At 41.5% G+C, this 144,179-nt stretch overlaps 2 protein-coding genes across 2 annotated transcripts; both read right to left on the reverse strand.

The window, feature by feature from the left end:
- Nucleotides 1-1,249: 1,249 nt before the first annotated feature.
- On the reverse strand, nt 1,250-3,088 carry ANKRD63 (ankyrin repeat domain 63). The gene has a single exon (XM_081946743.1). It carries the CDS (start codon nt 2,934-2,936, stop codon nt 2,115-2,117), a length of 822 nt encoding a protein of 273 aa, XP_081802869.1. The 5' UTR covers nt 2,937-3,088; the 3' UTR covers nt 1,250-2,114.
- A 15,251-nt stretch (nt 3,089-18,339) lies between these two features.
- Nucleotides 18,340-84,540, reverse strand: PLCB2 (phospholipase C beta 2). The gene is made up of 32 exons (XM_081934799.1): nt 84,082-84,540; nt 80,201-80,278; nt 70,986-71,054; nt 68,567-68,707; nt 67,156-67,235; nt 66,462-66,515; nt 65,041-65,116; nt 59,651-59,751; nt 56,796-56,962; nt 55,257-55,403; nt 53,172-53,329; nt 48,617-48,699; nt 47,483-47,567; nt 47,188-47,359; nt 46,130-46,224; nt 44,306-44,402; nt 42,658-42,742; nt 41,146-41,270; nt 40,515-40,669; nt 38,970-39,134; nt 36,831-36,930; nt 35,788-35,892; nt 34,367-34,449; nt 31,868-31,952; nt 31,610-31,666; nt 27,319-27,532; nt 25,571-25,742; nt 24,021-24,097; nt 23,719-23,811; nt 22,143-22,200; nt 19,955-20,041; nt 18,340-18,673 (listed from the first exon to the last, which is right to left on the reverse strand). Exons 1-32 carry the CDS (start codon nt 84,163-84,165, stop codon nt 18,404-18,406), a joined length of 3,618 nt encoding a protein of 1,205 aa, XP_081790925.1. The 5' UTR covers nt 84,166-84,540; the 3' UTR covers nt 18,340-18,403.
- Between the last annotated feature and the right edge of the window lie 59,639 nt (nt 84,541-144,179).

Raw genomic sequence — 144,179 nt, forward strand, 5'->3', positions numbered from 1 at the left:
AAAAATCAAGAGCTTTCACTTAGCTAAGGCAGCAGGCTAGAAACTGGAAAGGCCATGAGTTCTACTTCCAATTTAGCCATGAAAGCTAGCTGGGTAACTTTGGGCCAATCATTCTCTCTCTCAGTCCAACCCATCTCACAGGGTTGTTGTTGGGAGGAAATGGGAAGAGGAAGCTGTGTTGAATATATTTGCTGCTTTGAGTTATTTGCAAACGTAATAAAGGCGGGATAAAAATAAGTAAATATAACCAGGCTGAAATTATCATATTTTGGACCAGTGGTGAAATTCAATTTTTTTTACTACCGGTTCTGTGGGCGTGGCTTGGTGGGCGTGGCAGGAGAAGGATGTTGCAAAATCTCCATTCCCTCCCCACTCTTGGGGCAGCCAGAGGTGGCATTTGCCGGTTCTCCAAACTACTCAAAATTTCCACTACCGGTTCTCCAGAACCTGTCAGAAACTACTGAATTTAACCCCTTTGTATAATGACAATATATACAAAGACTCAGTTCTCTTGAGAAATACACAAACCTGGGGAAGGTAGAAGGAAAGAAGAGGTAGAGAGCAGTACAGTAGAGAGACAAGATACAACGGGTGCATCACTGGAAGACTTGTAGAGACAGGCTGGAGACAGATCGTCCTGAAGAAGGTCTCTCCATGTTGAAATGGGAGTCAACATGAACCTGATGGCACCAATCAACTATCACTTCTCCTTTCCTCAGAGTTTATGAGATTCATTTGGGTTCCAGAGGCATTTTTGGAAATAATAAATATGCTGACTGTTTTTGCTTTGCTACATATCAACTCTCCTCCCCTTTTCTTCAATGTAGTTAGGTAAGGGAGAGAGCCAGGCAAGTACCAAGGGAGCTGTACATGAATACCATACTGCACCCAAGTGCCACAGTGGGAACTCATGTCAGGTAAATAGTGGCAGGAGGAAAAGGAAAGCTCTCATCCCACCTTCCAATTTCCAGTGTCTCAATCTCATTTTTAGCTCACAACTACTTTTAACCCCCCTCACTTCCCAAAGATGTCATGTAAAATGGTATAAATCTGGAAAGAGAATTCCTAGCAGCCAGTCTTGCAAGTAAAAAGACTCTTTTATAGAGAGATCAGATCTATACCAGAAACAGTCTTGTAATGCTAAGTTATTGGAGGGGGGGATACCAATGAAAAGAAGCAGGCAAAACAGACTAGTTTAGAGAGTAATAACTTCTACACAAACTCATATTCTTTTCAAGGCAGGTTTATATGTGCATTTAAAATATCACTTCCATTAGTATAATAATTGCTAACAATATAATTTACAAGATAAAATTCACCATATAAGCTCTTTTTAAAATTAAGTCTTAACTTTAATACCCTTCTCAAATGTTATCGTATTATTTTTATTGTTCCTATGCCTCTTTTGCTTCTTGTTATAGAGACTGTGTATTTAGTACCTTTCGTACCTCAAAGCATGTAACTTTTAAATTTATAGTACTTGATTCTAGGTTCTTATTAGGACTTATAACATAAACAAACACAATCCTCACTATCACCATAGAAACTGTCATGAATACATATTAATGGTCTTTCTTGCTCTTTGGCTGAAAAGTGATTGATGAACATGAGAAATATTTTTTTCCTCCTCAGAAAATCAACCATGAGAGCAGATTTCGAACTAAGCACTTTGAGTTCCTTTTATTTCAGAGGAAAAGGTGAGGGGGTTTTGGGGGGGAGGGGAGGAGAGGGGGAAGCATTAACAAACTATTGCATAGCTTTGATACGAAAAGACATAAAAACACACACACACACATAAAGGGACCGAACAGGTATTTGCCGCATTTAATAAGCAAAGAAAAATAAACTTCTAATTTGCTTGTTCAAGAAAACCTTCCCGAGAAGCCACATCCAGGGCATCCACCCGCTAGCGACGCAGAAATGTAAAATACTAACGAGCTGAAGTAAACAGCACGAATTAACCGAGTGGGCAACCCCAGAAATTTGTCAAGCAAAGCTGGATCGGATGCACTCCTAACGGCGCCGTCTTCGGGACGAAGCGAGGACCAGACAGGTGTCTGCGACGAGCCGCGGCTCTTCAGGAAAAGCGGGTCACCGCCAGCCAGCGCCCACGATCAGTGGCTGAGAAGACTCTGACAGTCAGGCGCCGTGGACCTGCGAATCAGCGGGCGGCCCCTTGTCGCCGAAGGCTCCTTTTTCGCCTCTGGGCCACCTAGGTCTTCTTCTTCTTCTTCTGCCTCTTCTTCCTCCCCTTGGAATCTCAGGTCCTCCGCGCTCCGCTGGTCTAGAGGGAGCTGCCGCTCGCTGGCCGCGCGAAGCGGGGGAGAAGCAGTCGACGCGGCCCCGTCGTCGTCGTCTCCGGCCTGCGACGACGGCGACTCTGGGAAGATGAGGAGCAAGGCGCCGGCCGAGCGCAGGGCCCTCACGCACTGGTGGTGGCCCCCGCTGGCGGCCAGCTGGAGCGCCGTGTGGCCGGCGCGGTCGGCGCGCTCGAGGCGGAGCTGCCCGAAGCGTCGGAAGGCGCGCAGGAGCCACTCGACCACCGCCGTCCGCCCTTCCGAGGAGGCGTACATGAGGGGGCTCCAGCCGCGCGCGTCCACCGTGTCTGGGTCGGCGCCGAACTGAACCAGCAGCTTGGTGACCTCCAAATAGCCGCGCTCGCAGGCCAGACTGAGGGAGCTGCGCCCGGCGTCGTCGGTGAGGTTGACGGCGGCGTGATGCTCCAGCAGCAGTCGCGCAAAGGCCAGTCGCCACGCCGGGTCCTTCAGCAGCACGGCGTACATGAGAGGCGAACGGCCCCGGTCCGATCGGCAATCCACAATGACCCCATCGACGGCATCCAGGACAAAGCGCGCCAGATGCATCCGGCCAGCCCTCATGGCCTCCAGGAAAGTTTGCGTGGACGCCCCGGGGCCCAGGTCCCGCGGTTTCAGCATGGCCTCCCGCTGCTCCAGATCGCCCCGGTTCGTTTGCCTGCTGGTGACTCGAGGCGGCGGCTCTCCAGATCGGCTTTATAACCTCCCCTCAAGTCTCCATGGCGATCGCCGCCTTTCCGCTCCGAGAGAGACAGATCCGTTAAGCGCTCGGGTTGGCGGACTGGGGAGGGACGTCGTCCAAACTCTGAGATAGTTACGGACTGCAGGAGTTCCCCGCCCACCTGCTTTCGCCCGTCAGGCTGGGCGGGAAGCTTAACGCCAGTCCAAAGGACTGATTCCCCCCCAGCCTCTTTGGCAACGGAGGAGTCCCGGACGATCTCTGCGTAATTGAGAGACCGTCCAAGCAAGAAGAAATAGACGTTCTTGGATGGTGGGATTGTTTCCTTTGCCTTTTCAAAGCTCAGTTATCCAGTACAAGTAGTCCTCGACTTACAACGGTTCATTTAGTGACCGTTCAAAGTGACAGTATCATTGAAATAAGTGACTTATGACCGTTTTCATACTTACGACCATCCCATGGTCATGAGATCAAAATTCAGACACTTGGCAACTGACTCACATTTATGACAGTTGCAGTGTCCCAGCATCATGTGATCACCCCTTGCAACCTTCTGACAAGCAAAGTCAATGAGTAAACCAGATTCTCTTAACCACTGTGTAACTAACTTAAGGGCTGCAATGATTCACTTAGCAGTTGTGGAAGGAAAGGTCGTAAAGTGGGGCAAAACTCACTTAACAAATGTCGCACTTATCAACATCAATTTTGGGGTCAATTGTGGTCATAAGTCGAGGACTACCTGTACTGAATGGGCAACATGATTCAGTGAGTAGAAGTCAGCTGTATCTATAGGGCTACCAAATCTGAGCTGAAGAAATTGGCAGGATCACTGTATGGTAGCAGATGTTTTTCTCTCTGCTTCCCTCTAATGGCTGTTTGGATTTTTGCAGCTCAGGTCTGGTAGTCCTATACTGTATCTAATTACTTGGAATCTGGGATCTCCAGAATGTATCCCCCCCCCCCTTTAATTCTTTCTCTGCAATGGTCTTGTTATTTTAGAGTTCTGGGCATTGAAATCCAGCATATCTAGAGAGCAATACCCTGGAGAAAGCTTTTTTAATGTCATGTAAAAAAGCTATATTTTATGCAGATGCAGGTTGTCACTTGATGTATCTGCATTTATGCATTCAGCTTTTTTATTGCATGGTTGTGTTCGAGGATAAGTTGCATATACATGTAGTACTCATGTACGATCCTCAGGATTCAGAAACCAGAATCTTGATTCTTGATTTCTGCTTTTCACAGTGACAGATGGTAACAGGACCAGTAAGTGGAACAAGCACCGTTTTCATGGTTTGAGATCATCCTGGTGGGTGCATTGCATCTCCTTTTGCTCTGCCAGGATATCCAGTGTCAATGCCTGTGCAGACAGGACCTTGTATGCTTCCCATCAGGTTGTGCTTAGTTCTGTACAGATACTGAAATCAGATACAGGATGGTAAAGAACAGGAGTCTCCAAACTTGGAGACTTAAGATATGGACTTCAAATCCCAGAATTCCCAAGCTGGCATGGCTGGTCCACAAGTCTTCAAGTTTCCAGGTTTGGAGTCCCCGGTGCGGAAAGTGAGAAATTCATATCAATAACAATCTTTTCAAGATATACCAGGATGTGCTGAAAGTGTTCTAGCAGTTGGCAATGGTCATAAGAACAAAGGCAGCACACTAGCCAATGTCTTCGTCCCCAAACTTCTTCTAAAGGGCTCCAAAATGGGACAGGTTGGCCTAATCTTGAGCACAAATGAGACAACTCCACATAGAAATTCACAATTTTCTGGCATTTTACCTTTGATTTTAGCAGACTCAGTGCCAAGAATTATTAAAATGTATTAATTATAATAATTATATAATAATGTAATTATTAAAACTTTTTTTTAACATTGTAGTAATTTTCCTTAACTTAATTGTTTTTGACTGCTGATATAGATAATCCTTGATTTGTTTATTAACCATTTGGAGATACAACAGGAATGAAAAAAATGACTTAAATTGGCCCTCATACTCATGACTTTGCAGCATCCCCACAGCCATGTGATCAAAATTCAAGAGCTCAGCAACCAGCATGTACTTACGATAGTTACAGCATCCTAGGGGGTCTCAGCCAGTTTCTGACAAGCAGTTTCAATGGAGGAAGCAGATTAATTTAACAATCACATGATTCACATAGCAACCACAGTGATTTGCTTAACGACTGTGGGGGGAAAAGGTCATAAATTTGGACGAAAATCATTTAACAACCACCTTGCTTAGTAACAGAAATTTTGGTCCCAATTCTGGTAATAAGTTGAAGGCTACGTGTAGATAGGGAAGTTGAAAAACTATCTTGGAAGAAGGCAGTGGAAAGCCATATGGTTGCCAAGAGAACTATATGGAAGTTTCCATTAGGCTTCTAAGTGACTGCAGATTTAAACGTGGTACCCATGAGTGTTTCAGCTAAAAAACTACCAGCATACCATTTGCTATCCTGCTGCCATTCTCTATCCTGTCTGTTTTACGTTGCTGCCAGATGTTGTCTTCAGGCAAATTAAGGAAAGGGATTGGGGCATTGCCACAGTTTTGTTTTTCTCCCCTCCAGATATGACCTGCTGATGGAAGATTGGAACCTTCACTCATTCTCCACAAATGGGATGAGCTGGGAAGAAGGTGAATTTTGCCCAATAGTTAGATTGATAGGTTTAAACTTGCGTCAAAACTTGCTCTGGTTTTGCACAATCTTTTTGCACAAGTGTATTGAAGAGGAGTCCGTATGAGGCCCTGGAGAAGGCTTCATGATGAAGTGGGAGATGCTTTCCAACTACACTATTCAATCCTGTCCCCTTGAAAGCTGACTCTTTTTGTCCTTTGAAAATTGGTTTAGTTATAACTATATCTAGGGACTAACAGCAGCTGAATTCTAAGAGTTGACAGGTACAAAGGGAAAATCTGTGTGGTGACAATGGCTCTTTCCTCATTCATACTGCACTTTTCTGCTGTGGGAAAGCTTATGGTCCACACTCCCTTTTCCCACAAGGAGAAAATCTGGTTTGAAAGAGCTATACTCTCCTCACTGCTCAAACCAAACTGGTTCCGAACAATAAAGTCTAGGAACTAGAAGGAAGGGGCATCTCTCCATCAGTCTAGAGTGGCTAGCTGGGATGATGCCACTCCCTAAAGGCCTTACCGTAACTCAAATACTTGGCCACCTAATGAGAAGAAATGACTCACTGGAGAAGAGCCTAATGCAGGGAAAGTTTGAGGGCAAAAGAAAAAAGGGATGACAGAGAATGAGATGGCTGGATGAAGTCACTCAAGCAGTAGGCGTGAGCTTAAATGGACTCCGAGGGATGGTAGAGGGCAGGGAGGCCTGGAGGAACATTATTCATGGGGTCATGATGTGTCGGACATGACTTCGCAACTAACATCAACAAAAGGCCTGACTGCAACACCAACAAAAAGTAAAATGCAACTGATTATATCCATGAGAAAAACTTTTGGGAAGTTGAAGATTGCTTAAGGTTGCCTCATGTACGGCCTAGAGATCAGGCGAAGGTGAGGACACCGGAATGAAGAGAGGTTGTTGCCAGAGCATGTTTGCACCAAGTTCAGATGAGGAAAATCTTTTAGTCCATAAGATTTATTTCTAATACCTTGATAAATCCTTTGCATGTTTATGCATCTCTTTCACTTTAAATATTTCTTAGTGTACATGATAATATTTACATGGGATATAATTGGTGAAGGATAGAATAGAGTGATTATTTCTCAAGATTTAGAAAATATATTTCCATTGAGGCATTTAAAACCACATTTGTCTTTTTGAAGTCCTATTATATTGTTAATGTGTATTCTATGATAACTAGAATTATAAGGTATTTTTCATGTACTATTGGCTACATTTTAAGTGTGGTCTCATCCTGTATTTGTGTATTTTCTTAAACAATTTTTTTTCATTTGTCTGCAAAATTTTATTTGCTGTTTTCAGATCATTCTATTGATTTAGCAGTACAACTTTGAATGTCATTTCTGTCTTCTAAAATATTAGGTTTCTCTCTCAATTGGGAGTCTTCTCCAAATTTTATAAGTTTTTCTTCCATCTCATCATCTGAATCATTAATAAAAATGTTGAAAATACACAGCCTTGGACTGAACTTTATGACACCTTGCTTGATAGCTCCCTCCAATTGGACAACAAGTTGAGAGGGAGGCACTGTTTAAATATTCATTCATTCAATCAATCAATCAATCTTCTATACAGCCTGTTCTTGGCATAATTTGTGCACAGATCCACTTGAAGATTAATTATTATACTTCTTACTTGTATCCATGTAGCTTATTAACCAGAAGCTCATAGGGAACTGAATGTCACATTCTCCCACATCTTATTCTGGGTCTAATTCAACCGTTCTTTGTATCTTGATTAATTTGAGATGAATACTGTTCTTTTAGTCTTGTTTGTAATTACTGTAATAAGTATCATCACACCATCTTTTTAGAAATAATTCTTGAATGTGATTAGTACTTGGCTGACCTTGTCTACATAAGGAGACTAAACAGGATCAGTCCTAATTAATAGCTGAGAGAACACAGAATTCCAAGACTGCAGAACAGACTTTAAGACATTGAAATATATCCCAGAAGAAGCCAATGGCAAACTACTTCTTTATTGTTGCCAACAATTGTTGCCTGATTTTATCCATGAGTCATCTAAAGATAACTGCAGGGGAATCCCAAGACTCAAGGGAGACTTTACTAATCCCTGTAGAGAAAGGATGGCAAAAGTAAAGGATCTACTGAATGTTTTGTGGATAAATGGCTATGCTCTTTTACAGACCTCTAATTATCCATAGTAGGAATTGCTCATATTTTATAGGGCACCATTAAAGAATAGCTTCACAACTTCAGGTAGCATTCAGATGGTTCTAAATATAAATTGGTAACAGTGGCCTTTATAGCGTATCCTTCTCTGATTATTTGCATGATTATTTCTCTCATCATGAGTATTGCAATAAGTCTGACGAAATGCCTAAGTGTGGTGATAAAATAACAGACTGACACCAGCTGCGCCTTTGCAATTCACGTCAACAATTTAATGACCCATCCTTCGGAAGTCTTTCATACTGACATACACCCTTCAGCTTGCTTTCTTCACTGACCGTTGAAGAGTATATAGCACCTATAACTAGCCCTTTGTAGTAATTTCTAATACTTGATTAATTCAACAATAAAGTGGTACCCCCCTCCCACCCACCATTGGATATATTGTGATGATTATTCTAGTTGTTATTGTTATCCTCCTGGGATGAAGTTAGTCTCCTGTTCTTGATTTTCCATGTGATCTGGCAATCCCCAGACGCAAAAAGATTAAACAAGTTCCTATCTGGCTTCAAAGCATTTAAAACCCAACTGAGTACTAATTATGGCTCAGGAAAGCAATTTTTTTTCTCCTTCTACCTATTACTGAAGGGATGGGGAACATGTTGCTGAACGATAGCCTTGGCATTCTCCATGGTTTGTCTTGCTGTTTAAACCTTTTAATCCAGCAGTATTTGAAGAACCCTAGTTACCTGCTGCTTCTGTATAAGATTTGAAATTATGAATGGTAGGAATTACATAGAAAGAAAAGGTAGTTTGCCAGTAACACATAAAACAGGGAATTGCTTTTCTTTCACCGGGAGGCTTGTAACCTGATATAAATTCCTGTCGAGGTATTTAACAGGCAGAGGAAAAGGAGGCAGTGGTTAATATAGCACTAAAAATCCTGCTTTAAATAAAAACAAATATTCCATAATAGACACACACACACAGATCATCTTCAACATACAGTAGTTCATTCACTGAAAAGAGAGGCTTATGACAATTTTTCACACTTATGACTCTTGCAGCATCCCCATGATCACATGATCCAAATTCAGAAGCTTGGCTACTGACTCCTATTAATGATGGTTACGGTGTCCCGGGGTCATGTGATCACTTTTTATGACTTTGTGACAAGCAAAATCAACGGGAAAGCCAGATTCCCTTAACAACTTTGCTACTAACTTTATAACTGCAGTGATTCCCTTAACAGCTGTGGCCAGAAAGGTCGTAAAATGGGACAAAATTAACTTAATAACTCTCTCATTTAGCAACAAAATTGTTGGTCTCCATTGTGATCATATGGATGGATGGATGGATGGATACATACATACATACATACATACATACATACATACATACATACGCATGCATGCATGCATGCATACATACATACATACATACATACAAACATAGACAGACAGACAGACAGACACACACACACGCATGCATATATAATTTAATAAAAGGTAAAGGTGTTGCTTTTCCAGTTGTGCCTAACTCTAGGGAACAGTATCATTAGTTTCTTAGCTGAGGGAGCCAGCATTGTCTGAAGACATTTCTGTGGTCATACGTCAAGGCACACAGAATAGTGTTACCTTTACACCAAAGTGCTATCTATTTGTAAGAGTTGTGGTGGCAGAGTGGTTAGAATGCAGTATTGCAGGCTAATTCTGCTGACTGTCGACTGCCAGCAGTTTGATTCTCATTGGCTCTAGTTGACAGCCTTCCATCCTTGCGAGGTGGGTAAAATGAGGACCCAAATTGTTGGGGGCAATATGCTGACTCTAGAAACCGCTTAGAGAGGGCTATAAAAACACTATGAAGCAGTATATGAGTTTAAGTGCTGTTGCTAATCGCATTTGCATGCTTTTAAACTGCAAGGTGAACAGGTTCTTGTTATTGGGGCAAGTTACTTGAGCTCACCCTGTTGTGTGGTGCTTGGCTCTCATATCATAACACATATTCCCTTCCCGAAAAATGTAAATCATTCCAATCTTACAGTGATTGGCTAATCAAATTCAGCTTTCCCTCATTTGGCACTGTTGATGATTGCTTCTGGGAGATATAAGATTTATAATGCAATGCAATTAGAGGGAAACTGGAGCAGTTGTGTATACATGCATACCCACACTCTTGGATGCAATATTTTAATATTTTTTAATGTTTTAATTCGGGGAGGGGGGGAAGCATATATTTGTAAAAAGGGCATGCTTTGTTGACAAACTGAATAAATTACTAAAACATTATGGAATTTCCAAGCATCTTAGCAATCATTTCTGAGTCTCATGAGGGTACAGAATTATTTTTAAATGAATGGGTTCTTGCTTTCTCAAACACATTGTGTGAAAACTGTTCCTGCCTATGAATCTTCCAGGTTTAATCCCTTATATTTCCAGAGCTGATGATATGTAGAAACAATACTTTAGAAAAATGGCCAGCCTAGAAACATTTGTATTGCAGTCAATTCATTTTAGCCAGGCAAGATTTGAGCAGAAAATGGATCCATTTGTTAGAAATATGGCCTATTATGAGGCTGGTTATACTTTCTATCAGTATATCAACCAGAGATTTACCATCTTTTCAGTCTCCAAACTGTACTTTTAAAAGCCCTCTTCCCATTAAAAAAATAAAGCACTAAAAAAATAATAATGCATGAATCAGGAGTGGGTTGCTGCCGGTATTACTGCTCATTTGGTGCATGTGCAATTTTGTACTTGCTCTGCGCACATGCACAGTTACCCATAAATAGTTCTGCGCATGTGCAGAACATTTAAAAATGAAAAAAACAACATGCTACACCTACCAGGGTACCAGTTTGGAGGTGTGGCAGGCCTGGGTCTCTGCTGGTTCTGGTGACCCAGGCTGGCAAACCACTACTGGTTCCGCTGAACCACAGGTGGGTTTCTACCGGTTCGGACCGGTTCAGCTGAACTGGTAGTGGGATGCTGGCCTGAGTTGCCGGAGCCGGCAGCGACCCAGGCCTGCCACGCCTCCGAACCGGTTCCCCGCACATGCGCAGACCTATTTATAGGCAACTGTGCACACACTAGATAGTGCGTCCGGCGCGTGCGCGAGCGAAGCAAAGCAAAATTGCACATGCACCGAACCAGCAACCCATCCCTGGGCCGAATCGGTCCGAACTGGTAGGAACCCACCTGTGGCATCAATGTTGGTGGTGGGACAGTTTCATACTTTATGAGAGGCCAGTGACTTGCTAGAATTAATGATACAATATTTTCTTAAATATTACCAATGAAGAAATCTTACTGATGATATCTGGCCATTTGATTATTCCTTAGTAAAGCAGTTCTAAGATGGCTTTCTAACATCTTGAACTCTCAGAAGTTTCGATTCACCTGAGCGCCAGAAAATCAAGTCAGACGGTGTCTTAAGAGCAGCTACTATAACCACTGCAGAGTTGGATTTCTTCTTTTTTTAAAGTAAGGGTGAAGCCTTTCTCTGCAGATATTTGAATTGCTCCAAACACACCGCTCCCTCTCCTTTTGCACAGAGGCCATGATCTAGTGCAGTGATTGTGAACCTTTTCAGATCCGAGTGCACAAACTGGAAAGCGTGCACATAAGCCAGAGCACTGGAAACCCAAAGGCCATCTGGTCTTTGGGTTTCCGGCAAACACACACGTGCCGGCCAGCTGCTCTTCAGGTTTCTGGCGATCCGGCATGTGCAAAGACCAGCTGGCCGGCCTGCATGTGTGCGCCAGAAACCAGAAGAAGAACTGGTGATGGCGTGCATGCCCACAGAGAGGGCTCTGTGTGCCACCTCTGGCACGTGTGCCATAGGTTTGCCATCATGGATCTAGTGGCACCAGCAGTTCCTAAGTTAGATTGATGGCTGCCCTAAAGATAAGCCAGTGTGGAGGAGGAGGAGGAGGAGCTTCCGGCGATGGCGGTCGCCTGTTTGAGCTCCTAGCTTACCGTGGAGCGTCCAACAGGGGTAGGAGGTTGCCGCCGGCCCCCATGGCATCGGGGGGCTGAGATTCGGATAGCCCGACCACCCTGGCGTGTTTGGGGCTTGTTTTAGTCCACCAGGGGTGGTCGGAGAAGCTTGGAGGCAAAAGGAGCGGAGCGGAGCTGAGAAGCCGAGGAAGGAAGCTGTGAGGCAATGGCGGCGGCGGCGCGTCGCAGCCGCGCAGCACGGCGCGAAGTTTGAAAGAAGAAAGGGGAAAAGGCAAGACAGGCACCAGAAAAGGCAAGCCAGCGGCACCAGAGAGGACGGGGAGGCAATGGAAGTTCTGGAAGTTCTGGAGCCGCCCTACAACGCCAAAGGACACCAGAGGACACCGAGTGGTGAGCAGAATGGGGAGGCAGCAGGGAACGGCACTGGGAGATGGCTGTGGTATTGGGTGTGTGGAAAGAACCGCAGCCAGGGACTCCCCCATAACAGCTGGCCGTATCCTGGCTGCTCCCATGCTCCCGGGAACTTGCTCTGGTGTCTTGATGATCTTGGAAGCGTTTCCCCAAACTGCTGCGAATGTTAAGAGAACTGAGAACTGAGAACTGAGAACTGAGACGCTGGATGGGGGGGTCAAGGTGAGGATGTTGGGAACCAGTAGGAAGAAGAAGACCTTAAATAATGGTTGGGGATGGCCTGGAACCTTAGAGGTCACTGGAGACCCGTGTTAGGGCCATGGATGAGCCTAACTGACTGCCCAGACTAAGACTAAGAACAGCTGGGCTTAGAAGGCCACCCCCCATTCACTAAGGAACCCACATCTGTAACTACATCTACCTTCAACCACCTTGGACTGTCCCCCATTTTTATGATATCTCCACCTGCTTCACCTTCACGTTCTGGAAATATTTGGAATATTTTCCCCTCCAGCTCCCCATTAACATCTTAGCCTCCGGCTATTAACTATTAACTATTACCATCTGCACCCTTACCCAATTGGGTTTTAATATTTTATCAATCTACTCAAGGCTAGACCTGCTCCGCCTGCGAGAGGCCCCTCTCTCGCAGGTATGGCCCTTGGCGCTTTCAAGGGCCTGCCTTGATGACGGGTTTGTGAACCCCGAGAGGTGGAAGAAACGGAAGCTGAGGGGCTTTTTATCGAAATGTTTTAAACTGTTCTTAGGGGTTCCAGTGAGGGGGGGGGGTTAACCAGGCCGGGAGGGAAGCCAGCACCAGACGAGCAGGTGAGTCAAGGAGGGGAGTGAGCGGGGTGGGGGGGGGAGAGGGAACAAGCCATTCCAGTAGAGGGTTGTTTTATTACATCGGTCGCGGGGAGGGGGGGATGCGAGGACAGGAGAAAATCATGAGGTCGGTTGGGAGACCGTGGCTGTTGGCTACGCCCGGTCGTTTGTACCAACCCCCGCAGACTGGGTGGTCAGGAACTACAGGGCCAGGGCATGCGGCTGATGCTGTGCAATGCAAGGTCCGTAACCAACAAGGCCCCCCTCATTAGTGAGTTGATCTCCGAGGGGGAGCTGGACCTTGCAGGGATAACGGAGACCTGGTTGGGCCACGAGGGTGGCTTACCCCTCGTGGAAATGTGCCCACCGGGTTTCCGTGCATTCCATCAGCCCCGGGCCCTGGGTAAGGGTGGCGGGGTGGCGGTAGTTATTCGGGAGAGTCTAGAACCGAGAGAGTTCACTGTTCCTCAGATACCCGGTTGTGAGTCCCTAGGTGTTAAATGGGGCCCAGGGAGGCAGTTGGGCCTGCTGATTGTATACTTGGCTCCTCGCTATACATCAGCGGCCCTGCCCGAGCTCCTCGAGCTGATCTCAGAGACGGCGGTTGAGATCCCCAGGCTTATGGTCATGGGGGACTTCAACCTGCCGTCGACGGGAGCAGCATCTGAGGTGGCTCGGGAGTTCATGGCTTCCATGACAGCCATGGGCCTGACCCAACTAATTCAGGGCCCCACACACGAGGGTGGTCACACACTGGACCTTATCTTTGTATCTGAACAGTGGACGAGTGATCTGGGAATAGGGGACCTAGTTATTACTCCCCTGTCATGGTCAGATCACTCATGTCTCCGGCTCGACTTCCCTGTCGCTACCCCTCACCGCGAGGAGGCGGAGCCAGCTCGTCCAAGCTGGTACCGCCCCAAGCACCTGATGGAACCGGAGAGGTTCCAGACAGAGCTTGGGCCGCTACCTGTAGCCCTGACCCGCGCTCGGTCGGAGGACCTAGTGGCCGCCTGGAATATGGCGGCGGCTGGGGCCTTGGACCGGGTTGCGCCTTTGCGACCTCTCCTGCGGCAGTGATCCGCCTGAGCCCCTTGGTACACTGAGGAGCTGAGGGCGATGAAGCGCCATAGGAGACGTCTAGAGAGCAGGTGGAGGTCCTCACGCTCCGAGTCTGATTGAACACAGGTAAGATCCTATTTACGGACCTACCTTGTGGCATTGAGAGCGGCCAAACGTAGACATTATGCCGCTCTTATTGCGTCCGCGGATAACCGCCCTCCCGCCCTGTTTAGGGTGACCCGCTCCCTCCTATCACAGGGGGCACGGGTGGCGCCCTTGCAGGGTAGAGCAGAGGAGTTTGGGGAATATCTGCAGGACAAAGTCGCTCAGATCCGGAGCGGATGGGCCCCCTCCAATGGCACGGACGAGCCGTCAACAGTGAGTCTTGTAAGACCACTCTGGGAGGAGTTTGACTCTGTTGCCCCCGAGGATTTGGACAGGTTGCGTGGACGGCTGCGGGCCAAGACATGTTTAATGGACCCGTGTCCCTCCTGGCTGGTACTGGCATCCTGGGAGGTGACACGAGGCTGGCTTCTGGGCCTGGTGAACGCTTCATTGGGTGAGGGATCCTTACCAACTGCCTTGAAAGAGGCGGTGGTGAGGCCCTTACTCAAGAGGCCTTCACTGGACCCAATGGAGCTGGCTAATTATCGTCCAGTCTCCAACCTTCCTTTTTTAGCGAAGGTTGTCGAGAATGTGGTGGCGCAGCAATTTCCATGACACCTTGATGAATCCGAATATCTAGACCCACGCCAGTCCGGCTTCCGACCCGGACACAGCACAGAGACAGCCTTGGTCGCGCTGGTTGATGATCTCTGGAGGGCCAGAGATAGAGGTTGCTCCTCTATCCTGGTCCTATTAGATCTCTCAGCGGCTTTTGATACCATCGACCATGGTATCCTATTGCGCCGGCTGGAGGGGATGGGAGTCGGAGGCACCGTTTTACAGTGGTTCGGCTCCTACCTCTCCGACCGGTCGCAATGTGTGTTGACGGGGGGGGCAGAGGTTGACCCTGAGGTCACTCACTTGTGGGGTGCCGCAGGGATCGGTCCTTTCGCCCCTCCTGTTCAATGCATATGTGAAGCCGCTGGGGGAGATCATCCGTGGTTTTGGGGTTGAATACCATCTGTACGCTGATGATACTCAGCTGTACGTTTCAACCCCAAACCACCCCAGTGAGGCTGTCGAAGTGATGTCCCGGTGTTTGGAAGCCGTCGGGGTCTGGATGGGGGACAACAGACTCAAACTCAACCCCTCCAAGACTGAGTGGCTGTGGCTTCCGGCACCTCGGTTCAGTCAGCTGATTCCAGCGCTGGCCATAGGGGGCGAACAGCTGCCCCCTGTGGAACGGGCACGCAATTTGGGCGTCGTCCTAGATGCCCGGCTGTCAATGGATGACCATGTGGCAGCCGTGGCAAGGGGGGCGTTCCACCAGGTTTGCCTGGTGAGCCAATTGCGCCCCCTCCTGGACCGAGAGGCCCTACGCATGGTCACTCATGCACTGGTGACGTCTCGCCTGGACTACTGTAATGCTCTCTACATGGGGCTTCCCTTGGGACGCGCCCGAAGACTGCAGCTAGTCCAGAACGCAGCCGCGCGGGCAGTCATGGGGAGTACCAGGTACTCCCATGTAACACCGCTCCTGCGCGAGCTGCACTGGCTGCCTGTGGTCTTTCGGGTGCGTTTCAAGGTTTTGACCACCATCTTTAAAGCGCTCCATGGCATAGGGCCCAGTTACCTGCGGGATCGCGTCCTCCCACATACATCCCAGCGGCCAATTCGCTCTCACAGGGAGGGGCTTCTCCTGGTGCCGTCCGCTAGGCAATGCCAGCGGGCGACGCCAAGGAGTAGGGCCTTCTCTGTGATGGGCCCAACCCTCTGGAATGACCTTCCCCCCGATATTAGAACCACCACTGACTTCCGCTCCTTCCGGCAGAAACTAAAGACTCACCTGTTCCGACTGGCTGGCCTGGCATAATTTCAACGCCTATCTCCTGGCATTTATATTTTTACTGGTTTTTAAGGGGATTATTCTGTAGACTTAATTTTATTGGGTATTGGGACTTTAATGTCTGTTTATTTTAATTATTTATTAGCAATACAGTCCTGCACATCTTTTATCCTCCTCTTATCCATTTATCCATCTATTTTATATTTGTATATATATATTGTCCATTTAGTAATTTTAATTGTTTTAATTTTGTTCTTTGACATGGACTGTACACCGCCCCGAGTCCCTTTCGGGAGAGGGGGCGGTCTATAAGCGCTAATAAATTGAAATTGAAAATTGAATTAAACTTGAATGAATTTGCATATATTGTTTTAATCAAGAAGTCATTCCTAAAGTGAAAACTATCTCATATGACTGAGAAACTGCACAATTGTTTCATATTTGCTGGACACCTGTGTGCATGTTACCCCCCTCCCCCCAAAAATAATTTAAGGGTTACTTTTGCCATTCCATGGCCTGAGAATAGCCATCTATTTCTTTTGGAAATAGAAACAAGGTCTTCTCAAAACACCCACTAGTCTAATTTCAGTTGCAGTTCCCCAGATGCCTTCTGGTTTTGTGAAAGATGACAAATTGGTGCTTATTGCAAATTATTCTTTTGATAGACTTGAGAGTGGCCAGATTTGGAAAATATATTTCTATTGGTAGATTTGACTGGTTTTTTTTTTTTTTTAGTTTTTTTCACAGTTGGGACAGCAATACTGAGATAGCTGTTTTGCTGCCCACAGAACTGCATTAGAAAAAGACAGCTGACTGGCCTGCTTACATAACCTGAAAGAAACAAGAGAGAACTAAAAACTGCCTCTAACAAATCTAAGATTCCCCCCCCCACTCACTTCTAAATTGGACATGCAATTAACAGCAGCTGGAAAAAGGCATCCTAGTGATGAATAACTTCTCACAGTATCTGTAGTGATCCATCGGACCACTCTAGAACCGCAGTCTCCTCTGGCTCATCCTGGAACATGTCTGTTAGATCGGGTAATGCTAATATCTAACAATGCCAGGGGTCTTGGATCTATTCAGGGATAAGGAAACTTGCAGCAGCTAAAAATCACTGAGTCTAACCTGGTTTGTCAGACATCTCTTCTCCTGCAACCAGCTTTTAGCCTGTAAACTCCCGACTGTCCCTCATGAGTATTGCTCTGTGAAAAGGTAAAACTCATCTCTCCCAACTGGTTTATAAGAGTGCCAGAGAGAATATGTACCTGGGTGATTATGCGATTGGATGGCAAGCAGTGGCATTTTGTCAGAAAGGTTTTATGATAACGGATATCTGGGAGGCGATTTATATATATACACAGGATAAAGAAGAGCAACTTGGGTTAATTGGCTGTGTCTGTTCAGATTACGAGAACTATTTCTGCTCTTTTCTGATGATTGTCCCCTTTAAGATATTGAGTCAGCTGATGTCCCACAACAAAAGTGGTTTAAGAAAACAGCTAAACTTAGGAAAGGGTCCTTTCCAATCAGGGAAGAAATCTTGTTTTTCAATCAGGCTTAATTTAGATTAATGGAAACAGTACAGATTTCCTCTGCATTGTGGTTGACCTCCATTGTGCACTAGGACTCTTGAGATGCTTCAGAGGTGTCTACTGAATGCCATTAAGAACTGACTACATACTAATTGTTTTTTTGCAATCAGCTAATATACAGCATGTGAGATTTTGGGAGTGATCCCTCTTTATGTAGAGAATGTGGTAAATAGAACAAACTGGGTGTTATCAGCACTCCATAGTATTGTTGCAAAATCTTCTGAAGGGAAGGGTTATAACCGCCAAAACGTCAGCACGGGCATCTCTATATGTGGTGTCTTCCACTCCAGAATTGATGCCTTGTCCTTTTGATTTTCCCTCCCCCTTCCAACATTTTCCATTTAACAACTAAGCCAGTTGTTTCTGGCTTGGACTTCAAATTGCTTCAGAGCAAGATTGGTTTTTGAGATAATGGGGCTGCTACCTTCCTGCCTGTCAAGATGGAGAGTTGAAAAACTTACCGTATTTTCCGAAGTATAAGACACACCTTTTCCCCCCAAAAAAGAGGCTGAAAACCTGGGTGCGTCTTATACACTGAATACAGCATTTTTTTTGCCTAGCTGGCTGTTGTTGAAATCCACCCAATAAGGCTCATTCTATGTAGTGATAGTAGGAAATATCTCTTGGTGCTGGATTTTAGTGGTAAATCTAAACAGAGTGAAAACCTCTGATGTAAGTCTGCCAGATCAAAATGTCCTACTATTCAAAAACATTGGATAACTAACAGGTATTCCATGATGTTCTATGGAACTCTGAAACAAAATGAGATTTATTTTTAAAATATAGGAACTTTAAAATAAGATTTCCGCTGAGTTTTACAATCTGCTGTCTTGGGCATAAGTGGTTCCTTCATCTCTGATAACATCCTCCTTCACCACCTCAGTTGCATCTCTTAGAGTCTCAGGAGTCACCAGGTTCTCACATGGCCTTTCATCTCCCTCACCAGAAGCTCCAGGGGCCTCTCTCTTTGCCATGTCAGCTTCCAAAGGGTAACAGACTTTCATGCAGTTCTTCACTGAATCTTGCACTTCTGCACTGATAGTTTTCATCTTGTTTTCATACTCGGCAAATGCTTCCTGCTGGAGCTGCAGAAAGAATCAGGGAAGATTTCACAGTGGAGAAACCTGTTTGTTACATGTTTACAAATTCAGTCATTTGTCTTTTAGCAATGCTAACTTAAAAAAAAAATACTCCTCTCCGAGGACAAGATCCCTGTGGTAAATTACTTTTTCCATTCCTCTGCTGTAATTATGGGTGTGTGAGGATAAGATCATTCCCACTGGGGCCTATAGGGAACTCCACCTTGCTAACATGGAGGGAATGAAAGATTCAACCTCTTTTCCTCATGCGCTGTACAGCAGTCCCAAAGAAAACTGCAATCTGATAAAAAAAAGAAAAAGAAAAAACTCTATTCAAGTAAGCCTTAGCAGTTTCTTTATTCTTGCTTTCATGTAGAGCAGTGTTTCTCAACCTTGGCAACTTGAAGATGTCCGGACTTCAACTCCCAGAATTTCCCAGCCAGCATTTGCTGGCTGGGGAATTCTGGGAGTTGAAGTCCGGACATCTTCAAGTTGCCAAGGTTGAGAAACACTGATGTACAGGCTCAGAACAAATAGGATTTCATGAATGAATCTTCAAGGAAGTGAATGCAATCTGTATGGCAAAGATCAGGGGTGTCAAACTCGATTTCAGGGAGGGCTGCGTCAGGGTTGTGTTTGATCTCGGTGGGGGGGGAGGCAGCAGGGGGCATGGCCAGGGGAGCATGGCCAGCTTAACATCATTTGTGTCAGTGCCTGTGGTGGCCTGAGTGCTCTGCCAGCGAAAACGGGCTCCTGAGCTCCGTCTTCAGTTGCGACGGCCTCCTGCAACCCTCTGCCAGAGAAAACAGAGCTCAGGAGGGCCACTTGGCAAGCTCTGTTTTTACTGGCAGAGGGTTACAGGAGGCTGTTGCAGCCAAAATCGGAGCTCAGGAGCCCATTTCTGCTGGCAGAGGCATTGCGGGTTGGTCCTTCACTGTTTTCCAGGGTGGCCCCGTGATCTAAGCACCCTACGGGCCAGATCCAGCCCGCAAGCCTTGAGTTTGACATCCCTGGCATAGATGGAGGCTTAAAAAGTAGAGGACTGGGGAGCAGGGAATAGGCTGCCTCAGCCTTCCCCAATCTTCCATGTGTGTTGAGATGTCAGTGTTAGAGCTTCGCCCGGAACCCTGACAGCTAGCTTTGGCCATGCTGATTGAGCTGTGCTGGCATTTGCAATTCCAGTACTTCTGAAGGGAAATAATTTGTGAAGCCTTTAAAATTATTCTAGACCTCCTGCTATACTATTAATTCTGAAAGGACATTTGCTGTAAATTAGTCGCGTGATACCTGGCTTTCTTTTTCCTTGATTTTTCCTAGGCAGGTTGACTGCTTTGCTTCCAAGACTTGTTGATGCCTTGACTGTTTCTTATTCATCTTGAAGCAAGAGAAACATTTATGTTAGAAGGAATGACCTTCCATGGAATTATACAAATGCAACATCTCAATGCAGTATCATTTTGTAGGCACAACACCAGTGATGAAGTCTGCAGGGTATTTTAGCTCCCAATCCCTCCTAATCCTCCCAAAGCCCCATATTCCAGTATGACATATTTATAAATATCAGATGTATGACAACTGCTGTTTTGCTATTAAATATCACAGGCAATCCTTGACTTACGACCACAATTGACCCCAAAATGTATGTTGCTGAGAAATTTGTTAAGTGAGTTTTGCACCATTTTATGACTTTTATTGCCCAATCACTTCAGTTGTTAAATTAGTAACACTGTTGTGAAACTGGCTTCCCCATTGACTTTGCTTGTCAGAAGGTCACAAAAGGTGATCACATCATCCTGGGTAAACATGAACTGTTAGATACTTGTTCTAACTACAGTGGTTTCCACCAAGGTCCTCTGTTCCGGCGGGAACAGAGGTTTAATCCTATTGGTCGAAGAGTCTGACAGTTCCCTATAAAAGGGCTGCTGTCAGACTCAACCTTCACTGGATTGTTCTCACTTATTGTACTTAATAAAGAGCTGTTGTTACCGTTAAGCCTGTGTGTGCCTGTCCATTACCCAATCTAACATGAACCACTTGTCAAGCATCTGAATGTAAATCTTTGAATGACCATAGGGATGCTGCAAACAGCCATAAGTGTGAAAAATGGTCAATAGTCACTTTTTTCAGTGTCATTGTAACTTCGAATGGTTACTAAACGAACTGGTAGAACATTCAAGTACTATCTGTATTAGACTACTTTGCTATATATCAATGCTGAAACCAACGACTACTGAAATTTAGACTCTGAATCGCAGGCAATAAGAGGAATGCTTCAATGTCTTTTTTCTTAGTTTCATGACACTTTGATCCCAATTTTATTTTTCTCTGCATAGGACATTATGCCTAGACAGCTGACCTGACATCAGTTTGTCTCATGCACAGGTGAGCATTTGGAATGTCTTAAGGCAGTGAGAAGCATTCTATGATCACGTGACAAAGCCGAGGGGAGGGGCAAACAGTCAATTGCTTTGGTTCCAATTTGAAAATGGTAATGATTTTCCTCATACACTTATTCCTGTTATTATTCACTAATAATAACTCTGTGAATTAGATTAAGTTGTAAAAAAAATCAATGAATTAAAATTCTGCCATATGAAAGTTTATTTTGATTGATTGATTACATTTCCACCTGACCTTATTGGCCTTAATATTTAGTTACATTAAGTTGATCAGATGGAAATGTGTTTAATTAAAATAAATGTACTTATTTATTCTTTTTTTTTGTTTCTTCATGTTATGTTAATCTACTTCCAATGTGTTTATTCTGCTTATAATGAATAATTATACTTATCCCCATTGCATGTCCCCTGGACCCCGGATGGATAATTGTCTAAAATTTGAAAACTTCAGTATGTTTTAGCACCCACACAAATCACAGAAAAAAAGATGAAATGTGTATCAAGGCCACTATAACGTAAGAATTGTAGCTACTCAAGGCACCATATAAAATACTGCAGTGGGAATATAGCTTTGAAAATATTGCAAAAGAAAGAAGTGAAATACACATGATCTAGTAAATAAAGGTCAGAGCCCAAAGCAATAACATTTAGACTTATAAACCGCTTCACGGTGCTTTACAGTCCTCTCTAAGCGGTTTACAGAGTCAGCATATTGCCCCCAACAATCTGGGTCCTCATTTTACCCACCTCGGAAGGATGGAAGGCTGAGTCAACCTTGAGCCTGGTGAGATTTGAACTGCCAAATTGCAGGCAGCTGGTAGTCAGCAGAAGTAGCTTGCAGTACTGCACTCTAAGCACTGTGCCACCACAGCTCAAGCTCTTATCCCTCTTCTAGGGATCTGTGTAAAGCTGTGGGAGCCCCCTTTTATTTGAACCCTACATCTGGATTAGAATCAAGTGTCTTGGTAGGAGGAAGCATTTGTAAATCACTGGACGCAGCATTTGCCCAAATCAGTAGAGCAGACCTAATAATTGTTCTTTTAGATGCTTCAGAAAGAATCCAGAAAGCTACTTACATGCTTGACTGCTTTTACAACTTCCTGAATATGTGAATTATTGACTTCTCTTTTTAACCTTTAGAAAAAACAAATCAAACCTTATTCATTAATTAAAATTTACAGCTTAAATTGTTCTTAAGGCATCCGCTAAATAAAATGTTTTCATACCATATGTAATCACTAAAAATCAGAAAGAATTTCATTATAGGAAAAGTAATATCTTTTGTCTGCAAAAGAGAAGTTCCTTACAAACTCTACTCTAGGACTGGCTAAATTATACTAACCACTTGAACACTTACAGATAGCAGGTTCATCCATAAGATGGGCTGCTTATTATTTGTTCTGGACATGAGGTCACAATAAAGCCCTGAGACTAAAATACTGGTTAATAGCAGGTTGAAGTGAAGAAGCAGCATATTAAGAAACCATGGAAAGAAAGAAAATACTTTGAATTTGCCAGGTGTAGTTACTGTAAGAAACTTTGGGCTTGCATTCCTTCCCATCTCTTCTCCTTCATGTGATCAAATGATCCAACTTCATCGTGGATTATCAAGATTGCTTATGTTAAAATCATACTCAACGAGGACTGATGGAACATGGAAGCCATCCTCAGTTGTAAACATGCTGGAGAGGAGATGTGAAGGCCTGAGTAAAATCTTGATTGTTTTTACACATACAACTCCTCATACCTGAAGACATCCCTCTTACTTGTCATGCACAATAAATTGCAATTAACCAAAACCAGGGGTGGTCTTCAAATGCTTTAGTAAGGAGGTTCTCTGCCCAGTTGCTGGGTGGGTGTGGCCATGGTGGCCATGGCCTAGTCGGCCTCCTGCACCATGGCGGGGGGAGGGTTTGCCCTCCCCGGACTCTGGAGGCTTTCCTTGAGCCTCTGGAAGGGCAAAAACGGCTTCCCCAGACTCCAGAGGCCCTCTGGAGGCCAGAAACTTCTGGTAAGCCCATTTTTCGCCATCCCCGAGCCTCTGTGTGCGCCCTGCACTTACCTGCATCCAAAATGGGATGCATGGGGACTCCTGGGAGGGGAGGGGAGGGGGAGGGCCAGCCAGAAGTGGGATTTGGGGATTCTCCAAACTGCACAGAATCTTAGCTAGAGGTTCTCCCGAACCCCCTGCAAACTCCCAGCAGCTCACCCCTGACAAAACTAGAAACAAATGCTTCCAATTATATTGCAGCTTGAAGAATGAGACAGGTCATGTTAACTATGTTTTAAAGTGATGACTAAACCTCCCTACGTTTCTCAAGTTTTAAGTTCTCAAGTGAGGGGAATGGCTTCTTTCCCGTGCTCAAAACATCTGCAAAGCAGGTATTGACTCTAAATCAGGAACGTGCAAACCGTTTTTCACGTGGAGAGTCACACTTGGTTTTGTGGGGAGTCATGCTTGATTTTCCAGCTTGGTATGCTAGAAGTCTTGCTGCAGAAAGTGGGCAGGACTACATTAAAATTAGGTTCAAACATTAATTCAATACAGTACATACAATAGCAATATCTGCATTTATTTTAAAATTTCCCTTTTCATTAAAAACCACAAATCCAGCAGAGATGAGCTACATTTGAGGGTGAGGTCAAAAATACCTTTCCTGAGCACTCTTATCAGCATTCTTAGTCACGGCTTGGATTTTGTCCAGTCTCTTCACTTCTAATTTCTTTTTCAGTTCTTTAGTGTCGCTGTAAAGAAAGATAATCAGCTTGAGCTTACACATTTAACAGTGTATTGTGGTTAATATTAAATGTTCGCTCCTTTTCTACTCAGATCACAGAAGGTGTCAAGGTTATAAAGAACAGATTTGACAATGGACAAACAAAATAAGGCTGAAGAAAAGCTACAAAAAGGAATAGAAAAAATCTGCACACACGGACATTAATTTTATTATTACCTTTCCCAAGACTCCTTTAGTGCCTTCAGCTCAGATGCTTGCTTCTCTCTTGCAAGCTGTAACATTTTAGCAACTTTCTGTTTAAACAAAGCACAAGGAGAATATTTTATTTTATTATTTATGTATTCAAACATTATCCCACGTTAACCCAAAAGTGCTTTTTCAAAGTACTGAGAACTGAAGAAGCTTCTTGGATGAGAAGTAAGATGTCTTCAAGAGAAACTAAGAAAGTCCAATTGCCTTTTAAAAAAGCAGCTTTGGGACAATCATAACACAATAGCAGAGTTGGAAGGGACCTTGGAGGTCTTCTAGTCCAATCCCTCACTCAGGCAGGAAACCCTACCATTTCAGACAAATGGTTGTCCAATCTCTTCTTTAAAACTTCCACTGTTGGAGCACCCACAACTTCTGGAGGCAAATTGTTCCACTGATTAATTGTTCTAACTGTCAGGAAATTTCTCCTTAGTTCTAGGTTGCTTCTCTCCTTGATTATTTTCCATCCATTCCTGTTCTGCCTTCGGGTACTTGGAGAATATGTCAATACCCTCATCTTTGTGGCAATACCTGAGATATTGGAACATGGCTAACATGTCACCCCTGGTCTTTCCTTTCCTTAAACTAGACATACCCAGTTCCTGCAACCATTCTTTATATGATTTAGCCTCCATTCCTCTGATCATCTTTGTTACTCTTCTCTGCACTCTTTCTAGAGTCTCCACATCTTTTCTACATCATGGCAACCATTATGACCTGGATGACTCATAATCTCCATAGACATTATCCTGAGTTGGAACTAGAAGGATCCTTTCCACAGAAGGGACTCAGATTTAATAGAGGCTCATACAGAAGGAAGAAAACATTGATCCTTTCTTCTCCTTGAAATGTTTTCTACAACTTCCCACATCATTCTAATAATTTGAAGTAGGTTTGCTATGGGCCTAAGAGAACTTACAATGGGAAAGTTGAACAGGGAAAACATGGGAAAGAAGAATGTGCCACTTTCCTACCTTAGGAACTATACAGCAAGTGATTAATTCAATGGCTCCAGATGTTTCCAAAGCTGTGTTTGTAATATACAGCCGTGTTGCACATTGGGGTGTGTGAGAGTGAGTGAACGAACGTGTCATTTACATAACTTTGCAGAAGGGAGGGAGTGATGAGATCTCCCACCTGTCACTCTCAAATGATAAATTTTCTTCAGAATTGCCAAGAAATGATCAGTTCTGACTTATCAATTTAATTGAGTGCCCCAGAAATACAATGAAATGTCATTTTGGTAATATAAGGAAGCCATATTCACACACACTATGACCTTTCCCCCAAAAAACAACAATGTGAATTCAAATAGCAGATTTGGTTTGGGTTTAAAGCCACCTGACAAGTTTAGCATGTATAACAATGCAATCTTAATGAAATGATTCAGGTTCATTGGTGCTGTTTATTAAGTAATTAAATCAAAGAATGTTAATACAAATTTGTATTAACAAATACAATGCAAATTTGTATTTGTTAATACAAATATACATATTTGTATACCTCTATAGCTATACCTCTATAGCATGCTGATCTTTCTTCTTCCAGATTGCATCATACTGTTCTTCTCCCAGGTGGAGTAATTCTTCCTCCAATTTCTCTTTTAGCTCCATCATTTTATTATCAGCATTCTCGGTCAATTCCGCAGTGTTTCCCTTTGTGCTGCTTTCATCCAAAACTATCCTGTAACTTCAGAGACACAACAATTTTCAATCTAAAGCAGAAATGGCCAGACCCTGACTGTACTTCCCTTTTCATCTGGCATATTGTCATGATATATACTCAATGAGCAGATCAGTAAATGAAAGAGTCATCAGTAATACTCCACAATTTTTTGATCCGCTCCGTCAATAGACAGGCACTATTTGACAAAAGGGCAAAACAACTGCAATCCAGCAGCTAGGGTGGCGTTCAAACTCTTACTTCTATGTCAGAGAAATTTGGAATTTCTTGCTCTGATCTTGCCATTTTAGAAAGTAAAGTTTATACATATAACTCATTTATTTTAAGTTATATATATATATATATATATATATATATATATATATATATATATATATATATATATATATATATATATATATATATATACATACATATACATACATATACATATACATATATATATACATACATATATACATATACATACATACATACATACATACATACATACATACATACATATATATATATATTCATTTAATTCTGTCTGGTGTTTGGAATTGTGAAATGTCTGGTCTCCTATTTCATAACATTCTTGTTTGGCACATTTGAATAGCACTGGGAATAAAACGACCAGGTTAAAGAGCTGCTTCCCACACCTTTCTCTGCCACTAAGAATAATACAATACCACCATATTAACACAAATACCCCCATATTCTAATTTCTACCAAATCCATACTGGGAAAGCATAACATTCATATTGTTAAGATAGTGTCCTTTCATATACTAAATGTTTATGACTGGTACTTCAAGAAATGCACCAGATCTGCCATTTAAACACGGGAAAGTACCTAATTTTGGCAACGCAGAAATTCATTTTTAAGAGTCATTCAAACACCACCCCCCCAAAAAAAAAATTGGAAAAGGAAAAACTTGATTGTGAAACTAGGGGACCCAGAAATTGCATAAATGTACAGGAAAACACTCTTAGCTATGTCTACTTTTCTGAGAGGAAGCAATGTTTTTCCTAGCTCAGTTTTTCAATCTAAGCAACTTTAAGATCTTTAAGAACACATCTTAAAGTTGCTGAGAAACATTGCCCTAGACTGTAGTTTATTATATAGGCTGCAGATAGGATACAGATAGATGGAGCTGATTCAGTTTTTCAACACTAGCAAGAAATTCTGGACTATATTGTTGGAAGAACTACAGGCCAGGAAGGTGGAACATGGGAAAATAGGAAGAAAAATATGCCTGGATAATTTTATTTCAGACCACCACATGCCTAGTGGTTGAATTCCATTCCTCCAGCTCTCTTGCTTGGCTTAACATATATCCAGAGGCCCGTGCAGTGAAAGTAAAGGTAAGTGACACACCCTCTTATTGACCCTACCATTATGAGTTGGTCATAATCCATTTAGCATGCTAACAAGTTAAGCAGAACCAAATCTAGTTAGGTCTAGATGGGGAACCACCACAGAGCTCCATGTTATGTCACCAAGATGGCAGAAAGACAAAATTGCAATGCAACAAAACACCGTTTTATTCTGATTGCAAATAAGAAACTCTTTGCTTTATTATTTCTGAACTAAAGTCTACCTTTTTCTTCGTGTCGTTCTTGATGGACAGGGTATTTCTTTTCTGCCAAGCTGGCTAACCACCTCAGTGAAAAAAGCAGTGTATTTCTGTAATAATTCTTCCTTGCGCTTTGTCATCTTCCGCTCCAGCTCCTTTAGTTCCTTTTCTTGCTTTTTCAAGAGCTTCCCGAAATTTTTCATCTGCTGTATCTCTTCAATGCTGGCTGTCTGTGGCTCTGAAGCACAGAATGAAACAGGCACCCATCAGTTGAAATAAAATGCTAGGCTGTCATTTTTTTGAAGGATTCTTTTCCGCAACTAATTTACTATGCCTATTTTCTCTCAAGATTACCTTGTGTTGCATGAATATATTCTGTCTTTTTCAGGAAAAAAAACCCCAATACGAATCCCACTAAGGAATGTTCCAGAGCAGTGGTCCCCAACCTTTCTGGCACCAGGGACCAGGGACCAGATTCAGAAGAAAAATGGTCTTCTACAGAGCACTGGTGGGGAATGGTTCCAAGTGCAACCTAGATCCCATGCATGCACAGATGAAACTTCGCTCACTCGCCCGCCGCTTGTGTGCCCCAGTTCCTAATGGCCCAGGGATTGGGGATCCTGCTCTGGAGTGAATCTGTAACAATTTTAAAACCACCTGATGAATACTGTTCATAATATTGATGGGGATCCCCAATACTTTGCTCAATGCTTGGTCCATTTAGCTGGGTTTTCCAGCTGGACATGGAGCTGGCTTAATGGGAAGCTGGTTTAGTGGCACCTCTTCATCCAATTCTAAATTAGGTTCTGCAAATTCTAGCCATTATTCTGAATAAATGACTAATTTCTTCTTATGCTCCGGTGGTTCAGTGGCTAAAGTGCAGTATTACAGGCAAACTCTGCCCCTATCTGGAATTCAATCCTGTCAGGGGTCAAGGTTGACTCAGCTTTCCATCCAGGGGTGGGCTGCTGGGGGTTCATGGGGGTTCGAGAGAACCTCTAGCTAAGATTCTGTGCAGTTCGGAGACCCCCCCCAATCCCACTCCTGGCTGGCCCTGCCCATCCCCCCCTCCCAGGAGTCTCCATGCAGCCTGTTTTGGATGCAAGTAAGTGCAGGGCATGCATGGAGGGTTGGGGAGGGCAAAAAATGGGCCTACCGGAAAGTTCGGGAAAGCCTGAAATGGGCCTATTTCTGGCCTCCAGTGGGCCTCCAGAGCCTGGGGAGGACATTTTCACCCTCCTGGAGGCTCAAGGAAAGCCTTTGGAGCCTGGTAAAGGCAAAAACGCTCCCCACAGCCATGGTGCAGGAGGCCAACTAGGCCACGCCCATGCCCACCCAGTAACCGGAAGCAGGGGTAGGCTTCAAAAAAATTAGCAAGGGGTTCTCTTGCTAATTTTTTTGAAGCCTACCCCTGCTTTCATCCTTCCAAGATTGGTAAATTGAGGACCGGAATGTTGGGGGCAATGTGCAAATAATGCTTCTACATTGTAAACCAAGTTCTGAAAAGTGTTAATGCTTCACTTTTTTCTGGATTTTTATCTTACTTGGACTGAACTTTTCAAAATCTTAAAACAATAATCATACAAGATACATTTGTCCCAGCTGGGTCCTTTCCACAATGTAGTGGGGCACCTACTTTCATAATTCCCAGGTAGCATAAGCATTGAGAACTTCATCAACTTGAACCTGTACTCTAAGTAGAAGTGAAACTTCTCTGCTGCTAGAATATTACCGTAATTTTCCGTTTGCACCCAGCACACTCAATATGGGTAGGTGAACAAATATACCAATACAGCGAGTAAAAATATAGCTTGATGTTTATTTATTAAAGACCAGCAAAACAACAAAAAAGAGATAACTGGCAAAACATGACCAAAAGGAGGTAAAAGCAGGAGAGAGGCAAGAATAGGCAAGAATTTACAACACCGCCCCTTCAAACAGGCCAGAGAATTTCCCAGAAAACAGAACCATTACAGTGAGTAATTAGCATGAGCGGTCCCAAAGAGAGTGACCTTTGGTTGTTCCAGTCTTAATTATTTTATGTTCATAATGGCAACAGAATAGAGATGAAAAACAGGACATCTGGTGCTCCATCCTCTACGCTATGAAGGAAACAACTTGGTGGATGAGGATAATGTATCTTCTCCTTTAAAAAGAAATCTAACTTTTACTTCTGGTAAAAGTTTTACTTTACTTTACTTTCAGGGGAGGAATAACAAACTGAAGACTGCTAATGACTGCAGCGAAGACCAAGAAACCGGGGAGTAGACCAGTTCCTTGAAACCTGTCTGAATAAGGAGAGGATGGGAGACTGACCACATCTCCTCTGGACAGCTGCTCCTTAGGAGGAGACTGCAGGAGGGGAATGGATCTAAAGAGCAGGTGGCTGAGCAAACAGTTGTAAGAACCATGTCTACTTCCTCGGGTCCAACAGGTTCAAACTCTTCCCAGATAAAAAGCCAAGACTATGCATGTCCACCAAACTGCAATAAAGCCAGTGTCCAATTGAGAATGAATCCAAACAACTTTATCCAAAAGATCCTAGTAATTTCTCAGCATGCCCCTGCAAGAAGTTCTCCAAGAGGTTTATGTCACTTGAAAAAGTGTGACTATCTGCAAATGCAATAAGAGCAGAGACATAATGATCAGTGGTGGGATTCAAATTTTTTACTAACGGTTCTGTGGGCGTGGCTTGGTGGGCATGGCTTGGTGGGTGTGGCTTGCTGGGCATGGCAGGGGAAGGATACTGCAAAATCTCCATTCCCTCCTGAACAGCTGGAACACGTGAGGCAGAGAATAGATGGGGGCAGGGCCAGTCAGAGGTGGCATTTACCAGTTCTCCGAACTATTCAAAATTTCCACTTCCGGTTCTCCAGAACTGATCAGAACCTACTGAATACCACCGCTGATAATGATGCTTCACTGCCTTACTGTTACTAGGTAGGCCTTTATAATGGGTCTGACCCATGTTCAGTCCCGTTTATCTCTTGGGGAATGCCAGCAATGCTCGGGACGTATCTTTTCTCACTTCATCTTCCTCAATTCTTCCATAAACCACAGGGAGTGCTAAGATCTGCAGTGGGGAGAAGTTTCATGGGTAACATCTGATCCAAAGCTTCAATCATCCCCTTTTCCAAGTGGTAATCAGCATTTAAAATGGACTGTGCAATAAATCAGCAGAAACAACATCCAACTCTCTCTGGAATCTGGGCCCATTAGTCATTACATTTCTAGCCAAGCTATGCCAGCAAAACTGGAGAAGGACAGAGTGGCCAGCAGATTGCAATAAGTCAGTCTACATACCAAACCAAAGAAAGAAGACTTAAAAGAATGTGCAAACTGTCATCTAACATTCTTAATTTCATATGCTAACGAAACAATGCCTCAAGGCAGATTAGAGCTCTGCATGGAAAGGGAGATGCTAGCAGTCAAAACTGGCTTTATGAAAGAACGAGGAATATCATTGCTGATGCATACTGGATCATTTTTTAACGAATAGAATAGAATTCTTTATTGGCCAAGTGTGATTGGACACACAAGGAATTTGTCTTTAGTGCATAGGCTCTCGGTGTTGCACTTTGCACTTGGCTGATGACATTGCTCTGATAGCTGAAAATGCAAATGATCTGGAACTCTAGTAGTAAAAGTCAAAGACCATAGTGAAAAAAATGAGACTAAGATAAAATATAAAGAAGGCAATAGATACAAAGTATTGTCTGTCTTTCAAGAGTGAATATCAAGTAAAAGAACCAGCAGATGAGAAATATGCCACTAATTAGCATGTGAAGTAGGGTAGCAATGACAGCCTTGGAAAAGACATTTAGATTCACTTGAGTCACAAATGATAAGGCTCAAATCACCCTACTTATGTGAAGTCCTAGCTCTATAAGAAGTCTACTATACTGGGAAAAGGAAAGGCAGAAAAAGAACAACCAGGGCAAGGCAAATAGTCTCTTAAGTATTGATAGATAAACTGTTGAAGTCCTAAAGAATCAGTTTGGGAACCTATACCTTCCACATCGTATATTCTCTAAAAACCCTATGTGGCCTAGATAGAATGAAAAGTCTCCCCTTACTGTAATAAGGAGAGAGTTTCTTAATTCCCATTGCAATTTTTTTCCCACCATGAAGTCTCATCCCTGAATAAATTTGTGGAATGGGTTTTGAAAAGTAATGTGATAAAGCCCACCTGTAGTTGATATGAATGTATCATATTCTGGCTGAATCACCACACATTTTGTAATAATGATACCTGTGTAGAATCTGGTTACATGTGACATTGTGTCAGATTGCTAAAAAGAGAGGGCTTCCTTACCTGTCATTAATTTTGCAGCTTCTTTCATGGTCCCTTCTTTTGGTGTAATCAAGGTTCCTGGAGAGGGAAAACAACATCACAGTGGACTAAAACTTTATTCCTTTATAAAATATATTTTACTATAGTCAGAAGGATCAACTGGTCCCAGCGATGTGGGTTGATCCTACTTCTTGTCACGTGGAGCTACACCATCTCCTTTGAATATGTGAATTATCTGTGTTCTCCCATTCTCAGCTCCCATCATTTCCATAGCATTACCTGCAGGGCCATTTAAAGGAGTGCAATAGCTTCCTAGGATGTTAGGTATCCCATTGATTGAAAGATCCTTTTCCAGTATGGATTTCTATAAAATAAAGTTCAGCAGAAAATTGATGTCAGTGCAAAAATAGATCCTGGGAAACAATTGGCTGCTTCCTTTATTCTTCTTTGGCATTTTAATATTCCTGCATGAAAGTAGCAAGAAAGATGAAGTACCATAAAGTGCATTTATAAAATATGTAAGGTAGAGATATTCCATCATCATTCTTCAGGGTGAAGAATGTGAATGTCCTGCCAGTGAGTAAAATTTCTTAACCTGAAAAAATGTTATTTCCTTTTTTCATTCACTTGACTTCTTCTAACTAAGGTTGTTTGCTTCTCTGACAGCCCCAAATATTCTATGACTTCCTCAATAGACACGCATTGCTATACTTTTCCAAATAAATTGCTCAGCAGCACCCAGAGCTGTTATAACTCAGAAAGTAAGAGGAAAATGTGCCTTCTAAGTACTATCTTATTCTTAGCTTCAAGAAAATCCTTTTTACAGCTTCTTGGTAATTAAATGTGACTAACTGGCCCTGCCCCCATCTAGCCTTTGCCTCCCAGGTCCCAGCTAATTGGAAAGAAATGGGGATTTTGCAATAACCTTCCCCTGGAGTGAGGAGGGAATGGAGATTTTACAGTATTCTTCCCCTGCCGCGCCCACCAAGCCATGCCATGCATACCAAGCCACGCCCATAGGTAGTAAAAAAAATTGAATCCCACCACTGTTATACATCCAGGGTTTTATTTTGTTCCTGGAGGCGAAGGGTGGTGTCCACAGAGAGGGAAAGGGAGTGTGTGATGGACAATAGTAAATCAGCAGTTTCCCAGGAAGGACAAAGCACATTCTAAGAAAAGGGGTGAGACAAGAGGCAACACAACCCACAGTTGGATAGGAGACAGATGAAGAGAGTTAGGATGGCAACGCCCTAGAATCTCCCAAGATATATCCTTTAGGGTGAAAGTAGTTAGGGTTTAGTCTGGCAGATACTCTTTGTTGTGTGTAAGCAAATAAAGAACTGAACTTTGGCTGGATTGTTCTATGTCATTCTTGGGCTGGACATGACACTGTCCGGTGTGAAAAGGGAATTTGGATAAGAAAGAATTTAGTTCTGATGTTCAAAATATCTAACAGCTAGGTTTGCAGCTGAAATGGGCTGAAAGTGGGTGCTATTGACAGCTGTACAAAGCAAGTCATGGTTTTAACATGGGTTAAACCAAGCCATCGTGTTAATCCATAATACAGTTTGTTTCAGCATATGATAAAGCATAATGTGGTATTTCGTTTATGTTATGTGAATGTAGCAACTATAGTACATTGATCAGGTTTAAAATTCAAGATTCCTTGTGATATAATCACTAAAAATACTTCAGAGGCCAAATAGAAGAGATTGTTAAATTAGTTTTCATCTGTTTTAAAATTCCAATGCACTGTCCTACATTCCTTGAATCCTTTGCTAAATCCCCTTCCTCATCCTCCATATGAGAGTACAATGCAGATCTCAAAACAGTCTTTTTCAATCCCAGCAACTTTAAGCTGCGTGGAATCCAACTCCCATAATTCCTCACCTAAATCTTTAGGATTTCAGCTCCATTCTTGCAATCTACCAAAGGGATTCCCCTCCCTTCCATGCACGAAGGAAAAACCCTTCATGGGGCTGCAAGAACAAAGCTGAAATCTTCAGGATTCAAGGGTTGCAACTTTGTTCCTCCAGCCCCATGAAAGATTTCAGCTTACCTCCATATCCTCTGCTTACAGGCCACAAACCACCCTTTCTGAAGCCATTCTTAATTTGGTCATTAAGCACCCAGTCATTAAACAAGGACTAACTATAAACTATTTTCTATTCCAATTTCTTAGATGTGTCTTGTCTTTCAAATAACCCTGTTAACATTCCGAATGTATGGATAACATTCTGGATCCCAACTGAAGTATTTTCAGAAGTATTAATTTTATGATTCTAAAACAACATTTGGCCCATTTTATCAAAGCCTCTTTGAAATATTTGATCTCTGTTTTTCTTTGGTTGCTATTAAGAGGCATGTCAAATTCTGAGATGGAATATACTAGAATACAAGAATAGAATAACAGAGTTGGAAGGGACCTTGGGGGTCTTCTAGTCCAACCCCCTGCTCAGGCAGGAAACCCAAACCACTTCAGACAAATGGCTATCTAACATTTTCTTAAAAACTTCCAGTATTGGAGCATTCACAACTTCTGGAGGCAAGTTCTTCCACTGATTAATTGTTCTGTCAGCAAATTTCTCCTTAGTTCTAGTTGCTTCTCTCCTTGATTAGTTTCCACCCATTGCTTCTTGTCCTACCCTCAGGTGCTTTGGAGAATAGCTTGACCCCCTCTTCTTTGTGCTGACTTAAATTCTATCACTAGTAGCCCATTTGATCTATAATACAAAAACAGATATTTTACACAAACAGAATATTATTTGGAGAACTCACCTCATTATTAGCATCTGTATTCTTCATCTTTTTATCATGTGCATTAAAAAACTTTATTGGATTGGATAAAGCCATGGTGAGATCTATTAAAAAAACAAAATGTACAATACCATCTCATTATCTCCTACGGATTGATTGTTACTTCCTTTACTAAGAACATAGTAATATTTGCCTTTTCTTATATGCTTTTTGTTATTCTAAATCAAATAATAAAAATAATTCAAGACATAAAACTTGCAGTAATAGATTGTTAAGCTTCTGCATTTTGCCTGCACTGGGATAAAACTGAAACGGGCTTGTATTCAGTTCAAAGATATATCATTTATATGAGTAACAAAATGTATTTTGTCTTGTAAAACATTGTAGTATTTTTAGAACAATGCTGCGTGACCTACATCCTCATTTACAGTTTTTCTTATAAGGACTTATATATCCTCCTTCAGCTAGGAAAAGAAGCAAAAAAGACTTTTAAATCTTCCCCGTCTTTGTCCTGTTTGTCTGACTTTGTCTAGGATCAGAAACCAAATAAGAACAATAGCTGAAAACAAGAAAAATATCAAGTAAGAACAGGTCTGGTTGTGTTAGGAAGCCTCTGAAGAACACCACGTCTGTGGGCTCAATTGGGAAATAACTAAATAATCTTCAGAGTAAGGCAATGGCTAATCACTTCTGCACTTGTGGCAAGAAAGCTGCATGGATGTATCCAGGAGCAAAGATCAATCTGAAGGAGGCATTATGTTACCTACTCTTGTCCTGGGAGACTGATAAATAGCTGAAAAGAAGTTAAACACACCCTGTGGTTGCTACAAGAATGGCAATGTAGCCCAGTTCTTATTGACAGTACCTCCATAATTAGACCAGTCTAGGAAATCAATGAAATGTAGGTCTAAAATTACTTTTCTTAGAACAACTATAGTACAGAATATTGCAAGTCTGAGTATGCTTTCATCACCCCTCATTTTCTCCTTGTGTGAATGAGAGAGGGGCCTATCTGAGACATTTTCTCAATTTAGTTTTTTTGAACCGGACTTAAGTTGTGTGTTTCTGATTGTTGCCTTTGTAACAGCTCTTCCTCTTGTCCCACAAGGCCATCTTCTACACTATATTTTGGTAACAGTTATTATAAGATTGACATCTTTATTGGAGCTGCCTTAAGACTCTTATATCTACCTAAAAAACACCTCATCCAATGCCTCATTCAAGTTATTTCACCATTTTAACTAAGATAATCTTTTCAACATCCTTCATCAGGTATTGTAAATAATTTTAATTGGCCAATATACACCAGACCTTATCTTAAAAATCTAGAAGCAAATCAAGACTAATAGCAATAAAGAGTGAAAGCCACCTTTTATTCTTTTTTAAAAAACCCTGCAACTGAAGTTTAGATGCCCTGCTCTTTCATCCTCAAAATACTGTACCTGCCCATGAATCAGGAACATAATCTTTCATCTCCACATAGACAAATAGAGATGGCATTGTAAGAGGCTGGTTGCTCTCACTGCGAAGGCAAACATGATGGTAGCCTAAAAAAGAAAGTGGATGAATCCAGTCGGAAAACATATAGCAGTGGCAATTTGGATGCCAGAGTAAGAAATGCAATGAGCTTGCTCAGAAAAACAGCATTGTTGTAGGTTCTTCGATATCGTATTATTTCTGCTTTTGTAAACTGTGTACCAGTTTCAGACCAAAGTTCACAAAAGTCACTCATGATGAAATACCTAAACTCTGGTGAACTGGATAACAAAAAAATGAAAGGAGTCCTTCAGCATTTCTTATACATCTACATTTACATCTACATTAGGGGTGGGTTCCTGCCGACATTACAACCAGTTCGGGGTACAAAAAAATGTGTATGCACATTTGCACCTAAAAAGGTCTGCACATGCACCCAACATTAGAAAAGGGGGATTTTTTTTTTCTAATGAAGATCTTTCTGCGCATGTGCAGAACAGAAAATTTAGATGGTGGTCCCGAGGATAGAACCGGTTTGGGTGCACGTCTGGCCGAGTTACTACCTACTCGACCGAATCGGTCCAAACCAGTAGGAACCCGCCTCTGATATACATATACACACAAACACACACACACACACACACACAAATCCTTAAGGAATGTGCTCTCTTTGTGCATTCTTTCAAATATAATAAGAAGAAAAATAAGGAAAAAGTCTGGTGGCACAAATTACTCCTTTTCCTATAATTCTCTCTACCTTCACTTTCAGATCTTTAGCCCTGAGTAGGATTAAAGCACTGTGAAGTTACTTCCATTTGTAATCAATTAGACATGAATGAAAGGTTTTCAGATTTTCTAGTTCTCACAAGGAGATCCTACTTTAGTACTTCATGCTTTTGAAGAATGCCCAAAGATGGCTTTGAGCCAGCCTTCTCCTATGACTCTGTGAAGGACATCAAGAGTTATGGGAAGCCACCCCAAGGTTGTGGTAAAAAAAAAAAAGTCTTACCAGAGCACACAGCAGTAACTGGGATAATGCGGTGACCAATGAACTTCCCACCTTCTTCCAAAACTACAATTCTGAGAGAAGCCAACTCTGGCATCAAAATCTGGCGGGGAAAAAAATTGTATGACAGTTTGTAACCTAAAAAACCCAAGGTGGAGAAAATCAGTTCCACAGCTACAGAGCTTCCTTCTACAGAGGAATTATTGAGTTTGTCATCTGCATCTCTATAACTGTTTGGTTTGGTTCTGCAACCCGACAAGGCAGACTTCAGAGGATAATCAGAACTGCAGAAAAAACAATTACGTACTCCCAACTTACCTTCCATTGAGGACCTGTACACTGCACAAGTCAAAAAGAGGGCCGCGAAAATATTTACAGTCCCCTTGCATCCTGGATATAAATTGTTTCAATCCCTACCCTCAAAACGACGCTATAGAGCACTTTACACCAAGACAACTAGACACAAGAACAGTTTTTTCCCCAAATGCCATCACTCTGCTAAACAAATATTTCCCTCATCGCTGTCAAACCATTCACTAAGGCTGCATTACTATTAGTCTTCTCATCGCTCCTATCACCCATCTCCTCCCACTTATGACTGCAGGACTGTAACTTTGTTCCTTGTATCCTTACAATTTATATTGATATTGATTGTTTCCTGATTGCTTATTTGCATCCTATGACTATCATTATGTGCTATACCTTATGATTTTTGACAAATGTATCTTGTCTTTTTATGTACTCTGAGAGCATATGCACCAAAGACAAATTCCTTGTGCGTCTAATCACACTTGGCCAATAAAGAATTCTATTCTATTCTATTCTATTCTATTCTATTCTATTCTATTCTATTCTATTCTATCCTATCCTATCCTATCCTATCCTATCCTATCCTATCCTATCCTATCCTAGCTACAGTTTGGAGGTCCCCTTATCTTCTGTATATTCACTATCTGAGTCTTGTCTAATACATGCTTGATGAAATAAATAAATAAAAATAAATAAAATAAATATCTAAAAGGGCTTCTCTTTGAAGCAAAAGCTCAATGATGTGGCTTACTTAGATTTAAAAAGCAAGTCGCTGAGCTGTTTCCCTTTCTCCCCATCACATTCCCAGCTATTCCTTTTCATCAGCTGCTTTCTCACTTCCTGATTCAGCTTAGCTCAAGAATAATATCCCTTTTAAAAAAAGAAATATTCTGCCAGTTTCAAGGTCAGCCACCCCTTTGCAGGGAGGGTTCACTATATGGGTTGATCCTGCCTAAACATAAACTTTCCTGATAGCCAAGAGGTATAAACAAAAAACGACCTGCTTTAAAGTATGATATTCTTAAAAATATATAAATAACTGTACTGAAGCCTTCTTTATATCTCTTGATTCTCTTCTTCTTTATCTTTATCTTTATCTTTATCTTTCTTCCTCTGCCCACCTATCTACCTAAAGTTATTGTGGACAGTGTGAATTACATAAGCACCAGAATTTATGTATATGGCTGTTTTCTGCATTCCTAATTTTAAGAAGATAGTTCTATATTGCTTTTCTTATATTTATACTAGGCATTACAAATGTGTTGCAATTCATGTGCAGAATAATGAAGATTATAATGCTATGAAAGGGGCATCTATTTCCATATGTTGTTATCTTGAGCTTTTGCAAATGTTTATTTTTTTTTAGAAAGCACAGAATTTGTAACCCTCGATCTATTTTAGGAGGGCTCCCCCTACCCAATAGAAGCTTTGAATTGAATATACCTCACTTTTCCTTAAATTTCCCATTTGCAGCATCGAAATATTAACGAGTACCTGAGAGGGCCACTAGAAACAAGGAAATGAAGTCTGCAAAGTATTCTGCCCATAAAACGTATCTTAGAAAGTACAAATTATAACAACCTCTATTGCTTGGAATTTTTGAGGAGGACAGCTCTTACTCAGGGAAATGTGTTCCTGAATATTTTCCTCAATCCTATCACTAAGTGATGATTCTAATATTTACTCTCATAATGTATTGCTGATCCTGCATATTTTATTCCATTTTTACACTGTTTCCTATAACAAGAATGATAGAAGAATCTCCCTTCCCTTAAAGGCCTAGGACCTGGAAACAGCAGACATAGCACCCTTGGAAGTGACACAACATGTTACCTTTTCAAACACAAAAGGGTCTTCATTCCATATAGGGTTGATTGAGTTGGCATTTGGTGTCACTTTGGTTCTATATCTACGCTTTGGATCTCCTGGTAGGCCAAACAACTCTACCTCTACGTAGGACTTCACGCTGCGTTCTAAAAGGAACTGCCCAGAAATGATCTGTGCATGGAACAAGAACAACACAGTAATTTATTACATAAAGATTCAGCATTAGTTCTTAAGTCCTTTTTTTTTCTTTTTGGCCTGAGGCACACATAACTTTTCTCAGACTGAATCTGCTCTTTGAGCGATCAGGCCAAGAACTACATTCCCCAAAAGTGTGGGTGGGGCTGGGGCAAAAGCTAACTTTCATTTTGTTTCATTTCCAATATTCTGTTCGTGTAATTACTATTAAATACAGTCACATATTGAATAATTCCCGCTTTTGTGTCATGTGTAACAACCTTTGAAGTACTTGCATCTTTGTTTTAAGCTATTACTTAAATCCTTCAGGTTCATTTCCCATTAGCTTATTTAAGACCCATTAGCCTTACATTACTGTCCACTTTATTTCTTAGACTGTATATTTGCTCACCTCACAAATTCATCTATCTATTCTATTGGTACAATATTATTGTAGAATACTGTTCGTAGAAATTCATGACTCAATGCTTTTTTGTATCAAAAACTGCTTGACATGGACAATATGTCATAATACTCAGAAGTATTCTAGTTTCATTTCTCTTTAATTTCTAGATTTTAGTTTGTTTTATGTTTTGTTTTATTGGATTTATATGCCGCCCTTCTCTAGTAAGCAGGTTATTTGAAGCTTAACATAAAGTATCAATGAATATTATAACTTTCTTCAAAAACAGCTTTCTCCTCCTTTCAGTAGAAAGCATGAATTCAAAAGTTGTGTAACATTTGTGTACTTACAGTGAAATTAGACTATATAAGTAGTATTACCTGAATACAAGGATTCTTAATCTGAACTGCTTTCTTTAGTTGTAGTGACACAGTTAAATTCCTAAGCATGCTGATGCTACTACTTCTAGGAAAAGGAATTATGTTTAAAGGATTAGATGTTCACACCAACTGCTACATGAACATGAGGAATTCAAAGAACTGAGAGACTGATTTGGGAATATTTCCAGCTGCTGGAGAACACCAGATTCGCAGTCAGATATAGTCATGGCCATATGGCAGCTTACTCAGTGAGGAGACTTCAAACAGATTTGTTCTGTTTGGACATGAAGTGGTACATGTGTCCAATACTGTATTGCAATAGAATACAGATGCACCCATCTTTTGCCTAAAATTGCAAATTAGTTTATTTGTGTCATTATCGTTCTTTCTATTGCTACAACTGGCTAATTGCATGAGATGAATTCATTTATTCAAACACAGAAACAACTGTATTTTTCTATAATCAGAATGTCCTTCAGGTCACTGTAGAATTACTTTGCCATGCAGATCTTACTGGGTAGTAGATACACTGGATATTTGGCATCACACCTCTGGGCAGCAAATCCCCCAATCAATCCCAAAGTGGTCACTTACGGTGATTGACAAAGTGCTTGCCACAACTACATCAATCCGATCCACTGAAAAAGGATCAAAGTGCTTGTCTGGATGACACATGAAGTCATGTTTAAGAAGATAGCCACTTTGCCCATTGAATTCAAACAGAGCCATGTTCTGCTGCATGGGGACATCTAGGAAAGGAAGTGGCAGAGGGGATTATTTCACCTCAGGACAAAATAGCAAATTAGCAAGCTTCACTGAATGGATCACCGTTCCTTCCATTATGACTAACAGACACATAACTGTTCAGATCTAATACACAAAGATGTCTTGGTATAGGGTGGTTAATGGATGAATGCAACATTTATTGGGATTCAATACAATACAATAGCAGAGTTAGAAGGGACCTTGGAGGTCTTCTAGTCCAACCCCCTGCCTAGGCAGGAAACCCTATACCGTTTCAACATTATTTCATTATTTATGCTGACAGTTTTTAAATTGTTTTTCAGTATATTCAGTTTTTATTTTCCATCAGAGTTTTTTCTGATACATGGGCAGCTATATAGGTTTGTTAATTAAATACTGTAAATACATTTATGCAAAACAATAGCAGAGCTAGAAACTTAATACAGCAGGTGGACCCAAGCCAAAGAAGTGCTCTACTCACCACTTGTCTGAAAGTTTAATGCCACCATTTGACACCCAACATTCCAGAACATCTGTGGCATATAGTTAGATGAATCGATCCGGGTACCTTTGGGATAAATTCGGCTCATCTGTCTTTTGTTGTAGCTGAATTTCTTTTAATAGGAGTTCATTATTTGAATGAATGCAATGACTATTCTCATTTTACAGAATAAACAGCTGTGCACATTTAACCACAATGCTATTCCTGCCCACTCATTATTGATTGAATTCATATTATGCTGAAGCAAATCATTGTGCAACTGAAAGGAAGCAAAGAATATTCTGTGTACATTGCAATTAATAATAATAATAATAATAATAATAATAATAATAATAATAATAATAATAATAATAATAATAATAATAATAATAATTTATTTGATTAGCCGCAACCCTCTCCCGAAGGACTCGGGGTGGCGTACAATCAAAACAGATAAAATACAGATAAAGACAAACATACATACATAAAGAACAAAGACATATACATGTGCATGGAGGAGGTAGACTCATAAGTGAAAGACAATTAAAAAACACAATTTAAAATCCCATTAAATAAAATTACTGAATTAAAAAACCCATCAGGAGCGTTATGAAGTTATGATTGAGCCAGGCCGGCTATTTGGAATAGGTGGGTCTTGAGCTTTACACGGAAGGAGCGGAGGTCAGTAGTGGTCCTAATATCCGGGGGGAGGTCATTCCACAGGGCTGGGCCCGCCACAGAGAAGGCTCTGCTCCTAGGTGCCGCCCCATGGCACTGTCTGGTGGACGGCACCTGGAGAAGTCCCTCTCTGTGCGAGCGGATGGGTCATAGGGATGTATGGGGCAGAATACGATCCCGCAGGTAACTAGGTCCTGAGCCATGGAGCGCTTTAAAGATCGTAATCAAGACCTTGAAACGCACCCGATAGACCATAGGAAGCCAGTGCAGCTCGCGCAGGAGAGGTGTCACATGGGAGTACTTAGTACTCCCCATAATCACCTGCGCGGCCGCATTCTGGACCAACTGCAGTCTCCGAGTGCATTTCAAGGGAAGCCCCATGTAGAGAGCGTTACAGTAGTCCAGGCGAGACGTCACCAGTGCATGGGTGACTGTGCGTAGGGACACAGAGGCAATGAAGACAGGAGATTATCAGAAATAAACCTTACAACTAATTGTGGCAAGAGTTTTTCCCAAAAGATATTGATGCAAGAATCATATCCTCGAAATAGAATGATTACTATTGAACAGCTTTTAAATGAATTCTTAATATATAATATTATTAACACACTACAGCCAGCTAATACCAGTAACAATCTCTATTACAATAATAAAACAGCAATTACTAAACTGCACATTATGTCTGACACCATGGAATGTGCGACTATTATCCCAACTTCATTTGTACAGAGAAATTCTCTTTGGGCATATATGTATAAATTGGAATGAGCTCTCTACCAGTTCATAAATATATAATATAACTAATCACTAAGGAGATGCCTTTAAAAAGGATACTCGACAAACTGGATGGGTGACCTAGTCAGCAACTCATAAGCCTTCAATTCAGTGAAGGAGGAAACAACATAACTCTGGTTTTTCTCTGGAATAATAAGGAAGAAAACATAGAGCATAATCAATCTTTTGTTTCCAAATCCATCCCTTCTTCCATTTAATTTCCAATCCTTGTTATCATTTCTAAATAAAAATGCTGGTTAAAAATAAAAATAAAAGAAGACACAGAAAGGGTTGGGGTCAGGTGGAAATTCATTTTAGGATTCCATCGAGCATGGAAGCATATGCAGAAGATTACTTATGGCAGGGGTGTCAAACTTGATTTCACTGAGGGCTGCACCAGGGTTGTGTTTGACCTTGGGAATGGGGGTGGCCAGTTAACATCACTCCTATTGGGGAGGCTTGTGGTGTCTTGAGCGCTCTGCCAATGCCACCTGCAATCCTCTGCCAATGAAAACGGAGCTCCATTTTTGCTGGCGGAGGCACCACAGGCCAGTCCTTTGCTGTTTCCAGGGCGGCCCATGGGCCAGATCTAAGCATCCCACGGGTGAAATCCGGACCCTGGGCCTTGAGTTTGATACCCTTGATTTATGGCAACAAATACATTTGTAGACATTACCTCTGCAGATAATATGGGCGGAATCAGTCACTGCCTAATCAAAGTTGCTATTAAACTGTGCTTCTTGGCAGGAGGATGGCATTTGTATTGCCACAAATTCTACTTGCCACAAGCTGTAGAACCTTCACAACATAATTGTACAATAAACTTCCACTTATGTGCAGTGAAGCTATTTTAGTTGTGTCTAGGAGCATGTTTGAAAATGAAGTAGAAACAATAGATTAACTTTGAAAGCTGGGGCCCTCAAGATACTTTAACTTCAACTCCCTGCATTTCCAACAACATGAGTCAATGCTGACAGTATTTTGAAAATCAAAATCCAGCCCTCCAGTTTCTCTAAATTCAGGAAGGGGATCAGAAAAATTTAACACTTTTAAATTTTTCAACCTTTGACTAGAAGATAGAATCACCTGAGTTTTACCACTGCTAATATTTGTACAAAATGAATATCTTTTATAGGAAATAATTTCTTTGAATTCTTTATCTCAGTTTCATTATTATTTATTAACTATCTTTAATTTTAGCACGAAACAAATGGAAGGGACAAAGTCTGCAATTTCTTTGAGTTTTCATGACTTTTATGAATTCTCATTCAATATTTGACCCAAAGTAGAGAACGTTTTTGATAAAGTTTGGCAAATGTAATGTAAATGCAGATAGTGATATAGGGCTATGGTTACATATTTTTCTCCCTCCTAGCTCTCAATGAACCAGTGATGCACAAAAAATCCACCAGAAGGTAAATCTTGTATTTAACTTTGCATCATGTAGAAGCAGGGTCAATTTCTGCTTACTTAGAGAATCACTGAAACATACAATTCATCTAGGGATGCAATAAATGTTCCTTAATTGATACTGCCCTGTATCATATTGCCCCTCCTACCCCATATAAGTCCTAAAGCACATAGAACAGTGTTAAAGAATGACATTTACACAGTTAATAAACACACCATTTTCAGTGCAAATATATCTGAGGCTAGCTTTACCATATGAAAATGTTTCCCTTAACAGGAGAAAACAAATCGTTCTTACGTGCTGAAATTTCAAAACTCTCAAATTTGATGGGCTGAATGTAATTCACCAGACTGGACATTTCTTCATAGGCAGTCACTTCCAGACCTGCAGTTCCCTAAACAGAATTTGGAGTGTTACAGAGCGAATTGTTGTGATGCAAACTCCAGTGGTGTGCAAAATAAGCATCAGAAAATACTAAGTAGAATTCGGAAGAATAATAAAGGGCAACCAGTGAATATGGATATACCCTGCAGATCTGAGTCTTTCAGAATGGGATCGCCAATTAAACTGGGGAAGCACAGATACACATCTATTTACATATCCTTAGTTCAGTCTTCTGGGAGCTGTAGTTCAAACCTACCTGAAAAGTCATCAGGTTGAGCAACACTGCTCTTGTAAAATAAGAAATAAGAGTATTCAAAAGAAGGATAAGCATAGCCCTATTCATGATTCTGCCTCTAGAGGGTTAATTGATTTTCTCTTGCCCGCTCCTAGCTAATTGGGCAAGAATACCTGATTGGTATTACTGACACACCAGAGAGTACAGAGTTTAGAAGCCGTGTGGCAAAACAACTGAGCTAAAGACAATAGAAACTTTACAGGCTTCCCCTATGGCTGTGTCAGAGTTATGCCTTCCAGACTTCCGAAGGAACTTCATTTATTTATTAAAATGTTTAGCCTACATTGTCATTATTAAAATAATCCCAAAAGTCACGCTCTGTCAGAATTCAGGAGGAGACACAAAATATTTAAAGAGCTAATCTTTTATGATAAGGCAGATGACTCCAGGGTATATTTCAATCCTGCAGAGTGAACTATTCTGTTACATTTCTTGAGCAAATCATACAAAGGATGAAGTGCAAAGTAATAATACCATCAACACCAAGATAAAATAATCCGTGCAAAGTATACCAATAGTCATGATATATGATAAACCAGTGTTGGCGGGGAGCGCACACACATGGGGGAGAGCTGGAAACTGGAAGCTCAGCTTCCCGGTGCGCGCATGCGTGCCAGGGAGCTGCTGTTCCGGTTTCCTGCACTCCTGCATGGCAAAGACCAGCTGGCCAGCGCGCCAGCACCTGGAAGAGCAACTGGTGATGGCTGGCATGCCCAGAGAGATGGCTCTGCATGCCACTTCCAGCACACGTGCCATAAGTTCGCCATCACGGTGATAAACACATAAAGTGTACAAAAACATGTAATCATGGCTCTAGTGACAAAAAGGATTATGTGTACATGATAGATTAGCAGTGCTCCAATATTTGAGGGACTGCCACACAGAAGAGGGGGTCAACCTATTTTCCAAAGCTCCAGAAGGCAAGACAAAAAACAATGGATGGAAACTGAACAAGAGGAGAAGGAACCTAGAATTAAGGAGAAATTTCATAACAATGAAAACAATTAACCAGTGGAACGGCTTGCCTCCAGAAGTTGTGGCTGCTCCATTACTGGAGGCTTTTAAGAAGACTCTGGACAGGCGCTTGTCTAGAATAATATAGGATCTCTTGCTTGAGCATGGGATTGGACTTGACCTCCATGGTCTCTTCCAGCTCTGTTATTCTGTTAAAAGGTTCATAGAGCTTAGCAGAAAATCACAATGCTTAATTATTTCATAAAAAAGGAAGTTTTTCTACTTTTTAGGAGGTCCTCTGATCATCTTCCATTAAGTGAAGGAAAGTATGAGGTCCAAACTATTTCATCTGGTTAAGGGCAGGACAATATCCTATGAATAGATATTACTGTACAAGAGATCATTAAGCTAAGGCCTTGGAAGCTAAGCTTAAGTCTTGGAATAATTACCTTATACTTAGGCTAGATACACAAAATCATAAATCATACCTCATCAGACTGTAGCTTTTTAATCTCTTCCTCATTTAGGTTTTCCAAATTTCTCTCTGCTTCAGGAACTTTTTCACCCTCCTCAACTGGCTTGACTGACAATTTGAAAGAAAAATCAATATGCTTATGAAAATTCTCATCTAATCTAATTTCTCCACACTGATATTTTCTGCTAAATTTCCATCCAACTATCTATTCTGGAGCTCTAGAAGCTCACTCACCCAGGCAGAGATTGTTGACCAATGTGAACTACAATATAGTAATAGTCAAGGGAGGCAGGTCATAAAAATGTTAACTCAAAGCAAATTAAGAAAGTTAGTTTGGATATATACCAATGTAGCTCCTTTATCTTATAGGGAGCTGTAATATATAAGAAAATAATTAGCAGTGGTTATTGAGCCCCTATCATTGTTTTAAATTTACATGGTTTTTGGGGGACATGAATTCAGATTTTATTTCTTTAGCAGCAAATATAGAAGTAGATGTTCCTCTTTGAACTGTAAGCTCATTAGATGACTTTGGGACAGTCACTATGTCCCAGGCCCACTTACCCAGCAAAATTATTATTGTAGAGGAAAATGAGAAGAAAGTATTAAGTACATCTTGAAGCTTTACATCATCTTTATAAAGTTCTATCATTAGTCTTTCATTTTGTTAAAGAGAATCAGACTTTTATGCAGCTCTATTCTCTTTTATATATGTTCTCTAAGACCTCCATAACACCTATATTTTTTATACAAGCATGATGCTGTTCATATGGTCTCTTAGATAATCCTGAATCACAAGTAGTCCTTCACTTCCAACTACAATTGACGCCAAGATTTCCATTGCTAAGCAAAGCAGTTGTTACATTAGCTTTGCTCCGTTTTACGATCTTTTTTTGCCACAATAATTAAGCGAATCACTGCAGTTGTTAAGCTAATCGTGTGGTCATTAAGTGAATCTGGCTTCCCCCATTAACAATACTTGTCAGAAGTGTCTTGAATTTCTGGAAATTATAGTCCTAACACAACTGGAGGAGGAGCCAAGTTTGGAAAGCCTGCTGTATGATATGATACCTGTGCTATCCTTTTCTAGAAGTATGGGTTGGTCTGTGAGTTCCTCCTCCAAACTCTTCCTCTTCTTCAGAGCATCTTGGTTCTCCCCAGGCATAAATTGGTTCTTCTTATTCTTAATCAAGATCTTCCCCATGAGATCCTGAGGACTTGGCAGTGGGATTCCTGGTTTTAGCTACCAAAAAAAGAAATGGACCAGGTAAACATTCATATAATCTTCACATTAACACAGAATGCAGATGGTCAGAACAAGTGCATCCGATGACTACTTAACTATTTAATTTTCTCATTCACTTACTAGATGTTTTTCCAGGGGTTCGGTCAGCAACATTTCCCCAAAGATGGTTCTGCAGTACTCAGCCATCTTTGCCTGCTGCTTAGGCCTAAAAGAAAGTATAGGAAGAGAATACATTAAGAAAAAAACTGAGCTATATGCTAGCATATGCAAGGCTGATCTAAATTTACTACCAGAAACTTTTTGAGTTTTCCCCCCATAAACTTTGGTCTGAACCTCTTCTCTACCACATCCCATGCTTGCTATTGCATGGTAATTGTATTAAAAATTCCCTTGAAATTATTTGGAGTTAATTTAAGATTTTTTCTCTCTTTCTTAATTAGTAAGTAATTTGACTATCACACTGCTGCGTTCCACATTTATTCAGATGGAATACGCTTCTCAAGTCCATTTTAATCGATACATTTTCTAGGAAATCTAGGAATAATTGTTTCAATGAATGGGAAGATTGGACGAGAATTTCCTTTTACTTATAAATAAGCCTTGAAAAGGAAAAAGTTGGTGTCAGCTTTTACCATCTCCTGATTGCAAATCCTGCTTAGCCTTTCATGCGCTGTCTCAGCACCAAACTGAAAGAACAACTTCAGGAGAAAATCCAGAGCTGGATGAAAGATTTTTCTTGGCTGAAAATTAGCATGGCAAATGCAGTGATGGGATTCAATTTTTTACTATCTATTCTGTGGGCATGGCTTGGTGGGCATGGCATAGCTTGGTGAGTGTGGCTTGGTGGGCTGGCAGGGGAAGGATACTGTAAAATCTCCATTCCCTCCCGATCAGTTGGGACTCTCAAGAGGCAGAGAATGGATGGGGGCGGGGCCAGTCAGAGGTGGTATTTACCGGTTCTCTAAACTACTCAAAGTTTCCGCTACTGGTTCTCCAGAACTGGTCAGAACCTGCTGAATACCACTCTAGGCAAATGTGCATACAATTACTTTCTTGTTTAATTGACTGGGATTTTGCATGGCGTTTGTTTTACTTTAAAGAATAGGTCACTGTCGATTTCGATTTGCTAGAAGGTTGCCAGTAAATATTGCAGCAAGAATTAATTTGCCCCTGACTGAATACACTCCTCCCCACTTCTAGTTGATCAAAACAGACTTTCAATCCTTTACCGCAGAGTAAGATCCTAATACTCACAAATCCACATGGTTCTCAAAAGACAGGATTACTGGGTAGGGAGAGGTTTTAAAAGCGCTTTCTGCAATAGCCTCAATTGCATCCTGTATGAGACAAAGAGGGAGAATGAGTGAGAGGCAGAGATCTGCTTTTCATGAATGTAATGGAATGTTTGCGTAAGGAGAAGAAACCTACATGATTCAAATGCTGATGAGCATCTCTCATACTTGGTATGCTGGGTTGTTCTGGGGGAGAATTTTGAGCAATATCTGGAAAACTGCAAATTACTCATTTCTGGGGGAAAGCCTTCACATATATAACTGGAACCCAAATCGGTAATATGTGCATATTTGTGTTGGAATTATCAGTGCAATACTGTACAGTGGCCTCAGAGTTTCTAAAACCATGTGAACAGTCATTTATAGACTGATGCCTGATAAAACCCATTGGCAATTACTTTGTAATGTTTTGAATTATTTTGAAATGCATAAATATACTAAAATGCAGAGGATAAACTATTTTAAAATTAGCAATTGTGTCTGGGTCCTTTTCTAATTTTGTAGATTGAAATTGCAATGAAACTCTTCTAACTTTAGCCTGGTTACATCTCTGTCTAATTTAAGATGCAACCACCATGGCAATTTACTTGCATTTTGTAATGCCCTAATTCTTACCCCAAATTTAACACTACAATGACTGAGTCCATGGTCAAATTTATTGTTAAAGCTAACAGCTGTAACCATAGTCTATAGATCTACAGATTTAGCCATGGTGTAGCATTCAGAAATTGCAGCAAAAGGAAGGATGCTTGCAATAGCATTTTTTTTCACCCCCTGAGGTGCATCAAAGGTTATTTTCAAAAAGAAAGAACTGTGAAAATATTTAGCTGATCAGCTAAACCTACATACAACTGCCTTTTTGTTTGATAAGGGAGGGGGAGGAAACACTGGTTGGCTAACCATAGCAAAGGCAACTGTCCTTTTCATTGGATAGAAGAATAATCAAACTACCCTTATTTGTGGCAAGACACATGTGCATAAAATGAATGAATATAGTTCTTAGGAAAGAGATAGAACATGGGAGGAGAGGCATCCTTTTAAAAAGTTCATCATTAATAAAATATTTGCACTAAAAAGCTATTGCCTTTTGCTAATCTTGAATTTGTAAACTGTATCCTTAGGCAAAGGGGGAACCCATAACATCTCACTGTCCTTATGGGAACAGGACAAGATAGAAAGTCACAATCTGGATGGAACATGACAAACTGGACCCAGGTTGGCCAAGGACTGAGACAAAGCTATCTATTCTTTCCTTGTTCATGCAACCTGTACAGATAACCTTCCACTTACAACTATTCATTTAACAACAGACTGACATTAAAAAGCATCATTTGGAAGAAGCATCATAATAAACAGTTATAATAATTGTCTTATCCTCTGTTAATATGTTTGATCTGCCTTTAAAGTCATCTCTGTTCTTGGTCTGTCATTACCTTTGCAATGGTAAAGGTTTCCCTGTCCTGTCCTGTTTGATGCTTAGCGGGCGATGCTCATCTCTATTTTTTAGCTGTGGGACTCAGAGTTGTCTAAAGACATTTCCATGATCATGTGGCCAGTATGAAGGAACACTGTTACCTTCCTACTGAAGTGGTAATATTTATCTACTCGCATTTGCGTGCTTTCAAACTGCTAGGTTTGCAGGAGTTGGAGCAAGTAATGGGAGCTCACCCTGTCATCTGATGCTCGGGTGTCAAATTCAGGCTGTCAGTTTTCCAGCTGACAAGCTCAGCTTCTTTAACTACTGAGCCATCACATCCCCTATCTCTTTATATTGTATAATGGAATAAAGTTTATGAATGAGTTTTTTGCTTGTTCCACCACTCACTTTCTTTGGACAATCATGCATTGTGAGACAGCATTATATTTTTTTACTCTGGAATTTGTATCTACATTTTTTTACAATGTGTTTTATCTCATTGCTGTGTGCCACCCAAAGTTGCTTTTTGTGAGATGGAGGGGGGGGCTATATAAATTTGATAAATAAGTAAATAATACATTTGTGAACCCTCATTGTTTATTTTCCCTACTCCAATACTGTAACTGATAGTTCTTGATAATACTTCTTTCTGTGTAATTATCTACCCTCGTCTGTTGCTCCAGCCATCCATTGGCATCATTTTAAATAGGATATTTATCTTCTAGTGGGTAAACTGAGCCTCATTTTGCAGCTACTGTAATGCCAAATGAATTTTATCAGCACATAACAAGCCAAAAAAATGGGATCAAAGCAATTACAATTATGATAGAGGTTAAAATGGTGAACTCAGTTCATAAAATCATCAAGAGTCAACCGTACTGAATGGCCTATAACTTTAGATTGTCTTTCGTAGAACTTTTAATCCAACAAACAGTTGTTCATGGATTGGGGAGGGGAAAACTGATCCTGCCTCTTGACATGATCTGATTTCAAAGAAAACTGATGTAGGTTCAGATCAGGAGAGAGCCACCTCTTTCCACCCACCAGTTATTTTGGAGAGGGAAACTAAGTAGGAAGAAAGAGGAGAAGGGAATGTCCAAATGTTATATAAGCTATAATGAAAAGTACATGCTGTGTTAACACCCTGTAATTCCTTTTCAAGTTTCATTGTTGTGGTGCAGAGCAATCATTCCCTATAATTATAGCTCCACTTGAGCACAATAGCTTTTATTTGCTCTGTAGATTGCGTGGTGCTGTGTCATGGTAATTGTGATGTCATCAGATGGAGAATGTAAAATTGTGAACACCAAAAACTACTACCAGGGTAATCATTTAAAGGGTCCATTTATTCTTTTCCCTGCTGCTTAAACTACAGCTGAAGGTTGGAACCTACTGCGTGACTTCCTTTCTGAATTTTTGGAATAAAAGAAAATGTTTAAATCCTTGAAAGGGTAGTAAGAAAGAATAGGATTTTGATCATTTAAATGTATACGTCCATCATTTATTATGCATGCATCACTGATGCAATATATAGATCTTAAGCACCTGTATTTGAATTGCTATGTCTTATGTGACTTGACTAGTAATATCAAAGTATCGCTGTACAGAACACAAAAAAGTACCGTAAGGGAAATCTTTAAGGTCTTTAAGATCAAACTCATTTAGGCGATAAAAAATATGAACTAATGAAATGAAATACTGATTATGATTAAAAACCAACATAAGGTGAATGAACTAAATCTATATTTAGAATAGGGGTACCTGATTTTATATTAGTAAATCAGAATATCCATCCATCCATCCATCCATCCATCCATCCATCCATCCATCCATCCATCCATCCATCCATCCATCTATCTATCTATCTATCTATCTATCTATCTATCTATCTGTTGAGGTTGTAATTGATGACATGCTAAACACAAACCAACTTGGGATTGTATTTAGCGTGATCTCCTCCCCAATTATGGGTGCAATTCCTGTATTCCAGATTTTAAAGATCAATATAACTAAATGGAAATATGTCCATAGGAAGACAACAAAGATAGGCAGGAATATGGAAAACAAGTCCTATGAGGAACATTTAACAGACTTGGAACTTTTATAACATTAAGTTAAGAAGCAAGTGCTGTCTTTGGATGCTTCACTTAAAATCACTGGATTCTTCAGAAGCTCCAAGCCTTAGCTGCTGCTGCTGCTGCTGCTCAAAAATATCTTGGAGCCACTAGTATTCCAACTAAGCAGGCCTGAGTGATTTGACTGATTCTTTCTCTGTTTCCTGCAGTTCCTGAGGAAACAGACAGGATCCTTAGTTCTATCAACCATTCCACCAATTTATTAGATCCATGACCTTCCTACTTGATTAAAATTTCTTGAGAGGTTACCTCTGGTTGGGTTCAGGTGGTGGCAAATGCTTTTATATATGAAGAAATGGTTCTGCCTGCCATGAAAGAGATGGTGGTTGACTGCCTCCTAAAAATGCCATATCTGGACCCAAACATCTGGACAACTTTTGTCCTATCTCCCTTCTTTGTGTGTGTGTGTGTGGGGGGGGGGGGTTGTTGAGGAAGTGGCTGGGCTTGAGCTTCAGAAAGCCCTGAAGTAGGCTTGGACCCATTTTAGTTGGTTTTCAGGCTGGAAAATACTACAGAGACAGAGTGTTAAGGTTGTTTTCCTCCTTTCTCTGAAGTTGGTTCCAGTCGGTATAAGTGGGAATGAGGAGAGGCTAATCCTTCAGCCCCTTACCTGTGGGATGCCTCAGGGTTTGAAACTCCTATCTTTCCTCTTTAATAGCTACATGAAACCACTGGAAGAGGTCATCCTCCAATGTGGAAATGTAGTAACATCAGGATGCTGATAATACCAGTTGTACATCTTGATCCTGAGCTAAGTAAGGCTATCAAGATCATGTCCCAGTGCCTGAAGGATGTGAAGATGTGGATAGAGATGAATAGTTACATTCAATTCTGGCAAGACAGAGTGAGTTATCCTGGTATAAGGATTTTATATCTTGAATTTGGGATGGGGAAATAGCTTGTCAGATGGAACTATATGGGCTCAAAGAAAACAAATAGAAAGAAAACCACTAGCATATGTGTACCTTGAATAGTATTTCAGTTGTCATAGTGTACCCATGGGTGATGATTGGTTCCTCATCTGGAGGACGTCCCTTCCAGCAATCAAGTTCCACACAACGACAACCAGCCAAGAGAGTTTGGCGATACATTTCAGGAGACGAGAGCCCAGAAAACTGTCCAGCTGTTTAAAAAATAGAGGTGTGGGCATAAAATATTAATAGAACCATAAAACAATAACCAGAAAAAATTACCCCAAAAGAAAAGAAACAATTAAAAGATAGGAAAGGCGACAATTAGAAAGTGGATACCAGTTATGTAAATGTGAGTATGAGTGAGTGTATTGATGTAAAGTTGGTTCGTGTATGTATGATTAATATAGAAGAGAATGAAAATGATTGCTCAGCAGGCAAATACATTAGGTGATGTATAAGCTATAAGCACCCAATAGGCTTATAGGCATCTGCTGTATGTTATGATTGTGATTGTCAGCCTCTTTGATATGTGCTTGCTATCGGCTGCCATAGTAACAAGGAGGGGGTAAAATTGGCATTTGAGTGGGGAAATGTGCTGGAGGAGATGGCCCATGTGAACGAAAAGGGAGGATTGCTCTCATGAACAACTGCGCAGCTAAATGGACTGGTTTATACCCAGTCAAGGTCAACCATCCTGGAATACCAGATGAGCAAAACCACCTGAAGATACGCCACACATGACATCATATGGCACTGATGGCTAACCTTTTTGGTGCCAACTGCCCAAAACACAAGCATGCATGCAAATGCATGTATGTGTGAGAAACAACAAACTGCAATGCGAGCAGAGCACCCCCTGTGAATGCATCCGCTCCCATGCATGTGCCCCACCCTCCGCCCACTGTTGGCTTTCAGGCTGGTGCAGGAGGCTTTCCAGGCCCAAAACGGAGCACGGGGGGGGGGGGATATGCCATCAGGCATACCTCCTTCAGTATCCAAGAAAGAAAAACCTCAACTCCATTTGTATAGAGATAAAGTACTTTTACTAGATATGAATTGAAAGCAGCGAAAAGGAAAGCAAGATCTGAGCCAAAAAGGCACAAACAAGTATATAGCAAATGATTACCTACCCCCCTCTCTCCAATTACCCCAGCCCAGTGTCCAATCTGCAGCTCCCTAAGGTGTCATGTGGGGTGCATCTTCAAAAGGCCTCATCAGGTTGATATGCGAGACTGTTGGCCTTGACCAAGACCAAACATCAGCCATCAGCATGCGCAGAAGATGGTGAGAACAAAACTCCCTTCTAACTCCTCCAGTACCACACAATTCCCTTCCCAAATACCATGCCCCCACCCTCCCCATTTCTATGGCAGCTGATAGCAAGCAAGCGAAGCAGAGGCTGACATGCGTCCCCTGCGCCTCATTTTAGCTTCCAGGTTGGTACAAGAGGCCTTCCAGGCCCAAAACAGGGCATGGGGGAGGGAGGGGCTCATGCGGAACCACCGGGCCCGTTTTGCCTTCCAGGTTGGTGCAGGAGGCCTTCCAGGCCCATAACTGGGCAAGGGGGGGTTGCGTGCACACCTGCAAACCCCCCAAATGCAATGTGCACCCCGTCCCCGTGCATGCATGACAGAGGTGGGCTGGGGTGATGGCTGGTGTGCCTGCAGAGAGGGCTCTGCATGCCACCTGTGGCATGTGTGCCATATGTTCACCATCAAGCCCATAATGTGTTGGGGATTGGACATTCAGCCTGGGTCCTTGTGAGGAGGGATTTGGGAATACTTTCAATATGTAACTTTCGTGCCCTTTGCTTCAGAGCTTGCTTTCCTTTCGTTGCTATCATTTCAAACTCAGTAAAAGTACCTCTACCCTATCGACATGGACTTGGGGGTTTTCTTTCTTGGGTTTTGAGTGGAGGCACACCTGACATAGATCCATTTTGCCTATTTTCTTTGATCATCAATGGCTAGATCTTGGTTGACTATCTTTCATAGCACCTGTTACCTAATCTTTTTTGAACTGGAAGAACCAGGAAATGTGGGGAATTTTAATCCTTAACACATACAAAAGTTGTCAATTTGGAGAAAATGATCCTAACTGGGACAAATGAGTACATCTTTGTAGGTTTCACCATACCTGTTAGGTAAGTGTTGTGGGATGAGTTGATGAAATAGTGGGAGAGTGGCTGGTTCATATCTTGGTATAGCAGAAGTTTGTTCTGAGACACGATGCTGTTTTCAGGACCACACAGGAACCAAACCATTCCCTCAGGAGACAGCTGTCCTGCAGGAGCAAACGATTGTATTGTGACTGGAAATGGAATTCAAGGCCTTGAAGAAGACGACTTTGAATCAGGGATAGGTATTTTGCTGCCCTCCAAATGTTCTGGATTTTTATTCCCATTAGCCTCAGCCTGCACAGCCAATGACAAGGAATTGTGGGAGTTAGAGAATAAACCTTCTGGAGGAAACCTGGTGCCTGTCCCTGCATTGGACGCTCCAACTGCCTCCCCTCCCTCGTGCTTTATTCTGACTTAAAACCAAAGGCAATAGAGGTATGATTGTTGTGAGTTATAATTATTTCATAATATTTATTCCTAATTCCATTCAATCTGCTGGAGGTTCCTTGTTTAGGCAACTTCACCCAATTTTTGTTGGCTGACAAAGAGATTGTTAGAAACTCCATTGTTACTTCCTCTAAGTTCTCACCCCCATAGCTTTAACCTTAAACTCTCCACCGCGGACCTCACACCATTCCTAAGAGGTCTGTAAGGGGACATGCATAAGCGCACCAGCATGCTTACCGGCCCTGTCCTACTGTCCTCATTTATTTGTACTCATTTAGTGTGCTCGTGTCCATGCTTATACTTATACTTGTTATCTTGTACATGTTTGACAAACTAAATAAAACAAACAAACAAACAAACAAATAAATAGGAAAAGGCTATAAGGAAGCTTTCTACAATGTTAGGACTACAGTATATATATATTTTTTCTGGGAGAAGAGGACTGTTAATCAAGAAAAGGCCAACTGGTTTCTGATGGCGTACCCTGAAGTATTCACAAAACTCTTGGAAACCCTGAGGTATTCACAAGACTCTCAACACTGCCCTGTTTTATAGGTCTTACAGATATTCTATTGATATTTGGGAGATGATTCAGCAATATAATTACCAAACTGCCAAATATCTGTGTGTGTATAGAATGTATATGTGTATAGATATTCAAACAAGCACACATGAGCACATTCACTCCTGCTTTATGCTTCCTATCCTGTTCACATCAGAGGTGGTATTGGAGCAGGTTCTGACCAGTTCTGGAGAAACGGTAGTGGAAATTTTGAGTAGTTCGGAGAACCAGTAAATACCACCTCTGACTGGCTCCACCCCCATCTATTCTCTGCCTCCTGAGTCCCAGTTGATTGGGAGGGAATGGGAATTTTGCAGTATCCTTCCCCTGGAGTGGGGAGGGAATGGAGATTTTGCAGTAAACTTCCCCTGCCATGCCCACCAAGCCATGCCACGCCCACCAAGCCACGCCCATAGAACCGGTAGTAAAAAAATTGAATCCCACCACTGGTTCACATCCACATAAGAACTGGACAGTGTGTAGCACTCTGTTGTCTCTAATGGGCTTGGGATCATGACAAAACCTCATTCTAATGGAACAGACTCACCTCTTTGAATATTCATCCCACTGGGCTCATATTTTTCTATGAGACCCTGTACTCTATCTGGTTTGGCAGGAGGGAAAAGTGTGTCATTGAGTTGGGAATTTCGCTGTTTCTTGTTGATAAATTTTGTCAAGTGATCTTTCGTCATGTACGGCTTGGCTTTTGAATGGCTAAGGAGAAACAATGAAGAAGGGTGTCTTTAGAGGTCCCTGGAAAAGCCCCCCCCCCTAGGAGCAAGGCAACTTTCAATTTGTTTTTAGTATTGAACAAGCTTGTTCCATCTTATCTTTTTCTGCACTGCAGATTCAGCACTATAAGACATGAAACAATTGGTGCAAAAATAAAGCTCAATCTAAAGTGCTTCCTTTATCATCCTAAAACTTTCCTAAATGTCTGCATACTGAACAAATGAGCAACTAACACCCATAAAGAATTCCCTTTGGAGAGAAAATGGTATGTAATAAGATATACTAGCAATAGCAACAGCACATAGATATATACTGGTCCACAGTGTTTTACAGCATTCTCTGGGTGTTTTACAATGTCAGCATATTGCCCCCAAGAATCTGGATCCTAATTTTGGAAAGATGGGAGGCTGAGATAACCTTGAGACCTATTAGGATCAAACTCCAGGCAGTGGGCAGAGTTAGCCTGCAATTCTGGATGACACATAATGCAAATACAGAATCCCAAAAGCCTCATGTGAATCCAACCAAACACAAAGCACAAGAAATGTTGAAGGATAGTTTTCTGGTTCCGGCTGCGGTTCGCGACAGGCAGGTTCTGCTCGCCCCGCGCACTCCTGGTGGGCTCCCCACTGATCCGGGGGGGCACAGGACGCCCTGGAGGGGCTCTTGCCGAGGGGGCGGCGTAGCGGGGGACCCCCTGAGTTGGCGGCGGCCAGGTGGGCTCCCCGCATCGCCCTAGAGAGGCACCGGGAGGCAAAAGGGAAGGCGCCGCGGCGTCTTCGCGATGAGGCAGCTGGAAGAAAGCAAGATTTGAAGGATGCAGCTACTGTGTGGTGAGGTGGAAACTTTCCCCCGTTCCCTTACTTGGCTGAAAGGGGAAAAAAATTGCCAGCTTTTTAAAACTGACTTTCAACTTGGAGAAGCGTGACTGGAGGGAAGGGGATTTCCCCCCCCCTTGGACAAGCGGCTTTAAACGGTTTTGCTCTCTGCCCCCAGAGGAGGAGGAGGGGGGGAGCCATGCAACGAAATCACGCTCATAGCAAAGGCAGATTTTGGACTGCAATTGTGTAAATGAGGTGATGATCTGAAAACTTTGAAAACTTCTGATCCCGGAGCTGGCAGGGCAAGATGGCACACTTCCGTCGTCTTCATAGACACTGAAACATGACTCCACTCATAGAAGCTTCAGGCATCTTGTCTTTGTCTCCGTGGCACTCAGACAAATCTCTTGTTACATTGGACTCTGGACTTGGAACAAAGGACTTTATTACTTTATTGCCAGGAGCTGAATATAGAAAAGGTTCCTATCTGCTTGGACTCCCTGCCTCGTAACCTCCTTGGCGGTTTTCCTCCCTAATTGTTTCCTCTCTGTATTGACATTGTTATCTCTTTGCTCATTATAATGCCACCCAAAAGACCACCCCCGGGGAAGCCGGGCTTTGCAGTCTCCACCCCGACATCCTCAGTGTCCAGCCCCAGCGGACAACAGACTTTAACCTCCCTGTTTCAGCCCAAGCCTTCTGAGGTGGACTTTCAACAGATGTTTCAACAGATTTTAAAGGGACAGGAGGATTTAAAAAATCAATTCAAGGAGATGAATGAGCAGTTTAGAGAGAACCAAGACCGGGCGATTAATAATTCACAGAGACTGGATCTTTTGGAGGAGGAGACGGCTGAGATGAGGGGGGAGGTGGGGGGAGTGCAGAAAGGGAACAAAGAGCTAGAGAACCACCAGATAAAAATGGAATTTGAAAGAATGTCCTTTTTCCTTAGGTTTCAAAATGTGATTGAGGCAGATGATGAAGATTTAAGGGACATTATGACAAACCTTTTGGCTGAATACATTAAAAAAGACAAACAACAGATGGGGTGGGACATGGACCTGGTTTATAGAGTAAACTCAGCATACGCTAGAACACATAATGTTCCAAGGGAGGTACACATTAAATTCCTTAGAAAGACTACAAGAGATGAGATTCTGAGTGCACAAAGGGGGCAAGCACTAAAATACCAGGATAGAGAAATAGCCATTCTGAAACAGATCCCTAAGAAAGTGAGAGAGAGAAGAAAAAACTATTCGCCACTAGCGAAGAAATTATACCAGAAAGGGGTGTGGTTCAGATGGCTGATGCCTGAAGATATGCTAATTTTCTGGGAGGACACAAGAGTCAGAATTAATACAACCATAGAGGCTCAGGCCTTTATGGAAAAAAATAGAGCCCTCCTAGATAAGCCTGATGATACTACACCAGATACACAAGACACGGGAGGGGCCAGAGCTCTGCTGGCGGGGGGAGAAGGGGCAACATCGAGAAAACTCAGATCACAAAAATGAACAAGAAAATCTGTTTGATGTAAAGTGATTGAAATTACTTGAAGATAAAAGTTTATATGCTGACCAAATACCATCAATTTGTAATAATCTAATGTATTAATAAATGAAATGTATGAGTACGGGGGGAGGGACCACTTCCTGCATATTGTAACTGCCAAAATTTGTAACTTATTCCACTACCCCTTTCCTTGTTTATTTTTTAAAAAAACCAATAAAACTTTGTTTAAAAAAAAAGAAAGAAAGAAATGTTGAAGGATGAGAACTATGCTAGATTTCATTGGATTCACCCAGACTCCCTTTACCTACATAGCATCTCTTACACTATGAAAGCTTACTGTGAGGTAAATATTTCATCAATATCTGGCCGAGGACACAGGTGCATCAGGAATGTTTTATACACTTTTTCAGGAAAGTCTTCTGGATTGATACCATCATTCTGGAAATGAAAGAGCAGCACACGATAAGATTTAACAATATATTCTGAGTTATAACATGAATCCTTTCTCCTGTGACTAAATATGTCACTGTGCCTAAATACGACACACACAAAAAGATTGCAGTATGTCATAGAACAAAGAAAAAGCTGCATGTGAAATACAAAAATACATTTAGCAAGAATTTCAGTTTCCCTTAAAGAATGTAATTTTTTTCACAGAATGGATGATGTAACTATAGAAAATTTATGGGCCTCCACCTGGAGTCAGTGGAGGGATTCAAATAATTTAACAACAGCTTATGTGGGCGTGGCTAGGTGGGCATGGCTAGGTGGTTATGTGACTGGGTGGGCGTGGCTAGGTAGAAGCCAGGGAGCCAGACAGAGAGCAGCAGCAGCTATGCCAGGCGAGAGGACGAGATGAGGAGTGACTGGGTGGGGCAGGCGGGGTGGGGTGGGAGGGGCCGGGCAGCCAGAATTTTAACAAACAGTTTGCCAGAACAGGCTGAACCCCACCACTGCCTGTAGTGTTTGTAAAAGTGCCATCTGTTGTGGTTCTTTTACCTCAATGTGTTGTTGCAACCCTTCTCTAACTGAGATGATTAGCTTAGGATTTAATTCTGGCACAGCAGGAAATACTGCAAATGGGAGCAAATTCTTTTCCATCAGTGAGAATTTGCAATTTATCCAGATTGCTTGGCTCACCCTTCTCTTCCCACACCTGAGCTTATGAGAAGTACTGAGCATTGCAAAAATGGCAGTAGTGGCAATACTTGTGGAATAGTGCAAACATGCTTCTCAGGGTTTAGAGGGTAAAGAAGGTGGCTGCATGCAAGGGCATTACATAACCAGACATTTGTAACCTAGTGTTTTCTAAAATTTGGGGGATTCCCAAAATTATTAGCCATAATTCAAGAATGTGTGATGCTGCAGTCCAACACAACTAGGTTGGGGAAGAGTGCCACAAAACCAAAATGATTACAAAGTGAAAAATCTTATGGCTATAACTGTGCTTATGATTTTACACAGTACTAACTATGTCAAGGTTCCGACTCATGAACCCAAGCAAATCAGAACTCTTAGACTAGAATCCTCCTCAAAGATCTTTTTTATTGGGTACATCATATTGGCACTGCTCTAAAGGAAAACCAACTCGAAATCTCTCCCGTGGTTTCAGCATAATTAACAATAGGGAATAACCCCATTCCCAAGTGTCACAGGACACATTGGGCAATTGGATCTCCAGGCACTCCTTCCCTGCCAGTAGAGATGACAGTGGTGGGTTCCTACCGGTTCGCACCGGATCGCGCGAACCGGTTGAAGATCGAACCCGGAAGTAACCGGACCCGGAAGTAACCGGGAACCGGCACCGGTCCTGTCACTTTATCCCCCTTGCCATCCCAACGGAGCTCGCTCGCTCCCCCGCCCGTCCGCACTAAGCTAGCTAGCCCAGCTAGCCGCTCATTGATTGGCTGGAGTTCAGCCAATCAGTGAGCGGGCTGGAGGCGACCCGTTTAAAAGCGGGTTGTCCTCCATTTCAAAACTCCCTTCTCTTCGCTGGGAGCTTGCTGCTTCCTTCAGGTAAGCAACTAAGCGCGAGGGGGGGCGGGAGGCTAGCTTCGGCGAGGAAAGGCCTCTAGGCCTTCCCTCGCTGAAGCGGCGGGCTGGCGTGGGCCGTGCGGGCGGTGGACAGCTAGGGTGGGCCTTTCCGGGACGAAGCGCCGGGGTCGCGTGGGACGCGCGGCCGCCGGGAAGCTAGCTTCGCCCGGGAAAGGCCGCTGGGCCTTTCCGGGACGAAGCGCCGGCGTCGCGTGGGACGCGCGGCCGCCGGGAAGCTAGCTTCGCCCGGGAAAGGCCGCTGGGCCTTTCCGGGACGAAGCGCCGGCGTCGCGTGGGACGCGCGGCCGCCGGGAAGCTAGCTTCGCCCGGGAAAGGCCGCTGGGCCTTTCCGGGACGAAGCGCCGGCGTCGCGTGGGACGCGCGGCCGCCGGGAAGCTAGCTTCGCCCGGGAAAGGCCGCTGGGCCTTTCCGGGACGAAGCGCCGGCGTCGCGTGGGACGCGCGGCCGCCGGGAAGCTAGCTTCGCCCGGGAAAGGCCCCTGGGCCTTTCCGGGACAAAGCACCAGGCTGGCATGGGCGGCAAGCCTCCGCGAGGCTAGGCCAAAAGCCCCCCACCCTCCCCTCTCCAGCCTCGCCTGGCTGGCTAAGCCCTAAGAGTCTTAAACAGTCTTACCTGTCCTCCTGCCTCTCTGCCTGTCTGCTGCCTGTTGCATCGGAGAGCTGCTGATTCTGCCTGCTGGTAAGTAACCTGTTTTTTTTTCTTTTATTTTTTTAATGTATTTTAAAATAATAATTTATTTATTGTGCATAGAATTTTTAAAAATATTTTTACTTAAAAGTATTGAGTGTAGAATATTTTAAAATGGTTTACTTCAATTTATTGTGTATGGATTCTTTTTTAAAATTGTCTCAGACTATTTTAAAAAAGATTCTATCCAAAATAAATTAAAATAAACCATTTTAAAATATTCTATACTCAATACTTTAAAATGTATTGTGTATAGAATTGTTTTAAATTGTTTTATTGTAATTTATTGTGTATTGAATGTTTTTAATGGTTTCATTTTAAATTATTGTGTGTGGAGTAGTTTGAAATGGTACAGTATAAATTATTGCTGGTGGAATAATGGTTACAGTTGGTACAATACCTTAAAATAGTTATAGTATAAATTATTGCTGGTGGAATACTTAATGGTTTTTAAGGATTTTTTTTATTTATAGAATATCTTTTTTAAATTATTGTTTGGGAATTTTTATGTTTTAATTGTTTATAAAATATATTTACTACAAGAAATATTATTCCTTTTTGCAAATGTTTTCTTTGTGGTGCAATATGTTGCTTAAAAGTGTTCAGACCAGGTTTATATATCTCAAAGTGGGTGCTTTTCTATGGGCAGGCCAGGTTGGTGCAAGGCAGCTTTGCCAGATTTTGTGTGTTTCTATGTGATACCTGGTTGTTTAGGTAATTGTGAGGTGGTTGCTGGTTCTGTGAGCTTCCTGGCACTGTCCTTTATAATTTCCCACAATGCCTTGATGGTTTTTATTCCAGTGGCTTTGTCTTTCCTGTCCTTAGGGTTAGGGGGGAAAAAAACACTGGTTTCATTTGCAGTCTTTGGGGGGGGGGGGGGACAAAAAGGAGAAAGAGGGAGGAGGTGGGGGAAAGTGGGATCCTTGCTGCTTTCTGAGCTTGGTGGTTTTTTTTACAGACATTTCACTACCAAACTAGGTAACATCATCAGTGCTAGATGGGGTTGTGGGGAAAGGAGGAGGAGGAGAAGTCGAAGGACAAAAAGGAAAAAGATAAGGAGGGAGAGGACTGTGGGGTCCTTTGGTGTTCTCTGAACCTGGTGGTTTTTAATTATTTTTAGGGAATTTTTATTTATTTATTGTTTATAGAATGTTTATTACAAGAAATGTTATTCCTTTTTGCAAATGTTTTATTTGTGATGCAATATGTTGCTTTTAAGTGTACAGGTTGGTGTATGGTATGTGTCTCAAGGTGGCTTCTTTTCTATGGGCAGGCCAGGTTGGTGCAAGGCAGCTTTGCCAGATTTTGTGTGTTTCTGTGTGATACCTGGTTGTTTAGGTAATTGTGAGGTGGTTGCTGGTTCTGTGAGCTTCCTGGCACTGTCCTTTATAATTTCCCACAATGCCTTGATGGTTTTTATTCCTGTGGCTTTGTCTTTCCTGTTCTTAGGGTTAGGGAAAAAAACTGGTTTCATCTGCAGTCTTTTGGGGGGGAATTGTTTTTTGTGTGTGTGTGTGTGTGTGTTTTCCTGGCACTGTCATAGTTTGTGTTTGTGGGTATGTAATGTCCTGCAGTTATCTACACATTAATAATGATCAAGTACTAATAATATTTCCTTATACATTTTAATGACCTTTCCTTTCATAATTGGTGTTTTCTTTCATACTTTTAGATTTCTAATTGCTGTTTCTGTTAGTTAGCAATTGATAAAACAAATTCCACGTGAAAAAGTATTCAAAGCCTTCTTGGTTTTAATTGTCAATTTATTCATTCTTGCACATTCTAATATTTATTCATTTTCATATCTTTGTTTTTTCCACTGTTGTGCAAACACAATTCCAACAGCTGTTAACATGTGTAAAATTAAATATGTATTTATTCCCTTCTGTAAGTAGCTCTTTTATTGTTTTGTGTACTTATTTTAATCTTATTTAAGTAGTAAGTGCACAAAATAATAAATTTCCTTTTTTATATTTTCTTTTTGTAGATCATTCATTGGGGCAAAAAATTCAGTGACATTGTCTTGGCCACTCCCATCCGGTCACATGACTGCCAAGCCACTCCCACCCGGTCACATGGCCGGCAAGCCACTCCCACCCGGTCACATGGCCGGCAAGCCACTCCCACCAGGTCACATGGCTGGCAAGCCACTCCCACAAAGGAGGCCACACCCACAGAGTAGGTTCCAAAAATTTTTGAAACCCACCACTGAGAGATGACCTTGGTTCTCACAAGAAAGCTCTCTGTTATGACTAGTAATGCATTCCAACCTCTTCCCCCTCTGAGTGGCAACTGAGGAATAGGAAAATGGCTGCTGCCAGGTTTGGTTCAAAGTTGACTAACTAACTGTAATGGCAAACACATGATAGAGATGCTGCAAAGATTGTAAATGTGGGCATTGGTTGCAAAGTTAGTTTTTTTAATCACTGCCATTAGCTGTGAATTGTTGCTGTCCGAGGCAGTTCCTAAATATGGACTGCCTGTACAGTTCTATTTCTCTAGAATACTGGTAGATTGCCAAAGATTCCAATTCACTATTTGTTTAAATGTTCAACAGTCTTCCTCTCTTTATTTTCAATAAGCGGGGTGGTATCATACACCTTACTCTAGATACCAACTGATATGAATATATTTACCAGAAATCATTTTATTAAAGTATTAAGCCTAAATAAAATATGCACATTTTTATAGGAGCACAAGGGTATATTCACAGAATTTGGTAGTCCCAGTGATCTCATACAGACTGTTTCTACCCATTTATTTCCTGACCTGTCAGACGAAGCTGCATAGAATCCTTTTTTCAGATGTGGCTGTTCAACATAGCAAAGTTTTGGGCTGAAGGATTGAAACCATTTGCTCAAGACCTTTGATGAACAGTCTATGGAAATCTGTGTTTATTACATGATTTACATACTGTGTTCAGGATTAAACTCTAATTCCGTTTATCAGTTCTGAGATATATAAATGTTTAAAAAAATTACTGACCTTCCCCTGTGGAAGATGACAGGCACTTAATGCTGCTTCTACCCTTTTTCTGTCCGCGGGAAACATTTGAAAAATACTGAAAAAGAAAGAAATGATACATTAAAGAGAGACAGGGCCCCTAGTGGAAAACTTCAATGTTCTACTGGGAAGACTGCCCATAAAGAATAACCATTATAATTATAAAATAAACAAAACTCTACTGAAGGAGAATATCATGTCAGAGTAGAATTCAAAACTTCAAAGCTTCAGTGTCTAAGGTTTATATTAGGCAGAGACGTCATATTCCCAAAGTGAATAGAGCTGAAACTTCTGTGTTTCTGAAGCTGAATGGGGTATTTATTTGAGAGGATGGATTTCTGAAATATCCAACACATTTTTTTTCTACAAAGATATCAAGAAATCAAAACTTTTGTTTTTTTGTGACTTTCTCTCAAATGTTGCAGGCACGATTTTTGGCTAATTCTAGGGACCAATGAAACAACATATGAGGCAGCAGATGGCCTAAGTACTTATAAGATGCCACTATGATTGAATACATCACAATAAAAGCACTGCATAGAAAACATAAGGAAGCTCTTGAGGCTAACCAGATCAAAAATTGATTTCTCATTAAACATTTCACAATTATATTTCCAGGAAGAAGGAATATCCCCTATGAACTATGCCACATTTCCGCTCTGACCTACTTTGATTTAAACCTGTTTTAATCTATAAACCATAGGTCGTAGGGATGGGTTCTGGATTCTTTTACTGCCGGTTCACTCAGGGATGTGTTTCAGGCGCAGGCAGGCATGCCCAGTAGTGAAAAAATTGCTGCCATGAATGCGCAGAAGCAAAAAACAAGATGGTGGCGCTTATGGCGCCACCGATAGAACCAGTTAGGGAGCGTGAGTGGCCTAGTTACTATCTACTCAGCCGAACCGGTCCAAACTGGTAGGAACCCACCTCTGATAGGCCGGAAGAAGGAGGTTTGTTGAGGAATTGGCCTTTTCAATGGAAATAGAAAGAGCATGAGAGCACACATAATCACTCGTTCTTCCTAAAGCAAAAGTACAAGGATAAAGCCTTCTCTTTGCCTAAGGTTACCACAGTAGTAGTGTATTTAAATATGTATCTATCACAATATGATACATCAATGATGCTTTGTTGTCAATGACACTGTATATATGTGTGTGATCAAACTGCTAAGATGGAATAACCCCCCCCCCCCCCGTGCAACAAACCTCTACATTCCATTGTATTTTGTGGGATTTTGCCATTCCATCTGAAAAACACTAAATAAATATACACTGGGAATAGAGGTTAGCTGGTCACATCTTTGCCCAAAGCCCAATGGGAGCCTATGCTATTGCCATGACCCCAGGGCCCACTCAGAATGATGAGTGCATCATTGACTAAAGCCTTATAAACATCATACTCACTTCTTGACAGGAATTTTCCCCTCAGCATTCAGCTGCATCTTCAGTTTAACCAGGCTGCAGGAAAGGGCAGAACAGATACATTTTTATTAGCATTAGTATGATATTTACAAAGTTGTGGGGCAAAAAAGAATAAAGGAAGATAGCCATTGTAGGGGAAAACAACTGAGGTAACCCTGGTTTGATTCCCTCAGGAAGTGGAGCCTGGAGCCTGTGTGACTAGAATCAAGCCTATTAAAAGTATCCAAAATAGAAGCTTTAAGGTGCAACAAGGCAATTAAAGTTATCTATTGTAGTATCAAGCCTGTAGTATCTCTAGGTTTTCACAGGAGGAATAGAAAGAGAAGGAAGGGAATATTTTAGGAAAGAAGAGTAGGGACCAGCAAAGAAATAAAGAAGAAGTCTCTTTGTTTCTTTCTCCTATGGTCCCAAATGGTCAATAAGATGAATTTCAATGAGTTGATGTTACTAGGATTGGATTTTCATCAGCTACCACATGAAGAGAAAGTCTTGCCATATTTGACTGTTGTTATTTGTTTCTTGAGGGGAGGAGAAGAGTATGGACCCTCCTCCTAAGACAACATCACACTCCAGTGTTTTTAAATGACCAGCTTTCAACATCATTCAGTCACCATACTATATTACTAGAACTGTCAAGAAATACTTGGAAATACAACCTTTGTAAAGAACTACTCACATTTTCTCTAGAAAAGTGTAGCGGGAAGCATTGTATAGAAAGGGGTTCCTAACGAAGTCCATGATATCATCTGCCCAGTTCTGAAAAATGAAGCCAAGAGTACAAGCTGAAAGTCCAAAACTTGTGAAGTGTAACATCTACATTTCAGCACATGAGTGGCTGTGCCAGGGAGTATTTCCACATGGAATAAATGCTCATTTTCTATTATGGCTATCTTTTCTAAAGACAAGATTCTAATCTGTGCCTTTTTTTTTTTGAATCATTGTCATTTACTTTATATGTATTTAAAACTAAGTATAAGCAATTGACATCTTTCCCCTTCTATCTAAAATGGATGATCACTTTGATACTCATACTTAGGCAATTGTCAAAATAAATAGTTGTTTAGTTTAGTTTATTGTCATTGCACTTTGTACAACAAAATTAAATAGAAGGTCAATAAATATAAATTCCAAGTTTTCTTGAAGACAGTTTAGTCCAATATATTTGGTGCTTCCTGCTATCTTTTGTTTACATCACAGTTCTGTGAGGTGGGTTTGGGCTAAGGCATCATGAGTATTTCAAGGCCATGAAGGGAACTCATAATTGAGTGTGGGTTTGAATATAAAAGTAATCAGCATAACCACAATATCACACTGATATTATGTTTATTTAGCTTTTAATACAATCACATATTTTTCCATTTTTGTCCATGGATATATTCTGTGAAATACTTTAGGGAGGAAAGAAACACCCACACAAACATACACCCACAAACATATAATACACAAATATATAATAATGTTGGCATTCCCTGGGAATGCTGCCAGAATCCTAATTGCCAAATACGGAGCAAGGCCAAACTTAGCACAGAGTCAAACAGAACTTTTCAAAGCTTGAACCGACCAGATGAACTGATTGCTTCCTGCAAAAGCTCATGTCCTGTTCACTCCTCTTTTATGTCTTATAGGAGGGGCCAATCATCTCCAAGCCTTACTCTCAAGTCGACCCTGTTTTCTTAATTGTTCTTGCCTTTGGGCAGCTCTGTGCATGCGCACACTGGGAACAGGCTCCCGTTGTTCTTCTGCCTCACTAATGTCAGACTCTGGAGGCTCCACAGGCAGCAAATAACTACCAGATGGCCTTGATCCCCTCTCTGCCTCCCGACGCAGAGCCCTCATCTGAGCCTTCCACAGACTCCAGGACTAGCCCATGTTCCTCCCCAACTTCCTCACTGCCCGAATCTGCTGCCAGCTCTGCCAGCCGCTGGCAGGCCACAATACTAATGTCCAAGCTGATTCAAAACCAGTGACTGTCATCTCTAATGCCAGCACTTTAAACAGAATGACAACTCACATATGATACTGTGTGGCTATTTTGGTTAGGTTTTGCTTGCATTAACGTCTGGAACTTTTATTTTATTTTCTAATACCTTTCCAACATTTTCTTTATAAGAAACAAAATTGTGAAATGTGAGGTCCACCATATCAGGACCAGAAACCACAGTCAATATCTTGTGAAGAAAGTTGTTGTTTGGAAAATCCAAGTTGAAAACTTCTCGGAGCTTGTGATTCTGCAAAAGATAGATTTAGAAATTAATATATAAAAAAGCACATTAAGAAGGAAAACTGAAAGCAGAAGTGAGGAGACTTGAGAAAATCTTGCTTTAAAATTCAAAATGGGATTGGGCTTTTTGAACACAAACGAATATTTTAATGAAAATAATAGTCTTTACTCAATATTTCTCCCTCTTTTTCTTTCTTAGTTCAGGGTGAGTTAGGAAAGCTGATTTTGGTTCTCGGGTGTATATTATTGAACATCTTATCAAATCCCTAAAATGGCCTTTAAATGCTATAAGCAACACAGGGCTATTGAAGAAAAACAGTTTTCAACATTCTGCTTCTTTAATTTGCATTCAGTCAGCATGACATTTTGATAGTATTTTGTTTCTCTTCATCTTGTTCTACAAGCGTTGCCCTGATAAGGCCAGAATTCTTACTATCTCTCCTAGTCTAGAAGTACAGGATAACCTCTAAGCAGATGTTTTAGCAAAAAGACCAGAATCTACACTAGAATCTTGTCCACCTAATGGCTATTTTTCAAAATGCAGTTGCTGCTCAATATAGAGAAGCATTACAATAACTGGTCTTAAAATTAAATGTGTCAATTGTTACTCTGGGAAAAAGAGGAACTATTTGAACACTTCCATTTTAATGCTGTTGCATCAGGAGGATAGTTAAAGACATGCAAGAAATGCCATGTGAGTGAGTCACGTACCAAAATGCTTGTTTGGCACTAAGTAAGAAATAGTGTAAAGCTGTGATCTTGCTGATGCTGCACTTTCAAGTGTTGTCAAAAATGCCCTATGTCACTTGACCATGGGAGAGTTTGGCTGTTGCCATTCAATCTGATCTGTTTTCTTTTCTGAACTCATTTAAGTGTGTGCAAACCCCAGCCTCCTAGGAATAGTGCACTTCTGTAGCCTATAATACACACACAGAGAGACAGGGCCGGATTTAGATGAAAAGAGGCCTTGGCTATTCCACTTATGGGGCCCTTTCACCTCCCATTTTTAAGTTTGTAAATTATATGAGAGATAATAAAATGCATCATTACTGTGATATATATCAATATATTAAATGAAACATGTTGTAATTGGTACTAACCTTTATAAAAAATGTGGCACGGATAATAAATAAAAATAAAAGGCCCCTCTTGATCTTGAGGCCCTAGGCTGAAGCCTAGTTAGCCTATAGGAAAATCTGGCCCTGCACACAGAGTGCACACACCAATTTTATGTCCATGTGTTTCCTCCCTCCATGATAGTATAGGAAGTTAGCACCCACCCCTCTCCTAGAAAAATGAAATATTTTAGGAAATATTAAAAAGATCAGAATATTTCCCCTAAAAGGAGGCAGAAACTCAGCCCCCACCTTTGTCAATGTTCAATTAAGGCTGGGGCCAGTCTATTCTACATAACAAAGATTTCCCAGGGCCAAGAAACCCATGTGGTCCTGTCCACCATTAAACCATCTTTTCCAAGCAGCCTCCATGTTTCCAGTATCTTTTCCCATCATTTCTTCCATCAATAATTCACAGTAGAAGCTTGACTCTTACTTCTAAAAATCAATACTTTTGATCTCTTTCCTTTCTTCAGCAATATCGTGTTTCTTCATGGCACATAAAGGAGGCACAGCCATCTCAATCTTTTCTATTAAAATTTGCTAGCATTCAACTGTGCCAGACTGCTAGCAGAATTATTTTCAGATCTGTGAGAAATCATATGGGAAACCTTCTCTGAACAGAGCTCCAAACAGAGAAGGTGTCATAGCCAAATTTGGATAAATCTCTCCGCACTATAGGACCTTCTGCATAGCATTTTTAGAGCTGGGGAGAACATAATGGGAAGGGAAAGATCCAGATGGAAAAACGTATTTTTTCTAGCACAGCTGCAGGCACTTAAAACCATTCCAAGATTACTAAGATTTTAGACTGGAAGTTGTTTTTTGTATGATCTCAAATTGCATAGGGCCTTTCATACTATGCACATTGTTACAAAGGATGGGGGTAAATTACTACCTTTTTTGACTTGCTGATAAAACAGCAGTGAGCAGGGGCATCCCAGGGAGATACGAAAAATGTCAAGAACTTCACAACTGCACAATCAAAACCCTGCTCCTTTTTTCTGCTTCTGACAGTTTTGGGTTTGAGTTTATCACAAAAGATATAAGGACAGTTTTCCTTGATTTCTAAATTTCCAGTCAGCCCACCCAATTTTAGGAGCCAAAGTATCCTAAATTTGAAAGACACTAGGTTAGAGAAGACTTTTATGTATTATGTCATAAACTTACTTTAGGAATCTTTGCAAATTTCCCCACTCTAGTGTCTCGGATGCTTGTAATATCCAAAAATTCAGTTTCCTGCAAAATAATAAAAAGTAGCACGCACAATTTTAGCATCTGTGAAAAACAAAAAAGAAACCTCAAATCCAGATTATTTGCATAAAGAAACATACTACTTAGTAACCTAATCCTATCTGGGTCTGAGTTTCAGTGAACATGAATTAGTATACAGTATATTTTATCATTTTTATAGGTTTAAATCTAACAGATTCCACTAGAAGTAGATTCAAAGACTTTCTTTATCAGACTACTATAAAAGAGTAAATTGTAGCATCTAATCTAGAAAAAAATCAAATTGCTGTTCATCGGTTACTGCATAAAAAACCATTTTATGCAAAATGTATTTCTCGGAATGATGCCTAGAAATTCATTGCTCCAGTGACATCTTTTTACGTCATATTACTGGAGAAATGATGAAAGAGTGCACTGCTGGACTAATACAGATAGTCCTTGACTTAAAGCAGTTCATTTAGTGACGGTTCAAAGTTACAATGGTACTGAAAAAAGTGACTTTATGATCCATTTTCACACAACCATTGCAGCATCCCCATGGTAACATAATCAAAATTCAGCCGCCTATCAACTGACTTGTATTTATGACAGTTGCAATGTCCCATCACCAATTCAATCACCAAGTCAATTAGGAAGCTAGATTCATTTAATAACCATGTTACTAACTTAACAATTAGAGTGATTCACTTAACAACAGTGGCAAGGAAGGTCGTAAACCTTAACAATTTTTTTGGCTTAGCAACAGAAATTTTGGGCTCAGTTGTAGTTCATAAGTTAAGGACTACCTGTAATACAATAATAAAATAAATCAAATTGCAGAATATTATTGACAGTAGTGGGACCCGATGGCTCAGTAGCTAAGATGCTGACCTTGTCAATCAGAAAGGTTGGCGGTTCAAATCCCTAGTGTCGTGTAATGGAGTGAGCTCCCATTACTGGTCCTGGTTTCTGCCAACCTAGCAGTTCAAAAGCATGTAAAAAATGCAAGTAGAAAAATAGGGACCACCTTGGTGGGAAGGTAACAGCGTTTCATGCGCCTTCGGCGTTTAATCATGCTGGCCACATGACCACGGAGATGTCTTCAGACAGCACTGACTCTTTGGCTTTGAAATAGAGATGAGCACCGCCCTCTAGAGTCAGGAACGACTACCACATATGTGCGAGGGGAACCTTTATCTTATTAACAGTAAATCAAGGGTAATGAATCAGTTCTGCTGGATTTCATGCTATATGCCAGACAGAAGTTAGAGCCATATTGTCAGGCTTTTGAGATTCTGTTATTATATCCTTCAGTAGAGATCCAGTGGTCCTTGCAGAGTCTCGTTTCTGGTCTGGCCTATCTCAAAAGACTGACTTTTGCAAAGACTCTTGCTTGAGTACACTGCACCCTGCATAATTTGCACTTTCTGACTATTGAAATTTGGCTCATCCCTCCCCACCTTCTCTCTGCAGCAAAGTATACCTCACTGCTCTGTGGTTCTTGCTGAGCAACAGCAAGGACAATGTCAGATCTGATACCCTCGCTGACCTTCATTCATGCAATTTTAAAAAATGTTATGAATCTTCATTTTATTATTTGGGTTTCTTGAAGTTTTACAGCAGCCAGAGCCAGAGGAAAGAAGCTTAAAAATCTGTCTCAGGGTTTTTGTTTCAAAGTGTTCACATTACTGTATATATCTACAGTGTTATCACAATTGTTCAGCTTGCTGTGGATGGCTATTTCAGGAGACAAATTACATATTATTTGTAAAGAAATATTAACACTTCTCAATTCTGTGTGCTTTTAAAAACAAAGACAAATTTATACATTTCCTTCATCTGAGAGTAGATAAGCTGTTGACTAATGGTAAACTTCCTTTGCAGATGGTTTGCTTTGTGTATAAACAAGGATCTAGAACAGGGGTTCCTAACGTGGACCCCACACCCCACGGGGGGGGGGGGGCAATTTGATTTTTAATGGGGGCAATTTGAACCTTCTTTAAACCGAGTTAATGGCCTTTTAGGCTTCCTCCGAGTGAGTAGAGTTCACTTTTTGGGTAAAGTAAGAATTATATGTCATGGGAGAGGGGGGCATTAGGATTTTAAAGATGCTTAGGTGGGGCATGGCCAAAAAATGGTTGGGAACCACTAATCTAGAATCTAGTGAGATGGGGAAAATAAGGAAGTATTGGACCCCTGTGGTTCTAATAGAAGAAAATTTCTGTAAAATTTTTGATGCTCTTGTGGGCATTTCATTACTAACTGGCTAGCACTAACAGAGTTCCAAGAACTCCACAAAGCAAAGAAAATGTGATGTTTCCGTTTGGAAAGACAAAATGTCTGGGAGACAATGGGTTGTTACATCTCCTGACACTTCTCTGCTCAAAAAATCATCTTAAAAAGCTGGTTTCAATATAAAAACAGTTCTGGGACATAATGGATTTTCACAGAATGCATTTTTGGAAAGAGATCGTGCAAAATCTAGATTAATATGTCAAAATAATAGATAATCATTCTGGCAAGAATTCCATAAAAAGAATAGAGCTAAGAAAACTTTCAGTAGGAGAAACAACACAGGCAGCTATTGGTCTGATGCAGCTTTTGTACTATGTGGAATATACTATCAGTCTCCAAACCCACTCCGTTAATGTCAATTTTGCACTTTAAGCTTTTGTTAACATTCTCAAAAGCACTTCAGCTAGACAGGGTTGTGAGGATACAAATTCTGGAATACATGTGTAACCTTAAAGGCTGATTTAAATTCAAAATATAAATGTAAATATTGAATGTGATTTGAAGGCAAATCTAATAATGGTCTCTCCTATATTTAGGCATTTTGTCTATTTAATTTTCTAATTTTAAAAAGTATTGTATTTCCAAGGCAAATGAAGGAACTGATGTCTTTATATTTGCTTCTCCCTTTATGTAACCCTCTTGCACTTAATAGGTACCACTCAAAGGGAAGTAACCGTGGCTTCCTGGAAAATCTACCCTTCTTTAACTCAAAAGGTCTATGATTCATGTCAGCCTATGAAGGTAGCCTAAACAAGACACCAAAATCATGAGTACTAATATTACCCTTGTGTAAAGTTACAGTAACAGAATCAGAGGTGGATTTCTACCGGTTCACACCGGTTCAGGCAAACCAGTAGTGGTAATTTGGCTTGGATCACAGAACCGGCAGTAACCCAGGCTGGCCGCGCCCCCAAACTGGTTCCCTTGTCTCCGCTGTCATTGCTGGCATGTTTTTTAGTAGTTTTTCTTGTTCTTTGCACATGCGCAGAATAACTTACAGCAAAGCACAAGCGAAGCGAACCAGTACCAATGCCGGTAGGAACCCACCCCTGAACAGAATCTTATAGGCCCGAAAGCACTTCCCCCTTCTTTGCCTTTAGTTTCCAGAGAACTAGGAAGGGTCCTTTCTGAGATGCTTTCTTCACCCCCATTCCTTCTGTGGGCTGAGACATTTTTTGTCTGACCATTGACCCGGCTGTGGCTCTTCCTCCTTTCTTCCAAGGATATTCTCACAGCCCATTAAAATTATCCTGCATGCATTAAAAATAATGTGCTTGTTCTTTTACTTTTTCTAAAACCAGTTTAAGCATGTCACCGTCCTTTCCATATAGGGCTGTTGGATTCATTATTTTGATGTACAGTTAAGACTATTGTATGAAGTGTTAAAACTCCTTTCTTTGGTATTGCTACATAGATGAATCTCTTCCAATCTGTTAGCCATTGTGTTGTTTCTCTGATTTGCTGGCATAGAACCTGCACTGAGTTTTCTTCTGTTGCTTTTCATATTTCTGAGGGCATTCCGTCAATCCCTTCAAACTTTGTAAGAACCGGGACACTCTCTAACTTCATATTCTAGCACTAAAAGTTTTTAAAGTAGGGAATATCTTCTAAGGCAGGGGTCCCCAACCTTTCTGGCTCTGTGGACTGGAAGTAGTAGCAGCGGTGGCAAGGTGAGGAGATGGGATGATTTCATGTGCACACCTGCCACTTGCACAAATGGAGCTTTGCTCATTGCATGCTCATCTGCCACTTGCATGGCCAGACTCCCAACAGGCCATGGCATGGTACCAGACTGTGGCCCATGGATTGGGGATCCCTGTTCTAGGGTATTTTTGATATTGACATTTCTACTATACAGAATTTCAGTATACTCCTTCCATCTTCTTTTGCTCTTCTAGGAGTAGGTAATTATTTGTTCATAAAAAGGTGGTTTTCCAAGAGGCAACTGGACTTTCTTGCTTTTCTTAGAAGACATTTCGCTTCTCTTCCAAGAAGCTTCTTCCGCTCTGACTGGATGGTGAGGAATGGAAAGATTTATATTCCTTGCAGAGAGCTGGTCATTTGCATTCTTTTAGAGCAGGAGTGTCAAACTGGCGGCCATCTAAAGAGACAAGATAATGTAACTATGATCGGGACCTAAAATTATCCAGGTGTCCAGGGTCTGATAAACAAATATTAAGTGAGAAGAACATTAAGGCGGATCTGTTTCAAAATTTTGTTTTGCTATTCTAAGATTTAACACTTTCCCAGTTCCCACTATATGATCAACAAATAGTGCATACTTCACATGTGGACTAATTCTCAAGCGTTAGTTACTGCACAGAAGGAAGCCACTGCACACCACAGTCTCTGACTTTGTGTTAGAAAGCAGTAGTAAGCAAGCAAAATATTATGCAAACTTGACAGCTCTGTTTTTGTGCAGTTTTTCTTTCAACTGAGAAATAATTGAATCTCTTTCCTATGCATTATTACTGGTCCAGGGCACAGTACTATCTAATCACCACATCTCCAACACATGTCTTTTTTTGTTATATCTGTGTATCTCTTTGGTTCACATCTTCAAACCATACCTTCATTTTGCTTCCTTTAAAAAAAATTTTTTTAAAGTGTAGAATACAAACAAATGCAACAAGAACGAAAGACTCTGAGAATATAGTGCAAAAGAAAAATATATTACAGTAATGACAATAAATTAAATATGACCAGAAAACCTTTATTAACAGAAAAAAATCCATATAATAACTATTTAAGCCTAGTGTTAAACCCAGACCATAGAGAAACATATTGCATCAACTTCTTATATTTAATCATGCAGATTTTTTAAAAACCCAATAAACTCATACCCAGGATACATTCCTTAAAATCAGAATGGTAAGTTTCTTTCAAGTTATGTACAATTATCTTCTTTGCTGTCCCGGACATCTGATACAGCAAAGCTCTTCATGAGATAAAAGCCCCATGTTTTAAAAGTATCGTTTAGGATCCTAAATGGCAATATTTATTCCCAAAATTGAATTGATGTATGTAGTGATATGAAACAAAAATAAGGCTATAGCTAGAGAAGATCACATAGCTAAAAAGTTGCTGCTTTCCAGTTAAGGCTTCATCTCTCAGGGATCCTAAAATTGCAACACCTCAGAGAGACATTTGGATCAGGGGTGAAATGCTACTGGTTTGGACCGGTTTGCCTGAATTGGTAGCAAAGATGCCAGCTGTTCGCCTGAACCGGTAGTAAAAAAAAAATGCTACTGGTTCAGGCAAACTGGTTTTTCCAATAATCAGCTGTGCCACACAATTTATATTAGCTAGAAAGCAGGATTTCCTGCTTTCTAGCTAATATAAATTGTGTGGCAGAGGATTTCCCTCCCCTCGCTGTTCGCTTACCTCGCTTGCCAGGCGCACTAAGTAGCAGGCTTTGCCCACCCACCAGGATGTCATTTTGACGCTCTGTACTTGCGTGTTCCATTGCTACCGAACTGGTAGCAACAGTAAGTGGATTTCACCCCTGATTCGGATCATGCTGTTTAATGCACATTTCAATTGCTAAGCAAATAATACAGGTAAAACATATTTAACCTCTCAACATCCTTAAAACAGACATTAGAAATCAACTGATTTAAAGTGTTGACTCCTTGCTTAGCCCAAGAATCCCAGTAAAACATCTTCCTCGCTATTTTCACATGTGGGTTCATTACACAGTGCCAAAGCCTCATGCAATTTTTGGATCCTAACATAACCTTTCATGCATTAAATTAAAAAAAATGTGCTTGGCATTTTTCAAGGCTGAAAGTCAAAATCCCTATTAAGTATACCTGGCCCCTGCCAAGAAGTGTAATATGCTTGCTATCCAAATAGGCCCAGAGAGAATAATAATAATAAAAAGTCTTCTTCCAACACATGCAGAAATTAAAATAAAAGCCCAGTGATTTAGTTGAAAATTTAGTACGTTAAAGCTGCAATCATCATAAAGTAATCTCAATTTAGTTAAGGCTATTTAAGGGGCTTTAGTTTCCCACAAATATTTTCTCATCAACTTATTTGTGCAAAATATCTAATGTGAATTAATATTGGAAACTTTCTAGAATAGGGCTGTCAAACTTCCTGCCCATGGGCTGGATATGTGCTGGCCATGCCCACACCCAGTTTAACGAAGGGGAACAAAGTCCCAATACGTCACATGATGCTCCCATGATGACCTGAGTTTGACACCCCTGCCCTAGAATATACATTAATCTATGTAATATCCATTTTCATAACATTAATCTTGCCCCAAAGACAATGGGAATTTTAACCATTAACCTATCTATTAAAATTGTATCTATATATTTGGATATATTTGAGGCAATGGCAAATCACTTCTGAAAAACCTTAGCAAGAAAACTGCAGGGAGTTATCTAGACCATCTCCAAGAATTGGACATGGTTCAATGGAAGAAAATGAAAAGTATAATTTGATATACTTTGAGAAAGATATAGAGGTAGCTGTCAGCTTATGACCATTTGTTTAATGACTGTCAATGTTATGACGGCCTCTGGAAAAGTGATTTATGACCTGTTTTTGAAGTTATAACCATCACAAATTCCAACTCCAATTGTGTTGTATGTCGGGGGCTAAGTGTAAACATATGCGTTTTATAGAGTCTGTATATTATATATAAATATTATAGTAAATTTCAAAAGGAACAAATTAAATGTGTTCCAGTCATTTGTGTAACCAGAATATAAACTATAATGCTACAAGCTTTGTTGACAACATTACATGATTATCAAGAACAGCTATAATATACTCAATATATAAAAACAATTTATATTCAGTATCAAGTGCCGCTACACTTTTAATTTCTGGAGACAATTAGGAAAAGCCAATAGTTAAAAAACCAGATTAAAGATTAAGAAACATTGGCGATATCCTTGCTGAGTGCCACATTGTAACTTCAGAGGTTGAAAGATAAATGCATTTGTAAAACTCTTGCTACTGGGTGCAAATATGTAATTATAACCCAATACACAAAAGATAGTGGAAGTCCATATCTTCCTAGAAAACATGTTATAAATTCAGCCTGAACCATGTCAAGGCCCTTCCAACACCCAATGAAATTAGAACATCTGATTCCAAAGTATCTGTCATGATATCTATAATATCAATCACCAAGCAGATACTTATCTATTTTTTATAAATGCAGAATAAGATGGCTAAATTACAAATGGTATTATTTTCTGAAACCCATCTAGTGTTTAGTGTCCGCATTAAACAAAGGTATTAGTCCATTTCTTGTAATCCTGTGGGGTCTTTCTCAGGCTTTAATATTACTGTAATATAAGCCTCATAAAACCATACAGGTAGTTTAGAAGGATTAAATGTTTGACTTTAGGCCTCCACCAATAACAGTTGTAAGACCTGGAAGCCATCTTTTACATTTGGGCCTTCAGGCCTGCCACATTTTCTACTGTGGGAAAATGGGAGGGGGGTATATGTAGTCAAAATAACATTCTTTCTCAGAGAGTCAAGGCCACCTCGCCCTGCAGTTGCAATGAGGTGACTGAGAGGCATCTCCAATTTTGGATGGTGCCTGATTGGACCATGTGATGGACATGTGGGTTCTGGGCAGGGACTTGAACTTTCACTTGGGTGGGGAAAACCTGGAAACTTTCAGATTCGGGTTTTCCCAGATGTGCCAATATGACATCTCTAATAAAATGGAGCTTTGAGGAAACTCAAGCCTTGGAGTCTTCTTTCGTTGGGGGTGTTACTTGGAACCCTGACATCAGTTCCAATAAGACTATAAGAGTTTTGGACCAAGCAATTGAAACACCATCTGTTTCAGAGTTCTCCTCATTTTCATAGATTACAACATCTCTGAGATTTCTTGTATTTTTTATTTTTCCTATTAAAAAGGGGGGGGGGGTTCATTTCAATATTTCCCAGGAAACTTCCTTGCTTTTTAGTTAATGGTTGCTTACTTGATGTACCTGAATATAAATATAATGTAATAAAGAAGATAATAAAACTGATAATTGATAGTTCCTGGCTGACAAAATAGCTGTCCATCATTGGTCTGAATTCCAGATATAAAATTTCATTATTTTTGTTGTATCAAATGATAATGCCAAAAATTTACAGCTTCTCCAGATTATCAATACTTCTGGCTGATACATTTCAGGGTATTCAAAATGTTCTGAGCCTAGAATCCCCCCCCCCCCCCAGCACACTTTAAATGTTGTTTTAAATGTTTGATGTGAGTTGTCTGTGTTGTTTCTAGCATATAACAAAAATGAATTTTTAATCTTATTTTCTAATTGTTCAAAATCAGAGTCTCTCAATCTCATTTTTGCTAAGATGAAAGGAACAATGGGTGTCCTGATGGATGTCTTATGCTTACCACAGTGACTTAATATCTTGGTAGAACTCCAATTTATTTTTTTTTAATTTCAATTATTCTGCAAAACGTTAATCTCTTAAAAGACAGATGTTAAAATGCCATCTAAAATTAGCTGAACTGTAATTGCTAAAATTCACAGTCAGAGTCCCTAGAGTATGGTCTGTGATTTTAACAAGGCCTACTGATCTACCAAAACAGAAGAACTAAAAATAATCTAATCCCAAACAATTTTAATATGTTTATTAAAAAAAGCTTTTCTACATTTCGGATTCTAACAATGTCAATTATTTCTTATATCTGTTACAATGCCTTCCAATTTTAAGAATAAATATTTTTTTTCTATCTGAGGATCTTAAATTAAAATCTCCAGCACAGATTATGTAGTCTGCTGATGATTTTCAGATCATAGTTCAGAGAATAGCAATGATATATGCTAGGAGTGGAATTTGTTTCTGAAAACATTTGCTGTATACCATGGCTTCTAGCGCTCAGGACCTACCTTATTTTGAAAAGTCCAATACAGATAAAATCCCTTTGGATCCACCCGTAGAATGACAGGGTGTGCATTTGCAGATTCCTGTGAAGAAAAAGATGCATAGTTCAAAAATTTTAATCTATTCATTTTTTTATTTAGATAAGAAACAAAGAAAATGAATACAGATAGTCCTCAACTATCAACTGTATCCATTCATTTAGTGACCAAAGTTACAATGACATTGAAAAAGTGACTTATGATTGTTTTTCACACTTACCACTGTTGCAGGATCCCCATAGTCATGTGATTAAAATTCAGAGAACTCAAAATGTGATCATGGGCCCCCCCGATTGTCAGAACTCTGAATTCAGGTCATATGTAGCCTCCAGGTGGGTCCATCGTAACTTCAAATGGGTGCTAAGCAACCAGTTATAAGTGGAGGATTTCCAGTACTGCTGAGGTCAGTTCCTGACTTGTTCCATGTTAACAACTTTATTGAACACTAGATGATAACCTGGGGTTGCCCAGGTATATCTTTATAGGGGAGAGGGGATATCTGGACGAAACATAATTTCTAATATTAGAATTTCTCCCTTACCAGAGGGAGCCTGTTGTGGAGTACTGTGAAGCCATTACCATGGCAACTCCACTGCACTGTACAGTATAAACCACTTTACAGCAGTACAGTAGAAGCAATTTTAAGGCACAACAGGCTGTATCTTAACAGAACACACACCCTGAGGGATGTTAGAAGTGTCTTACCACCACCAACCCCCCCCCCTCCGTATTTTTTTTCCAGAGAGTAAGTCATCTGTGTACCAAGTTTGGTTGAAATTGCTCAAGGCATTCCAGAGTTGTGCTGGAACATACAAACACACTCACACACAGAGAGAGCCATTTTTCTACATATATAAATTATCTGAAATTCTGAAATTGTCTTAATTCAGAATATACCCTTTGCCTTCTAACATAGGTATTGTCATTGTACCACATAGTGTAAATGCCACGAGGATATTTGAATTGATCTGCTTCAATATGAAAGGCTGAGATGGCATTTCACCCAAAGAAAAATTGACATTTGCAAAAGATAGGATTGTTTCAACAATTTATGTCCAAGTGACAGCTTGCTCCAACTTGAACCTAAGCAATAAAAACTAAACTGGTGGTTGGTGGATTAACAGAGACTTTGCTACCACCATACCCATCTTGCTTTTTGCTTGCTGCCTGCTTATTTAATGTTTTATATTAATATAAATAATATTATGTTTATATTATTATATTTATGAGTTTAATTGAAGGTTGCCCGGAGTCACTTTGCAGAGTGAGGTGAGTGGCATATACATTTAATTAATGAAATCAATAAAATGTTTGCAAAGCTGGTCCATGAAGGGGGTAAAAAAATAATCTAGCTAATTTCGATGCACTTGTTCCCAACTTGGATACTGCTACTGGTAGCAATTTTAATACAACATCTAAAACAGATATAAACAGACAGAGATAGAGAGATAAATATACTAATTCAGCTTCCTCATTATTGAGCAATCATAATTCTTAAGAAGCTTGAAGAAGAAAAAAGAGATGCTATATTTAGTTACATTCTGGTATACTGCACACATCTTCTTGATTATCAAGTGTAGCCATTTCATCATTTTGGAATATAGTGTTTCTGTTTTTAAAAAAGGCAGCCCTTTGCTTTTAAGAATGTATTTTTGATTTCAAGGGCTTTTCAGTCTGAGTCAAGTTTATTGATAGGAAAGCATTTAAGACGGAAGAGCAAACATTGAGAAGTTGCCATCCACAGTCATAACACATTGGATCATCCAGCACTTGAATATACTCTTTCCCCACTATGATAAGATGTGCTGTATTTCTTTACAAATTATAATCATCATTTCTAAAATTGCATCTTTATACCCCATCAGCAGATGTAGCCTTTGTGCAAGTCTGCCCTCTTCTGCCCTCTTTCGTGACAATTCTCTCTTCAGTGGAAAGTACACTAAGGACAACCTTGCCAGAATTTAGCAATCTTATGCAAAGCACAGAAGAAGAAGAAAAGTAAGCAGTAAGTAAATAAATAAATAAATAAAAGGCAGGAGATAAAAGAAAAGGAAACATAGCTAAATCTAGTCTGAGGTGTTTGACGTCAGGGTGCTGGGTTGGGCGTGGCCAGGGTGGGCGTGGCCAGGGTGGGCGTGGCCACCTCAACATCACTCATGTTGGGGGGGGGGAGGCCCTGTGGTGGCCCAAGCACTCTGCCAGCAAAAATGGGCTCCATTTTTGGCTGCGACTGCTTTTTGCAACTGTCCTAGTGAAAATTTCTCCTCAGTTCTAAGTTCTTGTTCTACCCTCAAGAAGCAATGGGTGGAAACTAATCAAGGAGAGAAGCAACTTAGAACTGAGGAGAAATTTCCTGACAGTTAGAACAATTAATCAGTGGAACAGCTTGCCTCCAGAAGTTGTGAATGCCCCAACACTGGAAGTCTTTAAGAAGATGTTGGATAGCCATTTGTCTGAAACAGTATAGGGTTTTCTGCCTAGGCAGGGGGTTGGACTAGAAGACCTCCAGGGTCCCTTCCAACTCTGCTATTGTATTGTATTGTAAAATGGAGGTCTGTTTTCATTGGCAGAGGCACTGCAGGCCGATTCTTTGCTGTTTCCAGGGCAGCCTCATGGGCCCGATCTAAGTACCTCATGGGCCAGATTTGGCCCCCGGGCCTTGAGTTTGACACCCCTACTATATAGTGTTGAACAATTCACTAAGCATTCTATTTATTATCATGCATGATTTACTTCCATCATATACTGCTTTGTGTTATTCCACAGCTAACCCAGGGGTGAAATTCAGCAGGTTCTGACAGGTTCTGAAAGGTTCTGGAGTACCAGTAGCGGAAATTTTGAGTAGTTCAGAGAACCGGCAAATACCGCCTCTGGCTGACCCCAGAGTGGGGTGGGAATGGAGATTTTGCAGTATCCTTCTGCAAAATCAGTAGTAAAAAAGTACCAGTAGTACTACAGAACCAGTAGTAAAATAATATGAATTTCATCACTGAGCTAACCTATCGTACTATGGAGAGTATGTGACTGATAGAAAATATTGATAATTTATTATCCTTTTCGGAATATATATTAAAGTACACCGGTAGATTCATGGGAATATGTTTAAATGTTGAAGATGTGAATGTAATATTGACTTATTTACCAAAATACTGGGATTTGATTGTTTATCAAGTTTGGAGAGTGAAGAGGCAAAGATAACTATATTAAGAAATAGGAAATGTTACTATATATTATTCCAGATGCCAACAAATGTTTGTTGAAGATATGTGTTCTATTTGTTTTGCAAAAGGCAATGTTTTTTTTTAACTAATCAAAGGATGGACCTCGATGGACATCAATGCAATCCTTTTGTGCTTTCTGCCAAATTTTGTGAAATATTTCAAAATTGCACTTAATCTTAATTTTACAAGTTGTATTATTAAGGAACTATTACATTGGGATGCTGAATAATACACATGACCACAGATATATATGACCACATCTCAGTAAGTATTACATGTAAAGAAATTTACTTATTAACAGGCCTCCACCAAAAATCCCTTAATCTCTCTGTCAGGGTGATGCAAAAGGAAGCAATTCATCAGTCCAGGGATAAATGTGTACTGAACTGTATATCATCTCAGTCCATTTCTAGGGGCTATTAATGGCCCTCCTGCTCTGCCTTCCTGAAACAGGCAAAATTGGTACCAAAGATTGTCCTCAATTTGCTAAGACACAAAGCCACCTTAACCCACAACCATGGATATTCATTGCATCATGTATGCGTAACACCAAGCATGTGATCCAGAGCCTCCAAATAGTTTCTTTTCCCATGCCCATATCAAAGCGAGAATTGCCATGGTACTTACATCATCCCATTTGATAAAGCGTTCACCTTCAGTCATGTACTTCTTCACCTTAGGAGGGGTCAGGATAGGACTAAGCACTGACATTCTGGCATTCCACCCCCCCCAAGATTGGGCAGGGGGGTGTTTCTCTTCTTGTCCTCTGCCTCCTTTCTGCCTTTTGGAGCTTCTCCTCACATGGTGCTCTCAGGAACCAACATACTTTATAGGCAGGAGAAATGCTTCAGTGGCTTCCAAAGATGAACGCTGATCTCCTGATCTGCATAGGCAAACGATGGGCTTTCTCAAGCAGACAGGTAAAAGCTGAAAAAAAATCCACAAACGGCAGGCTAGGTAGACAGACGTGATCAACAGGAACCCTCAGCTGCAGAAAAGAAACCAACTAGCGAGGGTTTCCTGCTCTCAACTTCCTCATCGAAGCTTCTGCTTCTCTCTTCAGCAAGTCAGAGATTATTTCAACATTCCTTTCCTTTCTGAGACTTCTTATTCATTTCTCAAAATTAAACACTGTGGCAGGGAATTCAGACAGCTCTTCTCGGTACTCAGGGAATTAGAGAATGTGTAGGTCCAATATATCCAGAGAGTATGACACTGAAAAATAGCCAAGATACTTGGTTAACTGGTGGCCCTGTTTTTCTTTGAGAAACTGAGTCATCATTGTTCCCTTCCTTTATTAACTGGGGTCTCTTCACAAAGTGTGCTTGCCTATTCAGTGCTTCTCAAAGTTGGCAACTTTAAGACGTGTGGACCTCAATTTCCAGAATCCCCCTGGCTGAAGAATTCTGAGTGTTGAAAATCAACATCTATTAAAGTTAATAAGTTTGAGAAACATTAAAGTAATAGTAGCACTTAGACTTGGATACCACTCCATAGTGCTTTACAGCATGCCCAGATTGTTTACAGGGGTTTAGAAAGTCAGCATACGGCCCCCAATAATCTGGGTCCTCATTTTGCTGACTTCAGAAGGATGGAAGGCTAAGTCAACCTTGAGCCTCTTAGCATCGAATTCCAGGCTGTGGGCAGAGGTAGAATGCAATACGACATTCTAACCACTGTGCCACCATGGCTCCTCACTATATTAGATGAAGAGAAGAGCTTCCCAAATCCCTACACTCCATATCCCTAACACAGTTTCCCTATAAAATATACTATTGTTGTTATTTCTTTAGAAGCTAGTTCAGGCGAACCTTTTCCTCACCAAGTGCCAAAATGGGAGTATGTGTGCCGGAAACCAGAAAAGCAGCTGCCTGGTACATATGCACGTGCCAGGTGGCTGATCTTCCAGTTTTCAATGTGTGCATGCACACCGGCCAGCTGGTCTTCTGGCTTCTGGCATGCATGCATGCATGAAGACCAGCTGGCCGGTGCGCATGCGCGTGCCAGAAACTGGAGGTCAGCCCCTCAGTGCTCATATGTGCTCTGGGAAGAAGATTTTCTGGGTTCCGGCAGGCTGGCCAGCTGATCTTCATATATGCATGTGTGCCAGAAACTGGAAGGCCAGCTGCTCGGTGCATATGTGCGTGCCAGAAACCAAAAGAGCAGCCACCCAGCATGCACATCAGCACCGGGCAGCTGCTCTTCCGGTTTTCAGTCCTCCTGTGTGCATGAAGACTAGCTGGCTGGTGTGCTGGAACCCGGAAGAGCAACAGGTGATGGCTTGCGTGCCCGGAGAGAAGGCTGTGTGTGCCACTTCTGGCACTCATGCCATAGGTTTGCCGTCATGGAGCTAGTTCTACTTGCCCTGTATCGTTCAAGAACAGAAGTGATCAGTGAGCTATTTTTAAATTTTAGCTTACACGTCATAACAGGGTCTTAAGCCTCCATGCATTGAATTTAACAGAATAACAGAGCTGGAAGAGAGCCTTCTAGTTCAACCTCCTGCTGAGGCAGGAAACCCTATTCCATTTCAGACAAATGGTTGTCCAATATCTTCTTAAAATCTTCCGATGTTGGAGCACCCACAACTTCTCGAGGCAGTTAATTCTTCTAACTGCTAGGAAATGTCTCCATAGTTCTAGGTTGCTTCTCTCCTTGATTGGTTTCCATCCATTGCTTTTTGTCCTGCCTTCTGGTGCAGGAGGATAGATTAACTCCCTCTTCTTTGTGACAACCTCTTAGATATTGGAACACTGCTGTTATGTCACCCCTAGTCCTTCTTTTCATTAAACTAGTCATACCTAATTCCAGCAACAGTTCTTCATATTTTTTTAGCCTCCAGTCCCTTAATCATCTTTGTTGCTCTTTTCTGCACTCTTTCTAGAGTCTCAATATCTTTTTTACATTGTGGTGACAAAAACTGGATGCAGTACTCTAGGTGTGGCCTTACTAAGGCATTATAAAGTGGTACTAACACTTCATGTGATCTTCATTCTATCCCTCTGTTTATGCAGCCTAGGACTGTTTTGGCTTTCTTTCTTTCTTTCTTTCTTTCTTTCTTTCTTTCTTTCTTTCTTTCTTTCTTTCTTTCTTTATTTATTTATTTATTTATTTATTTATTTATTTATTTATTTATTTATTTATTTATTTATTTATTTATTTATTTATTTATATAAATCCACTATAAGCTGACAGCAAATATCTCTTTGCTACATCAAATGATTGATGAATTGCAAAAGTAAAAACCCTCCTATTGGTAGTCCTTATATGTTTTTGGAGATTTATTTTTTTCCCCTGAGATTTTTCTTGTTTTCCATTCACCCTAGACATTTTTCTCTCTCCATGAAGCCATTCCTATTTTGAAAGAAAAGATTCCAAGTATCATATAGTTAACACATTTTTTAAAATGTATTCACTGCACATTACAATGCTTTGCACTTTACCTTTGAAAGATATCTACATACCACTTTCACTTTTAGCATCAGAGGTTCCAAGCAGCCTCAAAGGTTACCTAGTTTGACTTCCACGACAGAGCTAAATGTCTGGCCTCTGCTTAAAACAAAACAAAAGCAAATTGGCTCATATTACAACACAAGATTTACACTTACAAAAAAAGGAAGCAGCAGAAGACAAACATGACTTTTTAAAAAAAGGTCTGTTTTGCAGAGTTATAAAGATAGGAACCTTCATTATAATTTGCATCAAAATTATATTGGGGGGGGGGGGGGAATAATGGGACCCAATGTGATCCATGTGTCTGCTCCAAATGCTATTCACATCCATGAGGGAGCAACTGTTTACCTCAGTTATGATTGCTTATCAGTTCACCTGAAATTTTGGCTGATTTCACTTGCTAATTTGCTGGGTTCTTCAGAATTCTGAATCAGATTACGTCCTAGCTCATTTTAAGGTACCATTTTTTTTTGTTTTTGTTTTAGAAAAAGAAGCCTGCATCCATGTTTCCAGGAAAAGTATGGTGGATAAACTTCTACATGAATGCTTCATGGCTATGAAATGCCTCCAGAAGTTGTGAATGCTCCAACTCTGGAAGGTTTTTAAGAAGATATTGGACAGCCATTAGTCTGAAATGGCATAGGGCTTCCTGCCTGAGCAGGGGTTGGACTGGAAGACCTCCAAGGTCTCTTCCAACTTTCTCATTCCGTTATTATTTTATTGTATTCTGAAATACAATAAAATAAAATCATAGGCCAGCAAATCCTTTGCTGCAGTTGAAAGGTTGTTGAAGATAGCCAGGCTCCATTTCAGGCCCAGAGCTGGGACTGCTTGCCAATGGGAGAAGTAGACAGAGTTAGCTATGCAAACAGATCCCCAACATAATTGGTAAACGGAGTTTGTGCTTTAGTACATTATGTGGAGTGGGCCAGATATGGTCTACTTAGTATATCATGGTTAAGTAAACAACGATTTAATGTAGTTTACCAGCTATGCTTTGAAGCCTTTAGCTCTGCAGTCCCCAGGATGACTCTGTAATGACTGTCTGAAATCTGCACACAGCTCGAATTAATTCTAGTGAGTTTTTCATGCAGCAAAAGAAAAAAAAAATACTTGTCTTACTTTAGAAGATGATTGAGCAGTGGGAAATCTCTCTCTCACTTACATTGAAAGGTTTTAAAATAGAAATTGGATGACTGTGAATCTATGAAGTTCACATTTTTAACAATAAAAACACAATATTCATAATATTCATTAAAAAGTTACAAACTAAACTGGAATGAGCTTGTGGAAGCTCTGAGCCTATTTTGAATACATCAGACAGAAGGCTTGTTTTAGAAGCCAACTTGCTGTCAAAATATTTCCATGTACATAAACTGAGATTTAAGAATCATTTCCTCCTATGGAAAACAGTCGTTATTTGACTACCTGTGGTTGTGATCTACACGCTATGCAAATCCTCAAACATATCAGATGCTTTGAAGAGGAAGGAAATGGAGGGTGCTTGTCCTTGAGAGCAAACATTTCATGAACTTCCTCCCATTTTGTGGGATCATGTCTAGGGCTGCCAGATCTGAATTGCAAAAATCCAGAACTCACAGATGGTAGCAAAGATATATAGTGGCTACCTGATTTTTGCAGCCCAGTCCCGGCCCTGGTAAATCCTGGCCCTTACAAGTTTTGACCTGTGGTTTGACATACTGTACTTTATTGATAATTAAAAAGAAAAGAAAAGAAAGAAAACTTAGCACATCTGTATCTGTGTATAAATAGTTTCTACTTGTCTATCTCTCACCAGAAATCCCTACATACTCACAGTCATACATGCAGCATTATATATGGATGGATTTAATTGCAGCCTGGAAAAAAAAACCTTCACTATTTATCATTCAGGTAAATGCATTCTCTATCAACTATCTATCTATCTATCTATCTATCTATCTATCTATCTATCTATCTATCTATCTATCTATCATCTATCTATTTATCTGTCATCATCTACCATCTCTCTCTCTCTCCCTCCAATACATACATACATACACACAAATGGAGACAGAGAGAGAGAGGGAGGGAGGGAGGGAGAGAAAGAGAGAGAGAGAGAGAGAGAGAGAGAGAGAGAGAGAGAGAGAGAGAGACTTGATCTTTTAATTAGCCTAAATATTATATTTTTGCAAGATATGCAGCAATAACATTGAATAGACAAGGGGCAGCTTCAATTAAAAGGAAAAGGGTCTTTAAAATTTTGATTCAATTTACAGAGACTGAGATGACATTATATGTAACCTTCTTATTGTCTCCCACCCATTCATACTGTGCGTGATTTTCATGATAAAATCTGTGAAAGAGGAAAAGGCCAATTTGAGGAATCCACTAGAGATCTCATAACAATCTTTGTTCCTATCATTATGCAAATGCCCTCATTATTCACAGTTCCATTATTCGTGTTTAGATGTGTTTGTGATGGATAAAACCAATCAGGCTTTGTTATCAATGGTAGAAAGTTTAATATACATGTGATTTGAGGTGTATGTTTCTGTTTGGAGTAGATTTTTAGAGGGTGACTTGGGCAAGTTATTTTATGCACATGCAAATTGCAGATAGATGTTTGCACATATAAAAAGTACTTATTTTCAAGGTCTAGTTATCCAGACTTTCATTATCTGAGGTTCTTCGCCTGGAAGAGAACCTACACAAATAAAGAAGTGTATATTCAGTGAATTGTATTTGCCATCCCCAGAGCTGTATTGTGTCCTCTTGTATGCATAGATCACACAAGGAAGTTATACATACCCAAAGCATAAATGCCGTGGTGGGATTCAGCCAGTTCGCACCACTTCGGCAGAACTGGTTGTTAACTTTCTGAGCAGTTTGGTGAACTGGTTGTTGGAAGAAATCATTAGGGCAGAGAACCAGTTGTTAAATTATTTGAATCCCACCACTGTATAAATGGAATGTCATTTGCTATCGCAGTTGTGGCTTATTGTGAAAAGAACAATGCTTGGATAGCTTGAAGGGCAGGTCATCTAGGAGCATCCTGGATTAAATTTCTTAAATTTCTATTATGAAAAGAATTTGCCTGTATCCTGTTGTCCTACTTTATCAGAACTATTTCATACAAGAACTGTTCACTACTGATTTCTACAAGTTAACTGGAAACAGTAAAAGGACGTGGTGAACTGTATCACAACCTTTTGCACCTCACTTACAAGGGGCTTCTCAGAGCTTTAGCTGTAACCTCCGGAGCTGTTGCATGGTGTTGAACAATTTGTTAATGGGATTGAAGGATGGCATGGATAAATACATTGAGAGTCATTGTGTTAATTTTGATCAATCCATTACATTTACATTTTACCAAATTTAGATTGTGCATTGCCCCCATCTACATTTTTGACTGTTGGTACAATTTTCCTCTTAAAGACAACCTCTGGACTTTATTATTTTGTACCCCTGCTTTATCACCAGACATGATATATTCTAAGCAAGTCCCTAGACTTTTCTGATAATAATTCTGGGTTTTTTTCTCTGTAGCTTTGGCCATTATTAAATGGCATGATGATAAAACATATACAGTTTTAAGGCAGTTCTGAGTACCCAATAGTTGGGTGGATATATGTGGAAAGAATCTTATGATGAAATGAAGTTGCTGATTTCAACACGTACCCACATTTCCCCGGGGTTGTATAGTGAGAGGAGAGGACAATCAAGTTTAAGAGGAAGAATTATTCTGTCTTAAGGATAGAGCAAGGGTAGTTTGGGGGCAGAGGTCTGTGACCTTGTTATATTTTAAATTGTTAAATATATGTTTAAATATAATTACATTATATGTAAGGAAATGGGCCAGTCACATAGCAAGAGGAACTGATGGCAGTGGACCAAAGCAATCATAGAATGGATCCCACTTGAGAAAAAGTGACCTAAAACAAGATGGATTGGTGACATCAGCAAGTATTACAGGCCCAGTTGCCAAAAAAAAAAAAGCTCAGGACCATATTGGTTGGAAACATGGCCTTCATGTTTACTACCAAGGCATTTACTGGCCTTGGAAGAGGCCTTCATCCTGCAGTGGATAGACAATGTCTAAGATGATGATATGTAAGGAAAACATCTCTTACATTTCTGGATCTGAATAATATTTCTACTGTTGTTGTTGGCCATATCTGCATTTACATTTATCCACAGCTCCTTGACCACTGCATTTTCTGTCTTTGTCTTAATGGCATTCTCCTCACCTCCTTCATAACTTATGAGTGACACTATGTGAAGTTATCATTAGCTGTTCTGTACTAAAGAAATGTTTCCCCCATGACTTGAATGCTAACCAATGATGGCCTCAAGGTGTGTAAAATCAAATATATTTCATCTCCCAATACCTAGGAAGCAAAGTCAGATGGCCAATTGTGAATCGATCAGAGAATACATATTGAGTAGGATGGGAAAATGTAGCCACTTCTCTTTAATGGTTGGCTGTCTTGCTTCTAATCTAGGGGTGGGTATCAGTGGTGGGTTTCCATTTGTTTGACTACTGGTTCACTTGTGCACATGCGCAGAAGCGTCAGGGTGGGTGGGCGGAGCCTCCTGCCTCCCCAACTACTGGTTCGCCCAACCCCGGGCTCAACTGGCAGAAACTCACCTCTGGTGGGTATAATGCTGTATAAAATGTTAGGAAAATTATTTGGCATAGATTGCTGAAAAAAAGGATCCTCTGGATAGGTTAACATTAAAACTCAATTTACTTTGTCAATCTGAAGAACACATTAGATTAGAATCAGGGCTGCCCTGTATTGGTAGATCATAGTTTTCTGCAAGAGTAACAGAATATGACACTTCATTCTCTGGCCATACTTAGTGTGTGAAATTTCAGGAAAACCCTGTTATGAAAATAACTGATACTGATTCCTGTTTCCAGGAAAATTGTATGGATATGTCCCTGTAATCACCAGGATTCAAAGTTGACTCAAAAATGTCAACAAAAATTCAGAGCAGAAATCATCCCTGATGGTCAGTTGAGCTGATTAGCGCAGTAGCTCTATACCACTCCAGGAAGTTTACAGTTTTTCTCAGTTTTATGCAAGATTAAAATCACACCACAGTGAAATATAGAAAAAAGCAAGAAATCTTCAATAGAAGGGCTCCTTCTGAAGAACTGCTGCCGGTGACTCAGCTTCCTTCCTTTTTTTTAAACAAGTGTTTGTCAGAATGGTGGAGGGGGGGGGGTAGGAGGAAGGGCAGAGAAAGCAATGTAGGGAAGAGAAGCAGAGCTCTGAAGGCAGACCCACCCTATTCCTCTTGGGGCACCATGTCTGGTAAATGCTTCCCCCTCCAAATAGTGATGTGCTGAAGAGGGAAAGCAACAGAATCCACAGAAAGCCAACCATTTGCCTATCTTGCTCAGGACACCATCATTTGGCAATCGCTTGCCTCAGTCGGAAGTTCCAGATTTCAGGATTTCAAAGCCCTCAATGAAAACTTGAAGAATCTCTGTCGGCCAGAAGAGATGAATCCGAGAGATCTTGCATGTATTTTGAATAAAGAGAGTTTAATGAGTCTGTGAAGAAGCCGAGGGCATCCGCAGGAAGGAATGGAAAAAAATAAATGAAGAAGATAGTGATTGTGACTGCATGACTGAAGAGAAACTAGAGTGTATCTCCTCTGCATTTTGTTCACTGATAAAGCCTGGAGAGAGCTTGAGCAGATAATTTCAGGCCTTTATTTACAAAGACAGGGAACAACACTTCTCATCTCTGCTACAATGAGTTCGCATTCTCTGCTTTCACCATTCCCCAATATCGCTATCATTTGCTACCGTGTTTCCCTGAAAATAAGACCGGGTCTTATTTTCTTTTGACCCCCAAAACACTGACTAGGGCTTCTTTTGGGGGGGGGGCTTATTTGTTCCCCATGTAACAGTATGAAGTGGGGGGGGGGGCGGGTGAGTAGCCCCTTGTGCCAGCTTCCCAAAGAGTTACAGCAGGCCATCCTACCATTCATGAAATAGCTGATTCGTGGGTGCTGCTCAGGTTGCCCATTCCAGCAAGCATGGCCACGTTTGCCATTAATTGTGGCCACAAAAGCAGCTAGAGGCTGAGCGACGGACCTCACACCAGCTTTCCAAAGGGGACTGTCGCAACAGCTATCCACACCTTTTTTTACTCTTATTTTGTCCCAACCCACGTGGCCCAGTATGGTGTTAAAAGTTAACATTTCTGAAATGCTATTTTTAACACCGTTAAAAATAAGGGTAAAAAAAAGTTGTGGATAGCTGCTGCTACAGTCCCCTTTGGAAGGCCGGCGCAAGGCACGAGGCATATGGGGCACATTTCCTTTCTCTCCCAGAACCAGGCAGAGCTCAACCAGAGAAGTGGCCCGCAGACTTTCAGGAGCAAAGTTGAGGCTGAGAGGAGCCGGGGGGGGGGGGCGGGAAAGTCAAGTGCCACCTCAGCGCTATTCTTTCCTTGGTAATGGAGCCTTGGGAGGGTGAAACTGCATCCCCAGGCAGGGTGGGTATGTCAGTATGTGTATAAAAAGCACAAAGCAAGGGAGCCAGCAGCCGTGATTAAGGAGCTTTGTGAAACGTCATGCCTACACTCAAAGTTTGGAGAGGGAGGGAGAAGAGATACTTCCCTCTCTCTGCAGTGTTTTGCTTGAAAATATTTGAGAATCTGACCAGAGAGAAAGGGTATGGATTTTCATGTCTTCCTTTACGGAAGGTCGCTTCACACCTGGGACATTGGAAGAAACCCTGCAAGGAGATGCCACTGTGCAGGAAATAACCCCCATCCCCACATGCAGATTGTCTTTTCAAAGAGGAGTTTCACCAGGTCAAAGAGGTGGCTGAAGGTAGTGTTTGTGTCAAGTTGGGTTTTCTTTGCGAGGAGGACGATATGGGGAGCAAGAGATTTAGAAAGCCTGGGCTGGTGTGGGGCAGTTTCCGCAGCAAAGCATCCCCAAGGGTGAGCTTCTTGTGTGCCATCCAAAGAGGGAGTGTCTTCAATGAACTTCTCTCTGTTTGTCTGTGTCTCTGCAGGCAGTGTCTCCTCACAGGGCTCCTTCTTCCTTCTCTCTGATTGGAGACGCCGCCTGCAGAGACAGACAAACAGAGCAAAGTTCATTGAAGACACTTTGACGGCAAAAGAAGTTCGGGAACGGAGTTCTGAGTTGCCCCCTAGGGACATTTTTTGCCCTCCAGAGCCTTCAGAGGGTGAAAAATGGCCGCACACACAAACCAGAAGTCCGTTCCCAAACTTCCAGTTTGTGCGTTGGGCGAAAAACGGGCGAAAATGAAGGCCGAAGTCAGCTGGGCCTTGTGCGTGCTGGAGCTTACAGGACAATGCCTTGCAGGGGGTGGGGGAGGCCAATTTTGCCCTCCCCAGGCTCCTAGAAAGCCTCTGGAACCTGGGGAGGCCAAAAAACGGGTCCATTGCATTCCAAAGAGGGGGGGTTGTGCGTGCAGGCATGTGGGGGGTTTCACGCATAGAATTATGGGTGCACGCCCATGCATATCCCCACTGTGCTCCCCCTACTTTTGGTACACGATGGCAAAAAGGTTAGCCATCACTGCCCTAAGGTGACCGGGGAAGGGAAGGGCTTCCTCCTGTGCTGGCTACGCCCACCCACTTCAATGGGGCTTATTTTTGGGGTAGCCTTTATATTAGGCCTCCCCCCCCCAAATTGGGCTATGCCTTACTTTTTGAATAGGTCATATTTTCAGGGAAACACAGTAGTCCCATCTTACAGGGGGTCCTTCACATTGTCCCATTGGATGCCTTCCCTATTGAGTAAATATAATGTTCTTTATCAAGAGCATTGCTCATACTTGGAGTAGTGCATGTGCTTGAAGTCTCATAGCTACCACTTTGGGGTGGGGGCAGAAGGAATCTTCCTTCTAACTACAGGTAGTCCTCGACTCCCAATAGTTTATTTAGTGACTGTTCAAAGTTACAACGTCACTGACAACAGTGACTCATGATCGTTTTTCACACATATGACCATTGCAGCATCCCCATGATCACATGATCAAAATCCAGAGACTTGGCATTTATGATGGTTGCAGGGTCCCAGAGTCATGTGATCATCTTTTGTGATCTTCTAACTAGCAAACTCAATGGGGAAGGCAGATTCACTTAACAATCAAGTTACTAACTTAACTGCAGTGATTTACAACAACATGCCTTCGTGCTTTGGTGGCAAGAAATGTACAACGTACGGGGGGAATGTGATTCATTCACCTGTTGGACAAATGGTGACCAAATAAACTCAATGAGGTGTTTTTCTCAGCTGTTGGGGGGGGGGGGGAGGACTGAGCCTGCAATTACCTTTTTCAAGCCAATGCTTGTGCTTTGAGTCATATTGACCAGTCTGTTCTTTGCTTAAATCTCCCTGTGTCTGAAGTTGATGGGAACTCAGACATAGTTCCTTCTTACATACATCAACTCTGTTTCTTGTTCCCTTTCTGTATTTCTACCAAGAAAGAAAGAGGAAGCGGACGGTGTGGATATGTTGAATGGTAAACATTCCTTTTTTGAATAGATCAGAGCAAAATGAAGCATGATTGGCCACTCAGTGCACCCTCCACTCCCCTAAATCAGTCTTAGATATTTGGAAGCCCTTTGATTGTGTGGGGAAATGCTTGTTACAGTATGGCAAGAGATAAATGAGTTGTTCCCCCTGCCTTTGGCCTATTGAGCAGTGCAGCTCAATAGAATCCTGCATGCTGTTTTAAGTCTGGGAATACGAAACACAGAAGAGCATGGAGGAAGAAAAAGGAAAGGGACCTGTTGCAATCTTACCTCCTGCCCAGTGGTGGGTTCCGGATCCCGTTGCAACTGGTACGATGCAACGGGGCCCGGCATCCCCCACATGCACACGCGCAGTATGTGTGCACATGGAAACATGCATGCTTACCTCCGTGACGCCTCCATGACGCCTACGCAACGCTCCAGCTGCTCGGCAGAGTGTCGCACAGGCGCTATACGCCCCGTGCACAGAAACGCTGAAGAGCTCAAATACAGGTAAGGAGCTCGGGAGGGTGGGTGGGCCCTCCGGAGCACCGTACCGGAATGGTACCAGGCTCCCGGCAGGCATCGGTACGCCCGTACCGGGGTGTACCACCTGCAACCCACCACTGTTGCTGCCTCATATCATAGGTTTACTCCCTGTCTCCTCTTTCAGCCATATCAGCATCCAGTAGCATTCGGCGAGGGTGAAAACAAGGTGCTGAATCATATCATATTGCTAAAAATGAACCCTTTCAGGGTTTTTTTTTTCTTACAGTTTGAGGTAGCTGATGGAACTTGGCCATAAATTTTACCAAACGCCCCCTCTACATTTTGGTTTAAGCAATTTAAATTTAAACTTGTATAAAATATTGACCTCTAGTGGCTACCCTGCAAAATTGCACAAGCAGCTGCAAATGTGTAACACAGTCATTCATTCCATTCCAGCAACACAAACATCTTAAGTCATTTTTGGACTCGGCCAATACATTAATTTGTTGATTTGGAAAACGACTTTCATTTGCCTTTGATGGTGCCAGAAATTCTGTTGCATGTTTTGCAGTGTTTTCCTATGCCAAATAGCTTTTGGATGAACAAATGTAGACACTGAACCAAAGTGATTTTTCTCACACATTTTCCATATAAACACAGTTTCCCCAAACCTAAATATCACAAGCATTAAATGTCAAGATAGGCATAGATATAATAAAAATGGAACTCGTGCTATGCTGTGCAGCATTGCTCTAAACTGCTTTTCAAACTTCTTCTTGTTCTTAGTTACGAAGTCATGTCTGACCCATTGTGACCCCATGGACAACGTTCCTCCAGGCCTTCCTGTCCTCTTCCATCCTCTGGAGTCCATTTAAGCTCATGCCTACTGCTTCAGGGACTCCATCCAGCCTCCTCATTCCCTGTCGTCCCTTTCTTCTTTTGCCCTCAATCTTTCCCAGCATGAGGCTCTTCTCCAGTGAGTCCTTCCTTCTCATTAGGTGGCCAAAGTATTTGAGTTTCATCTTCAGGATCTGGCCTTCTAAAGAGCAGTCAGGGTTGATCTCCTTTGGGACTGATTGGTTTGATTGTCTTACAGTCCAAGGGACTCACAGGAGTCTTCTCCAGCACCAGAGTTCAAAGGCCTCAATTCTTTGGCATTTCAAACTTGGTAAGTTCTATTTATTTAACACATGGCAGCAACTTTTAACATTTTGACTCCCAGAATTCCACAGCCAGCAATATGTCTCAGCCTGCACATCTTAAAGTTGTCAAATTGCTCTAAACTGCGTCATCACTATTAGTCTTCTGTTACATAAAAGAAAAGATTAAATTCCTTCCTTCTGCTACATTTAAGATACTATCCCCTTTTCTTCAGTTGGCAGGGGAAAAAAATACCCCGGTATGAAAGCTGCTGCCCCTGTTAATCACCTGCCCATCTCCACTGCATCTCTCTCTCTCTCTTAACACTGCCGAATGAGTTCGTCTGAATAACATGTGGAGAATGCGTTGGGCAAAATGACTGGCTGAATCATCCAGCTTTGCCTCCCAGCCTCTTCGTCATTTCATCTACCAGTCAGGGGGCTGTAAGGAAGGTCTGACACCAATGCCCGTGTATTTTTAGGCTGCATTGTGTGATTCCACTTCCCCTACTGTCATAGCATAAGCTTAATCATGCATTTATAAAGCACAACACCACAAATAGGAATTATAAAGGGAGTTGAGTCACCTGCAGCATTTCCTGAGAGGGTTCGATAATTTCGCAGTTACACTATTACAATCCCGCACAAAAGAGGGAGGGCAATAAATAAGAATACTCACATAAACGATGGAGTAGTCTAGCACTCTTACCCTAATCCAGCCACTGGTCCAACACCTTTCCCAAACATATTTCAAAAGTAACAAGAAGTCACCTACAGCCTGAGTTCAAATACCGGTGACAGAGAACACACCCCTGCAGAGTTTTCTTTGCAACAGAGCAAAGCAAGACAGCAATTAAAGCAATTTATCCAGCTCTGTAGGGAATAAGAAGAATAGCAAGAGGAAAGGCTGACTGGGGACAAAAGGGAAGTACTGTAGTTGTGCCAGTGGTAGGTTTCAAATTTTTTAGAACCTCTTCTGTAGGTGTGGCCTGCTTTTTGGGATTGGATTGCCGGCCATGTGACTGGGTGGGAGTGGCTTAGCAGTCATGTGACTGGGTGGGCGTGGCCAACTTGTAAAATGTGGTGAAACTCACTTAACAACGCTCTTGCTTAGCAACCAAAATGTTGGCTTAGAAACTCTGGCATTTGAAGCGCGCAAGTCTTAAAGCTGTCAAGTTACAAGACCCTTGCACCCCTAACCCTTTAGAAAAAAACAACAACCAGGGATGTTCAAACTTGACAGCTTTAAGACTTTTGGACTTCAACTCCCAGAATTCCTCCTCTCGCTCTTCATCTTGATGATGTCCGGACAGGCAGGGGGAGGGAGCTGGAACCGGTTCTAAACGGCACTGTAGATTTGTGGAACCTCTTCTATAGAAGAGGTTAGAACTGGCAGGAACCCACCCCTGAGTTGTGCCCTCATCAGCATGAAACACTCAAAAGACGTCTCTTAGATCCTTCACATTGTTTGTCCCCCAGTTTTGCTTCCAGGGTCACAACTGGTGAAATGTGGCACATTTTAAACATATTGAGGCTCCCAGTGGATGACATCAGAATAGCTAGTAGAGTTAATAGTAATTAAACATGGTCTCACTCAAGAATTAAAAAAGAGATAAAAGGCAAGATCAGGAGCATATGGGGAAATTACTGTTCTCAAGGAATTACTGTGCCATAATCAAGTGAAAGTGGGGACCTAACCTCGGAGCGTTGATTTTAATTGTCTTCCCCTGTGTCTGTTTTAGTAACTATCATTTCTCTATTAACTTCAGAGCAGACTCAGGAAGAGGATACCGAAAACTGCAAGGGAAGAAGAGAAAAGCAAACAGAAGTCCATTTCAGAGATGGGTTCTGCCAGTCACTACTGCCAGTTCGGTCCTGGGCACGCTGTGTGTGTGTGCTTGATGTGCACTGCGCATGCGCAGAAGCAAAAAACAAGATGGCAGCGTCCACGGCACCGCTGGGAGAACCGGTTCGGAGGCGTGACATGTCTGGGTCACTGTTGGTGTTGAAGTTCGTAGGAACAGATGAGGCGTGAGGCAGCTGAGGTAAACGAACAGAGCTTTATTTTAAGTAACAGCCACAGGCAACTATATACAGCGAGAACTCAGCACCTCGCCCTGCTTGACCACTATTTATACGGAGCTGTCAAGCAGGGCGACCAATAGGAATGCCTCGGGCAGCCCGCGCTTAGCCAGCCGCGTCTTAGCTGATCAGGCGCGGCTGGGCTCAATATGTTTAAAATGTCAATTGTAAGTTGACTTGCGGCCGGTCGTAAGTCGAGGACTTTAGGACCGGTCGCAAGTCGAGGACTTAGCACTTGGTTTCAGTGACCCAGGCCACCAAACTACTACCGGTTCGGCCGAACCGTGCTGAACTGGTAGGAATCCACCACTGGTCCATTTTTGCTATACAGTAGTCCTTGACTTACAACGGTACATTTAGTGCCCATTCAAAGTTGCAACAGCATTGAAAAAACTGACTTATGACCATATTTCAACTTCAATTCAAGCCTTTATTCAATTCAAACCTTTATTGTCAGACAATGAGATTGGCTGAGCCTCCCTTTGTGTTCCCCCCCACAACACAATACAACTCACAGTGAAAGACCAAAAATTCATAGCCCAGTGAGTCCTACTAACAAACACCCAGTCCTATTGCAACATGTGAATTTATTGCATGTTGTGCCGGCTCCACAAGTCAATCGTACTACGTTGTTGTAATCCCAGATTGACTTTCGAGCCGCATGTTTATCAACTCTACGCGGGTGTAGGCAAGTTTTGCCCCTTGCGCTACACACACATCCATGCAGACATTATTCCAAGCACCACACATACAGGGAGTTCAGGGGCACTGTGTGTGAGCACAGCGCTATCTTGTGGACAAAAAACCCTTATGTCTATTGCAGCATTCCCATGGTCACATGATCAAAACTTGGATGCTTGGCAACTGGCATGTATTTATGACAGTTGCAGTGTCCCAGCATGTGCTTGTGAAGTCTCCTAGCTACCATTCTTGGGGTGGGGGTGGGGCAGAAGGAATCTTCCCTCTAACTACAGGTAGTCCTCGACTGACTGCAGATGCTTGGCAAGCAAAGTCAACAGGGAAGCCAGATTTACTTAACAACTGTGTTACTAACTTAATAACTGCAGTGACAACTGTGGCAAAGAAAGGCCATAAAATTGGGCAAAATTCACTTAACTATCTTAGCCAAAGAAAGATGTAAGCTGATCCCTTCCAAATTGTTTCATTATTAAGGCTAAAAATGGCTGCCATTCTCTGTACCTAGCCGTCTTGTGTTGTTGGTGCAGGATGATGAGATTGGGATGGCTGAGTTGTTTGTGTCGTGGAAAACTGGGCCAGTGAGTGATTGGGGTGGGGGTGGGGGTTTAGTTTGAAAACAGTTGCTGATGCCTTCAAACCATCCATTCCCTGAAGAAGGCTGGCAGAAAGATAGATAGATAGATAGATAGATAGATAGATAGATAGATAGATAGATAGATAGATAGATAGATAGATAGATAGATAGATAGATAGATAGATAGATAGATACACACATACATACATACATACATACATACATACAGTGACGTGCGGTGAGGTTTACGCCTGGTGAGGCTGGTGACGTCATCAGGAAGGTGGGGAATGGGACCACATGTGCTGGAGGCTGAGGCTGCCTCAGTCTCCAGCACACGTGATCCCATTCCCTGCCTTCCTGAGCGCGCTCCGCCGGCTCGCGCTCCCCAACAGCAGCTGCCTTTTAGTGCTTTTCTGTGCGTCTGGCATTTAGAACATCCGGCTATCTACCTAAACACCAGACGCACGGAAAAGCAGCTGCTGTTGGGGATCGCAGAGTGCGAGCCGTCGGAGCGTGCTCAGGAAGGCGGGGAATGGATCAGCACACGTGACCCCATTTCCCGCCTTCCTGAGCGCGCTCTGCCGGCTCGCGCTCCCCAACAGCAGCTGCTTTTTAGTGCTTTTCTGTGCGTCTGGCGTTTAGGACATCTGGCTATCTACCTAAACGCCAGACGCACAGAAAAGCACTGAAAAGCACTTCGCCTCCAAGCCACTTCGTCTTGATGACGTCGCCAACATCGCTGCTGGGCGCGGCCGGATGGAGGTAACCAGAGTGGCGCCGAGGGGTCCAGGCGGACGAAAGAGCAAGTGAGCGAGCGATGGAGGATCAGGCAGCCTGATCCTTGGTCGCTCGTCCGCCAGACTGCCTTGCCGCCACTCTGGCTACCTCCGTCCGTCCGTGCATGGCAGCTGTGGCAACGTCATCAAGCCCCTGCCACTTCTGGATGTTGATTGCAGTCGCGAGGAGCGCGCAAAGTACAGCGAAGGCAGGAAGGTTATTGGCGCTTCCGAGAAAACTCCTGCCTCCGCTGGTTGCCCAGCTGGCACTACCCCGCACGGGCTCCTCCTCCTCCCTCCTCTTCCTCTTATATATATGAAACTCCCTCGTGGATATTTTTATTTTATATATTATTATTTCATGATGAGAGGTGAGGCTCTGCCTCCCCTGCCTCCAATGACCGCACGTCCCTCTGTGTGTGTGTATGTATGTATGTATGTATGTATATCATATATATATATTTATCATATATATATATATATATATATATATATATATATATATATATATATAACACACAGTGTTTTTCAAACTTGGCCACTTTTTAAAATGTGGACTTCAACTTCCAAAATTCCCTAGGAAACATTTTTTTCTTATTATCAAGGTTTTTTTTCCTGCCTTCCTGCCTCTTCTGCATGCTGCTCAGAACTACCGCCATCTATCTCATTCTATCACTAAAGCAGGGGTCCTCCAACTTTTTAAATAGGGAGCCAATTTGCGGTCCCTCAGACTGTTGGGGGACCAGACCAGCTGGGTGGGCGTGACTGGATGGTCATGTGACTGGGGGTGTGGCCAATTTAGCAGCCCATTAAACAATACACACAAATTAAACTTTAATTTGTTATGCTCCTGTGGGTAGAAAGCAGGTTAGTGAAAGGATGTGGCTGCCTTGGGGGGGGGGGGTGTGAGGGACTTCTGTGTGTGTGTGTATGTGTGTGTGTGTGTACCTCTCCCTCTTTCTCTCTTGAGGCTGGGTAGGTCAAAAATGGGCCCGTTTTTGGCCTCCTCAGCCTACAGAACCATTCTGCTGCCCCAAAACGAGGTCATTTTTTACCTCCTCGGCCTCCAGTACCACTCTGCCACCCAAAAATGGGTCCATTTTTGGCCTCTTCAGCCTCCAGAAGGCGGGTAGGGGCCAGCTGGTAGGTGGGATAATGTGGGCGGGGCAGCCTTGTGGTCCTCTGCAGGCTAGATTGACTGCTTTGGCGGGCCATATTCGGCCCGTGGGCCGTAGTTTGTGGATTCCTGCTCTAAAGGAACAGTGATTGATTGAGTGATTGATTATGTGACATCACGTCATGTTCAACTCCTAGAGATCTCATAGATAGATTTTCTCCAGAACAATTTGAGAAATTCCAGGGAATTTGAAATTGTGTATTCATATTGCATGGTATAGTAAACATGTGACTAAATCTCTTACAAAGCAGAGTTGCCAGGTGTCAATCTAGAATAGAAACATAGGGAAGAAAGTTAATATGGCCACATCAGGATGAAATGTATTTGGGTGATAATCAGCGTTTGCAGCATATTTCAAAGTATCCCCCAAATTTGCAGCTGCATAGGTTTTTAATATGTTTCTACCATAAGTGAAATTTTGCATGGTTTTTGTATGCAACCTATGTAACTGCTTATAATTTCTGTAGTGTTTGTATGCAAAAATAATTAATATGCATTTTCTATGCAATTTTCTCAAAAATAGGCTTCATTAAACTAAATTAAATTATTAGATATAATTATTTTCCTTGTACAAATTGTTCCAGATACACATTGATTTGCCTCTGTTTTCTCAAAGTAGCCAAAAGTTTAAATTTTCTAGCTGAAAATGCCAGCACATTTATTTTGCCATTTTCATCTCTATGTTGGCAGAATCCTTTATGCACATTTAAAACAAGCAGAATATTAACAGTTAATAATTAACAGCAATTAATTCTATGGTTTCAACTAAAAACAGCAGCTAATTATATAGTTTCAACTAAAAATAAACAGTATAAATGTCATGTTTAACAAACGACATTTGAAGAAAATTTGTCAACATTTGTCACTTTTATGTTATAGATAAACAATTCAGGGAAATTTTATCTTATTGCTAAAAAAAATCCTCTTTTAAGTTTCAAAAAAAGGACAAATTGCAGTGTTGACAAAAAGCACATAGAATATCAACAATCTAAAGGTATAAGTAACATATACAGTTTTCTTTCTGATATTGTACATTAGTTAGTTTAGCTACATCCTTAACATTGAAGCTATGTTTTCATATATATGGATAAATTCAGAGAGGAGATAGCCACATCCCTTTATATTCCTTTCTCCTATTCATTCCTCAGATCTGTCACTTCTGTGATATTAAAAAAAATGATTTATTCATCTAATCCATCCTTTTTGCAATGAAAAAAGCAGATGAAAATTATCTATCTACTATCAAAGCTCCCCTACCTGTCTATTTGTAACCTTCAATTAGCCAAAACAATGCATCACAGGGCAACAATTTCTGAATCAAGGTACCTCAAATGAGCTAACTTAAAGATGCCTACAAAATCTGGGAGCCATTACTCTTGTGGAATTAACATTTCAAGGATCTTCAAGCCAATTGTATTTACAAACATGTGGCTGCTGCAGCGCCATGGCAGCTGCATGAATTAGATCAAGGGTGTCAAACCTGCGGCCCGCGGGCTGGATGCGTCACACACTGGCCATGCCCACTCCCGTTTTAGCGAAGAGGGGGAAAGTTGTGAAACGTCACGTGATGACATGTCGTTGAGAGTTTGTCACCCCTGACTTAGATGATCCCTGCTAGCTTCTCACAAGCAAAGTCAATGGGGAAGCTAGGTCCTGCCCTAGAACTTTAAAGGTGATAATCGGCATTGAATTGCACCCATAATTTTATTGGTAGCCAATGCAGCTTGCAGAGCAGAGGTGTCACATAGGCGTCTCAGGCTTACTCATCATTAGTTATGCTACTACATTCTGGACCAGCTGCAGTTTCCATGTGGTCTTCAAGGGAAGCCCCATGTAGAGCACATTGCAATAGCTGCCCTGACCTGCAAGAAGGTCATGGATGGTTGTAAGGAGGTTGCAAATGCCTCTCAGGAATAGCTGCCAGTTGCTCCTCAAGCAGAAACTAATATCCCTAGATTGTGTACCAGTCTTGAAAGAAGCAATGTGATTCCACTTAGGACCAGAGACAAAGGATCCCTAGAATGGAGTGGTCCCAGGCCCTACAGCTATTTGGTCTTCTTAGAGTTGAGTTTGAACCTGTTCTCCCCAGCCAGGCCTCAGCAGCTTCCAGGCACTGGGGTATTCAGAAGACTGGAGTATACAGTTTAGAAATTGCCCAGGACCAAAGTATAAAAAGATGTTGCATTACATGTTGTGCTTTTCCAATATAAGCACTTTGCAAAATGAGTGCACTGAGCAACTTGTTATACACTGATGTGTGGAGTACACAACTGTTAAAAGTATTGAATGCCAAAGGGATCACAAAAAGCTTTTTAACTATCACACTGAATTGTGACTTTTCTTTTCTCACCTCTTTGGGGGGGAGGGGGAGAAAAAAATCCATGCAACTGTTTTTCAGTGTCCCCTCCCTTCCCAGAGCCAGTGAGATCCTGCTCCCCTAAATCTTGCTGCCCCACAGAATGCCTACACCATATACCTGAAAGGGGATTTTGCAGCACTGCTCTCTAGTTCTGCCCAAACTCAACCACTCCATGGAAAGCCTGCCTCATTTGGCAAACTCAGTGCCCTGGTTCAGAGGTGATATTCAACAGGTTCTGACCAGTTCTGGAGAACCGGTAGTGGAAATTTTGAGTAGTTCGGAGAACCGGTAAATACCACCTCTGACTGGCTCCACCCTCATCTATTCTCTGCCTCCCGAGTTCCAGCTGATTGGGAGAAAAGGGGGATTTTGTAATAACCTTCCCCTGGAGTGGGGAGGGAATGGAGATTTTGCAGGAGCCTTCCCCCTGCCATGCCCACCAAGCCATGTCCACCAAGCCACGCAACACCCATCAAGCCACGCCCACAGAACCAGTAGTAAAAAAAATTGAATCCCACCACTGCCCTGGTTACCTCATGCACTATATTTTTTGTTATTCTTTCCTGTTGTGGGATCAATGAATGAAATTTCAAAACTTTTCTTATTCCTTACAACTATGGATTGAAGCCTATTGAACACTAAGGAGAGCAAACAATTAGAGGGATTTTGGCATCTTTTGGCTGCCATCTAGTATTTGGCCAGATAGTAATAGCATTTAGACATATACCACTTTACAGTGCTTTTTCAGCTCTCTCTAAGCGGTTTACAGAGTCAGCATATTGCCCCCAACAATCTGGGTCCTCATTTTACCCACCTCGGAAGGATGGAAGGCTGAGTCAGTCTTGAGCCACTTGGAACTGAATTTCTTCAAGTAGTGAGTTAGCCCTGCAGGACTGCATTCTAGCCACTGTGCCACCACAGCTGTTTGCAGTTGTTGAGTAAGCGCTATTGGAGAAATGGAATTTGAATTTGAAGAAACAGTTGTGAGGATATGTGTGGGAGCTATAAATTATCCAAAGAATATTATATGAAAGTGGGTAAGAAGTGAGAGCTCCTGGGAGTAGCAGCCATTAGGAAGGGAGGTTCATGCAGGCAGGCTATTGAAATTCAAAAGAGGAGTCCTCCTGCTTACGGGTAGTCCTCTACTTGCAACACAATTGTGCCCAAAATTTATGTTGCTAAGTGAGACAGTTGTTAAGTGAGTTTTGCCCCATTTTACAACCTTTATTGCTATATCCCAAATGTGCTTTTTTCAGGAGGCAACTCGACTTTCGGAGGGGGGGTGTTTGAAGACATTTTGTTTCTCGTCCAAGAAGTTTCTTCAGCTCTGACAAGATAGTGGAGAATAGAATGGACACTATCCTGTCAGAGCTGAAGAAGCTTCTTGGATGAAAAACGAAACGTCCTCAAACAACAACAAAAAACAAAACAAGAAAGTCCAGTTGCCTCTTGAAAAAATCACCTTTGGGACAACCATGATCTGGATGACTTGACAATCTCTACAGACTTTCTTGCTACAGCTGTTAAGTGAATTGCTGCAGTTATTAAGTTAATAACATAGTTATTAAGTGAATCTGGCTTCTCTATTGATTTTGTTTGTCAGAGGTCACAAATGGTGATCAGGTGATCCCGGAACACTGCAACCATCATAAATACATGCCAGTTGCCAAGCATCCTAATTTTGATCATGTGACCATGGGATGCTGCAACAGCCACAAGTTGAAATGCCATTGTAAGTCACTTTTTTCAGTGCTGTTGTAATTTTGGATGGTCACTAAACAAACTGTTGTAAGCTGAGGACTACCTGTACACTGCTAGGTACTTCCTTAAGTCAGAGATAAGCTAGTCAATTTCAGGACTTCTTAGCTCTTAGTCAATCCATTGGCCAACATACCGTATTTTTCAGAGTATAAGACACACCTTTTTTCCCTCAAAAAAGGGTGAAAATCTGGGTGTGTCTTTTACACTAAATACAGCATTTTTGGCCTCCCAAAACCCCACCCCCTTCACCAAAATGACCATGCACAGCCTTTAGGAGGCTTCCAGAGTGCTCCACTCTGCAGACCTCACAAAACTGGCCCATTTTTCACGAAAACAGGCCCATTTTTTGTCAAAAAAGGGGCATGCATAGCCTTTAGGCGGCTTATAGAGTGCTCCAGGGGGCTGGGGAGGGCAGACATGAGCGAAAAGTGGGTCAATTTTTGCTTGTTTTGCCCCCCCAACCCCCAGGAGCACTCTATAAGCCGCCTAAAGGCTATGCATGCCCCTTTTTTGACAAAAAACAGGCCTGTTTTCGCAAAAAATGGGCCGGTTTTGTGAGGTCTGCAGAGTGCAAAAACTTTTTTTTTAATTTGCCTCTTCAAAATCTTGGTGTGTCTTATACTCCAAAAAAATATGGTAGCTAAAAAAAAGAGACGGGGAGGGACCACAAATGACTATGGAAACCGGTTTCTAATGAACCTGTGAGAGCCGAAAGAAAATTGAGAAGTGGGAAAACAGGTGGTCCCGCAGGAAATGTACAGAACCAAACTGAAGCCACAAGTTTGCTGATACAAAGTTGTGCTTTTTCATATGAAATATTAGTTGTTGCAGTTAGTGAAAAACAATTTCCTTCCAGAAACAATTAGAACTGCCTGGACCACCTTAAAAGCACAATGATGGCAAATCAAATAGCAACATGTAAATACTTTAAGCAGCAAAATAAAATATACAAAACAACAGGAGACAAACGTTTTTATTGACCTATAATTCAATGGCAACAATGCAAAGCCCTTGAAATTAGGCATTTATACCTTGCCTCCAGTTTGGCAGTTTAGATCTTTGAGGAACATAAAGAACTCAGAATTAGGAGACATGCAGTGTAATTTAAAGAGAGAAGCAATTCGGTAAAATGTAAAGATAACACTTTTATATCTAGGAAAAAAGATAGCTGTTCAACACTATAATTATGCTTTGGAAGGTACATTGCTACCAGAAGGCAGTACATTGAATTCTGAGTCTGAGCTCCTATAAATTTGAATATTTTTTTTAATCCCAACCTGTATTCTTTATTTCAACTTTATGAAGATAACTCAATTTTAGCTTTTGAGGTTTCAAGCAAATTGACCAGCTGCTTTCGCTCAACGGCTGCCAGTGTTCAGCAATACATTAAATTGGGGTCCATTCTAACAAGAAGATATGTGGGTAACAGTTCAGAGTTGGGAATTGGTTCACTGGTTCAGTGAAGTGTAATCTTCTATGTGCTCAGATTTGCCCATAAATAACAAAGCTGGAATTCACTCCCAGAGAACTCTCTTGTGGTTTCAAATTCCTAAATGCCACAGGTAGAACTATACTACATATAAGGTGCAGAAGTATAAAATTAAGCCTACAGTCTTGTTGATCATAGAAATTGTTCTTTTTGAAGGACAGATTCTCTAAGAAGCTCAAGGAAGTGTACAAATAAAGGTTCCACCCCAGCCCAACATATGTGCTAGTCGTTCCCGAAGGCCTGGAGGAACGTTGTCCATGGGGTCGCAATGGGTCGGACACATAACAACAATTGCTCTGGCTGTTGTCAGCTTTGATGGTGTCTAGCCACTGTGTTCTTTGATGGCTTGGTTTCCTCTGTTAACTCTTCCAAACATAATTGCTTTCTCCAGTGAATTCCCCTGCATGACATGTCCAAAGTAAGCGAGACACAGTTTTGGAATGTTTGCCTTCCAGTATACAAAATATGCAAAAACAGACCGTGACAGCCTATGATCTATTGAAATGGTGCCTCTTAAGATCAAATTATCAAAGCCAAGTAAAGGTTCATTGTGAAGGTCTGGTGTCTTTATTTCACCTACAACTCTTTAATTAGTGTATGGCCAATCAATTCCTTGCTTAGTTTGATCAATTGTAAGGGGGACAAAAGTTAAAAATGCCTCAAGTCCTGATCCAGAGGACCCTGACTGCTTCTCCTCTTATTTTCAGCAAAGGGCAGCATAGATGTAGAACATTTAATAAGTCAATGCCTAGAATTCCTTCCTAAAATATTCACTGGTAAGTATTAACTATTCTCCAAAGTTCCCCTCCTAAAATCCTTTCCCTTATTTTGACATTAGAAAGGACATTAAAATACAACATTTGGCTCCTAGGTGGAAACTATATTTTTTAAAAAGTCAACAGGGTCCATATATCTCCCATAATAAAACTGTTTGGGGGGATCAGCTATCATTCTATGAAAGAGAAAGAACTAAAGTTTTAGTCCTTTAGACTTAGAATATGCATGCAAGGCAATGTAATATTTTAATTAAGCTTACATGCCATTATAATCTTACAATCTTTTACAAATCCTACTATATGTAAAAACATTAAAAAAACAGAAAAATAGACAAATCAGTAAACATTATTTGGTAAACAGGAGGAATCACAAATAATCTCCCCCTCCCCCTTGCTGAAATAACCATATTTTTTATTGCAAATGGAATGTCTGATGGAGATCATATTCCAGAGAAGGGGGATGAGAATCAAGAAGGCCTACAATGCAACCAAGGACCCAATTGACATTCTTTTAAGATTGGGAACCAGGAAGGAGAAGGCTCTTCCTGATTTAATCAGCTGGCCAGAAAGTATTGACAGAAGGTAGGATCCTAAATATCCAAGCCATAAAATAGTCTTCCAATCATATAGATATCCAAGTTCCATAATACTCAGGATACATATTGGTCTTATAATTATTCAGGTGCCCTAGATTTTAAGATCAAATAATGATACCGATACCCAAACAAGGACCAATGGCTGCTAGTAATGAAGACTATAAACGACTACATTAATGAATCAGAATGAAGACTATAAACTACTACATTAATGAATCAGAATGAACTGCAGTGGGAAGAAGACAGTTGCAACCTGCTATGGTTATGCATTTTCTGTAGGCATGTGGCTAATTCCAAGGGAAAGAGGATTTTAGACTAGATTTTGTCTGATTCCTGTATGGGTTCTCTTAGGTATGCAACATCATAGAATAGAATAACAGAGAATAGAATAACAGAGTTGGAAGGGACCTTGGAGGCCTTCTAATCCAACCCCCTGCTTAGGCAGGAAACCCTACACCATTTCAGATGAATCCAATCTCTTCTTTAAAACTTCCAGTGTTGGAGCATTTACAACTTCTTGAGGCAAGTTGTTCCACTGATTAATTGTTCTAATCATAGTAGACACATTCTTCTATTCCGACCATTTTGGCACTATAATGCCAACATAAATAGAAATTAGTTGAAGTCTGTGGTCAGTGATAATATGTGTATGTGCGAGATACCTTATGCCACCAGGCTTGAAATTTGGGTTGAAACCTAGAAAACTACGCCGCCTATGGTCTGACCTAAGTGTGGTACACAAAATTGTCTGCTACAGCCTGCTACCTGTCAATGACTTCTTCAACTTCAACCTCAATAATACATGGGCAAACCATAGATACAAACTCAAGGTAAACCTCTCCAAACTCGATTTCAGAAAATATGACTTCAGCAACAGAGTGGTCAACGCCTGGAATGCTCTACCTGACTCCGTTGTTACAGCCTCTAACCGTCACAGCTTCAACCTTAAATTGTCTACTGTGGACCTCATCCCATTCCTAAGAGGTCCATAAAAGAGGTGTGCATAAGCGCACCATTGTGTCTACCGTCCCTGTCCTGTCCCCCATTTACTTGTACTTGAGATTAGGACAAATGTTTGTTCTTTGAAGGGCTGGCAAGCAGCTATTCTAAATCACAATTAAGGATAAAGAAGAAGGGGCATTGATCTGAGCAGGTACATAGGCCTTTCTTTCTGGATATCCATTGTATTTCTATGTTTATAAATGTGTATATTTTTTGCAGTTACAAATATGCAGATTAATGACCCTTTCCATCTTCATTCTTAGTCCATTTCTTCTTTATGTATAAATACTTAGCAATTCAGTCCTTTAAAAATATTGATTCTTTTTAGTTAGAATAATTTATGTTGGGCCTAAGTTGTTTCTCTTTGTATGTCAAATGTTAGTAGCTTCAGTTTTTCATGCCTGTTTAGCATTTTTTTTATTTCTTCAAAAATAATGACAACATAATAAGAATAATCATTCAAAAGAAAATGTTCATTCCCTCTGCATTTTAAGGGATACAGGAAAGCTCACAAAAATATTGTCAATATTTTTTTCTTTATATGGTGCTATACCATCAGTCTCTCATTTAAATGTTTTGTCTTTGATTGGATTTGCTAATTTACCATATCTATGCTGTCTGCACAGACAGGAAATTTCTTTCTGGCAGATATGAAATCTTGTTTGACTTGAGACTTGTAAAACCTTGTATCATGGTAACCACTGTGCCTTGGCTAGTGGCACCTGGAATCAAAGCTTCATTATGAAGACAAAGTTCAGTTAAGCTAGCTTCTGCAATCTTTTTTTTAAAAAAAACACTTGGTGTTGTTCCTTCATAGTTTTTTAAATAAGAAACTTCAAGGAAAATCTCAAGGTTACCTCCTAACTAAAGGAGGAGGCTCCAAAATACATCAGTTGCCTTTTCATATCCTTAATAAATATACATCACTATCTCAAGGAAAAAGCCCTAAAAGAAATCCAAAATATATAGGAAATCCTCAACCTACAATCATTTGTTCAGTGACCATTCAAAGTTACAAAGCGACCTACAACTTGCCCTCAAAGTTATGGCCATTGCAGTGCCCACATGGTCACATGATCAAAATCCAGACTCTTGGAAGCCTATCCGCACTTAAGTCTGTAAGGGTGCTTCAACCCCCTATCTCCCATCCCGTTGATGTCCCTGTCAGAGTTTACAGAGGCAATCACATCCAGAAAGCACACACAGGTAACTGATTCAGCAGGATTCATTAACTTCTCTTTATATACAATATAATTCATGAAGTAAATACACTTTACCAAAACTGGTTCTTCCAACGTGGCAGAGAGTAGAAGCAAACACAGGCAGAGGAGAGAATAGTTTCAGTTTTAGTTCAGAGCAGCAGACCAGTTTTGAGCTCAGCACAGACTCAGAGCTTTAGTACAGAACAGTTGAACTAAGCCATGCCCAGGCTCCTTGCTGTCTCCTTGTTGCTCACACAGCAAATACGGTTTCAGCTTTTAAACAGCCCTCATTGGCTGACCCAACTGCCATGTCTCTTCATTGGCTGACCTTGTTGCCATGTCTCCCAAGTCATGAACTCTCTCACACACTGACAGTCCCTATGGCCCCTCACCCTCCACAGCCATTGCTGACCTAGATAACTTTTGCCATCTTCTTGCTCCTGCTGCTGACTAATCATGCCCAACCTGGTTGTGAGACAACTTCTGATCATATGACGGTCCCCCCCCTCAGCTCACACATGGTAGCTTCCTCATGAGACCTGGGGAAATTGGCCTCACATGACCATCAGCTGCCTCACAATTGGCCAGGCCAGGCACATCTGATCAGTAGCAGGAGCAAAAAGATGGTGACCATCAGCTTTGTGCTCTATTTCAGCTCAGGGGCTTCTTGTAGCCCTCAGAGCTGCAGTACACCAAACTGGCCCTCAATCACAGCAGCTAATGACTGGTGGAATTTGGTTAACAACAGCAGTGGGAAGTGCTGGGATTGCCATCGCTAACCGATGTAGTCACATGATTATGGTTGTAAAATGAAACTCACCTGTAGGCTTTAGGAATTGCATCATTGAATCCAGGGACGTGCGGTCAGGGGAGGCGAGGGAGGCAGAGCTTCACCTCTCTTCATGAAATAATAGTATATAATATTATTTACTATATACTATATATATATATATATATATATATATATATATATATATATATATATATATATATATATATATATATATATATATATATATATATATATATATATATATATATATATATATATATATATATATATATAAATATAAATATAAATATAAATATAAATATAAATATAAATATAAATATAATATTATAATATTATATACATCCGTCCGGCCGCACCCAGGAGCTGCGGAGGCAGAAATGTTGTTGGCGCTCCCGGATGATGAAGGCACGAAAGTGACTGGGTTTCCCAGTCGCTTTCGTGCCTTCGTCATCCAGGAGCGCCGACAACATTTCTGCCTCCGCCCTCCGCAGCTCCCGGGCGCGGCCGGACGGATGTAGCCACAGTGACGCCGAGGCAGTCCGGGCGGACGAAAGAGTGAGCGAGGCAGCCTGATCCTCGGTCGCTCACCTGCCGGACTGCCTCGGTGCCATTCTGGCTACCTCCATCCAGGCGCGCCCGGGAGCTGCGGAGGGCAGAGGCAGAAATGTTGTCGGTGCTCCCGGATGACGAAGGCACGAAAGCAACTGGGGAACAATGAGAACCTTCCTGCCTCTGCTGGATTTCGCGCACTCCTCGCGACTGCAATATGCAGTCGCGAGGAGCGCGCAAAGTCCAGCAGAGGCAGGAAAGTTCTCGTCGTTCCCCAGTCACTTTCGAGGACTGCAGAGCACGAGCCAGCGGAGCACGCTCAGGCAGACGGGGAATGGGATCACATGTGCTGGAGGCTGAGGCAGCCTGAGCCTCCAGCACACGTGGTCCCATTCCCCGCCTTCCTGATGACGTCACCAGCCTCACCAGCCATAAACCTCACCGCACGTCACTGATTGAATCATTTATAACCACAGGAAGTCCCTATTTCGCAACTATAGTTGGAACCAGCAATTTGGTTGTTGGGAAGTAATTTCTAAGTGAAATCAAGACTGTGCTTATGATTTTATTTCAGCTTTCCTTTGCCTTATAGATCTGCAAAGGGCATAAATACAAGGACTGGTCATACAGTTCCTTTTTATCACCATCATAACTGCAACAAGAATTACTTGTTCCCATATTTTATCTTGGGATTCTATTAACACGCCACATCTCTTCTTAAATATTGATGCCAAAGCTGTAGGCTGGACTGGAAAGTTTCAAAAATTGCAATGGCAAATAATTGAAGTCCATGAAGTTACCAGATCATCTCAATTTTAAGGAAATGTTACTTTATACTTTACAATTAGATCATTTTGTAAAACTTTACTGATGGTATTTGATTTTTTAAAAAAGTCTATGACCATAAGCCTATCCCTCCTCCCCTTTATTCTAATATAAATGAAATGTTCAGGGGATTTTTTGATCATTCAAGAATTCTGATTCTGCCAATTACACAAAAATAACACAAAAATTAAAGTTCTCTGACTACACTGCCTACAAATGATTGGAAATAATAGGACAGCCAAAAGGAATGTGTAACCTGTTGTTCTGCACTGATTTTAGATTACACCTTTCAAAACCTCCAGCCACCACAGGCCAAATCCCAGAATTTATGGGTATTATTCAAAAACATCTGGAAAGCACAAGGCTACCCAAACCTAGTGGACTCTTTGTTCAACAATTCTCATCTAATAAAGGAGAGAACCAATCTAGAAATAAAAGAAGTGTCCTGATAGTTACAACAATTGATCAATGGAACAGCTTGCCTCCAGAAGTTGTGAATGCTCCAACAACTGGAGGTTTTTAAGAAGAGATTGGACAACCATTTGTCTAAAATGGTACAGGATCTCCTTCTTTAGCAGGAGGTTGGACTAGAAGACCCCCTCCAAATACTCTTCCAACTCTGTTATTCAGTTTATTCTATCCTACACCACAAGTACAAGTCCATCTCATTTTGTCAGGTTGCCTAGCTGCTGCTTAGCAACAGTGAAGCCTTGTAAGGGTGGCACTATTGGAAAATAAAATCCTACAGTAAAGCGTCTGCTTGCCCCCCCCCTCTCGCTCTTATTTTCAACAACATTGCCCACTTAAGAGAGATTTGATGGTGCTCCTGAGAACCGGAAGACAAATTACAGTTCAATTAAGAGTTTATTTTCCCAGGAAGCATGAGAGGAGGCTTTATGCTGATTGTGTTTGTCTTCTTAAGCAAATTACAGGAAACAATACAAATTTCCAACATCCATTCTTTATTATCCGGGATTACATTGCTTTCTCTGTGTCTGTGGGTGCATTTGCTTACCTTCTTTTCCTACGTATATTTATTTATTTAGATTTTTAAATGAGCAGTGGTCCAATGACATCGGTTTTCACTAGCTAGTTTTCTAATTGCTTTGAAGCACTGATATTTCAAATCAGTTAAATGTCACTGCAGAAACTTACCGTACACGATCTGGAAGTAGTTCTTGGTAGACCTTGTGGGACACTGTACATGTGTAAAATCCATATATTAAAAGATAGCTGTTTTAACACCACTTTTTGACAGCAATCAACTGTTCAGAATTCAACATTATGTTCATTTCTAATAATTCAATATATGATCAAGAATCTGTGCCATATGCTTATTTATTTAATTTACCTTGTATTTTTTCTGCAATAAATGATACTTGGGGCAACTAAGAAAATGTACAGTAAAATATAAACTAGAACCAACAGCTCTTATTTATACATATGTCCAATGCAAGAGCCAATTAAAAGAGATAAATGCCTATTTGTGAAACTGATAAATAGATTAAAAGAGGGAACATTAACAGGCAAAATAGAATAAAGTCAACAAGATAGCTTACTATTTCTACAGAATGTTTAGAATGGCAGAACTGCACACCATAGAGTAAAACTGATATTGCCTTAAACCTAAACTAATTAATTTCCATTGGGATGTAATCATTTCCTTTACAGCTAAGATACCGGATTATCACAATATGTGCGATGCTGCTGTGTGCTTCCATGGGGAGGGCAAATGGAATTTAAAGGAAATGTTTTTCTCTATCTGAGTTCCATTAATTTACCATTCATGTTGACAGCTGGAACCACCATTGTTTTTGGACAATTGATGGTAATTTTTTTCATGGTGGTAGAAGCTAACTTCTATCTGAAGTAGTGAAAGAATGAAAGCAAGGGCAAGAATTCAAGAAAGCACTGTATCCTGGCAAAATTATGACCATTGGTTTTAAAAAAAAGGTGGAAGAGAATGAGTAACTGGACAACAGGGGTGGCTCCACTAGGTGACAGGACATTCAAGTTAAAGTTGACCAGGAATTCCAGATGTCCCAAAGGTGCTTTTTCAAGAGGCAACTGAACTTTCAATGTTGAACAGCCCTCTCTCAGGGATGTGACATCATCTATCTCCAGTTTATAACACAGACCTTTGAGCAGTTCCAAGAAAGCTGCACACCCTTTTGACCTACTCAGGTAGCCCTGAGTACCCAGGTGGCCTCAACGACTTTCTAAAAGACTGCAAATGACCAGCTATCTTCAAGAAATATAAATCCTTCCATTCCCCAGCACCAGTCAGAGCTGAAGAAGCTTCTTGGATGAGAAGCAAAATGCCTTCAAAGAAAAACAAGTCCATTTGTCTCTTGAAAAAGCACCTTTGGGGCAACTATATGACCGGGATGACTGAGATTCTCTATAGAGATTCTAGAACAGTGATGGCGAACCTATGGCACGCGTGCCACAGGTGGCACGCGGAGCCATTTGTCAGGGCACGCGAGGCACTGCCCTGTCAGTTGGCCAGTGCGCATGCGTGTGCTGGCCAGCTGAGTTCACCCTTTTTTAAAGCCATTTTTCGCCCTCCCCAGGCTCCAGAGGCTTTATAGGAGCCTGGGGAGGGCGAAAAGAGCCTCCCTGCCCCCCCCCCCGAGGCCCTCCAGAGGCTTCAGGGACCGTCCGGAGGCTTCCCTGAAGCCTTTGGAACGCTTAAAATGACCCTCCGAGCAAACCGGAAGTCACTGGGCTCGCGCATTGCATTATGGGTGCGGCACGCCTGCACACGACCCCCCTGCGCTCCCCCCACTTGTGGCACACAAGCCAAAAAAGGTTTGCCATCGCTGTTCTAGAAGTACTATAGCAACTCCCTTTTTATGACTCTCTAATCCCTTAATTCGAGGTAGAGTCTGGGCAACTGCAACGCAAAAAACAAAAACCACTGTTATCCTGTTCTATTAGCGCACAACAGCAAGAAAGCCTGAGATTGACTGTTCAAGTGCTTTTCATCCCCATTTTGTCTGTAGGATAAATAATCATTTCAGTACTTATATGTTAACATTTGCAATGGAGTGTTTATTCTTCTTATTTCTGTACACTTTGTTTTATTAAGCATCAAATCCCAGGTATAGTACAAGTCAAAAACCTTTCTCAAATTGGGAAGCATAATTTGGATAGGAACTGGTGAGGTTATTCTAGTATTCTCCACCTGAATCCTTTGCTGTCATGGAGCACAAATATAATACACAAAAATTTGGATTGCCAACTACAATCTACTACAAGCTCTAGATTACAAAATCTTGAGAGAGCCACTTTGGTATAAATCACTTTGTTTTAAAGCATCAGGCTAGAAACTGGAAATCCCAGTTTAGGCACTAAGCCGGCTTGGTGACCTCAGGTCAGTCACTTTGTCTCAGTCCTAGGAAGCAAGCAGTGGCAAGCCATTTCCAAGAAAGATGACCGGGACTTGTCAAAACAGTCATCAAAAATCAACACCAGCTCAAAGGCGCTATTCAAGTTCTAACCATTAGCTATGTTAAGGATCCTACAGATAGATGAGTTATGTACTGAAATAATACAATAGTACTGGAGGTCAATGAAACTAACCAGACTAATAAAGTTTGACTCCTAACTTTCCCATCATGTATACCTTTACTAGTCAAATGTATAATAGTTTTGAGCATCCATGGAAAGGGTGGATAAAGGCAAATGAGTCAAATATATGCTATTCCTCATTCCAACTGCAATCTCATTCATCCTTACCTGGAAGTAACATTATACTCAATAGGAGCTGCTTTTCAGGAAATAGCTGAAGGTTTCAAATAAAAAAGGACAAATGCAATTTATGGCCAGACACACGAAGGCTACCAAGGAATAACCCCCCCCCCTCTTCTTCCGAAGATTTAGCTGGTAGGGACCCACCTGCGCCAGCCACATTCCAGATAAGCATGTCCCAAATTTCTCCTTCTCAACCAGAGCTGGATTTATGACAGGAGAACCTGGGAAACGAAGCAATAACTCGCGGCTACCTATTTTGCCCTTCCAGGCAGGGATTTCGTTTTTTGGTCATCCCTCTCCCTACTTTCTCTAGCCTGGTGGGAGCCATTTAAATCACTAGAAACCTAAACCGGACCGTTCTGACATTATTGCACGAGCGGAGTTTCTAAAGTAGTACCCTGTGTTCCAATACCCTCAAGTAAGAGTAACCCGCGGGTGGCGGATCTGCTCTCCCCTCGTCCTCAGATGCTTCCCTCCCCTCCCCATCTTTCGCCGCAGAGCTGCAAGCCCTGCGCTGGGAACCGAAGGCTGCACGTAGCGAGATTACGGAGCGAAGGGAAAGAGAGCGGAGAAGCGGGGTGGGGGGGGGTGTTCTAAAAGCGCGCCCGCGAAAGCCGGAGACGAAGCGGCCTCTTGTCCCTCCCACCTACACCCCCCCCCCCGACTCTGCCGGCTGGCGGTCTGCCACCCCGGGGAAAGCTCGGCATCTGGGGGTCCGCCCGCTCTCCCTTGCCTTTTTAAGGCGCAGGCGGGAGCTCCTTTGCATTCTCCCTCTTCCTCCCCCCCTCCGCGTCCCCCCTCCTTTATCAGCTCCCGCTGCATCGCCCCTTTAATAGCCGCTCGCTCGCTGGTCCCTTCTCTCCTCGCGCCTGCCGCCGCGAGACGGAAAGGCGCGGGCAGAGGGCGACGTTCCCGGGAAAGAGCCGGGAGGAGGAGGAGAAAGGTTGGGCGAGGGATCCTGCCGGGGCCGGTTGAAGATCTCAGCTGCAGCTGCCTCCAGCTCTCGGCCCCGCTGGTCCAGCCGCTTCTGGGAACCGCTGCCGCCGCCACCACCGCGGTTCTCTTCCCCCGAGGCCCTCCCGCTGCGCATCTGCTCCACCGCCGCCGCCTCCTCCTCCTCCGGCAGCCTCGGGCAGGTCGTGATGTGATCGGCGGCGCGTCCCTTGGGGAGGCCCATCCCCAGCGGGAGTCTCAGCACGACGGAGAGGGTGGTGGAGCAGCGGGCCAAGGGCCGCGCCCCCATGAAGGAGAAGGAGGCGGGGGCGGCCGGGGAGCGGGGCAAGCCGGCCACTTACACCGGGGACAAGAAGGCGCGCATGGCGGCCAAGACCAACAAGAAGTGGGTGCGCTTGGCCACCGTGCTGGCCTACGTCCTGTCCGTCTCCTTGGCCGCCATCGTGCTGGCCGTCTACTACAGCCTCATCTGGCAGCCGGTGAGAGGCGGCGGTCAGCCCCAGCCGCAGCCCCAGCCGCCCGAAGCGCCCCCCAGCCCCGTCAACCCGGGAACCAGCAACGGAGAGCGGCCGGCGGCGCCGATCGAAGGCGAAGGTGGCGACTCTAATGCTCCGGTCAATCCCGGCGACAGCTCGAATCCGTAAGGACTCGTTCCGGCCCAGGAGGCCGGAGACACAACTCCCCCAACTCATCGGACAGCACCGGCGGCATCGGAACCCCTGATCGCGGAGGGCAGGAGGCCGCCAGTGGGAGAATCGCGCAGCCGCCGCGGGAAACGTGACCCCGGACTCGACTGGACTCTCTTTCTCTCTTGTAACCGCCCGGCCCCGCCACAGGACCCCGCAGCCGCTGTTCTGGACTCCCAGGGCCTGGGGCTCAGAGACGCCTTTCGTTTTACCTCGCCCTCTTGGCAAGACTCGGGCAGGGAAGACTGTAACGATGTTAGCTATTTTCCCTTCCTTTTCCAAATATGTCTTTATTAATCAATAAATACTGGGGGAGCCACTGAAATGGAGCTCAGGTATGTCAGCCTCTCTGAAATGTACCCGATGCATTTCCTTTGTATTCTTGTGTATAAATTCTTTGTATACAGATGCACTTAATTAATGCATAGAAAAGAGCTATAAGAGTCTATATTCTGTACACGCATATATTGGCAGAGCAGTTGTAGAATGGTATTCAAAGGGCTATTGCTGGGTGGAAACCTACTATGAAATTCACACCCATCCTGGGCCAGAGGTTGAAGCCGCTTCTGTAAGACCCAGGCCAGTAATTCTGACTTGACCCAAAGTTTGATTCCTGTTCGCTTCACATGTATTTTCTTAGACACGGGTGTCTTGGATTTTAAACCAGAATGAACACTGGATGTAATCTGCTGTAAACATGGTCAGAAAATAATTTATTTCAGAAGTGTTAATGTTCTCACTTACACCCCAATTTTATGTCTGAAGACGGGGGAGAATAAACCGGTTCCTGGCCGTTCTTAGCAAAGCTACTTTGGATTTGATGCTCATTTAATTAATTCTGTGCTATTTCCGTTGTGTGATAGTTGCTCCCTCTGTTCAGTCTCAAATCTTGAGACTTTAAATGGGGTTAACCCTAAGGTTTTAGACCTTCTGATATCACCATTTTCTATTTGGATCAACTTCACCCTTTCTTCCAACAGTGAGTAAAAAAGGGTTAATAGAAATCTCTTCTGAGTCCCCACATCTTTCTTTTTCATTCACTCTGATGTTTGGGACAACTGCTGGAGCTTCTTGGAACGAATAAATTGGATATTTAATACTATGCTGGTATATCTGTTGGGGCTGCAGACCAGAAGTGGTGAAAGCCAGCCCTATTAGTAGCTCCAGCATTACATCAGTAGTAAAGCAGCTATGCAACCTCCTTCATAAGTAGTTCAGCCTTTCTCAACCTGGCGCCTTCAGATGTGTTGGATAAAAATTCTTGTCATCCCCAGTCAATTGACTGGGTTGGCTGGGATGATGAGATTTGTAGTCCTGGACAACTAGAGGTAATAGGCTGAATAAGGCTAGCCTACTGCTTCCCTTGGACTAGCTTTAGAAGCCTTGTTTTTTATATTTTTATCTTATATATTAGAAATTTAACTTACAGTATGAGCTGACACCTTTCGTGATATAGCTGAAGGATTTAATGATGCTGAAAGGCTAAAGCCCACCATTCAGGCATGGCTGATATTCAGGCTTATTTAGAAATAAATCTTTTTCTTACAAAACTTATAGTGTACATTTTGCTAGGTTAATTTTCTTGCCATGGGAAAATGGGAAGTCCTTCTAAAGGCTACTCTGTGCAATGTTCTATAGGCAGATCAGTCTTAGCATGAAACACACACACACACACACACCACACTTGCAGAATGAATCTTGTGACCAATTAAAGGCTCTTTGCTATTTTGGATCAAGCCAACTAATATGGCTGCCCCTCTGGAATGTATACACTTATAATGTGTCACAGATATGTTTTACTGGTGCAAGTGTTCAAGTAAGATTGCAACTCTGAATGTCAGCTACTAATCTATGGAATTCCAGCAGAAAAAATATTCCTAGAAAAATGTAACCTATGAAGTATCCTTTAGTTCACTGGGCACCAGTAAATAAGACCGTGAAAACACATTGTGAAATTGTATACATGTTTATTTAGAAGCAAGCCTGGGACTTTACTGGCACAAGTTTATAAACTTAGTGTGGCTGTTTTCATTGCAGTTTGTTGCCCAATGAAACCAGGGATCCTGTCTGGATATATGTATGTCTGTGGGGTTGGTTTCTTGAATTCAGCATATTATTCCATAGCTAGTAACTGAATTAGGAAATCCCCAAAAGCCAATATTTTGCAATGAAGAATATGCTAGTAGGTGTTACAAAGAAAGGCCAGAGGCCTTTAAGGGAAAATAAAAGACAAAAATGCTATCTTTATTCTAGTAAATAAAAATATGAGCCCTTAGAGGAATTTCCACTATATTTTTTTATATGTTGTATATTTAAAACTGTTAGTGATGTATTTTAAACAAGCGAAGATACTTGATGTGATTTTGGGAATGATTCCATTCTTGGAAAGAACAAAGCAAAATGTTGAGAAAATTGCTATAACGTCTAAGCCATCCACTTTACTTTGTATTGTTATCACTGAACATCAGATTTAATTTTAAGGTTGTAAACATGCTCTAATGTTGTCTATATCTAATTCAGCCATGTAAGCTATGTCTGCATTCAGAAGTTCTGTATATTTTTTAAAAAAATATTTTTAAGGTTAAAAAATACATTGAGAGATTTCTGCCTAAAAAAAAATCATGTGATTTTAGTTTTCTTTTTCTAATCTTCATTCAGAGAACGTTAGGCATGTCATGTCTGTCACAGCTACAGTAAGTGGGAGCACATTTCTTCACTAGGAGCAAATTGCTTGCTCTTTCAATTTTTGAATCTCAAAAACACACACATACCGTACTGTACCCACTTTAATATTGTATATGACTCTAAGCAAAAGGGTATTTCTGTTATTGTGGAGAGGACATACATGGCAAGGAGAGAGGTCCTCTTTTGCCCTGAGAGCAAACAATGCCAGAGTCAGAAAAAAAAGTTGCGCTTGAAAAGAAGAAGTTACCTTTTTTGTAGATGGAATTAACCTACACCTGACCTGTAGATTGTGGCCACAAGACTTAGCGTGCCTTACTTTGCAAGCCATAATCAAAAGAATAATAAAAACATTGATACTTAATTCCATTTGCCATCCAAAAAATGCTGATGTTTCCAGACAATACAATAACCTGTAGAATTTATGGAGGAGCGCATTGCTGTTTCCCAACACATGTCTGAAGAGAATACATGAGAAGATTGCTGGGTGATCTTGTGCCAGTTTCGGACTCTCAGTCCAGCTTCCCTCTTAGGATTGTAATGAAGATAAAATGGAAAAGAGGAGGAAAACACTTTGCTATTCCAGGCACTTTTGAGGAAAGGAGGAGCACAAAGATAATTGTAAAAACAACATTATTTCTTCTGCAAAAAAATTGATATTGTACACAAATGGGGCCTTATTACGTATACTTATGTTCTAAGAGGGATTATTAGATCTTTGTACATTTCAGACAAGAAACCGTTCTTGGGAAATTTTGCCTGAATGATCTGGAATACGTATCCTCTTGCTCTCAAAAGAGATTTGAGTGGGAAAGAAAGGAAATAGACTCATCAGGAGCCAGAACGGGTCACTCCCATCGGAGCATCAGTTTCCAGGAAATGTATGTTCCCAAGATCCTGTGGGAGAAGTCAGCCCTCCCAAGTTGCAGCTTACTTTATGCTCTCCTGATATGTTTTATGAAGAGTCTGCTAAAGCTAGGATTCCATTGTGGCCGGGAGTCCACAGAGGAAGTAGATATTCTGGGCAGCAGGAGCTGATAAGCATATTTCTTCTTAATAGGTAACAACTTGCATTCTGAAGAGTTGTCAACAAAGCAGTTAATGACAGAAAAATGGAATTAAATGCAACCAGTGGCATTTGCTACCGGTAGTTCTTGACTTACAACAGTTTGTCTACAACAGCACTGAAAAAAGTGATTTATGACTGACTGTTTTTCATATAACCATTGCAACATCCCTATGGTCACATGACTTAGACTGAGATGCTTGGCAACTGACTCATATTTATGAAGGTTGCAGTGTCCCAGGATCACGTAATCATCTTTTGTAATCTTCTGCAAGCAAAGTTTGTCAGAAGCCGGATTTGTTTAACAACCGTTTTACCAACTTTAACAACTGCAATGATTCACTGTGACAAGGGAGAGTTGTAAAATGGGGCAAAATTCACTTAATAAATGTCTCACTTAGCAATGGAAATGTTAGGCTCAATTGTGGTCCTAAGACGAGGATTATCCATAAACACATTCCATTTTAAAAATGACTCTTAAGCAAGGTAGATGGAATCAATGAGAAGCAAAGATTTGTAATTCAGGGTTGAGTTTTGGGGTCTTGGTGTTCCCTGAGCTTGATTGCTTTCTTGCAGATGTTTTATTACCCAACTGGGTAACATGGAAGATGTTCACTCTGAGATACTTCCAGAAAGGCTGTTTGCTAGAGAAGAGCAATTTGACCCACTATAAACTGGGTCAAACCCATTGACCAACTATAAACAACTGCATGTTTTAAACCAGAAACGAAGAGTGTTCCACACATTCCTGAGCTCAATACAGTCCAAATATATCTCCAAGCTATGTTCTTCATCTAAAAACAAAAGTCTGCTCCCACAATTTTACATTGCTTCATGAGGGAACTACTATTAATGGCAACACTTATGGGGAAGTAGAGTTACGCAAATTATTTTTTTAGAATGCAATTTACATTGGAATGGATTATCGTATCATAGCAAAATGGCTAAAATTACATGTTAAGAAGGTGGGGGATAGTTGCCTTCAGAACATTGCATTCATTGTGATCATCATGTCTTTTCTTAAAAGTTTTGCATTTGCTGAGATGTTCTGCTGGGACATACCAGTAGAAGTAATCATTCTTGATTCCTGTGCCATTCTTCCCTTCCTCCCTTCCTTTTATTCTTAGCAGTTGAATCGGCTTTATTTCATCCCATTTAGACTGTTGAACTATTTCAACAATATTTACTGGTTGTATCTCAAGTACCAAAATCCTGATAAAGTACTTTAGTCACAACCACCGTACAATCCATTTTGAAATATCTCTTAAGAAATCAGCTGAACATATTTTTTACCCTGTGAAATGCCGTATAACAACATGACACCAATCGGGGATGGAATGTCAAAAGATGTCTGAAGGACAAACATCCCACTGAATTGTAGCCATGTAGGTACATTTTCCAGGTTGTTACTAACGATGCAATTATGTGAATGATGTTTTATGAGCTTGGCTACTTTTATGCTAGACAGATTAAAGCAGAGGTTGAGGCATGTTATGTTAGACATCCAACATTATCAACCGTGCATTTCATGACTTCCTGAAATAATGAAACCTATTAAAACCTAATGCTAGAACCATCTTTTCCGACCCCCAGTCCCTCTTGAAACAATGCTGTTGTGCAGACATCTGGATTATGCCTCACCTTTTTTAGCAAATGGAGTGTTCATTCTTATGGCCCCAGCTGTTTCAAGCAGCCAGGGACATGTTATAACAATTCATGTGACTGAAATAGCCTGTCTGCTTATTAATTTTTTAACACATCCAAATGTTTTAGTTCATAGGAGATGAGCTAACTGTAAATTGTAAAAGCTGAATGGAGAATTTTGGTAGCTCAAGAAACTCATGAATGGCCTGTTGAGATCAGAGAAAGAATGGGGCCTGTGCAGGGGTGGGATTAAGCCAGTTCAGACAGGTCCAGGAGCAGACGTTCCGGTAACATTTGCCCCCCTGTGCTTTCCTATCCAATATTTCCCTATTTATTAGCTCAGCTGATTCTTGTGGCAAGCCAATTGCAGCACGTCAGCTGTTTTACTCATAGGTGCTGACATAGAAGGTAAGTTTTGAAGCTTAAAAGCTTCATTTTTTGAACACTGCACCCAAAGCGTGCACTCACTGAACCGGTTGTTAAGCAGGTTGCATCCCACCCCTGGACCTGTGCAACGCTTCCTGTGATCCTGGACCCAGTGATCCAATTGCATATTACTCTGTTGATGCTTATAAGAATCCTTTCTGTTAATGATAACAACATCCCATTTCTTAAACAATACAGAATTAGAGATAACCGTGCATTGAAGTTTCTTGTTCTTCCAGCTTGGATTGCTGCAATTATAGCCAAAATCCCAAATAATTTTGTAGTTCTCTTGAGCAAAGTGCATAGTCTGAGACCCCAAGCCAAAAAGCCTGAAATATTTCACTTTATTATCCCCTTAGAGAGACAACATTTAAATATATGTGAATAATCAAATTACTTACTTTTCATTGGTTTAATGGCATATAAATTAAATTAATCAAATATGATGTAATCAAATCTGAAGTTGTATTTTTCCTTAGTCCCACTCTTCTTTTACCTGGACTTGCCTACTTTTTTTCCTTTGGGAGATGTAGCCTGCATAGGCAGTCCTTGACTTATGACCACACTTGGGACAGGAATCTCGGTTGTTGAACAAAGCGATCAGATGATCACAATCCCAGCACTCCCAGTTATGGTCATTAAGCGATCTTGCGGGTCATTAACCAGACAGAGTAAATGGGAAGTATTTGGGGAAGGGTGGGGGATGGCGGGTGGGGGAGACCTTGTGGGGGGGTCTTTTCAGGAGCTGAAAATCCTCTTTGCCCCTGAGCAAAGAGATACACAAAGTGTGCACCAGGCTTCCCACGGCCTCCCCCATCTGCTTGAGGCAACCCATCCTCTTTACCGTACCACACTGGATTGGATTTCATCTCTCTCTCATCTCTATGGGCTGGCTGAAAAAGCTGCCGGCTAAAGTAGTACAGCTCCCATCCATGCACAGAAAGGAACTCCTTTGGTGGGCTACAGGAACAGAGCCAAAATCTTCAGGATTTCAGTTCCATTTCTGCACCCTAGCCAAAGGAGTTGGCTTCTGTCAGGAGAAAGCTTTTTCATCCAGACCCCCAAAATGAGAGGAAGTCCTCATGGCAGACAGCAGCAGCTTACAACCTTCCCTGCCAGCTTCCTCAATAGCTTTCTGGGGAAGCCTGCAGGAGAAGATTGCAAATGGCAATCACATGACCATTTGTTAACCGATCGTAAGTGCAAACCGGTTGTCAAATATCCAGATTGCAATGGTGATGATGCATCACCATTCCAGACTGTCACTAAACAAATAAGAACTAGCTGCAGTTTGGAAAATGTTGAATTTGTAAGCAAAATTTTGGCTACCTACTCACTTACCCCTTTTCCTAGCTTCAAATGAGTATTGCAAATCAGTGAATCACACAACATGGCATTTATCCTGCACTAATGTACCTATACTCTATTGGATAAACACTGAAATCTATGTTTCTAATAAACTTATTATACTGCTTTTTTAAATTAGAAAAACAAAGAATTGTGCAGAAGTATATTCAAGAGAGTCATGCTGCTTGTTGCTAATAATATCAAAACTAATATCCAGTAAACGCTTGTGTGCCTTATGTGTAAAGAACTTCTACTTGGCCATTGCAATTGCCCTGTGTACCCTATTCATAAGGCAATACCAGGAGAAAAATGTATTTTCTCAGGTACCCAGTGTAGGAAATGGTGAGATTTCCTGCAATAGAAGAGCAGCTTTTAACAGAGATAATTAGATGATGTTATGCACAAGTGAGGAATAAGATTGTCTGATGCAGAAAATTGTGTGATGTGAGATTCCCAATTTTATAGGCAGCTATGTGTAGTCTTTAGTTACTATTTAGTCTGATTGAGACAGAAGGCAAATTTGTGAAATTACCTCCCCAGAACTTCAGGAGGTGATTGTAAAAACTGAAATGCGCTTATAATAGGGATGGCCACACTGCCTAGAAGCCTTAGTTTCAGAATCCATCAAGAGCCTGCAGGGCTGATGTGAAGATTCTGTAATAAAAAGGCTTATAGGTGATGTATTTCGATACCCTGTGAGACATATGTTCTGGCCCTTGCTCAATCAATCAAGAGAAACAACTGACTAGGGAGAACAAAGAACAAAAAAGATCAGGGTTTTGGTCGGTTGCTTTTGAAATAGCTCAGCTTTGGATCAAAGATAAAATAGCTCAAAGTAGAAATAGTACGTTTTCATCTTCAGAGATGCATTAATCTCTTCGTGTTGTTCAGAACCGATTCACTGTGTGGCATTGTGCTTCACTGTGCCGTTGTGCAGCACTTAGTGCCACAGTGTCATAGGCACCAGGGAAAACCAGGGTCTGATCCATCTTCAACCACAGAACCTCAGTAGGTGCTTTTCCATTACTCTCAATTGAACCTACTTCACAGGATTGTAGGGAAAATTAAGAAGCCAGGTGCAATATGCACATCAAGTTATTTATTTAATTATGGGCTATTGTTGTCTAACCAACAAATAACTGTAAGCATAACCTATAGCATCCCATATGATTCAGACCTACAGAAATAACCTGTAGCAGCCCAGATGTTTCAGACCTACAGGAATAACCTGTAGCATTCCAGATGGACCTTTCCAGCATCCCTTGAAGGGAAAATCAGTGGTACAGGATGCTAGGAGTTCAACTGCTGGAAACATTCAAGGAGGAGAAATTGTGATGGCATGAAGAAAAATCAGTCATGGTGACAGTGACATATGAAAGCTGTAGAAACGGCCATTTATAATTCAGCCTATAAACTTACCCAGTCAGTTGCTAAATTGGAAATATAAATCTGACCAAAACTGTTAATTGGAAAGCTGATTTTTAAAGGGAAGCATCATCTGGATTACAAAGGGGGGGAAAAAACCAATATTGTAACCAGGTGACATATAGTAGCAATGGTGTAATGGTTGTTTGACATGTAGTAGCAATGGTGTAATGGTTGTTTAAAGAAAAAACAAAGGCCATGAAGTGCTAATTACATTGTTAAATCAAACATTTTGTCTGCCCTTTTCCAAAATATTTTTTTTCTCCAAAACGAATGTTTTCCTTTAGTTTTGTAATTTTGCATTTGCTCCTACCCTTACAGCCAGGCATTCCTGCAAATACGGTATTTTGTTCCAGTTCCAAATGAGGTTTTGTCTACAAAAGGATCCCACTTTAAAGGACAACTTCACTCTTCGTATAGTACCAATAATTGCTGGTTTAACTTTCATACAATCCTCTGTCGTGAAAGGTGAAAGGCCAGGGGACTCTCTTCCGAATTGGTATTTTTAAAAGGAATCCTCGGGTATTAAGCTCAGGCATTATCCAACGTTGCAAACATTATTGCTGAATTTAGATATTCGAAATCAGTGCTTCTCAACCTTGGTGAATTTAAGACGTGTGGGTTTCAACTCTCAGAATGTCCCAACCATCATGGAACCATCATAATGAGTTCTTACTTATGGCTTCTGTTGGACCACTGTTGCTCCCAATCTTTCATCCCTCAAAGCATTTAAAAATATTTTTAATTCTTATTTTTTCTTTAATTTAGACACAGGGCTTGGCTTTATGGAGTAACCATAAAGCAGCACTAGCATTCCTTTAAGATGATGGTGAGGCTCTGATGTCCTGGGTTTTACTCAGGAGTCAGGACCCCAAATGCAGAATACAGGTGCTCTTTGTCAACGGAGGTGAAAATTCCACATTCCATCCTTTCCTGCCTGCTGCATCTATTTTTGGGAGGGCCAAGGGGGAGAATGCAGAAAGAAATATACAATACCTACTGCATATGTGCATTTTCATATTCTGCAGTTTATATTAAATTGCAAAAAAATGGAATCAGCCTTGAGTACTACATGTCTTTTAGATTGGATAAGACCACTTCCTCTCTGAATTGCTGTCTACTTTCCTGCATGACAAATGGAATAGCTATGCCTTACCTAGCATGGTTGCTGCTTTGTCAGCTTTCAATAGCCCCTCCTGTCTTTTACTTAAGGTTTGCATTTTGGCATTTAAATACTGAAGTGCTCCTTAATTAAAGGCTTTATGGGTTTCTTCAGGCTAGCAAACCCATTAGTGTCAGTTTGTCTAAGGAGGAAATGATGTGGGGGGGGGGGAATGATTTAACATCACAGCTGCAGTGAAATTGATGCAACAAAATTGTAATTTTACAACATAACTCTACTAAGGCGTCATGCTGTAAAAGTGCCCTAAAAGAGCTATCTTTTTCTGGTGTGATGAAATATCCAACTCTACAGTAGTTCACGTTTAGATAAATTGAATGTAAAGCATAGCAGCCAAGAGTTCCAAAACAAGATTTTGCCAATGTGCTCCAACTGTGTAACTGTAATTGAAACAGTATTGATCTCCTTGCTTTTTGAACTATCTCTTGATGAAATAATGAATTTAAGCCTAGCATCCTATCTTCTTTTTAGCTGGTGCATCAGAATTGGATTCCCCTCTCATCTGTTAATTTCTGGAGTCACCTTTGTTCTAAAAGATATTAGACACCATTAGACCTTGTCACAGTTCATGACTAGAGGGTGGGAGTCTGCAGGCTAGGAGTGTGGTAGTTTTTTAGAAACTACCAGTCATTTCTCATGACTGATGTGCAATTGTTTATTACTGTGGATGATACTTCTTTTATTACATATTAGATAGAGCACTATTTCTCATGTAAGGCAATAAAACCTCTCTTCTTTTGGAGATTTCAAAGAAGGTAACCTGTACCTTATAACTGCGTTCTTTCAGTCTTTGCTCTACCACATGGCTGTCTTTGGGATTTGGCTCAGGTTTTTCCCCCCTTGTATTAGATTTTGATTTGCTGGAATGTTTGAAAAAGAAGAGGGAGAAAGACTCTGCTGAATAACTAAAGCATGTAGTAGCCCTTCCTTCATCTTGTCTTAGCCTGGAAAATAAGCAGGAATGGGTTGGTTAACGTTCACCTTATTTAGCTGAATTAGAAAGTAAAATCAACATCATCATCATCATCCTGTCAAAAGGCAAGAAGAAACCTATTGCATACTGTGATTAGAAAAAACTAAATAAACATGAAGCAAGCAGGAGTTGTGGTTAACTTGAATCAGAATTAAAATAGAGCTGGAAGGGACCTTCCAGGGAGGTCTTCTAATCCAGCCCCATGCTCAAGCAGGAGACCCTATACCCGTGATGGCAAACCAATATCACATGCCCGCCACAGGTGGCACGCAGAGGCATCGCCCCAGCTCAGCTCCACTGTGCATGTGCACCCGCCTCCCACTGGCCAGCTGATTTTTGGATCTCTGCTGCGCATGCGCGGGGGCGGATGCCACACACAGTCCCGTGGCCCATTTTTGCTCCCAGGGGACTGCAGGGAGCCTACTAGGCCCAAAACAGGGCACAGGAGGATCGTGTGCGCATGCACTGGGGGCAGAGGGAGCATGGGAGGGTCACACATGCATGCACAGGGGGCAGTGCACACAGGGGGGGTCACACACGCATTGTATTACGAGTGAGGGGGTGCGGGCGGGCTGTTGCACGTATGTGCATACGCTTTCAGCATGCAATGACAAAAAGGTTAGTTGTCACTGCCCTGTATCCCATTTCAGTCAAGTGATTGTCCAGTCTCTTCTTTAAAACCTCCACCCACAAAAGGCAAGCTGTTTCACCTATTACTATTTTTTTTAACCAAAATGAAAAGGTCAAAATCGGGGTTTGGGAATGTAGAGGATTAACAGTTATTTTGAAACCAACTGTTTTAGTTTTGACAGTTTCTATCAGGCTTGAAGCGAATCAGGTTTCTCTTAAGGAAACCTGGTAGCAATCATAAGGAATGACTGACTGGAACATGGAAAGAGGTGCCTGATGTGGCTTGTGCATTTGCTCTCATTTGTTCTTTTGGCAACTCCTTTCCCCAAGGGACGCTGGCCAACTGTTCAGTTATAAAGAGCATGTAGCATTGCAGTGCATGCTTTATAACCCCAAAGGAATTGGACTACAATTCCAATCCTGGGTCAGTAGGGCCAGTGGATGAGTAGAATGTATAGAACATATGGAAACTGCAATCCAACATAAGAAGGACAACAAATAGGAGGAAACTGATTTATTGTATAGCTTTCTGTGCTTATGTAATACAGATAGTCCGCGTCACATAACAGTTCATTTCGTGACTATTCCAATTTACAACGGCACTGAAAAAAACGTAAAACTGTGTTTCACACTTACAACCGTTACAGTATCCCATGGTTGTTACGTATATCTCCTTTTGGAGATTAGAGTTTAGTAGCAGAAGGTAGTAACGAATGTGCCGCTGAATAGTCACTCACAGCCACCGAAGGTAAAACAAGGATAGCTTTACTTTCATTAACAAAAATAGGATAAACAGTCTCCAAAACAAGCTATAAGTAGTCTTGAATTATATGTACAGTCTATGTTACAACACGTTGATTTACAGATGCTCAACTCACGATTCACCATGTAGACAGGTAACTAAGATACAGAGTAGCCACCATCCAATACACAGTATTCAATCCCAATACCAAGCACGGAGAACATCCAGGAACAACCAGGAACAATCAGGAGCAAACAGTAATAGTTCCTACTTCCTTTTATGGCTGTTTAAAACAACATCATCCAATTACATCTCACTTGCATTTAAAGTAACAGATACATTGTTACAATCATGGCTTATGCATATGTGTGTATATATGTGTATGTGTATGTGTATGTGTGTGTGTATATATATATATGTATGTATGTATGTATGTATGTGTGTGTGTATATATATGTATGTATGTATGTATGTATGTATGTATGTATGTATGTATATATATATATATATATATATATATATATATATATATATATATATATATATATATATATATATATATATATATATATATATATATATATATATATATATATATATATATATATATATGGTTTTCTGCCTGCATGGTCTTCTGTGATAAGCCGAAGGACAGAAAGAGGGAGTAGTGACCTTCCTCCCATATTTACTCATACCAGGGGTTGTAACACAAATACATACCTATTTCCCTGGCTCAACTGATAAGGAGAGAGCCTGTGGCTTAGTGGCTAAGACTCCTGCCTAAGATATATACAGCCCGGGTTCAAATCCCAGTAAGGGTATGGCTAGCTGATGAGAGCTAATTAGCTCGAAATAGATCTATACTAGTCTCCCTTTATTTATTTATCAGTACAAATACAACACGCACGCACACGCACACACACACACACACACACACACACATACACACACACACACACACACACATACATACATTGCCAAGCCAAGACTAGGGTTACATCCCTAACAATGGTCATGTGATCATAATTCATACACTTGGCAACTGACTCATACTTAGGACAGTTGCAGTGTCCCGGGGTCATGTGATTATCTTTTGGGCCAATTTTCAAAAACCAGATTGAACCAGATTGGAATTCCTACAAAACAAGATGCATGAAATGTTTGGAAAATAAATGTGTAATGTTTCCCTTTAGTCAGGGATGGTATTCACCAGGTTCTGACCAGTTCTGGAGAACCGATAGTGGGAATTTTGAGGAATTGGGAGACCTGATAAATACAACCTCTGACTGGCCCTGCCCCCATCTATTCTCTGCCTGCCAAGTCCCAGCTAATCGGGAGGAAATGGGGATTTTGCTTGTTTCTAGCCCAACTAGCAGAATCATTTAAAAAATAATAATGCTGTGATAGGTGGTTTTTCTGCCTTTTAGTCATCTTAGTATTCCTACATTGTTTCCCAGAAATACATTCATTCTGAAATTTTCTAGCATTCCCTACTTCCCAAGATCAGAAACCACTTGCTCTAATTTAATCGTGAGCAAAAGATAATCTCATCGATTCTGAATGGTGCCAGCCAGTAAAGAGTTGTCTTTACTGAAGACAACTGTTTGTTTCAATACCATTATCCCTGCTGCCGTCCACATTTTGCACGGGGGAGGGGAGGGGGAGAGGGGTAAGAACCTCTGGGCTGCAACCTATCTGTTGGAAGGAATGACTTTGCACGGCTGCCTCTGCTCCATCTGCACCATTCTGTTACTTAGTTTGTGTGCCTCTATTAAATCTGATCCAGGGGTGAAATCCTTCTCATTTGGCCCGGTTCAGCCGAACCGATAGAGACGATTGCTCTTGGTTCTTCAAACTGGTAGCAAAAAAAGAGAAAAGCTTCTGAGTATTGTCAGAAGCTATTTTTTTTAGATTTTTAAAGCATTTTCCCCTGCCTGTTTGGGCAAAAAGGCTTTAAAAATCTAAAAAAAACAGCAAAACAACAAATCTAATTCATTGCTATTGATTAGATTTACAAACCCATTTTCTTCCAGGAATAAAAGGTGGCTTATAGGCTGGTATCCTTCGCCCTTTCATTTTGTCTCCACAATAAGCCTTTGAGATACTCTGGGCTGAGAGTTACTGAATGAGTTCCTATGGCGGAGTATCTCACTTTCAGGCTGGGTGTACATTGGTCGGCTACAAAAATGATGCCACAGCTATATGGCTATAAAATTTACATAGGGTCCAGGACTTGGGAAAACATATGTCAGGGTTCCAAATAGCATCCAAAAGTAAATCAGAGTCCAAGGCAAAGTATTACTCAAAGTTCCAATTTATTAAGAGAGCCATGTTGGCACATCTGGAAAAAACGGAATCTGAAAGCTTCCCAGTTTTCCCCACCTAGTCCATCACATGGTCCAATCCTCCACTGCCATGCTGGCAGTTCCAGCCATCCAGTTCCAGTCAGGTGCAGAGGTGCAAAGACAAAGGATGACCTTGGCTTTTTAGAAAGAATTTTGTTATGGCTACATCGCATCTCACTCCTACAATCCCCCCTCCCATTTTCCCACAATAGAAAATGCACAGTAGAATAATAGAAAGTGTTGCAGGACTAAGATCCCAAAGAAAAGATGGCTGCAGGCCTTACAACATAGCACCTGCAGTTGTCTGGGTAAACCTATTGGATTCTGCTTTCTTTGAGAGCAGCACCGTAGTGCAATGCTGTTTGAAAGGCTACTGGAGAACACGGTTCTTCATGACTTGAAGTTTACTCAGTTACCAGCCAATCCTTTACCAATGGGTGGCCAGTAAATACAAGTATTTTGCCCAATTTTACAACCTTCGTGCCCCAGTTATTAAGTGAATCTCTGCAATTGTTAAGTTAGTAACATGGTTATTAAGTAAATCTCGCTTCCCCATTGAATTTGCTTGTAAGAAAGTCATAAAAAGGTGAACACATGACCCCGTACTGTCATAAGTATGAGTCAGTTGCCAAGCATTCAAATTTTGATCAGGTGACTATGGAGATACTCCAAGAGTCACAAGTGTGAAAAGTGGTCATGAGACACTTTTTTCAATACTATTGTAACTTTGAACAGTCACTAAATGAACTGTTGTAAGGCGAGGACAATCTGTACATGGAATTCTTACAAAAATCCTCTGTTCCAAATATAATCTGCTTACCCGGAAGGAGCAGGATAAGAAAATAAGCGATAAATTCCTTCCCCTGAGATGTTAAATGTTGAGTAGGAGTCCACAGTCAGACCGTCCCAAAGGTGCTTTTTCCAAAATGCAACTGGACTTCCTTGTGTTTTTTTTCTTGGGGAAAAAAGGGGGGACCCCCCCCCCAAGAAAGTCTAGTTGTCTCTTAGAAAAAGCACTTTTGGAGCAACCATGGTCTGGATGATTGAAAATATCCATAGATATCCACAAACCAATCTTTCTTTGCTCTTTCCTTTTGGAAGCCTTCTGGAAGGGTCTGTGCTTTCTCAAGCGAACTTTGGAACAGGTGGTGTCATTGAGAAAACAAATGCGCCTATAGCTGAGCAATTATAAGGAAGTTAATCAAGAGCAGTTGCAGCAGCCACTTGTCATTTCGTGTCTGGACTCATCAAAAGATGTTAAGAAAATAGGGCAGTCTTTTTCTTGACCTAGAACTGCTTCTAGGTAAAGGTAAAGGTTCCCCTCACCCATATGTGCTAGTCGTTCCCGACTCTAGGGGGCAGTGCTCAACTCTTTTTCAAAGCCGAAGAGCCAGAGCTGTCCGAAGACTTCTCTATGGTCATGTGGCCAGCATGACTAAATGCCGAAGGCACACAGAACGCTGTTACCTTCCCACCAAAGTTAGTTCCTATTTTTCTACTTGCATTTTTATATGCTTTCGAACTGCTAGGTTGACAGAAGCCGGGACAAACAACGGGAGCTCACTCCGTTACACGGCACTAGGGATTTGAACCGCTGAACTGCCAATCTTTCTGATCGATAAGCTCAGTGTCTTAGCCACTGAGCCACCCTTCAACTGCTTCTATCGACTGCTAAAAAGAACAGTGTGTTTTCAACTTTTGAGACCAGCACAACCACATGGTCACCTGAATTGCTTCCGATACGTCAGAGAAAACCCCCAAATGGGGCTGCACATTTGTTTTCAAGGACAAAGAAAGGATTTATGGATGATGAATTGCAGGGCCACTACTGTATTTCTGTATCTGGGAACAGGAAGAAGACAGAGAGCCTCCCTCTGTAAACATCAAACAAGTTAAGCTTGCTGTTAATTTCATGGAACTGAATTTATATTTGTCCATTAATTGAACATGGTAAACTTTGCTAGTCTCAAATTTCTGCACTCTTTTTTTTTAAAGCCATAACACTTCATTTGTCAAACAACATTTATTCAATAAAAATATTTTTCATATTTCCCTCGCTGCTCAGCTATGTCGGTCAACAATCTCAATTAAACCTTGGAAAACAAACTAACCAGCATCGTATTTTTCTAAAGATAAAAGCTTCACATCGATTAATGCAGGCTCTTCAAATCAATTTAACCTTGTAGCTTAAAATTGATTTTTTAGTACTTGCTTGTCCTCGGGAAGCTATAGTTTATGAACAGTAGGACAGGGAATAGAGATCAAGATCTTGACACATAATCGTCGGTACCTGTGTCCCAACTACAGTATTCAAGAAAGGTTATAACAACTTAATTGCAGTAAAATGATACAATTTTGTAGTGCAGTGATGCAGAAATCAAGGGAGAATACAAATACAAAGCAAGCATCAGGAGTCTTGTAGGCAATATCTGATGTTGCATCCTGTGCCTTTAAATCTCCTACTGGTGATCTTATTTTTAAATTCTACAATTGAATCTCGGGGGACAAAAGCCTGAATACAACTTTCTTTTCCACAAGTATATTTCACCTGGAACTTAATGAAGCCTGTCACACAGTCGAAGGGCATGTCTACAATCATGTCCACAAATGAAGAATATGCCAGGTTCCTGGCAGGACAGAAGCAAAGAAGGCAGCATTTTTAACCAATATGAAATTAACGCAGAGGTGGTATTCAGCAGGTTCTGACCAGTTCTGGAGAACCGATAGTGGAAATTTTGAGTACTTTAGCAAACCGGTAAACACCACGTCTGACTGGCCTTGCCCCCATCTATTCTCTACCTCCCGAGTCCCAGCTGATCAGGAGGAAATGGGGATTTTGCAGTAACCTTCCCCTGGAGTGGGGAGGGAATGGAGATTTTACAGTATCCTTCCCCTGCCATGCCCACCAAGCCACGCCCACAGAACCGGTAGTAAAAAAAATGAATCCCACCAATGAATTAATGGATAACAGCTCTTAGACTGAAACCCACAGCACTTTTTTGAGAGCAAGACCAGAGTCAGCAAGAGCAGGTTCATACCCAATAATTTTTTTACACTAGAAATCCTTTTCTCCCTTTCTGAAATGGAGATATTACCTAGAACCATTGTATAGGCTTCTAGAAAAGCCATGAGAAACATTTCAACATTCTCTTCACTTAGAGTAAAGTCAAACTTGAAGGAAGATGACTTGCTATATTCCAGGGCTCTTGGGATATTCTCCAACAGCCTAATCTAATGAAGCAACTTGGCTGGTTCAAGCCTTCTATACAACATAATTAATATACCTTAATGTATTGTTGGAAGAGCAAAAGATGGGAAATATGCTTAGGATTGCAATAAATGGTCACTGCTTGTGCCTCTCCCTGGCACAGAAATATGCTCTGGGGAATGTTGCCTAAGTTGAATAGACAATTTCAGGACATTCCCTGGGGGACTTCCCTGCAGAAGGTGGGCTGACTGGAATCAGGAAGGTGCAGTCAAATGCAGAAGGCTAGCATTAAGGAGGAATATGGTCTTCTGTAACCAGACTTGCTTTATCAATTTTTAACCAAACTTTAATAAGTAAATTTATTTCTAATAAATAATATAATACACAGCTCGTAGGGTAAGCACTTCCCTTAAATCATCTTCTCTATTTCCTCCCTCCTTGCAGATACTTCTGACTTTTTTTGAGTTGGGGGAGGTCAGGGCAATGCAGGCAATGGTGCAAAGGGGGCAAAGTCATGTCACACACATCATTGAAGTCAGGATTTTCATTTAGGGGAATTGGTCATTTGAATGTCTTTTTTAAACTGCCGAAGACTGTGCCAAAACCTATGCGACCCTCACAATACATTTGTTTGCAATTCTTGAAAAATGTCTAGGTCAGTGTGTTTTTCAAACTTGGCAACTTTAGTGTTTCCCAGAAATGCTGACACTGCTTTTTGGAATACCCATGTCTTTGTACCTATATCAAAGCCACCCACAAAGTAAATATAAAACATATCTGATTTATCCATCAATCATGTGATATGGCCAAGAACTGTACTAAACTGTCTGTCCCCTGTGCATGTACCCAACCATCAATTTTCTCTGATGAGTTGCCAGGCAAGGAACATCTATTCGCGCTTAATAGTATTGCTTCCCTCATTAAATTAGGACGTTTAATTATAAATCACAAGCATAAGACCAGGGAGCTTAAAGAGAATTAACTATTATGGGGAAACCTAAATGAACTATACTCCTAAATTTGCTCTGCCCACTGCTGTCCACTCCCACTGTACTGTCCAGTTCTCCGAAGCCCCAGTATAACTCTCCTGCCTCCCAAACTTAGCTCAAAGATTTTATCACTAAGCTGATTGTTGTTTCTTCCTACTGATCCTGAACTTGTCCACTATTTATAAAACTCAAGCAGAAACACACTCAGTAGAAACATTGGTTCATTTCAGAAGTGACAGTTTATCCATTGTCCCTGCCTTTTAATTAAATTTAATTATGAATTAAAATGAAGTGCATGCAGCAGGTAATATGCCTGCAATATGGCTCCTGGGGTGGGAAATCCAAGTTTGGGATAGCATAAAAGTGTGTTCCCAGGCAGATTAGACAATGAGCTAATTCTATTTTATTGTAAGGCTATATTAATGGAATCTTGCAAAACTGAATTTTCCTCCCATCTCTGTTGGTAAGTTGTAACTGCCCTTACAGTTTGGTAAGTAAAGGAAGTTCCTTTCTGACTTTCTCTCTCTGCCTGTTAGGCAGCTGTGGGCTATGTCGCCTCTTACCTGATCATTCCTCGTGCAGCATTCTTTCCTTCTTCCCCCATCCCCCAATTCATCTTTCAAGGTCATTCTGACATACCATTACATCTGTCAGGGTTTCATCTCTTTTTTGGGAGGCCTTGCTTCACACACACACACACACACACACACACACACACACACACGTGCTAGGGAATGCTGCTACAATTGAACAAGCAATTTCAGGACATGTATGTCCAGCTTGACAAGTGAACATTTCCTACAGTGGCAAAGAGGGAGATAGTGCTCTTGGCCTTTTGTAAAAAGGCTTGCTTTATCAATTCTTTGTTCTAGAAATCAAAAGAGGCCATCAGAATGATCTGTCTATAAAAGACTGCTGAATTATAAATGGAAAGAACAGTTGGGGTTTTTCCCCATCCAGAATCCAGAACTGTTATAGATTCTTATCACTGCTTTTCTCTATCTTGGTGGCCTTCAGATGGCTTGGACTTCGACTCCCATTATGTCTAGCTAGTGTAATGGATTATGATATGGTTAGAGGAAAGCTGGGGAATGCTGACTTAGACATTCCAGTGTTATGATAAATATGTTGTAAATGGCCCCTACTAGAAGCGGGTCTGAGACCTTTTCTATTCCTCTCCCCACCCAAAACAAAATCAGTTACTTGCCAAATGCTGACAGAATGAAACAGTTGTCCAGGATCAGGTTTTATTGCCCTGATTCTGACTTTGGGAGTCTGGTTGTGCTAATCACCAGAATGGAGATTTTTGGTCTTGGGAGTACAATGTCTCTCAATTTACTACCTTGGTGAAGTTCCCTTCTGACTAACATGATCCATGCAGTCTTATGTTCTCTTTTCAAACAGGAAGGATTTTCTTTTCTAATACTTACCTTTTCCTCTCTTACCCCTTTACCCTGTGCTATTCCTCCCTAAGAGAATTCTGCAACTTCATAACTGCCCAGTTAGTATAACCACAAGTAAGACTGTGGAGTTACAGTCTTGAAAATCTGGACTGGACTGCAAGAGCTGTACAATTTCTTAACCTGGTACTGGGAAAAGGCGTAAGGGATAAGGTGTCAACGTGATGATGAATTGTATCCTGGCAATTTTGAATTTACCAAGTCTGAGACATTATAAGGAAACTCATTTTGCTACAGTAGTTAAGGTCACCCTGGACTCATAAATGTGACATGATGATGTGTTTGCTCTGTCTTACGAATTGGTTCTCTATCAACATCCAGAAAAGAGGGGGCAATATTATTCCACATGGCCAAAGTTTAATGCTATATTATAGACTGAACTTTCCCCCCTTCATATCTAACAGACATTCATTCATTTCTTTCTTCCTATTTATATTTCCCCCCCTTTATTTTACTACTTGTATCTCCTGAAGCAAATAAAAATTATTTAAAACTGAAGGGCACTTGGCTAGCTTGTGTTATGTGGGCTTTCAAGGGAAATTTAGTTTTCCAGGCCTATCATTTAATGGCTTTTAAAAGTACAATTATAAGAAGAGAAACATTTCAAAGCTATATTAACCAGGAGGCTAATGCATTATAGGCTTCAGGGTCAGCTGCCCATCAGCTGTCTAGTAGAAGGCTCAATGATCAAATATGCTCAGGGCCCCTTCAGTATTTTGAATGGATCCATCTCCTTACTAGGTCCCAGGCTTCAAGCAGGCCTGATTTCAATCTCTGTGATGCCTTCTCTATTAAGTCACTTAATTACTTAAATAATTAAATTTAGAGGTTGTAACAATTCTGGATGTCTTACACTTAAAAAAAACAAAATAGTGAAAAGAATCATAGAGTTCCAGAGGAGGAAAAAACATCTATAGTATCCCAAAGAAGCAACTGGCAGGGTTTATCACTCACCCTTCTCCAAGACTAGGGAGAATAGCCAGGACTTCTGGGGGATGTTATTCCAGGGGGCAGGGGCAGGGGTGGGTTCCTGCCACCATTACTACCGGTTCGGCACCTGCACATTTGCACTTAAAATGGTCTGTGCATGCGCACAACATTTAAAAAGGGGGGAAATTACATTTTTTTCAATGAAGATTGTTCTGCGCATGTGTAGAACAGAAAAACAAGATGGCGCCGCCGAGGATAGAACCGTTTCGGTCACGTGTCCTGCCGAGTTATTACCTATTGGGCTGAACCGGTCTGAACCAGTAGGAACCCATCTCTGGACAGGTGCCACAATAGAGAAGCTCTATTATTGTTGTTATAATCTCTCCCCAGACTCATAACCATGGCCTGACGATAGGCATTTATTCTCTCTGATGAATTGGCATCTTAGATAGTCAAATGCAAAATAATAAGGAATTTAGTCCAAATTAGTACAGGCCAGAAATATCGCTAACCATTTTCCAACACAAAATGGATGTCACAGGGATAGCTAAACCATTATTTGGGAGAATGAAAAGGAAAACAAACGGGACCTTCAAAGCAAAGGCCAAGACCTCAAACGTCATTTCCCCCCCCTCAAAAGACCTCTTCACTTGTATTTGTTAATGCCTTTGCTTTGGTAACAGACAAAGTGAGATGAGTCTGTGTTGCTGATTTAAAAGTTAGGCAGGCTGGAACGGGAGAATAAAGTTCTTAAAAGTTCCACAATTTTAAGTGAAGGGTTTTTAAAGGTTAAAAACAACAGCTTGCATACTGTCAGTGATACAAGAACCAACTGTCTGGCTTCCATCAAGACATAAGGCAGCGACATTCTATGCTTGCTGAACATTCTGGACTACCTTTAAAGGCAATCCTATGTAACAGAAATTTGCAGTGGCCAAGTCTGGAGATTCTTCTAAATGAGAGGAGATCAAACCTTGCTGGATTGGTTCCAAGTGACATAAATTGCAAGCTGGTGAAAAGTAGTATTGTTAATCTACACTCTGAAACAATAGACACAGAATCATAGGACTGTAAGGGATCTCCCAGGTCTTGGAGATCTTATATCATCCCTGTGTTGTGGTCCGTCAGCAGTTTGCGGGGCTCGCAGCAGAGTCGGACAGCAAGGGGGTTGGGGAGTCCTGGAGTCTGGGGAAGGCTTGGACAAGAGCTCTGTGTCAGAGACAGAGAGGGGGCCAGGGCCACCTGGGAGTTATGTGCTGCCTCTGGAGCCTCCAGAGTCAGATATCAGTGAGGCAGAGGAACAGGCTCTCCCTGTTCCCAGTGTGCACATGCGCAGAGCTGCCAGAAGGCAAGAACAGTTAAGACAAAAGGGACGACTTGGGAACAAAGGCACATGAGCCTTTGCAGGAAACAACTTGGTTCATGCTGGTCAGTTTACCTTCTAAAGCTCCATTTTGACTCTTTGCTCTGTGTGGCCTTGCCAAACTAATTGCCAATTAAGTCTTTGGCAGCGATTCAAGGAAGATAAAGGTGAGTGCTTATCAGCCTTATCCGGAAAGATTTTGGCAGCCTACTGTAGGACTCTTTACAACTATTTGGGACTCATTACGGGCAGTGAATGAACATAATTCACAGCCTTTGAAATAAAAAGAGGGTTTGGGGGACTAAGCATGTGCTTTTTACTGTATTAGGAAGCCTAGGTTGTCTAAGAGTTATGTAATAAGCCAGCCCCTGTGGCAATCTTTCTTTTCCTATGTCTAAAAACAGGTAAATATATAAAAGTAATTAGGGTAACCTACTGTATAATTGAACAATTGAGGGCAAAAGGAAACGGGGACAACAAAGAATGAGGTGGCTGGATAGAGTCACTGAAGCACTCTATTATAGGAGTTGTTCATACAACTACCAGAAAGTAAAATAACAAAAGATACTTTTTCCCATGTAGGTACTAACAGCAGCTGAGCCAGATTACTCCAGATTTGGCATTAGCATTTCACTGCAGGAGTATGTCCCTTGATAGGTCCCCAGTCAACAAAACCGAATCTTGCAGGCCCATGCTTGTACTGCAAAGCATTCAATAAACTGGAGCATCATGAGAAGAATTTGTTTAAAGAGCTACATCAGAACTTCTCAACTCATCCGCTAAATGTGTGGACTTCACTTCCCAGAATTCCCCAACTAGCATGCTGGCCTCTCAGTGGAAGGGAGACAATTCCCATTTCCAAATCTTTCAATTTGGTTCAAAAGGCTCTGTTTCTAAGGACTGGAATGAGAGGACAAAGATGATCAATGTCTTTGGACTTCTTTTCCATTCACCCAAAGCCTTTATCAAAACTTTATTATGTGTTCAAACTTTCACTTGATTTTGAGGTAAATATGCCTGCTTGACCCAAACCGCAAGGTGTTTTTTTTTTTCAGATCAAAACAGAATGTGCTTAATCAAAGAAACTGACAGCCACTTTCATATTTCCCTCTCAGATTATTTTTGGCTTTATTTGTCTGAGAATTTGGGGGCGGGGGAGAAGAAGGACAAAAGCCATGTCTTGACCTCTGGGAAAGAAGATTGTATCAGGAGGAGACCTAGACTGACTCCTCCCTGATTCAGTGAGATATACAGAGAGCAGGAATAAAAAACACAGACTAGCAATATTCTGTTAATATAGTCTCAATATAGTATCTTGATAAAGTATAGCTCTCCCTATGGAATCTATTTCCTGACCTAGACAACTTTGAAGGGTTGGCAATTTCAGATACCGTATGCATATGGTAGTCCCCTTTGATGTCTGCAACACCTTTCAGTTTGGGCATGCATGGCACAGTTTCGGCACTCCGTGTCCAATGAAGATTAGGAGTCCAGAGAACAGGCCAGGGAAAGTTAAACTTTGTCCCCTGCAACAGTCCTTATCAAAAATATGATTTTTTCATTATATTTATTGGAATAAAATTTATTATTCCCAACTAAATAGTATTGATAAGTAAAGGGGTGATTAAATAGATTATTTAAATAAGAAATCTTATGAAAACTAGGATTCCAATCAAGATCAAGCCCACCACATTTCCTATTTACTTATATGAACCATTAATACAATAGTTAGTTACATGAATATCATCTTGGTATTGGTTAAATGATTAACTAAATGATCCCCATGCATGCAACAAAACTAAGGAAAGGGAAACCACTAACCTGAAACATATCTTCCTTGAATAATCATCTATTCCATTTTACTGACTTCCCCTTCTTCCCTATCACAGAGGGATCTTGTTCTTAAGAGGAAGGAACATGTATCATGTTTGAGGGAGGGAAGCATAGACCTTAAAAATATCTCTTGAGAAGAGTCATCTCATTAAACAGGATGCAAGACCAATAAATCTATTTGACATCTGTTCTGCAAGTAGTTCACTCTATACCCATGATGGCGAACCTATGGCACGCGTGTCAGAGGTGGCACGCAGGGTCCTCTCTGCTGGCACACGTGCCATCGCCCCAGGTCAGATCTACATGGCATTTCTTTTGTGAGCTTCTGTTTCCCTGCAAACGCCGAAACAGAAGCTCATGAAAAAAATCTTACCTCTTGCTGCGCTGCCGATATTGGGATGCCCTGCCTCCCACCAGGCAGATGGTCTTTGGGTCTCTGCTGCACATGTGCACACATGTCTGCATGCATGCCCGTGCATGCACACCTTTCAGTTTGGGCACGCGTGGCACAGTTTCGGCACTCGGTGTCTAAAAGATTCGCCATCACTGCCCTGTACCCTCCTAGACACAGAGAATAGAGCCCTTAAGTCAGGGGTGGGTTCCTGCCAGTTCTAACCTCTTCTATAGAAGAGGTTCCACAAACCTACTGTGCCATTTAGAACCGGTTCCAGCTCCTTCCCCCCTGCCCGTCCACACCACGCTTGCCCCGCCCGCCGCTCACTGATTGGCTGACTCATCAACTGCCCAGCCCGCCTCTAAGAGTTCTATCTAAACCTTAAAATCTTAAAGCTGTCTAGTTTCAACACCCCTGGGGTTTTTTTTCTAAAGGGTTAGGGGTGCAAGGGTCTTA

This window comes from Natrix helvetica, assembly GCF_964273705.1.
Source record: "Natrix helvetica genome assembly, chromosome: 1".
Lineage (NCBI taxonomy): Eukaryota > Metazoa > Chordata > Lepidosauria > Squamata > Natricidae > Natrix > Natrix helvetica.

Coding starts and splice junctions, on each gene's coding strand:
- ANKRD63 (XM_081946743.1), bottom strand. CDS start 2,936: ATGCTGAAACCGCGGGACCTGGGCCCCGGGGCGTCCACGCAAACTTTC.
- PLCB2 (XM_081934799.1), bottom strand. CDS start 84,165: ATGTCAGTGCTTAGTCCTATCCTGACCCCTCCTAAGGTGAAGAAGTAC. Junction 71,055..80,200: donor ATTGGACTTTTCAAAATAAG/GTAGGTCCTGAG, acceptor ATTATTTTGCAG/GAAACTGAATTTTTGGATAT. Junction 47,568..48,616: donor TTTGAGAACCATGTGGATTT/GTGAGTATTAGG, acceptor ACTTTCTTTTAG/GCCTAAGCAGCAGGCAAAGA.